The sequence below is a fragment of the Megalops cyprinoides genome, chromosome 9 (genome assembly GCF_013368585.1).
Source record: "Megalops cyprinoides isolate fMegCyp1 chromosome 9, fMegCyp1.pri, whole genome shotgun sequence".
NCBI lineage: Eukaryota > Metazoa > Chordata > Actinopteri > Elopiformes > Megalopidae > Megalops > Megalops cyprinoides.
Genome location: NC_050591.1, coordinates 34,146,443 through 34,283,472, shown reverse-complemented (window position 1 = coordinate 34,283,472; position 137,030 = coordinate 34,146,443). Strand labels below are relative to the sequence as shown.

General features: G+C 42.3%; 3 protein-coding genes across 4 annotated transcripts; 1 reads left to right on the top strand and 2 right to left on the bottom strand.

Annotated features, from left to right (window-relative positions):
- Window positions 1-8,532: 8,532 nt before the first annotated feature.
- On the top strand, window positions 8,533-35,135 carry LOC118783141 (dual specificity tyrosine-phosphorylation-regulated kinase 1A-like). The gene is made up of 13 exons (XM_036536851.1): window positions 8,533-8,767; window positions 18,871-18,983; window positions 20,335-20,404; window positions 26,659-26,855; window positions 28,652-28,771; window positions 28,975-29,163; window positions 29,508-29,655; window positions 30,103-30,389; window positions 30,995-31,141; window positions 31,713-31,853; window positions 32,433-32,736; window positions 33,388-33,512; window positions 34,036-35,135. The coding sequence occupies exons 3-13, from the start codon at window positions 20,395-20,397 to the stop codon at window positions 34,609-34,611; spliced, it is 2,244 nt and encodes a 747-aa protein (XP_036392744.1). The 5' UTR covers window positions 8,533-8,767; window positions 18,871-18,983; window positions 20,335-20,394; the 3' UTR covers window positions 34,612-35,135.
- A 10,203-nt stretch (window positions 35,136-45,338) lies between these two features.
- LOC118783205 (G protein-activated inward rectifier potassium channel 2-like) lies at window positions 45,339-78,101 on the bottom strand. Of its 2 annotated transcripts, XM_036536957.1 has the most exons (4): window positions 77,715-78,101; window positions 65,071-65,220; window positions 52,928-53,852; window positions 45,339-45,661 (listed from the first exon to the last, which is right to left on the bottom strand). In XM_036536957.1, exons 3-4 carry the CDS (start codon window positions 53,826-53,828, stop codon window positions 45,339-45,341), a joined length of 1,224 nt encoding a protein of 407 aa, XP_036392850.1. In that variant the 5' UTR covers window positions 53,829-53,852; window positions 65,071-65,220; window positions 77,715-78,101. The 2 variants fall into 2 exon arrangements, with proteins under 2 accessions (XP_036392850.1, XP_036392851.1); XM_036536958.1 differs by lacking the exon at window positions 65,071-65,220.
- A 12,631-nt stretch (window positions 78,102-90,732) lies between these two features.
- On the bottom strand, window positions 90,733-111,600 carry LOC118782947 (transcriptional regulator Erg-like). The gene is made up of 10 exons (XM_036536581.1): window positions 111,481-111,600; window positions 103,996-104,207; window positions 100,104-100,255; window positions 97,952-98,155; window positions 96,065-96,145; window positions 93,096-93,167; window positions 92,666-92,728; window positions 92,475-92,531; window positions 92,326-92,373; window positions 90,733-92,009 (listed from the first exon to the last, which is right to left on the bottom strand). The coding sequence occupies exons 1-10, from the start codon at window positions 111,496-111,498 to the stop codon at window positions 91,486-91,488; spliced, it is 1,431 nt and encodes a 476-aa protein (XP_036392474.1). The 5' UTR covers window positions 111,499-111,600; the 3' UTR covers window positions 90,733-91,485.
- Window positions 111,601-137,030: the final 25,430 nt, after the last annotated feature.

The following is a 137,030-nucleotide window of genomic DNA, read 5'->3' as shown; positions in this document are numbered from 1 at the left end:
GAACTCGAGGGAGCCATGGTGTTACATAGCTCAAACCAAATTCACCGGAACTTGTCTATACATGACTCTGATCGAGGGTACACCTCTCGCCCTGTGTCCGACGGGACATGAAAGCCACAATATTCTGATGCAATACACAAAAGTCATGGATGGTTTTGAATTATCCTAGACTCTCCCAAAGCCACAAGAATATGTGTAGACATTGGATGTGATCAGGGCAAATGCCATAGTCCTTGGACAAGTAAAAATTATGAATGCCAGCTTTACTGTTGATGAAATACAAACACATTGATCTGCAAACTTTGTCTGTAGACAGGGAGCCCTGTAGTTTTGTAACTACAAAAAAGAAATTCTCCATTTTAAACTGGCAAACATACACATGACCACACTGTCCTGATCACTGAGCATCAATGCGACCTGTTTTATCAAATGCTTTTTTTGTAAATTCTTGACCTTTCAACAGTCTGTGTAGCATCTAGATAAGTAATCCAAATGTGTGCTACTAGCCTCCTACAGTAAGTAGTCTAATAACACAGACACTGCACTCGTTTTTAGCTTGAAAAGGATGTTTTGTTTAATAGTATTTGTATTGAAATACTCTTCAATACATACATACAGTATATATTTTTTTATTTTGAATTAAGTGTTTTTACCAGATGTTTTCCACTCCTTGAAATCTGCAAAATGTTCTATCAGCCTGAAAACACAACGTAGTTTGATTTTAAGAGAGTCATCACTGCTTTATAATGAATATTATCTTCCATTTGCAGTACATGTTGTAATTAACTTGAATCCCCCATGCATTGACTCCATTCCTCCTTGTAGAGGTGTCTGTACTATAGCATACGCTTTTTTAGACCTTGCACTGAGGCTGAGAGGACCGGCTTTAGTGAGAGACATCTTTCTCTGCTGTGGAACCAGCTTATTCTAGGAGTCTGTGTGCATTAACTGATTGCCCACTTGTTAAAGGTGCAGTTTTCTCTTCTTTTTTAATGTTGCAACAGTATGACCCCTATTGTGTATGGCATTTTCACTAACCTAAGGTGTGAAAGCTGGCTTTGAAATATGATGTGAAATTCAGACTCAGATTGCCAGATAGGGAATTTCTGTTTTTTTTATTTCTATTTCTATTTTTCATTTGTCTTTTTTGTTAACTTGTTTTTACTTGAATTTACTGTCAAGTCAAGCAATGTCTGTATTGATATTGCTAACAGATTGGCTGTTGCAGGTTGAAAAGGTGATAATTTGTTACAAACACAAAATATTTTGAAAGTAATATGTCTCAAAAAGAATTCCCTCCTGCAACTCCATTGTCACAGATTTGACTGTTGCAGCAATACAAAATCATCCCTCAAAACTGTACGTTTCTCCTTAAAACATCGTTGACCAATAATAGAAAATCTGACTGGAACCTGTGGATGAATCCTCCTTATATACATCCATATATCAAACTGCTGTCTAAAGCAGCAAGGACACTCTAAACCTCTCCATTTCTGATTGTGAAATTTCTTCAGGAGGTTTGTAATTTGTTGTATCCAGTGACCCTTCCAGCTCTAACAAGAAAGCCAGGTCACCTTAAACACGCCAGTAAAGATGTCTTTTCACTGTATGAAACTCTGCACACCAGATACTGTCCTCAGTCATGTCATATAGACCCTGCTGGAGAGGTGTCGTGTTGATTAAGAAGCCATGCTAAAGGAGTCCTCTCATCTCAGCTTTGGTGCATACTTACCCGCTCTTGCTTTGCAAGCTTGCCTTTGTAATCCTTTTTAAGATCATGCATTCGCAAACACTTTCCTCTTACTGTGCTAACTGCATTTATTAGGTAGTGGTATTTTTTTCATGCAGATGATTAAGACTTTTAAATATGTGTGCTTTAGAAAAAAAAAAGAATTTTTATATCTTTTCTGTTCCTAACCTTGGAGCCTTTTTTCTGGGGCATGGTTTATTGGATTATGACTGTTGTCTAAAAGATCATAGCTCAATACAGAAAGAAATCTAGTGTATACCAGGGGACTCTGAAGTGTCTGAGTCTGTAACAGCGGTCATTCCGAGCTCAGGCTGAGCCCTGCAGCTCAGAACATGGCCTGTTTGAGTCTGGGCTGTGTCAGTAGCCGGCTAGGACCAGGAGTCCACGTTGGCGGGTTGGGGGGGGGGGGGTGGGGAGGGTTATGTCCTCTGGAGCGTGTCGTCACACTGCTCATCAGCGCCCTCCTGTGACTCATAGTGGACACATAAGTTTCTGAGTTGTTTGCAGTGAGAGATGTGCCTATCTTCTCCTGTAGTACGCAGTGGGGCTTGTGGTGTGATGGCACCACGAGCCCCACTGGGTTGGCAGTTGAGGTCCCCCTGCTTCAGGGCACCTTTGTGAGGGTGAAGGGTGCTGTGGTCAGGCCACCTTAATACACAGTTGGTGATTCCAAAGGCTTGGTGACAATGGGGATTAAAAGAAATGGAATGCGTATCTGTGTTTACTTGGTCAGCAGATGGACACTGAGAAAGACTGCAGCGCTTTCTAGAATGGTAATTCTCTTCCAGTGAGAGTAGATTTTCCTGAAATCAAATGTTTCACTGTCTCTGGCCAATGTCTGCTGACAACTGTGGAATCTGTGGGGGTGTGTGCAATGTCCTCTGGGTACTGCCTCTTCTTCCATTCCGCTGGCACTTGGTCTCATTGCAGGTACCAGACTGCACACCTGAGAGAGTGTAAAGATCTCTTTCAGTGTACCTGAATCAGAATGACACTCGCTAACATTAGATATGGTAGGATATTGTCAGCAGAGGTACAGGTGTTGTCACAGGCTGCCACGTACTCTCAGGTAAAACTGTTCTCAGTCTTTTATGAATTTGGCAGGTATCATATAACACATTATTATTCATAATCATTTCAAGATGGTTCAAATTCTGAAACTTAAAAGGTGCAGGACAAAGACAGACTTTTGAAGTCATTATGCCAGTTATGGTGTAAAAAAACCCCATCAGATTGGTAATAACATTTTAAAAGAAAGTGCTAGTAGTACAATACAAATATTACAGTATAGATATACTTCAGGCTGTTTGTTTGTACTGGATATTATTGCCCATGTTTTGTCATCATTAGGGTTGATATGTAAAATTAATTTGAAACCTAAAGACTTCAAAAAAGACTTTGCCTCAAACTGCCAAATTTTTTCTCATGAAGAAAATTAAGCATGACATTGCAAAATTCAGTAGATACTGGTCTGTATGAGAGCCTGTACTGGAACTCTGGGCACCTGATGCATTGTGTTTGCAGACATTAGCCAAAGAGTGGGGATGAGAGAGGGGATGAGCCAAACAGTACCTAGATGCAAACATAGTCAGGAAACGGTTAGATTATCCTTTGCACTGAAATGCATAGTCACCTTGCTCATCAGCTAACACATATGTTGCATCAGCACAGTTTAGTTTATGACAATGCACCACATCATGTTTATATGTCTCAACCTGGTGTGGTGTTGGAAGAAAAATCCCATCACCTTTTAAATTTGTGTTATCAAAGTCTTATTGCACCTTAAAAAATACCAAAACCAAAACAATAATTCATATTTCAATATTTTGATCTCCCCACACTGCTCTTTATCATTATTTAGATTTTCTGAAACCACTGAAAGCCTCTTCTGCCACAGGGAAACTGAAAACATCATCAGCACTTATTTTTTTTCTTTTTTTCATTTGTCTGTAAATATGAATGAAAGTGTTTAATTTGAGCATTTCTGGCATGAATTGTTTATGGAAACGGTCATCCTGTTCTGCACATTCAGAATCCCACTATGAAATATCTTCCACTTCTTTTATATAGAAGATGCCTATATAAAATGATTTATTATATTAATTACACAATTATTGCTATTACCCCTTTGTGCTAGTACTGTCTCTTGAATGTAATGGATTTTGTACCTGTATTTTTCTATTTACTGGTCACTCTAGACTTTATGATGTGTGATGAATTTCTATAGAGGAGATTTAGACTTATACAGCTTATACAGATAAAGAATTTGTTACAAACTACAGTCATTGCAACAAATCAGACGTTGCAACAAGAACTATGAATTTTGCTAATTTACATTACTTACGCATAATAATCTGTTTAACTAATATTAGAGTTTTATTTCTTAGACGATATCAGCCAGACCATAGGAAGCAAGCGATACTTGCTTCCTTGAAAGACAAGCCCAGAGGTATTTGCAATTGAAAGGAACAAATGCCAAACCCTATGTCATTCGCTTATTTATTTCTATTCCTTTTTATTGATTGTTTATCCAGATAGTCTTAAAAATATGTGTACACCCTGAGAGTTTATGATATAGCTAATCTGAGAATGTATGTCAGTGGCTTTTTTGAGCAGTTATTAAGCAATCTAATGTAGGGCTTTTTTTCCAGGTATAATGATGTTTCCTCCTGAAGGTTTGTACAATGTGTGCTTGATATAATTTATGTCAGAAGTACTGTATGATTTTTTTGTATGGACTTGATTGTCACAGCCCCGATGTTGCAGCCTTGCCTTACTGGGCTCCCTGCTAAGAGAGGGACTCTCCTTTCAGCTCCCCATGCTCCTCTCTCACTGAGCTGTCAGACCATTGCTGATGCAGCCTGTTTTCCTCCAGCACCCATTAAAATGACCAATGTTATATCAGCTGCTTGGAAGCGTGTGCTTTTTTTTTGTTGTGGCTCTAGCAATGGGGTGCTCTCACAGAGTGTCTGAAGGTAAGATGAAATTGCAGTCGTGGATCTGAAGCTTCTGTTTTGAGCAGAACATGGCATGATGCACAATGAAAGCACAAGGCAAAGGTAAAGATGCAAAGTGGCATATCCCCCCCAAAAGAAAAGAGAAACATATTTTTTTTTATCAGTTTCATTATGACTGTTGCCTATCTGTGAGTTTAAACACATTAACCACAATGAAGCAGACACGGCCAAACTGATTTTTTTGTTTTTTTTTTTTTTTTTTTTTTTTGAAAAAGAGCTGTGTCTTGTGTGTCTCGATGGAAGTGGCCTGTCTGGTGATCACTCTGGTGTTCAGCACTGAGCACTTACTGGGCCAAAACTCCCACATCTCAGTGCAAGCTGAAAGGTTTGTAACTGTTAGCGTACACACTGTGCCCTCTTTATTTATTCATACCCCTGACCAAGTAGGAACAAAAAACAACGGCTACAGAAGAGAAAATATCCACTGTTCAGAGTGGCTACTATTTTCTGCATTTTTAAATGTTGATGTCTAAATGCAAAGTCATATTATTTGCATATAATAATAATTTTACCCCAGAAAACACAAGGGTTGCATTTTTGTTGCTGTTTTGTCCCTGTAAATATGGAAGGCATTGTAATTGCATAGTGCCATGTTTGTCCGTGTTCACACGCCCCTAGCTTTATCACTCAGATAATGAAAAATAATTTTGCCTTTTTAAGGTGTTGTTTTACGTGGTGAAAGCCCTAAACTGAGGTCCTTGTTTTTGAAAACACATTCCCCAATGCTGGGGCTGGTTAAGTAAGACTAATTAATCCACAGATTCCGACTTATAGTGCATGTGGGGGTCACAGGTGTACAAGCAAGTGTACAGTAGCAGTGCCTTATTGGGGAATCAAACTGGCAACCTTTGGGTTACGAGTCTCGCTCCTTACCGCTATGCTACACTGATACCCCTAGCCATGTATGTGAGTCATATGTAGTTTCCTCTTTTCCTGCTGGAGAATAACTCAGTGCCTCACAGCTAGAGAGATTAATCACATATAAAAGTGGGTGAGCAGCTTGATTGTTATCATCCAGATATGCGCAGTTTGCAATTAAATCAAACCACTTGAGATCCATCAAAAGGCCATAAAAGAGCAGTATAAATGTTGTGAAAGCAAACACAGACCAACAGGAAATGACTGTATAAAGAGCCAGTGGGATCCTCCCCATCGACCACTGGAACAAATGACATGCTCCATTAGGGCCTCATTAGAATTAACAGATGGATAAATGTGTCGTTAACACAGCCGTAAATTAGCCTGATTAAGCGCTTTGGAGAACGGGGCCCTGCTTACCGCGCCGTAGCAATGTGCAGAGCGAGAGCAACATGTTAGCTGTCAGCGCAACAGGACCGTTTAGGCCGTCGAAGTCTGCGAAGAGCAAAATGGCTCCTAATGCAGAAAGACATGCTTGGCAGTGCCCCTTTAAACGCACAGTACCTCCAATCAATGGAGATGGAAGGAAATCTACCTCAGGTAAAAGTAATGTGTTTTCTAGATGTGTAAGTAGTGATGTGTAAGCATGCAATCAAGGGAATTTCATTTATGCAATCAATACAATACAATCAACTTATTGTATTTTAATTAATAAAATAATATGCTTTCGTATCCACACATTTTGTTTTTTATTATTTACCCACCAAGATATGGTGATACGTCTTCTTTTAGACCAAAATTATTGGAGAAAGTAGGCCTACAACAGTTGACCTTATCAATTACTTTCATCATGAGTACCATTGCATTTTATTTTGAGTGCTACTCTTTAAAGCTGTCCTAAATCTTCTGCCTTCAATTTTCTGTGTTAAAAGACTACTTAGTAATAACTACGTGTTGATTAATTACACAAGTTATACGTTATAATAAATGTTGAAAAAGAAGCTCAAAAAGAGTTGCACATACTTAAGAAGGAGGTCACTGCAAAGCTGTCTTCTTGTTTTCAGTATCTGTTACATCCACTAGGGGGAACTGGAGGGTCAGGTAATGGATTCATATTGAAGGGGGAACGGAGCTGGTCTCTCCTAACGGGCGACTGCACCCGCGTTAACGGATTTGGGGTGAGGTTGTGATGCTACCCGCAAGAGTGCCACCAACATCGAATTTTTAATTATCCTCCATATGACGGAGATACACTTTGTACATTGTACGGTTTAATTGGGCTCCAATATGCTAAACATTTGTGCGACTTTTTCACATACCAACTAGCTACTTTTAAAATACTTTCTAAGATGTAGGAGAGGTCTTAATAAACGTCAAACACAACTTTCATAAAAGACTCGTTGACTTTCGTATAACACAGAGAAATCTGAATAGAAATATCAGTAATTGCTCCAGTTTTCCAGCAAATGTGACATAACATTTAGTTAAGAGTAAATGTGAGGAAGGTCTTTTGAACCAGAAATAAAAAGGTACACTTTTAATATAAGCAATTTGACTTGCATTGATTATACTACTGCACTTAACTTTCAGCATCTACTAGATATTACAGATGACTTCCCAAATGGAATCGGTTGTTGATCAACCGAGTACACCCTTGTTCTGCATGTGTTTTCATTAGGTACAGAGTGTTGAAATAGGTAATTGTGTTCATTCATTAAGTATTATGACAATGAGAGGCATGGAATAACTAATGAGAATACGCTTGATGTACCCTATGATAGGATAATGATAGCTGTTCTTTCCCCTGTTTCATTCGTCGTTTTCCTGTTTCATGTCACTGTTTGTTGTATTATCAAGAACAAACTGCTGTGTGTTCCTACAGTACGCTTGCACTTTTTGACAATCGGGGTTAACACTACGTTGCCAACACTTGTACGGCTGCTCTGACTTGACTGTTTTTAATAAAGCTAAACATTTTGGGCATGTACTTTCACTCCTACATTGTAGCGGTACCGCAAGACATTGTGGAGCAAATATGACCTTACAATGGGTTATGTTCTGCGGGCAAATATCTCCGGACACAGACGTTCTTGCTGTTGTATTTGTAGGACGAAACAAATCGTGGACTTTTGATCCCCTCTGTGCAGAATGAGGGATCACTTGCCTGCAGGGAAGGTAGGAGTAAGGGGGGGGGGTTCAGCAATGCAACCATGACACTCCAGTGCAAATGGTGAATATACAGTTAACGCTTCCTCGTCTTATTTGCGCTAACCTTTGCCTTCACTCCACCTACTTGAAGCATTGATTGACAGTTTATATGACAACTACATTGTCTTTTTGTCGTCATTGGTCCATCCGGGAATTTCGTAGTTTGATTGACAGTCGTCATGGTAACATTCTCCGTCAGTCGCCATTTTACCAGTCGCTTTTTTTCCTAATAATTTACCTTCCCGCCGGAATAAATACATTTACTTTTTTAATACGAATGGCAACGATTTTGAAACCGTCGCATCGGCAGGATCGGATTAAACGAATTCAGAGACCTATGGCTTAAGACGGGGTGGACATATTTAGGCGGTGCCAAGCAACGTGGTTGTCCGTCTCTTTGGTCCACCGGGCCGGTTCGCTGCGCAGGTTTGGAACGCGCGCCATTTTGTGAAATTTACAAAAAAAATCTTATCCAAGAAAACAAGGCATATAGCAAAGGACACTGTAATTATTTTATATATTTGGGGGAGATTGTACCTATTATTACCTAGACTGTTGCGGTTACTCTTGCCAATAGGACTCGTCAACAACTATAGCCAATTTTCTGTGGTTAGCTAGTTAGCTAGCTTTCTTGCTAGCTAGCTAGCTAGCTAACTCCCCCCAATGTAGCTAGCTAGCTAGCTAGCTATGTTTTCTCGCTGCTCTACCGAATAGCTAGCTAGCTAGCTAGCTATGTGTGTTCGCGTTTAGCTAGCTAGCCGGCTAACTGAGGAGAGAGTCGCCGTTGATTTGGAATTGAACTGACATCAGCCCGGAGGAGTGAGGATTTGTCGTGTCGGAAATTTTGGAGGGCTCCTTTACGGGAGAGGAAGAAGCCGGATCCTACTTCGCTCCATGGGTTATGGGACTTTAAATGAAGATCGCACCAACGAAAGTGAGTACCTCGGAGAAATTTGTGTGGTAGTGTACCAATATCTTTAAAAACGCGCCAAGTAGGTAGCCAGCTGGCTACGTTAGCTAACGTAATTGGCTAGCTAGTTCGCTAACCAGCAGGTGAGCTTGATGGACGCAGCTAACGTTAGCTAGCTTAACTAAATTATATCATGGTACACAGGATGCAAGCTAGCTAGCTGGTCTAGTGGGTGAGAGAGTCGTCTGGAGACAGTAAGGTGATCGTTAGGAAATCGTTGCCTAGCGAGCAAACTGCTATAGGCCACACTGACCATTTAGCATAACGCAGCCAGCTGGTAATATTAGCGCCCCTTGCTCAATCGTGGCTAGCTAGCAAGCTAGCTGCACGTTTGCAAATGTCAGGCTGCCTTTGGTGTGAAAACATTTTGATTGAGAAGTCGAGTGTGCTAATTATGAAATTGGAACATGACTAATGTTTTTAGAATCTAGTCAAACCAGGTAGTGTGTCGTTAGGTTTGATAACGTAAGTTTACAGCTATACAACTGATAACTTGCAAGCTACAGTTTCCATGAATGACACAAAAGGCAATTGGGATCGCAGTCTTAGCTGGTATAACTTGATTGGCCCAGATTGCTTGCTCGCTGTTAAAATATTTGCGTAAAGATCTGGGCAATTATAACAAAAACATCCTGGAAGGCCACGTTGATCTACCTACCTATGTTTCTAAAACTACCTGATCTACATCTTCCTGCTGTAATGACAGCTTGCCTGCCTCTTGGTGGGCACCTCATCTGAACATCTTGCTAACTAGCTAGCTGCATATTTGGTAACGTTAGGTACACAGTCAAAAAACAAGACATCAAAATGATTTAGCACAGTAGTGTCGCTAGGTAGCTAATCTAAACTGTGAAAACAATGCAGTCTGATTAGCTGGATAGTCCACTAGCTAGCTAGACCATAACTGTTAGCTGGCGTGTAACATATCTAGTCATGTCAGTCACTAGTCACGATCTAGTCTGGTCACCATCTGAAACTGGTAGCAAACGTTAGCTAACTAGCCAGATCGTTAGCTAGCTGGGCATTGACGAGTGACATTCAGGTTTAGCAGATGTTGGCGAAACATGTTAGTCTCTCCACTACAAAGACTAGCTAGTTATCTAGTGTTATCACATTTGCAGCTGCGATCGTCTTTTAGTTTGTGTCATTGTAGCTCGTTAGTATGTGCGCTGTTACTATGAATTAATAACCAAACATTTTAACGTGAGAGAGGGTCGCCATATTTCTGGTGAATATTCTGACTTCGATGAAACGGTTTAGGGTGAAAGCTTGCTAACTAGCTACATAGTTAGCTAGCTACGCTCGGTAGTTGCTGCGGTTAGCCAGCCAACGTAACATTATGCCATTTATGAACACATATTAGGTGGTGTATAGTTTGTGATCAGTGTAGGTGCTTCCTCTTGACAGTTTTAGCCCGCAGACAAATATGTCATGTCACGCAGCCCGCTTTGTACCAGCGAGAGGTGAACGCGAATTTATACAAGTAGCTAACTTGTATCACAACGACGGAAAGTCACGGAATGTCTTTGCGTTTTAAAAGGACACCAAGTATTCACAAAGTTGTGCCAATGGAATCTGAGCTGTCTGTTGGAAAATCTATAAGTATGTCGATTTTCAGTTTTCAGTTTAATTTGTCAGTTGGGGACTTCATGTATTTTTCCAGGGAACGTGATGTAGGTATTTTTTTTTAATGGATTCACTTTTATTTGCATAACTGATGACCATTTTTGCAAATATTTTAGGGAAACCACAGCAGACTAAACCATTTATAACTATTGCATTCCACCATCAGGTTTGGCACTGGAATCTGTTCTAAATTGCAAATTATGTTTGTTATTTTTCAGAATTAGACCTCTGTCTTATATAGGAAATATGAAGATTATAAAACTTAATTTCAGTGTGTCTGCAAATTTGTACAGCCTACCCACTGGAGAACCGGTAATTGCAACAACTGTTACGTGTCATTGCTAAAAAAAAAAAAAAAATCCAAAAAACAAACGTGAAATGAGCATTTAGGACAGATATCCTTCAGGTAATGTTTGCTGTCCTGTGACAGTTGAATCAAGGATCTTGCTTCCTGTCAGCAAAATGCTGGTGAGTGTTATCAAATATAAGTTTTAATGGAAATGACAGTAATCATAGCTGAAGTGTCTTTTTATATAAACTATATTGTAATATGTTGGGTGTCGGCCACTCAGACTACAAAGCTGTGTTAAAGTTAAAATTGACACTGACAAGTAAAATTGGAAAGAAAACACAGTGTGCACAGATTAAATAGGAGTTAAGAAAACCCAATATATCTTGTCCGAAGTATGTCATTCACTTCTTGGAAATTTAATGTCATCCATTTCAAGAGCATACTTGCCCCATCATCCAACACGTTGTAGGTTTGATTTCTTGCTGGGTGACTACTGTTACACCCTGTTGGCACAGATTACATATAATACTGCAATAGTTGTAAATTGTAGAAATAAGGCATACACAATGCAGTTTAGCTAGTTGTCATCATTTAATTGTGAAATGCATGGCCAAGTATGGTTAGCTTTCATTTTATTTTAGAGAGCTAGTAGAGAACAGTATATTAAGGTTAAGTGTATCAGGAAAAGCAAATAATGAAAGTAATCAAATTGTGAATATGATTTGTTGTTATTGTTAAATACCTTTTTGGTAGTCTGCTGATGTCTGAAGTTTAGATAACTCCCTGAGATACATTTGAACATTAGGTATCAACAAGTTTTTTTTAACAATACTGTAACTTAATGCATTAAACGTAATTAGAACTTTCTTAAGTGCAACCAGCCAACATTGTTAACATCTTGACAGGTGTGTTACGATTTTAGTTGGTTTCGGAAGTTGGTGTGCACTTTTGTGATTGGAGGGAAGAGGTTGAGCGCCAAGCTTATTCAGGAATCTATCAATCTAGCTGCAGCATTCTCAATGAGTTAGAACTGTCTGGTGCCACAGGTGGGAAGGTGAACCAGCAGAGCTTTACAGTAGTCCTGGTGAGGTTGCTCAGGCTGTCAGACAGTCTCTGATTAAGCAAGATCCATGGTCCAGGATGATTTGGAGAGGGAAGAAATTGGCATGAACATAGCTGGTCTGTCTTAGAGATGCAGAATTTAGGCTGGTTTGATATCCAGGTTGAGAGCTCAGCAAGCAATGTGGCAAAGAAAACAGAAACCTGTGAGCTGGAGTGGGATGGAAAAAAGTCGACTGTCATCATCTAAACAGATATGTGATTTGGTGCAATGGTAAAATTGAAGGGGCCCAAGTACTGATCCCTGGGGAACTCCTGTTGAGAAGGACATAATAGAGTGTCACCCATTGACTTGGTAAGAATGCTGTGGCTTGGGTAGCATGGTATTTCCAACCCTCTTAGGATTGGATTGGACTGGACATTGTGTTGAATGTAATGTAAAGGTTCAGAAGGATCATGACAGCAGAAAGGGAAAGAACTTGGTTGTAGTTTCAGAACATCAATAGCCATTTAGTTTCCTTATAAATCTCAGATCTCTTTAAAGTCAGAATCATCATAATTACAGGGAGCCCTCATTGGTGTCTTCAGCAAATTCACAGTGTTGTTTGAAATACAAGTGTTTGTACTCTGTTTTGACAACCAAAACCCTGTCCTGCTGGTACACTTTACACAGGAATCGCATCTGTGATTGAAGCAAAGGAAATTTCAGAATTATCTGCCATGAGAATCCGACTCCTCCGTGGTTTTGTAGCCAAGGTTTTTTTAGGTGGTGTCTCACTTGCAGAAATTCCTGTCACAGGGTGTTAATAAGGAAAACTTTCAAATTCATTCACACCCTCTCAATTATATCACTTTCTTGAAAGCAACTCCGTTAGCAGTAGAGCACAGCTGTAGCACATACAGATTTTTTTATTCTCTTCCCTACAGAAGTTTTTTTTTCTGTCATGACATTCATGCTACCTAAGCTAAGACTTTCCACTTTATAAAGTGAAGTACCTGTAGCTAGTAATTTTTCAATAAGTTATTGGTTATTTTCTCTGAATCCCTGTTGTATTTGGTAACATTGGCTCTGAAGTTTTTTCTTTTTTCCTCCTCAGGGTTTGACATTAAGGTTTTTGAATTGAGTTTCTTATTCATCCACAGGTGCATGCAGGTCACTTGTCGGAATGTAGCAACTTGTATTGTAGCTCACCAGTCTGCAGAATGAATGTAAAATACTGTAAGATGTTCCATGATTGAAATTGAATTATACAGCTATACAGGTGAAGTGGTTTTAAACTGAAAGCTTGATCAATTACAGAAAATGTCATTCATACCCTGCAGTGACCATTGGACTGGTAGAAGTTTCTCTTGCCACTGTGTAAACTACATACAGTTACTATTTTGTAACATTTGTTGATCTTGTGCCCTCTTCAATGGACACATTCACTCTATTTTAGGGAGCGCAAGTGATACAGCATCAGGATGATCGTTCTGGTGTGTTGGATTCATGCGCTTTTTTGATCAGACTTATATGTGTGCATAAAGTAGGTCTACCTTTAAAGGGATCATAAGTTTTGCAAAACATTCAGGCTACCTTATCATTCTTCACACACTTATCTTTGTTCTTCAGCCAGGTAGATTCCCTTCTTCAGTATTTCCTCAACTCAAGTTTTGCCTGTATTTTTGTTGCTTCTGATGGTGATTGCTTCAGCATTTTGGAGCTGCCGCACATTCGGGAGATTCAGTTAAATTTGACATAGAAACAGCCTCTGTTCGAATGGTGCCTTTGGTGGAAGTTTGCATTTTCAAATGTTTTTGATTTAAGAAATGAGATGATTGCTGACTTGAAAGATGACCGTCAAACTCACCTCATGTGCCATGCAGGTGTGCAATTAGATATTCAAAATGCATCACCAGATGCTCGACTAGAGGCGTAAAATCACCCCAGTGTTGCGTTTTATGCACACGTTTACCTTTGTCATTGAGGGAGACATGGGAAAGGAACCTTCCATTGAAAAACATGTTCATTTCTACCATTTAAATTATCTGTGTGTTTAAAACAAAACTCTGCCTTAATCTGACCTCTGAAGTACTCCTGCATCTTAAGCCCTTCACACAGCAACCCGTCAGCCCTCAACTAGCCTGGATGTTTTTGCGGACTAATTACCATTCTTTGCAGTACAAGATGTGCCAGGGCACAGAGTACCAACAGTCCTCCCCTAAATCTGTTCTGGGTCTGTGTGGGAAGAGCGAAACGCACTCTGGAAGGCAGAGGAGCGCCTTTTTTTGCTCTTATCTTTGCAATATAGGGCAAATAAACAAGTTTAGGTTAAACTTTATCCATGCTTCACGTTGCAAACAACAGGCGCACGTAATTCCAAAAGCAAGGATTGTAATGTGGTGCAGATAGATCATCTCCGATTTCGCAAGAGACGAGCTCAGTTTATTGCTATGATTTTAAACTTGGAGCCTAACCATGTGCTCATGTCCTTGTGTTGTAGCCTGCGTTTATACCTGCAAATTAGCTCTGATTACTAAAATAACTGAGGACTGCCTCCCTTCCTTTTTGGAGTGTGAGTGCTGAAAGCTGCTACACTGCTCACTTCATTCTGAAGCCCAAATGGTTATATTCTCCTGGCCTGCCATTTATTCAGAGTTTAAAGGTTGTTTGCCAATGGCCAACCAGGTTTCTACCTGTAAAGTTAGAGGAGAAATGCCACAAGGCTGTGTATTGAGGAACCGTTGGCATGGCAGGCTAACAGGATTTTCTGAGTCATCGGTCTGATCTCCCACTGTCATCTCAGTCTGTAGTGCATTTAGATGTAAAATGATTATTGTTACTTTGGCCTTCTTTATATACAGTGTGTTGCGTGGAGATAAAAATTTACCACGGCAAATAAAATGAATTGTCCTTGGTGAAGCAGGCCTGTTTTTTTTTTTTTTTGTCCAGTGGCTGGAACTTTTAGAGACCTTTGCTAAATAAAGTTCAGGGTCCTGTGTAAGGCCAAGATGATAAGGCCTTTTGTGTTATTAATGCCATGTAATGTAATTGACTGTTGATATTTTTAGTTGAAATAAATGGACATGGTGAAGCACGAAGGCATTGTTGTGAGTTGTTCTGTCACGTCAGGGTCTGAAATGAACTTTTTTGTCCACCAGCTAGGGTGGCTGGTAGATGAGAAAATTCTCGTCTTTCATCAGTAAAAATAATTTCTTGAGAATCAAGATAGTCAGCATTTTAACTGGATCCCATGGGGCATAACATGGGACCCCAGTAATATTTAGTACTGCTAAGTACATGAAGAGTTGATGAACTTGGAATCATACTTGTACAGCCACTCAGAATTTGAGAGGGGTCTCCCCCTTTTTCAATGGAATTTATCATTCTTACCATGGTCTTCATTTGTCTTCCCTCTGTTCAGTCATTGTCATTAGTGTCCCCATATTTTTAAATCAAAAGAGCCACTTTTGAAAAGATGTGAAGTGATAGACATGGTAAAGGGTATAGCTGCCTCTCAAACCAAAACTAGCTACTTGGCTGTCACATCAAGCCAAATTTTCCTCCAACAGAATTATTTGCATTGTGCTGTCATGCGGGCAGCTTGTGCACTGTTTTACAAGGGTTTTTTTGACTAACATATTGGACCGTGATCATTATTTTCTAATGTAGAAAGCACCTGTCAGAGTGGCTAGTGCCACTGCAGCTTAAATCTACTATGTTCTGGCTGGCAGACATTAATGTCAGATGTTGAGCACATTCATTGTACCTTAAGTTGCATATACCTTCCCTAGTGTTAATTATATCAAGATATAACCAAATAGGACTTTGTAATTGGAATTGTTTTTGGTGTTCCAAATTCACCTGCATGATTGCATGTAATAAATTTACAGTGTTAATGGTATTTTTTTTCCTCCCAAAGTCAAGTAGTTCCAAATACATTTTTTACATTTTATTTTCTGGGGGAAGAATCTAGGCCTAAGTCCATTACAAACAACGTCACAATATCCAATATGATTGAAAGTCTGGTGCAGGCTTATTCTGTGTTCATGTGAAATAATCCAGTATTAAAATGTCATGAACAAAGAATACTAGTTATCAATGTTCAGTGTCGACTTAAGAGGCATTGCTCTTTGTGCTTATGGACAGAAGTATGTCAGCATTCTTTGGTGTCAGACAAGACCTTAGACCAGATGTTAGATTGTTGACAAACTGCCCTGCCTTAATGAACATCCTCTTGCTTTGGCTTGATGTTGTAAGTGTGCTTAAAACGGTCATGTCAACCGAATAGTCTTTGGAAAAGGCCCTGCATTGCCTTTCCACAGCAGGAGCTGAGAGGTGGCTTTGGAAAAAAACGCAGTTTTCACATCTAAAGTCATCAGCCTGGGAGCTGAACGATTTCTCCATTGCAGTGATTTCAGGCGAAGCAATAATTCAAAAGCTTCCCGTGTTGTTTTTTTTCCACACAATTCCAGCGTCCCATTCAGCCTGACGTTCACTTGCGTGCTTACAGTTATGCTCGCCTGGTCTGTGAGAGAGTCAAGGTTGCAGAACCATGGATCAATGAAAGTTGCAGTTCAATTGTGCGTGTTGTGATGAGTATAAGGAACATGAGCTGCAGCTTAAAAAATGATGCGTGAGTTGTAAAGGTACCATTGGGTACTTTGTCCCTGTGTCCATCCTAGGTTTCAGTTAAGTGGAAGAAGATGCTTTGTTGGTGGTGAGAGTGGTCTCTACTTTGCTACTGTTTCTTGGCCTCTGAAGGAGGTCAACTTTGGGGCAGTTTTGGCTGGTGCCTTTCAGATGGCATCTGAAGTATGATGGGAGGCCAAAAAATGGACTTGTCTATTTTCAAGATGAAGAGTGATGCAAGGTCCAGCTTCAAGGTGGCAGATGCTTTGCATTTGAATACAGGGCTCTGACGTAGAAACAAGGATATCTGGTGTAACTGAAGTTCTTGAAAAGCCCACGTGGAAGAACCTTTATTCCTGGATGGGCTTGTCAGAATAGCTAACCTTTCATGTCAATATCACTGAAGAATGGGTGGGCAACCCTGTCTGCCCTTCCTCCTCAAAGGCTAAAGTAAAGTGTCCCTTGAGCACACGGTCCTGTGTATTGGCATGAGCTACTAAGAGACCCAAGTAATTGGCTAATTAAAGGTTTGGATAGAGCAAACATCTGAAATGTCTCTCGGACCAAGGGCTGCCTACTCCTGCTTTAGACAATGCATAAATAACAAGCTTGTTTTTTTTTTTTTTTATCTTTCCCTGTTTTGAACGGTAGTGTCACAAATGCAAAACTCCTGTGTGCTTCTTGTGATGCCTTTAGATTCCAATTTTATCACAGGCAAACCAGCAAACTGAATGGGAAGGACTGCCCCTCCTTCTGAACCCATACTTTAACATGTATGATATCATTTTAGCACCTTCAGACTGTCAAAGAGCATGTTTTTGAAGATATTTTTAGGTTGAGGTGAGAACTGTAAGTGGCAAAGCAGAATACCCCGGTTGTTGTCAGTTGCTACTCCTGTGTGCAGTGGAGTTTGATAAGCATTTATTATGCACTGAAGGAAAAGTCGTACATTGAAGCAACATTGTGATCTTGGATAAGGGGTATCTCCAAGGATAAATTATCCTATGTTTGCATTTCTTGAATGTCTGTTAGTGTGTACTTATCTAGTGCTATACAATGAGAATTTGTCAGGGAAAGGGGTTTAACGTAGCAAACATTTCTAAAACAAATATGAAAAGGTCATTGTTCTGGTGCATGCTTGGTACCAACACTCTCCTTTGGAAAACCTACCACGCTTGATGTTTTCTGGAAAATTGTCAAAGTGCAGCTGAAAACATTCTATGTTGAAGTTACAGTCAGTTTTACTGTAAATATGGATGCACCAATACAGATGATCTGAGCTGGTACCAGTGTTTCCTCAATCAGAATGACTGATACAGACACACATGTTGGTAGACGTGTGATGCAGGAGCTTCCAAACCGTTGCTTGTGCAAAAGTGGTCATGTTTCGTTTAATTTCTCTGCATGTTTCTTTATGAACGCGTAGTTGTAGCAAACAGATTGCATTCATCTGGTAAAAATAAGTAACCTATAATTTGTTAAAAATCATAATTTTTCTACCGATAATTAACAATGCAAACATTGGGAGTTAATATTGATAACTGAGAGCCAGTGTAGACTAGACAAATCTGGTAACTAATCATTTTAGGAAGACAATTTCATCGGCAAATAACTCACTCCAGGGCCAAGCCTGATAGTGAATGAAATGAAGAATATATCAAACTGCAGTGTGTTTAGACAAATTTTGATATTTAAATAAGCATTAAGACCGTTACATAAATTTTTATTAGGTTAAGGTTTTTTTGGCCATAAATACGTACAAGAGTAAAGACTGGTTTAATATTGACAGGTTGAGAGGTTGTATATGAAGTGTGTAAGGTTTACTTTTTGGGTCACCTTGGTAAACCTGTCCGTTGCCAGTCAACTGTCATGAGTTTTGAAATTGGGAAGCTGTGCTGTGTGTCTGCACCTCAAGATTCGGCAACAATTCTGTATCTGTATGGTGCCACCCACAGACACAGCCCTATGAGTTTATGAAGCACTTACCTCAACTCCAGGACATGTAAAGTCAGTAACTGCTTATTTCTTTCCACCACTCCTCCTTGCTGCTCCTTCTCGCTGCTCCTTACTGCAGTACCACAGAAAAGTTTTTTTGTTTTGTTTTGTTTTTAGCACTTTTTGACATAATTTTCTCATTGGTTGTTGGTTGTCAGTCATTGCTCTGAACAGAAACCTGTAAAAGTTTAGACTTGCTTAAAAATTAAGAGCAACTGTTGTGACTCCTAAGCTCTGACACTGCACAGTTTTAGGTGGTAAGCTGATGTCTCAGGATGCATGGCAACCTGGGAAAGGCAGTTATCTATAACATGCACCAGGCTTAAGTCAAAGATGTTCAAGCCACCCATGTCAGCCTCAGACTGAAAGCTGAAAGTGTCCTCTGTCCTAATAGTCATTATTGTTTGCTGTCAAAATTATGTCAAGTACTGTGCATATTGATAGTATTGGTTTTGAGTCTAATTAAGCCTCTTTCCTTTACAGATCCACACCAATGATTGTCCTGGCTATAGACAAACTAGACGACCCACCAGTGAGAGTCTCTGTTGTAAAGGAAGGGGTATTACCACCCGAAAACCACTTGCAAGTTGGTCTAGGTATGTTAACATTTTTGTTATTACAATTTAGTAGCTATTCACTCGCACCAAACAGGCTTGAGTGTTGCCAGTCCTGCTGGATATTTCAGGAGTGAAATCCATTTCAGATCAAAACTGGAACTCTTGTTCATATCAGTTTACCTTAGCCTTTAAATTAAAGTTGTGGGACAGTTTCAGGTGTTCTAAAACAAGTTTTAAATGAATGTCAGTAGAATTTGGGGGCTTAAGTGTTTTGAGGAAAAAAGAAAATATTTACAGGTTTAGTATCATGTGCTATTTGAACATTAATATCTCTGCCATTACTGATATGATCCCTGATGCTGTTGTAGGTATGCTGTAGAAGTGGCATGGAAATGGTTTATGGAAATGGTTGTTCCTAGCTTATGCTGGCATCTTGCAGTTAGGATAAAGACAAAATTGGCTTTGAATTGTGATGGCGTAATGTACGTAGGATCCAAATGTATGAGTAGTGTTCTAAATACACACAGTGAAGGAATGCCGATTTATTCATGAGAAATTTTAAATGCTGGTGTGTTTGTCCTCTCCCCTGTATGTTGTTTGCTAAATTGCTCATTGCTCTGCTGAAAGTCTTTATGGAAACCCAAGGCATAAACTTGGCTCTTTGAGACAGCAGCCCTTTCTATTTTCAGGTCATTGGGTTAAAAGGCAAGTTCACAGAGGCTCCTCATTGGTTGTCGATTTCTGGTCTTCTGACTAGAATTATACATGGGTTTTAATGCAACTTCACACAAGTGTTGTCTTCACTGTTGTGCAGAAGCCTGATTTTTCAGGTCACAGGGTCAAAAAGCGCAGGGAGTGCACAAGCCACAGAGATGCCTACTTTTTTCAGTTTCCTGTCTCTCACTTAGACAGTTGCACATGGATTTTAGTGAAACTTCACACCGATTTTTTTTTTTCCCCCATCATCCCCCAGAAACCTATTGATCCACAGGTTACAGCGAGATTAATTTTCCAGTAGGTTCCTATTTCTTGCGTTTCCTTCTCCTTCAACTATTGGCTTATATCACAGTGAGTTCAGTATATTCAGCTAGCTATGTGCATGTAGTGTAGCGCTATGGTCGCCTGTTGGATCCAGTGTGATTGTGCGACCCTGTGCTGAATAAACCACTCCAGGAAGTGCTTTTTCACAGCATCAGTGCTCCATACAGCAGTCTGTTTCAGTTATTTAGCGGATGAAATATCAATAATATCTAACTTAAACTGTTGCTGTTGCTTTTTGTGATAATTGTGTTGGTGACCCTTACCACACAGGTGCTGTCTGCGATTGAAAAATGTCTGTGGGTTCCTCCTGAAATGCTTGGCTTCATTGACGTGACTTTATTCTCTGCAGTGGGTTGTGGTTTGCTGCTGGACTCTCCTCCCAGGATGATATGAGATTTAGCCGGCGACGATGCATACAGGTGAGCTCCTGTTTTACTTAACCTTCTGTTTTTTTTTTTTTTTTTGGGGGGGGGGGGGGTGTTGCTGATGTCATTATTCTAGAATAGGGGAAAAATGTATTTTAATGAAGCGTGTATGTTCACATATATATAGGCCTGCTGAAATATGGATTTAATGGCAATGGCCGTTTAATGGCAATGGCCGTTTGAGGTTTTTCTGGTCCAAATATTGTTGAATTAAAAACAGAGTTCATACAGTACTACTTGAGAGTTGTATTTGTAACTGTAACCGTGTCATTTTCGGTAGGCGTGACTGGCAGAATTTCTGATATAATTCCAATGACTTACTCAAGGACATCCTCTTCCTTAAAATATTAGGTGTATTCAATGCTAAATTTATCATTTTAATTTTGCTTTTGAAAGAGCAATTTAAGATACACAAGGCTATTCCAAGAATGGTTTTCCCCACAGGAAAACACAGGACTGAAACCAAATGTATCAGTAGACTAATTAGCTCTGACATTTTCCTCTATTTAGCTTAAGTATGTCACTCATTGTCTTTGACTCTGAATAACAAATTTAAGGAAGTGTCAGGCTACTTTACAACACTTCTGTGGTGTAGTTCAGTTCTCAGTTCACTACCAAATTTCTTTAGTAGTTTATTTAAAGTATACATGTATTCCCCTGACTTTGCCTCTTCTCATCATGTTGAATAATTTCGATACTAACTAAACTGTCCCACTGAGACAGCAATGTCCCGCGATAAGATTCAAAAAGTGTTATTGGTGCTATTGCCGGTGCTTAACTTTGGCCTGAGAAAGTTAGGGGTGTCACAAAGTTGTGCCTATCCCTAGCATCTTTGCAACAAATTATAAGTAGTTTTGTAAGTCCAAATTCCCACTTTGCTCTTCCAAGTTCAGTTTATAGGCTGTTCAGTCAAGTGTCTACACTAGAGGTTGAGGTTGAGGCTCTGCAAAGTGTTGACGTGGAAGGCAAAGTTTGTTAAATACATTTTTTGAAAGCATTTTCTGTTATGTACACTTTCGAAGCAGTAGGCTATAGGGCTGTGCGATATAGCCGTCGCGTTATAACGCATAGCTATTTTTAGCACTATAACAGCTATTCCCGGTATGTGGCGTTAGGTTTCTTCCTGTATGTTTTTTCCCAACGCCACATACCGGATCGCTGTTATCGCGCTAAAATAGCTATGCGATATATCGCAACGGCTATATTGCACAGCGCTAGTAGGCTATGGGTTATTTCACATAAAATCAGAAATACCAGGCCACAGTCCCCTGCATCCTGGAGAGGATTTCTAGATAGGCTGGGAGCTTTCTGATCAGCACATGCATTTCATTAATACTCAAAGGCACACATGTCCAATAAACGGCCTGCTCTAGCATGTATTTTCAGTTTGATGCAGCTGCGATCTGTTTTTGCCAAGGCATAAAAGTTTCAAAAGTTGGGGTGTTCACATTGTACCACACAGTCCTCGCTCATACCAGATGTGGACCCCAAATTTTGTGCTGATTTCATCCATGTGCAGGCATGCTGGCAGCTGTTGCGATTTTGGTGGTGTATGAATTAATCTTAATTCTTGTGTGTTTATAGTAGATATTATGTTGTGGGCTGAGAATTGATATCCATAGTATTGTTACTTTTTCAGTGTTTTGCTCTGTAATGTTGGAATACACATGTAAACCAGAAAGACGAATCCCTGTCTGCTTTAAAAAGTGTAAATATGCTGTCTCAGCCATGTTGGATAACCTAAAAGCATGCTTGTGCTGACTAGCAGAATCAACCAGTGAAGGCCTTAAAGGGATCAGTGAATTTTGTTTTAAGACGTAACATGATTTGCAGAGATTGAAGCGTGGGGACTAAGTGGGTAAGTTAACCAGTATTATAGGCTGTTATTTATCTCCTTATTGTGTGTGTGTGGGTGTATATATATATATATATATATATATATATATATATATATATATATATATATATATATATATATATATATATATATATATATATAAAAACAATTCGATTTGTTCGGTATGCTGGTATTGGGGTGGGGGCATGGGGGTTACAGATGCAGAAGCATGTTTATATTCAGTGAATATTTCCTGTTGATCATGCAAAGTTATTTAGAGTTCCTCTAAATAAGTCTGAGATATGGTATATAAAAGCACCTGAGACATTAATGCATTAGAATGCAGGTGATTATTTTCAGTTGTTGCTGTAGTGTTCCCTTCTAGTTTCTCCTCAGGTCAGCTGAGTTTCACTTCTGTCCCTAGACAAACTGGGTGTAGATTGGGGGTTGGATTGCTGTTACACTGGCTGGGAGTAACGTGTTAAAGGCAGACTGGAAATGTGACGAGCACTTTCTTTTCTTGTTTATTACTTGTTTTCCTATTGGACAATAGATGGCAGCTTTGCCCTGGCAACAAAAGTAGATTATTTGCATACTGTCTTGTGATTGGCCTGGGCTTTGATAGGCTTGCCCAATCAGGCGGTATCTTCCTGGTGGTAGGCTATGCTAATTAGGCGCTGTTGCTGGGTTTCAGAATGGTGCTTTCTCTGTGTGGGTCTGCTGCATTGTGTGGCCTGCTGAGAGATGTTGATAAATGAGTACCTAATGATCCGCACAATTCCCACTCACCGCAGACAGACTGAGATTTCAAAATAGAGCTCGCATTTCATTTGCTGAGCCATAAAGTTGCAGTTTTTGCTCAGTTGCTGCCATGAAGTAACAGTATTAAATATGTGCAGCACTAAATATATTAAGTATTATATTCATTTCCTTCAAAAGCCCAAAATGTGAAGAAAATTTGGAGCTGATATTTACCATTTTCTTACTGTTCTAAGAAGCTTATTATCATTTGGAGCCTCTGGACCTTGTTTCTCTTTTTTCTTGTCTTTCAGAATGCTACCTTTATTAGTGATTATAGTCCTCATTTTAAAACAAAGGTGTAAACATATGTTATAGGTCTGGTTAAATAAAGTTCCACGTGTAGCCTTAGCATATTCAAAATACTTAAGCATATGTGAGCAGTAGTGTCTTTATTGAAAATTGTTTTTTTTTTTTTGTCCTTTCTGTCATTGTCATGTTATTAATGTGTGACCTTTGCCACAGTTTCTGTATCTTGACTTGTCTTTTGCCTTCAAGAGAATGTACAAGCAGTTGAGGCCACTGTAATGTTTGGCATGAATGAGGAGTGTGTCGGCTGAACAGCCCTGCTCCAGGTCTGTACCGATATTAAGTTGACATTATTTGTAGTTTACCAGGAGCGTTTGCCTGACCCACGGCATGTTAATTAATTTGTAAAAGTGTTTATTTAAATATTATTAGTTTCACTAATTCACTAGTGTTGTTGTCAAGCCAATCCAAGGACATTATACTTACTTGCATAAAACAGTGCAAACACACCAGAAAATATTGGTGTGTCCAGCTGAGATAAAAGTTTGGTCTCAAATGAAGTGGCCTAATCTAAAATCACTCACCAGTATTTCAGCAGTGTTGCGGGTGGTTTCAGCAGACTTTGTAATATTATATGTAAAGTTGGACTAATTCAAAAGAAGTAAGACACTCCTGTGTATTTAAAGCTACAGTATGGCCTCAGCCTAAATTCATCTGTATTGTCAGGGTGTGCAGTTTTGACAGATGTTTATAATTGTGGATTTAGCAGTGAAGCCTTCTGTATCTCTTGCCAGTGTGTATGAATGTTGTTTTTGGCACAAACCTAAGGCCAAGGCTCCCTTAGAAGGCGACAGTTTTAAAAAAAGTAAATCACTCAAGACTATTGAGTGAAGGCGTTCCTACCACCAGGATAATTGTATAAATGTTTGGTATGACCATAAGAAATCATATATTTTTTTTTATGTTTCATCATCCCAAAAATCCAGCACGCCCTAGTATGTGTTCAGTTTGCTGAAAAGGTATCTGTAGTATGACGTTGCTATGTGTATTTTGAAATAACTTGCTAGTGTGTCTTGTTTGCTTTGTATTACTTTCTGGATTGTTTGTGAGGTTTATTAGTGTGTTTTCATGGCTTGAGCATGGTGGTAATTTTATTGTTACTTTGTATTGCTCCATGTACTCTACTGGGAAAGCTTTGGTAGGCCCATCTGCTGTCATAGCAAACTTAAACTTTATACCAGACCAGCTCTTCAGGCTGTCACCACGAAAGATGTCATTGTTGTTGCAGATACCAGACTGAATTATTGCTGCATCTACTTGTAAAGACTGTTCTGTGTCCCAGTGACATCACTGCCAGAACTTACCACTTTTAAAGGGTTTCTTACAGTACACATACAGTGCAGTACATGTAAATTACAGGGTTTATTCACTGATGCTTGGGTTACTGGGTTACTGCGTGCTGCTCAAACCTCTGAATTCTCTCAGGGAAGCGGCATATTGACCCAGTTTTTTTGAGTTTCATTAAACCTTGTTGTATTCTGTGTTTTGGATTGCTCAGTTATTTGCTTTTAGGATTTGATCGGGCATCACAGCTTTCAGTCACAATGTGAGAGTGCAGAGAGAGCACTCCGCATTCTCAGTGCTGAACATTTCCTTCACTCCAGCTGGGGTGCCTGCACACGTGAGCAGTCATCACCCAGGCAGGGATTACAGATCTGAATTTAGGACAATTCATTTGCCCTTCCGAGAAGAAAGGCACACAAAATGTGAGGGTGTCCCAGTGACTGCCAGCTCTCCGGCTGACCCGGACGGATGATCAGCGGTGGCGTGCGGGAGCGGCGTCGGCGCTGAACTGTGCTGTGATGCAGCAGTTTTCCCAGCCATGCCGCTGCAGGGAGGCGGAGCGTCCTGTCAGGAGAGGGGGGAGGGGGGGGGGGCTCCACACAGTGGCAGCCCTGACCAAACGCTAAGGAATAAAACGATAACCCATTCATAAAACGTGTAACTCATGTCGGTTTTCCAGAATCATGTTTTTATGTTTGCCTTGTTTTTAGGCATTCCCCAGCCTCTTGTGTGCTGGCTGTGTCTCATCTTACACAGAAACAGTGTTGATGTGCGCTGGTTGCAGGGGCGGCCTTGTTCTCTCGTGCCATCACCCCTCAGCCCGGGGCTGTAATCTGATCTAAGGGTGCAGCACGGGACCTCAGCAAGCTGTCATGTTCTTGGCCACTTCCGATTATGACATCATGGTGCTGAGCTATTTGTGATGTGTTTGTCACCCGCGGGGCATGTCAGAGTGACTTCTGACAGACCAGCAAGGACACGAATTGCCTCATAATTACTCTTAATCATAGCTCTATTAATACAAGGGGACTTTACTGTTTATTTTGAGCATTAGTGTTTATAGTATCCTGAAATAATTCAAGTTTTTCTGGTGTTGCATTTCAAGTCTAAATTAAGCATGTTGAAATTCAGGTTGCATGTAAGAACGGATCACTCTTGTTGTTTTTCCTTAATGAATGGATGTAGACATCAGTATGTACTGCATGTGGAATGATACTGCACAAGATTTTGCTGATAAGCCTTTAAGTAAGCAGACAGAAGTGATTAGATTTATTCATTCTGACACGTATTATGTAACATTTTAAGCATTTTGATACAGTTGAGAGTTTAGTTTCCTAAACTGTTCGCTTAATGAGACTGCTAATGGCACCTGTGGCACAGCCAAGTATTCGGCATGGAATACACTTCAAAATGTACAGCAAAACATGGACCACAGAGAGAGCAGTATGAGTTTGCTGTTGTAGACACGTGTACCATTAGAGGTCATGTCTCTCGCTAGCTGTTTCCACAGCAGTGAGCCTGCTTATCACATTCACTGGCATCAGGCACCCTGCAATTGGCATCTCTTGAATATTCATAGTGTTGTCTTGAATATTCCCCTAGATGGTCCTGACTAAGGGGCGACAGACAGTCTTGTTTCTGATGATAGGACTTTTCAGAATGTTTATCATGTAAGGATAGGACACAACCAGCCCACAGGTTGTGTTGAGTGTGTCTTCATAGTTGCCTGAGGCATTTGTATGTAGCCACGAGCTCATGGTGCTGTTCCGTTCCTGTTGTCCTTTTGGTTTATTTATTCTCTTTTGAGCTCTCAGCATATGCCAGTGTAATTGCATACACGCTGCCCAGTGCAATGAGTAGCTTGAGTGGTGTGAATGGGGGGATGTTCTGTATGTAGTGCACTGCCTCGGCTTCCCTCCCAGGCCTGTGGAAAGCGCGGGAGCGGGCCTCAGTAAGGGCAGGCCTGGTGCGAGCCCTGCTGTAACGCTCAGCGCTGACGGCGCGTGTCCCTGTGTTGCAGGAGGAGAGATTTCAGCATGCAAACCTTCGTCTGTCCGGCTCGCGCCCTCCTTTTCGTTCCACGCTGCTGGGCTACAGGTGGCTCCACAGGGGCCGCCCTCGCACCAGCAGTACAGTGACCGTCACCAGCAGCCCAGCGAGCAGCCTGTCACCGTGCTGTCGTACAGCGAGCAGGCCCAGCAGCCCACTGCCAGCCAGGTACGCGGCCTGCTCACGCCTGCGCTAACACACCGTTTCCCGTCACTATTCTGTTATTGTCATTAATATTAATATTAATAATAATAGTAATAACAGTGGTAGTAGTAGTAGCAGCAGTAACAGTAATATTATCATTATTATTAATATTAGTATTATTTTTGCAGATGCTCTTATCCATAATGTCTGTTGTAGCTTATATGATGACTGGATGTTACCTGTAGCAATGTGGCATAAGTATCCTGTTTATGCACACTATAGCAGTGCCCCCCTGACAACATTTGGGTCCCGAGCACTGCTCCTCAAAGGCTGTACCACACCACCACAGCCTGGGCAGCAGCTGCGTGTGACTCCTGCACTTTTGAAACTGGCTGCATGGCTCTTGTTCCTGCAGAGAGAACTGTTTCTCAGTGGAGAGGTCACAGTGGCCAGTAAAATGCCTAGGGCCTGTAAAATGCCTGTCAGCCCCACCAAGTTCACAGCAGGGAGAGCAGGGTCTTATCTGTTTAAGCAGAGTGACTGTACTGTCTAAATGGAGTGTACAGGAACTACTGCTGATGCTGTGTATAACTGCCCTGGATCACTTTTAAAACCCATCTTTCTCATGACACATTTCTGTCGATGGCCAGGTAAATTTGTTTACATAATATCCATATAAGGCATACCTATATGTAGGGGTGTGAAATAATACCATTTATTAATATACTTTACATCATTATAACATCTTTTTGAAGACATCTTTGAAATACACTGTCATAGATGGTAAGATAGTTAAGAAATTTTACATCTTAACAGTACTGTGGCATCAATTGATCAAATATGATCAAATAGACTAGCCCAAATTACTGTGGCATCAGTTGATCAAATATGATCAAATAGACTAGCCCAAATCTTTGCTTAGACATAAAACAAAGCAGTTGTAAAGTTGTACTTTCAAAAATTGTACTTTCAAGTCCAGGGCATATACAATTACGAAGATAAACAAAAAAAAAATGATAACCTGCCTGTGACTAACACAATGCATGAAGAGCTGAAACTTGAAATCTGGTTTAAATCTGAATTCATTTCAGTCCTCCTTTTACAGCTTCATATCTTGTCCCTGTAAAGAATAACATGCATTTTGGTGGAAAGTCAAACATGTACAGAGTGGGAGAAAGGATGGCATACTACCGAATAATGTGCTGGGTTTTTAAATAAATCAGTTGCTGAGTTTATGAATGTTTCAGCTCTAATCATGAACTGTATTCCTGCCGTTACTGTGGCAGCAGAGTTCAAGCTAATCTGAGCCCACAAGAAAACATTTAAAGGAAACAAACCAAGAGGGATTACTTCTACAAAACTCTAAATCGACTTGCAGAGTTTTGGGAAATCTGTGAAGCATGGCCTTCATGCTGTAAATGTAGTGTTTTTAGTGGCTGAAGTAATCCATCATAATGCTACGCTGGCTCAGACCCTCAGTCGTAAAGGTAGAGGTGGAAAGCCGTGGGCAGGCCTGGATGGTGCTGCCAGTTCATGTGGGTGATCCAGCATTAACAGTCGTGCTTCCTTTGCAATGCCTGTAGCATGACCCAGAGGGAGGGTGAACCCACACTAGTGTGTTTTCGAAGAGCTCTTTGTGTTTGAATGTTTTTTCCACAAGTCCCACGTGAGGAACACAGTATCATTGTGGTCAAGATGAATTTCCAGGGTGTCGCTGGTTAGGATTGTTTATGAGAGTGAAGTGGTCTGTGTCCACTCTGAAAGAGGTTTAATGACTGTGTTTTTGTGTGTGTGTGTGTGTGTGTTCGCGCGTTTTCCAGGGAATCCCCGATGTTGTCATGTTGCAGAGGCTCATGCCTCAGTGCTTTCGTGACCCCACCACAGCTCCTCTGAGGAAGCTCTCTATTGACCTGATCAAAACCTACAAACACATCAATGAGGTGAGGCACAGTACCACAGGGCCTGTGTGCTCTCATACACTGAGACACTTTCTCTATTAGTGTTTTTATTTTTTAGTTAGTTTTTATGTAATTACCATGTAATATTCTCTCGTTAATACCAGTTTTGCTGCGTGTCCTGATGTTCCTCCAGATGCGTCAGTAAAGGTCACTGTGGTTTAATCTCGTTTGTCGTCGTTCTTCAGGTATACTATGCAAAAAAGAAACGGCGACACCAACAAGGCCAGGGTGAAGACTCCAGTCACAAGAAGGAGAGGAAGGTCTACAACGACGGCTACGACGACGACAACTACGACTACGTGGTGAAGAACGGAGAGAAATGGATGGACCGATACGAAATCGACTCCTTGATAGGCAAAGGCTCGTTTGGACAGGTGAGGTGTCCCACAGCAGCCTCCGCAGTGTCGTCACACCTGATAGTGATTCTGTTTGTTTTAGCTGATGCTGATTATGAGCACCTATCTGAATGCTAGTGTGCTGTTGGCAATGCTAGTGTGATGGCTGTATACAAGACTCCTGAACTGGTTTATGAGTGTAAATGACTTGCCAGTTCAGAGTTGTTTTTTTTTTTTTGGTTGCTCAGCCAACAAATATTAGTGTGTGGGACCTTTCAGAGAGGATGCATCAATGTGTGTGTGCATGTGCGCGTGTTTATGTGTGTGTGTCTGTGCGCGTCTGCCTCTTTGTGATTTCTCCCTGCCTTTCTCCCCCGCGTCAGGTTGTAAAAGCATACGACCGCATGGAGCAAGAGTGGGTGGCAATTAAGATCATCAAGAACAAGAAGGCTTTTCTCAATCAAGCACAGATTGAAGTGCGTCTCCTCGAGCTCATGAACAAACATGACACAGAGATGAAGTACTACATAGGTAATGATGAATTGCGCCCGCTCTCCCACGCTTCACACTGCCTGCCTGTTTTAAAAGCTTATGCAGTGATCGTTTCTTATAATGCATGTAATACAGCTCGTTATAACAGTTTCACCTGAAACTTTTTGACTCATTAAAAATACCTTAACTGGTGTTTGGTCCATATTTTCATATTATATTACAATACATTATTGTCATATGCTCTTATCCAGAGTGACTTACATAGGTTGCAATTTTTACATGTTACCCATTTATATAGGAGGTTATATACTGAGGAAATTGTGGGATAAGTACCTTGCTCACATGTGCAGCAGCAGACCTAGCAGGGAATCAAACCAACAACCTTTCAGTTACAAGCCCTGCTCCTCAACACTGTGCTGTTATACTGCTGCTCACTTTCCGGAAAATTTCACAAGCTCTTTCTCTGTGTCTCCTGTGCCGTCGTAGTTCACCTGAAGCGTCACTTCATGTTCCGGAACCACCTCTGCCTGGTGTTCGAGATGCTGTCATACAACCTGTACGACCTGCTGCGGAACACCAACTTCCGGGGCGTGTCGCTCAACCTGACCCGCAAGTTCGCCCAGCAGATGTGCACGGCGCTGCTCTTCCTGGCCACGCCCGAGCTCAGCATCATCCACTGCGACCTGAAGCCCGAGAATATCCTGCTGTGCAACCCCAAGCGCAGCGCCATCAAGATCGTCGACTTCGGCAGCTCCTGCCAGCTGGGTCAGAGGGTGCGTGCTGAGCGCCGTCTCCGTCACGCGTCCCCGTCCGGGCTTTTCCGATCCAGGAAACCTTTCAGCATGGCCAGGGCAGGCGGTTCTGATACACCATCTTCTTCCTTAAAAGCTATATGTGCTGGTGTAATGAAAACCTGTTTGAAGCTGCCATTAGCCATCTTTGGGACGTGGTTTAGTGACTGCACGTTAGTATGTTCGTAGTCCTACTGGTAAAGGTAGTTGACACAAGCCGGAAGGTAGTGGCTGTAATATTTTCACAATTCATTTGCATTTTGTTGACCATGTTGTGTGCTGAGTCGTAGCTTGATCAGGTGGTAATGTAATAGTTTGAATTGCTGTCCGTAACTGTGCAGTGTCAATTCTGCTTGTGGAGCTTTAGTGGCTCAGACAGTTGTTCCTTAATTTAGGGATCAGGTTGTAACCGCCGTGCTTTAATAGCTGTGAACATGTGAAAATGTCATTGTCCAAGATGACTGATGTACAGGTTCCTTTTTTCTTCCCATCTGACCAATCGCATCCCTGCTTACCCCAGGGTGGCCCCAGAGAGAAGGGAAGCGTGGGTGTGTGTAACACAGGGGTTTGTCCTCCTTTTTCCGCAGATATACCAGTACATTCAGAGTCGATTCTACCGCTCCCCTGAAGTTCTGCTGGGAATGCCCTATGACCTGGCCATAGACATGTGGTCTCTGGGCTGCATTCTGGTGGAGATGCATACAGGAGAGCCCCTCTTTAGCGGGGCCAACGAGGTAAACACCGCTTCCACTCCTCTGAGTCATTTAAAGCATCACTGCAACGCCCGTTATTACTGCACAAAATCATACGGTGTAGGCAGCAGTCGACCACCATCATTTAAGGAAGTTCATAGTTTATAGGTCTGTGTTTCAGAAATCTGTTTCTTAAACGCCATACTGCCTTCAATAATATTGTGTCCAGGAAAGTTGTGGAAACTGGTCAGATGTCACGCTTTTTTTTGCCCAAAATTTGAATAAAAAAATAACTTAACTTAATTTTTGATTAACCCTGTAGGGGAAACTATTATGGTTGATACAGTAGAGGGTGCTGTTGGGTCACAATTGAATGCTTCACATAAAACACGTGAAAGTACTAAGTGTATTCAATTCAGAGGAAAACAATCTCTTTCGAGTGCAGAAACTTTGAGTTTGGCCGGCGTTTTACAAGTTAATATTTTAATTTCAACTTTCCAAATTTTCCACCGTATGATGTTTGTGTTTCCAAAATAGTTATAATTGTATTAACAGATTTGTTCATATTTTGTGTGACACTTAAAGCAGCTTGGTTATGTGCATTTGTTCCCAGGTGGATCAGATGAATAAAATAGTTGAAGTTCTCGGTATCCCGCCCAGTCACATAATGGAGCTGGCGCCCAAAGCCAGGAAGTTCTTCGAGAGATTGTCAGATGGCACGTGGGGGGTAAAGAAGACCAAAGATGGCAAGAGGGTCTGTATAAGAGAGCCTGTTTTTACTGAAAAACTGCAAGAATGAAGGGGGAGGTGGGATGGAAGGGTCCTGAAGCAGCGGTGTGTGAGAGGGGTGTTGAGCTGCAGAGTGTGAGTGGGGTGTTGAGCGGTGTAGCAATAAGCATGCAGGTCAGCTGCAGTGTGTGAGAGGGGGTGTTGAGCTGCAGTGTGTGAGAGGGGGTGTTGAGCGGTGTAGCAATAAGCATGCAGGTCAGCTGCAGTGTGTGAGAGGGGGTGTTGAGCTGCAGTGTGTGAGAGGGGGTGTTGAGCGGTGTAGCAATAAGCATGCAGGTCAGCTGCAGTGTGTGAGAGGGGGTGTTGAGCTGCAGTGTGTGAGAGGGGGTGTTGAGCGGTGAAGCATGCGAGTCGGCCGCAGAGTGTGAGAGGGGTGTTGAGCTGCAGTGTGTGAGTGGGGTGTTGAGCGGTGTAGCAGTAAGCAGGTCAGCTGCAGTGTGTGAGAGGGGGTGTTGAGCAGCGTCTCTGGGTCCAGCTGCAGCAGTGTTGAGCTGCAGTGTGTGAGAGGGGGTGTTGAGTGGCGTCTCTGTCCCTCTATTCGCAGTATAAGCCTCCGGCTTCGCGCAAGCTGCACAGCGTGCTGGGCGTGGAGGTGGGGGGCCCCGGGGGCCGCCGGGCGGGGGAATCCGGCCACGCCGTAGCCGACTACTTGAAGTTCAAGGACCTCATCTTAAGAATGCTGGACTACGACCCCAAGACCCGAATCCAGCCCTACTACGCCCTGCAGCACAGCTTCTTCAAGAAGACGGCGGACGAGGGAACCAACACGAGCAGCAGCGTGTCCACGAGCCCGGCGCTCGAGCAGTCGCAGTCATCAGGAACCACGTCCAGCACCTCCTCCAGTTCAGGTACCCTCACTCCCGCTGTCCTCCGGGGGGCTGGGGATCCTAACCCTCACCCTCACCCTAACACCAACCCTCACCCTCACCCTCCAGTTCAGGTACCCTCACTCCAGCTGTCCTCCGGGGGGCTGGGGATCCTAACCCTCACCCTCACCCTCACCCTCACCCTCACCCTCACCCTCACCCTCCAGTTCAGATACCCTCACCCTCACTCTCCTCTCGGGGGCTGTGTAATCAGGGTCAGCTCTGTAGGAGCCAAGAGTTATACACTGGGCAGCAGAGTGGTGTAGTGGGTGAGGATCAGGGCTGGTAACCCAGAGCTTTCTTGTTCAGGTCGTAGGTGGGGTACTGCTGTTGTACCCTTGAGTTGTTTAGCCTGGATTGTTTAAAGTAAATACCCAGCTGTATAATTGGATAATGAGCAAACTATGCATTGCATTCTGCATTAAGAGCCTCTGCTCTGCTGCTACTGTTAAATGAAAAAATGGTAAGGACTGCTATTATTTTATTTTACTTTACTTATTTTGCCTTACTTTTTTCATTTGCTTACTTTATATTTCAGCGTCTGCTCTTAACCGGTGAAAGTCGTGCTTTGTGAGCTCTGATTTTCGGCGCACTCAGTGTGTGTGAGCTGACCCGCGGTGTGTGTTCCCACAGGGGGTTCCTCTGGAATGAGCACGGGGGGCCGAGCCCGGTCGGACCCGACCCATCAGCACCGGCACAGCGGGGGCCACTTCAGCGCCGCCGTGCCGGCCATGGAGTGCGAGAACCTGTGCCCCCAGGTGAGCCCCACCCTGCCCCGCCCCGGCTGTCCTGGCAGGAGAGCTCTGCTGTTGCACCTCCAGAGACACCTCATCACGAGTTCGATAGGCCATCTCGTGCTCAGGGTTGTTCATAGTGTCTTGGGTGCTTTAGATCGAGTGGAAACCCTTTACCAGTCTCCTACCTGTGACATGCTGTGCCTCTGTCAGAAAGCTCTGAGTAAGACCGCTTTTAACATGAGGCTTCTCACTCTGTGTGAGAAGCCTCGTTCGCCGTTTGCTTATGGGGCGGCAGTGTAGCATAGCGGTAAGGAGCAGTGCTTATAACTGGAAGGTTGCTGGTTCAGTTCCCGGTTTGGGCACCGCTGCTGTACCAAGGCAAGGTACTTAACCCATAATTACCTCAGTAAATATCCAGCTGTATAAATGAATAGCATGTTGTATCCTGTGTAAGTTGCTCTGGTTAAGAGGAGATGCTGAATGAAAGTAATGTAATGTGGGAGCGCTGAAGGTCTGTCCCTGCTTCTGTCCTCGGGACCTGCAGGCGCGACAGCCGTACCCGCCGCCCGTGGTGTGGACAGGTGGCGTCGGATCGGAGCCGGTTGCCGTGGAGACCCACCCAGTGCAGGAGACCACCTTCCACGTGCCTCCCCAGCAGCCCAAGGCGCTGCACCCCCACCACCCGCACGGGCAGGGCGTGGCCGTCAGGCCCCGCCCCCGGCTCTACACCTCGCCTACCAGCAGCGCCTCCACCCAGGACTCCATGGAGGTGGTGCACGGGCACCTGTCCATGACCTCGCTGTCTTCCTCGGCCTCCTCGTCCTCCACGTCGTCCTCTTCCACTGGGAACCAAGGCAACCAGGCCTACCAGAGCCGCCCGCTCGCCGCCAACGCCTTGGACTTCGGCCAGAGCGGCAGCATGGCCATGGGGCTGGGCGCCTTCTCCAACCCCCGCCAAGAGACTGGCATGGCGGGACACCCCACGTACCCCATGGCCGCCAGCTCGGGGCCTGCTCACTACATAACGGAGGCCCACCTGGGCCGGAGGCAGGGCATGGACAGGGAGGACTCTCCCATGGCTGGGGTCTGCGTTCAGCAGAGCTCCGTGGCCAGCTCGTGACTCGGCTCGCAATGGGGTTTGTCCTTTTTTTTCCCTGTGTCTATTTTTTAAGGTGGTGTTTTTCAAAGAGAAGTGCATAGAGTGCAACCTGCTTACATCAGAAGGGAGATATCACTGAACCGCTACTGTAGTCCAGAGCCCATTTTGGTTTCTTTTTTTCACTTTATTTATACCGTCTTTTTTTTGTTTTCTTCCTTTTTTATCAATAATAAGCCGATTAGTAGAGCTGCTAAGTAAGTCCATCAGAACAGTGCTGACACGTCCATCCAGCATTTCCCATGTTGCGTTTTCAGCATTTCGTACATGCCAGAATGGGGTCCATCGTGCTGTTAGCGGTGAGCGTTCAGTGTCAATGCTACCTGTGGGTTAGGCAGAATGTTGAAAGCTGTTTTTTCCACTGGTTGTTACTGGTAACCAAACGCTGTTACATCCTTACAGTTGAAGCGGTTAAGTTCACATGACATTTGGGTTGCACCCGGCGGTTTAACTTTAACGCCACGCTGCCACGCGGAGCAGGCCGTGGCCGTGGCCGTGGCGGCGGGGCGGGGGGGGCGGGGTTGAGGAGACGCGGCTGGCGGTCGCGTTTCATTCGGCGGGTTTGGTGTCACTCTCTGTAGCGGTAGGGGCTCAGCGGCGGCGGAGCCGAAAACGCCACGCCCCGTGCCGACTCGGTCGCGGGAGGCAGCCCCCGGCCGGCACTGGGGGGGGGATTGGGGGGCTCGTTGAAGGAGCAGAAACAGCACCGTTTGGGCCCTGAACCTGGGATCCAGGGGCTCGGGGCGGCTGGGAACTGTGTAGGCCCGCGCCAACGAGATGCACTGAAGAGCAGCCACCAGGGCCGGCGAGGCCCACACCAGGCAAGGCAGGCTGCGGCTGTCTATCGAGATAACCCTTTGGCCTTACGAGTTCTGGACTCTGAACGGAAGAGAAGCTGGACATTATCATTTGAATAAAAAAGAAAAAGAATAAAAAAATAGCTTTCCTCTATTTTTATCTTCACACAACCCTCAATTCTTTACAGAGAGAAGGAAACCATGGTGATTAAAAAAACATAATAATAAAGGTATTTGAGAATGGTAATTTCAGAGGCCTTTCTTTAAGATTTATCACTTTTTTTTTGGTTTGTTTTTTGTCGACCCCTATGATCGCAGGGTCTTGCAAGTTCACATGCGTGTTCTAAACATGGCGACCCCCCCGAAGGTCACAGAAGTAGTGTGGCGTGATAGATGAAGTTAATCTACACCTGTGTCACTTTCTGCCTCTGACATGCTTCTGTCTGCTTCTTTCCTCTCAGCATGTAGTTCCTCCAGCAGAGCGCTGCACAGCTGTCTTCTGTTCATTTTGAACATTAAAAAAATGCTGAATTTTTATGTGACTGCTTTTATCCCTCACAATTATGCTGTGAATTTTACAAAAGAAGCAAATTGTTTTCCCTTTGGGTAATTTATTGTACCAAAGCTGTTCTTTTATAGCACATAGATGTCTGTAACCAATAATGTAGCAGTTCTGCACTTTGACACAAGGTTTATCAAGATTTTTTTTTCCTCCAAATGTCAATATAAAATGGCTGTATCTATTGCTTTAGCAAAACTGAAATTGTCGTTGAACTCAGTACATTTACTGTTAGCTGTATCCTGGACATAATTGGTTGTAAAATCCCCCCCCCCTCCAAAAAAAAAAGGTCTTTATTCATTAGTAGAGTTTTCTTTTTCCGCATTGACTTGAGAGACTGATGCGGATTTTGGCAGTTGCTCCGCAGGTTCCGGAGTACCGCGGCGATGGTTTCAGGCAAGATCTTCTGTTCAGACAAGGCAAAGAAGAACAACACTTGCTCATCTTCCAGTGCAGTTAGGCTTTTTTATTAAGATGTGTTACGCCTGCATATTACAGTGGGGACCGCTGCTTAAAGTACTTTATCCAGTCAGTGCGGCACTTACAGGAGCACAAGATGTGCATGAATCACCTTCAGTCTAATGATGCAGGCGTGAGTAAAACCGCATCGTCTGCAGCCCTACCTGCTGCAGGTCCAAGGGTGAATCGCCTCAGTTTTCTAATTCCCTATGCTGCCACAAATTGAATTTGGTAAAAGTTGTCCTTTTACAGGAAAAAGAAATGTCCTTTTTAATTCCTCTTCCTGACTGATTTCCCTCTTAAACTAGTACGGTGACAAAACAGGAATTTTGAAGTTTACGCTAGTAACAAAGCTGAATTGAAAGGGTCACAACTGCGGTGGTTTTCATAGCTGAAGGTGTGCTTTAAGGCCCTGTAAAAAGGTATGCATGGGCTTGGTGATTTCACTTAGAGCATGTGCACCTCACCGATCACCTGCTTTCAGTATCTCAAATTTCATGGCAGTATTCAAAGCCTTTTCATAATGGGGGTGGGTGGGGGTGGAATGCAGGTTGTGGTTTCGAGTAGACTTTGTTATTAGTTCTTGCACCATAGTTGTGACCGGTGCCACCAGCTTGCACAAAGCCACACCCGCTTCTGTCCAAGGACGAGTCGTGTATGTGTGTGTGAAGCGTGCACGCGCATACACCCCTCACTTGGCTGAAACTAACGGAGATATGGAGGACAGCTCACGGCACGCCAGGGTTTACCAGACATCAGGTCATTTTTTTTTCATAGGTGTTAAGCGATAAAAAAACGTACTTTACTGATAGTTGTATGATTCATACTGCAATGTTCCAATTCTAAGTAAAAAAAAAAAAAACACAGAACACAGCAGAGGGATAGACCCCACCGGATGGCATCTTCTGCAGAACGGTGTCCTTGGAATGCAAGTATTAACCTTTCAAATCCCCTTCCCCTCACAAACACACACACAATTTTAATAGTTAAAATAGAATTTATGTACCTATTTATATATATATATTTTTAATAAAGGACGTTAAGAACTCGCCACATTTCTCCCGCTGGTGTTTTGATTGCGTTAAAAGTCAATGTGAGTGCTATGCAGTGAAAGGAAGTCTTTTGTGATTTTAGTTCAGGGGGAAACATTGCTTCTGGCTGGCTGAAAGTGGCAAATTTAAAAGGTTGGGTTTGACTTTAAAGGGGAAATGCGAGACCTCCGGACCTTAAAAGTACTTCAGACAGGGTATTGCGTGTGCATGTTTCTCTCTTAACCTGTAAGCCTTTTATTTTTTTGTTTTTTTTTTTGTTGTTTTTTGTTTTTTTCTTAAATAAAAATTAGTGCAAGCTTCAAATGTGGGTCCATCTTATGTCAGCTCATTGTATGCCTATTGGGTGCACACAACCATCGATTCAGTATAAACTGTGCTTTGTCAGCTTTTTTCGGCCATCCAGTATAAAGAAAATGTCAAACTCCTCACTCTTCTTTCATTTAAAAAAAAAAGAAAAAAAAAAGTATTTTTGGATTTTTTTTTCTTTCCATTTATATATAAAATACTTTGTCCCCTGGTCCAGTTTTGAGTGATTGACAAGGTGTTTGGTTACAGGTCATGTGACATGCACTGTAAAGATTAACAGCATTGGGAGCGGAGAAATACATGTGTCCACAGATCATAAGATCTAGTCAAGACTTTGCTGTGTATATGACAATGCCCTTTGTATTATATTCAAGCGGTCTTATGTATGATATATAAAAAGAAGTTAATTAACTTGTTCCAAGCGTTTTTTCTTCCTGACTTGAAGTTTTATTTTTTGTTTTTTTTACACAGTTGCTTTTGCTGGAACGGGATTTCGCCTGGGAGGTCAAAGTTGCCATGGGCAACGCAAACAACAAATGAGGCAAAAAAGAAACTGGCCTCAATACATTTTTAGCTATTTTTAACATGTTGCTACACGTAATTGCTTTACACACAAGACTGCATTTACAGTGGTGCAGTTTTAGGCTCTAAATATTTTATAGGTTAAAATGGTTCTCCACTTCTCCAGAATGTAATTCTTATCCCACCCATCCACAAAGAGGAGCCACTGACTGTCATTGGGGGGGATCTGTATGGAAATCATCAAGCATTAAGCAAGTCCAGTCAGAGCTAACTTGCCAGTTACAATGAATCACAAAGCCCCATGAAGATCCTCGACAGGATTAAGACAGTTTGAGTGGAAAGTATTTAAAATGACTTCTTTTTAAACCCTGCTTTAGGACCATCGATTCAGCTTCATTTGGTGCCTAAGCAAAGACTAGAGTGTGGGCGTTCAATGTGTTGTTCGACGGGGTATCAAGTCAACCAGTGAGCATCTCCCAATACCTAAGAGCACAAGTGATTGATTTCTTTTATTTGTTGTTAATTGTTCTTTTTTTAATGCCAAAGCTTCAAGAAATTTACTGTCCAATATTTATTGAACCAACTTCTCAGGTAATTTGAGGATTTGGAAGAACTGAAATTGCTAGATACTAGTGCATTTAAACTGTCTCTTTATCGCTCTTGGTAGGGAAGATCTGATGTGGAGGTCACCGCCAACTAAGAGCATACAGCACACTCATTGGATGGACAGACAGAGGTACTTCTAGTGTCAAATATACTGTTGTTGTGTACCTTCCCAATTTGTTCCCAGTAAATTGTTAAATCAAGTTAAGTTTCAAGACGGTTCAACTTTCACAAAGTGTGAAATACCTCACATTTTTATTTGTGGAGTTTAAATGTGATGCATTCTGGTCCACCATTGAATCCATATGCATTTTGTGGTATCATTTGAAGTTGTTCAATTTGAGGTAGCGCAATGATGTTCAGTATATAACCTAGTTTGGCTCAGCAGTTAACCTCAGTTAAGTATAATAATTCAACAAAATATTGTTTATGACAAAATATAGATAACACTGTTTCTTACAGGATGTTTTATGTGTTATATTTTCCTTACATTTCACATTAAGGAGTTGTATCATTTTAAGTGCAATATACCATTATTCCACAAGGGTATGCTGTAAGGCTGTATTTTGCACAGCTTTGTGTTATAACCCTGAGACTCCAGTGTTGAATTTTCAGATTTTTTTTTTTTTTTTTCAGATTTGCAATATTGGCTGGAAATGATTAATTATCTTGGATTAGACAGGCTTAATCAGGTGAATATCAGTAGCTGAAATTGATATCTGAATTCCATCTCCCAAGTGAATTGCTGCCGTGCCCATAAATGGAGAAGAACCTGCATTCACCCATAGACGTCTTCATCTGATCTTGTCAGCTGTAATTACTTGTGTCCCTCAGCAAACATGACTTTCTTTGGTAAAGCAGCCCAAGGGTGCAGTCAGAAGCAGTGGTCTGTGAGCTACAGTCTCTGCTGTAAGGGTTGTAGTTTGAAGAAGTGTGTGCAGCTTGTCCAGCACATCCTCACAGCGACAAATTGTTCAACTGAAAAGTCTTGAGACAAAGCACTAAAGAGATGTATTTCTTTAAACATATGGATTTATTGAAAAAGTTGGCACTGTAATCATTAGTGTTCTCTGTACAGTTATTGTGCTTTCATATAAAGCATGCTTTCATTCTTCTGGGCGTGCACCACAGACACGCTGAAAAGAACTGCTGTGAGTGACAGACAGTCAAGCCTGCAATGGACTCAAATGTGCGAAATCCACATTTCATTCACCAGCAAAACTATTGGAATTAATAGATTACATCGCAATGGCGTATAATTCTATCTTGCTTTACGCCCGAACAGATCTCAAACAGCACGTAATGTCAATCACAAACCTTCCTAAAGACAGAGACACTGAGTACAGCCCAGCTGTGAAGCAAGCATACACTGGTTGTTCAGTTGTTTTGGACTTGCTGATTACTGCACTGCCTCTAGTTGATGTTTTGGAGATAGTTTTAGCAGGGGCAAAAAAAAAAGTCAACACTTTTGTATGGGATCAGGACAGAGCACTGGCATACACCTTAAATTGTCCATTTTCTAAAGAAATGACAAATGCGCTACTCAACAAATACAGAACCGACAGAAACCAAGAAGTAGAAAAACAAATTAGAATTACAGGCAAAAGTTGTATGAGTTGTGAGAAGCATTTAGCAATCTTGTTTGCATGGTTCAACTGAAGGATATGAGTGTTATGCAAATGAAAGACTGATATACACATAATCACATAAATCTCTCCAAAATGACATGTTTATGACACCCAAACTCAATGTGAAATGCCTTGTGCCTTGCTAGTCATTTATTTCAAGCTCCCAGAAAATTCTGAATATTTCCCAGAATTTTCTGTGGTTGTTAATTTTGTATTGTTCTGTGAAAGGACATGTCTAAATGAAGCTTACCTCTGATGTAAAATGAGTAACATTAACAAATATAACAGTAAGGTATCCAAATGCCATCCTGAGAACAAATGAGTTATTAAAATTATTGAACTTATTATTTAATTCAATAATTGAATTATTGAATTGAAGTTTTTAAAAAACTGTTATACAATCACAACATGCAAAACAAAGAAAATCTGAATGTAAATAGAATTTAGCAGTGAAATGAAGCTTATTTCTGAAATAATAGTACTTTGATGAGTTGTATCTAAAAACTATGCAGAGATCTGAGCCATGAACCAAAGTACAGGTGGAATATTCATTTCATTCTAGTAGCAATCTTCCTTACTGTTCAGTCACTGGGGACTGAACATTATATTCTTGGCAAGCCAAATATGGCAATGAAATATATTAGCTGAATATTTTTCCTCTGAATTACAAACATACGCACACTGTCTTACACAACCTTCCCTCAGACTGTTACCATGTAATACATTGTTTTGCATGTCATCTATTGGTCTCTCTTTTTCTTCAAGATGTCTTCAATATTCACTTCAGTATTAACTAGTTCAAACATTTCATATATATGCAGTCATTAAAACAATCTACCAACAATGTCTCTTATAATGGAATGATGTTTCTCACTATAATGTTTGTTTACTCAGAGTGATCCTATGTGACTGCAGGTTTTATTAGTCCTCCGAGATAAACCGTGGATAATTTCATTAGACAGTAGGTTGTTTTCAGTGCACACCCTGTCCTGGCAGTTAGCTCCTGACAGTAGGATGGTGGTTTAAGAGCTAAGGCTTTTAACCAGAACTTTCTGGGTTTAGATACTGAATGGGACAGTGCTGGTTTATCTTTGGGCAGAAGATCTAAGTTAACATGTTCCAGTAAATATCACTTTCTATAAATGAATATATGAAAATGAATCTCCATTCGTCATCCCAGATACAGGTGTCTGCAAAGGTAATAATGACGATTATAATGATAAATGACAAGGCTTGCCCTTTTCATACTATATATTTCAAAAGTCTCACGGTTTTCTTTTTGTTTTTTCTGAATTCATATTATGATATGAAAAAAACCTCAAGAGTATGTTTCTGTAACTGTCAGATGTGCTGAAGCCTGCTGTAGGTTATTGTCAAAATTGATGAGTGTCACAACATTGGGGAAAGATTATGATTATGATCGTGATCTGAGGTTCACAGTGCAAAAAAATCGTGTCTCCACTGTGCAACTGATCAGACTTTTTTGGCCTCCAATCCCATGAAAGCACTCTGAAATCACAGTAATTACAAACTGCCCAGTGAAAGGCCAAGTCCAGCAACAATTCACTTTCCAGGCAAGTTCAAGTAGGGGAGAGCTCATTGAAAAAGCTCATTAAATTAATGACGTCTTCTCCAAATGGCACTGGTGGCTTTTTTTGCCAGAAGGGGGGGGGGGGGGGGCAATACCAGAAACAGAAACCTCCTCACTGGAATGGCAGGAGATTGAAAGAGACTAAATGACCTAAACAAAGCCAACAAAGAACAGAAGCCAGTCTCTGTACTGTCACCAAAGTAACTGTGAGATATCATACTGAAATGACATATATGATTATATGTTACAGCAGGGGTCTAATAAATAAATATTATCACCTAGCTGCAGAGAGAAATACTGCTCAAATGTGTTTAATACAGATGACATGCTGCACCATGAACTCTCAAAATAAACGACACATAATGTGATACCGTTAAATACAATTTTGAGCGGAAACATATTCCTCCCAGTGCGGATATCAGCTGCTGGCAGTAAATGATATATGGATGATGAGAAGAAAAGTGCTCTCTCATGCCCATGTACACTCTAATGCTTTTTCACATCCTGATTTTCATCTTCCTCCCATGGCTATAACTGTAATAATCTTTCAAATCTGAAACCCCTCTGTGTTACGCATAGATATAAACAGGTACTAATGTCAGCTTGTATTGAAGACCTTTGGTCAGGTAAGTCTCTTTATGTAACATGTAGCATCACATACATATATGTGCTATATCAGGCCATTATCATGGTGACATGAAGCATTAGCAGCTTATAACAGTTTTACGTTGTGTTTATGGATTGCATTATATAGCATTCAACATCTCTACAGGTGTAGCTGGACTGTTTGTCAGGCAACAAGTATCCTTTACTTAGTTGTGTCATTTTGTGTAACGCTTGCCAATGCGTTGTGTGTTCTTTATAAGGATGTATTTAATGCAAACTTACCCCACACCAAAAAAGGAAGATTATATTGACACAGAAATACAGTGAGCATTGAAATCATACAGCACTGATACAACCATTTGCTTATACAGATACACTGTATGCCATTTTTAATCATACATGCAGTGTATAGAAGCATGATGGACATATACTTAGTATACAGTAACAAAAATGTTAAGATTAACTGTAAATAGAAGTGGTATTTGCTTTTTATCTGTGAGTCAAAAAACATGGCGTCCTTCATGAAAAGGAAAAAAAATGGCCATGCCCTAAGTCTGGCCCGCTGCCTCTGTTTAGCACTGTGGAATCCCTGTTATCTGCTAACTATAAATCACCCCCTTTCGTGTCACACTACATCACAAAAAAAAAAAAAAATGGCACACAGAAACAAACCGTCATACCAGCATTCACTCTTTACCTTGAGGGATTCAATACATACTGTAAGTATTGCGATGTATAATTACTTCAACAATTAACAATAAAAAACTAAGCTTTAAACATAATTTCAGCTGTCAAATTTAAACAGACGACAGCATACCTGTAAAAAAGTGAGAAAATTTCAGTTTAAAATGATGACTTGATTGTCTCTCAGTGGATGGATAACTGAATTTAAACAATTGTAATCATTTCTTCTCTCAGCTTATTATAACAAACATTAAAATGTTTACTACTCTGTGAAGTCCCTTTTAGTCTGGCAGTATCTCAGTGTGAAACATTTGGACAAATATGGCCATAATTCTCAAATATCCTCAACCCCAAAATCATTTCCCCAAATCATCATGGTGCATTCACAAAAGGATTAGAGATTCTGTTCAGTTACCTAAGTCACAGACCCATGTGATGAACCCTGTCTGGCAGTCAAAGGCTTGTGTAGAGCAGAGAGAGTCCAACTTCAGAGAATGCTACTGTTCTCAGGGGAGAGGCCCATGGGCTTGTCTGATTGGTTAACAGGGTGTCCTTATTGATTCTGCCTCTGTCTGCATGGTTTGTGTCCAACAACATTCTGTTTTTTTATACATCAATATTTAGGGAAAATTAAATAGGTATCCCCTATCAACATGACGCATTTGGAATCCAGCACAATATTCAGATCACCTCTACAATATTCAGAATTTGGCACAGTGTCTAGTTATGTTCAGATACCTCTTCCCTGCAGAAGATGCATTATTATTATAATTATTATTATTATTATTATTATTGAACCAAATGTATGTTATGCAGCAGGTGTGTTTTTTTATAATGCAGACTTTGTCCTGGTTAATCAGGTGAACCCATATGGGCAGAACAGTTCTGAAATCACAACTACTTGAATCTAATGAAAAAAAAAAACAGTTGCCTCTGAAAGAAACCGATCAGTGGGACCCCAACATTCACAAAACATCCGTTTCCGTCTCACCCCTCTTCTTTCACGGCTTAGCGCTGGCCGTACAGTAACTAACAGGGAGTGGAGCAAAGCCTAGACTCTCGGGAGTCAAGGGAACACTGAAAGTGAGGCGCTGTGCTCTAGAACAAAGTCTTTTAACACCTGAGGTGCTACAGGCAGCAGGATCGCAAAGCAGCATATACCCATCTCACACAGCCAGGCTAGGCCAGACTGCCCTGGCCTGGCTCAGGGTCTCAGGGGTGAGCTCTGCTGCCCTGCTTCCAGTACTGTGGAGAATTTACTAGTCTTCTAAACACTGCCTGTAATTTTCTTGCTGTAGATTTTTTTTTTTTTGCACACAGTTACAGTAGATTTTGGTACATGCTTATATTACTGTAAAAACCCTACTGCAAAGCGGCCGCAGTCTTGCACGCTTGTAAGGCAGACACACAGAGCTGACTCACTCGTCTTTTCTCACGTTTACTGACTTGGAATCAAGCAGCCCGTCACTCACTCTCACACCTGCCACAACTGCCACTGGTGAGGAACAAGTATTGAAATATGTACAAAAAAATACAAAGGCAAATACTCTGGAATATATATTATATATATGTATCTATATCATATATAGCTTTTCATCAAAAACAGAAAATTAGATCAATTCTTTAGGAAAAATGTTATCAAAGCATGCGACCCCCCCAGCCCCTGCTGTCCTGTCCAGTGGTCTTCAGTGTTCTTTGAGGCAGTAGCTATACAGAGCGGGACTCTACTCTCCAACCTGGGTCCTGTGCTGCCTTTATTCAAGCATTTCCCCTGTCAGCTTTCCCTACTGGGCACAGTTCAGCTGTTTCCGTGAGCACGTCACAGAAAGACCCCACGCTGTCGCCCCCGCTGCCCCCTCCCTCCCCGAAGCCCCTCTGAGGCGTCTACACTTTGGACTCCACATTGGCGATGTCACCGTTCCTCTCTGCCTGCTCCTCGGTATCGTGGGTGTCGGGCGCGTCCGTCTCCGGGTCGCGCTTCTCAATCTCCGGAAGGGCGGGCTGGCTCAGCTTGCCAGCCAGCGACCAGGCGGCCATCTCTGCCAGCTCCCGGGCGCTGCAGGTGGGAGTGTTGGTTTCGTACACCTCATGGAAGCTGTTGTAGTCCACCTCGTAGAAACCATCCTCCAGCGTCAGCACCGGCGTGAAGCGGTAGCCCCACATGATCTCACTGGCCACATAGGAGCTCCGTGCCTGGCAGGTCATTCCTGCAGGGAGAGAGACACAGAGAGACACTCACGTGCAGTCCAATCACAGCCATCCATTTGTTTTCAGATGGCCAATGACAGCACAGAATGCTACTTTAACACCAGAGGAGAGGGGAAAACAGTCTACTCACAGTTCATAAAATTGTACTGAAAGTATTTTAAAACCTAGGCCAGGTTTATCACATTTACATTTATATTTATTGATTTGGCAGAGGCTTTTATCCAAAGTGACTTACAAGTGAGGCAGAGTACAACACAAGTGAAAGCCATACATGGAACCTCAATATTAGAAGTTCTGCAAGTTTCAATAGTTGGCCAGACAAGGTACAAGCTAGCTGACAGAGACACAAGTGCATTAAAGCATTAATTTTTTTAAGGAAAACACAGTTTAACACATAAGAAATTGCTTTAGGAGGTAGTGTTTCAGGTGATCAGGTGAGTACAGAAAAGCTGTGTCTTCAGATGTTTCTTAAAAATAGTGAGGGATCTGAGATGGCAAACAGAGCCAGCAGGTAGCCATGTGATGCGCGCAAGCTTCATCTGCATTATATGCTCAAGGGGACTCCATGTTTTAACACCATTTTGGGCAAGGAAGGAAAGGCTGAAAAATAAAACAGCAGGGAATACAAGTGGGTGAATGTTAATTTATAATGCCAAGAAATACCAATGCTAAGCCCGGTATGTGAACTGGTGTTTGCTAGGTTCACAACTCAGAACTCTGCGGAGCCAATGCACTGAGTCATCTTGGGCTAGAATGACTCAGCAAAGAGAGAATTCTTAGTAAACACAAACAGTACAAGGATCTAGCAAATCCAGACAACCTTAGCAGTAGCCCACTGTGCACTAATTATAACAGACAAATACAATCCAAATGGACGCCAGAATGAACACCTAAAACATGAAAATGAAAGAACAAGCAAAATATCAAAGGTGTCTGGTGTTCAGATACCATTTTAAAACCTGTTCATTTCCACCTGACATACTTTTGGCAAAAGGTTAAAAGTTAGAGTTAAAAATATTTACATTACGTAACACTGAAATGGAATATTGAACGGAGTACCCAGACAATTCACATTGTTGAGAGTGAAAACAGTCATGCAACAATATATCATTGCTGTGCCAGATTTTTTTATTATTAAACGAAATTTTGAGGCCCAACCGAACAGCTGGTGTTCTAAGGCAGCAATATGGTGCATACCTAGCTAAAGGGTTTGAGCAGTGTGCAAGAGTCTGCAGTGCTATTCCACACATATGCCTTCAAATGTTTGACCTTTGACTTTGGGCTAAAAGCAACACATGGAAAAAAAATCACAAAGCAAATGTCACATCTGCATTATCAGTGCGTTTATTCTGAGAAGATCAACACAGTGCCTGAGCTAGCTGAGATCTGACTGGCGAACCAGCGTTTCACTGGTATGATCTTTATTCAGTCTGGTTGCCTGAGTGTGTTAAATGACATGATGGACATGTGAGATTCCTTGCTAAATGTCACGTTTTCACATGCCATTATGCCTGGGCCAGTTTGATTTCTGAACCGTTTTACAGCCTAAAATTACACACTGGCTCACCATAAATCGCAGTAACCTGAGAGCATATTTCTCAGCCAGCCTGACTAATGTGCATAATATAGCTGTGATGTAGTTACGTGAAACATAAATACTGATGAATATGGTAATATAGTGACTCAGCTCATTACTCTAATGGGGTGTAGACATAGCTTTGAATTAAACCTGTTGACTCACCATTTATAATCCTTTTTTATGACACCTTGTCTTTTAGACATTTGTATATATCGTGTTTACGTTCATGCAGGTTTTAATTTACTTTCATTTGCTTTGCAGATCTGACATTGATTCCCAGTGCAATTAAACTGGTATTGTAGGGAGAGATTGTCTATTTTTATTGTAGTTAATTGAATTAAGAGTTGTTTGTCATTACTTGTCGAAATACTGATGAGTGCCTTTTGTTTTGCATTCTTTAAGTCTTCAATAATGGTGTGCTATATCCATATGACTGGCCTAATTAATTGGTAACTTCTCCCTCACCTGATATTGATTCATGTAGTGAATTTGTTCTGATGTAATGTTTTGTGCCAATGACTACACCAGCACACTCCCTTGGAAAAATCTCACCAGAATGTCAGGCAGTATGCTGGTCTGTCTCCTCAATTTAATCTAAATTAAATTAAAAATATTCACTCAGTCAACACACACAAGTCTGCCCACTCCTTTTTTTTTTTTAAATAACGCAAATGTTAAATAAAAGCATGAAAGATAACATACACATGAAATAACTCAAACCTCCAAATGCCTCAATGAGTCTTACATATTATTCAGTTCTTAATTCTACATTTTAATATTTAATATATAAATTATATTTGTAATTCTATATAGAATCTTTCTATATTCTGGAAAATATGTTTCCCATATAAATTAGAAGGGATGTTCAGAATATCTAGAATGCTAAGAATAGAGAACAGTGAATGATTCTCAAAGGACACACATGGCCATGACAACGGTGTGAACCCACACGGTTAGATAAATGGACTGCATTTATATAGTGCTTTTCTACTCATTTGAGTACTCAAAGCACTTTACAGTTATATGCCTCACATCTACCTACCAGTGGCAGAGGCTGCTATACAGGCTTACCAACTGGCCACTGGGAGCTGTTGGGGGTTCAGTGTCTTGCTCAAGGACACTTCGACACTCTGCCAGGATGAGCCAGATTCAAACCAGAGACCTTCCAATCCCCAGTCGACTGCTCTACCTCCTGAGCCACTGTTGCCCCCCCGATCCATCTGCATAGCAAATTACAAGCAGCTCCTTCAAATTAGACTGTCTGTAGCAGTGGGAGGTTCGAGCGAGAAAACCTCTCAGCTCTCATGAAATATTAAAAAGCGTCTCATTATGCTTGGGAAAATACCATTTGGTGACCCGCTTTCCCGGCGTGTGGATGAGTTTAAGGAGCAGTCATGCACAGTGGGTTTATCTAGCAGTGCCTCTCACACCTTTGCTATCTTCTTTCAAACACACTTACAGTGTCTGCCGAGCCCCTCAACCCTCCATTCATAACTTTCACATCCAGGAGGCTGGTAATCCTTACAGCTGTGTAAGGGCATTGGGAGGCTGATAATCCAGGCTGATGTGTGAGAGAAAGGCAACAGAGGAGATATGTATAGCGCTTTGTCAGGAGCTCCTGCTCCTCTGACCTACCAGCCTCCACCCTCACTCATAGGCCACGCCTACTTGATGGCCCCTCCCAGCTACAGGCTCCTCCTTATTTAGAAGTCCCTCCCATGAGCTGGCCCCTCCCACTCCACAGTCCCCTCTGCAGCTGGTATTTACACCATGAGCAGTAAATGTTCCATCAGCCAGTGGGAGTTTCAGTCTGCTTCCTCTCTGTATGGCTGTGGGGATCTGGGAGCTCATGAATTAATGAGGACATAATGAAAAGCTCTTAAATCGGCCTTTAAAGCTCATATGTCTACTGCTACACACTCAAGCACACACGCACGCACACACACAGACACACACGCACGCACATGCACACGCACACACACGCATGCACACGTGCACACGCACACACGCACACACAATCTGAGAAAAGAAGATCTGACATCACAATACAGCAATACACTTCACAGGAGGTAAGTTTTCAGGAGAGTGCCATTACAATGGAGCATGAGACTTATTCCAAGTACAGTGGCAAGAATTGCTGAGTGCTCCAGGGTACAGAATATGAAGTCACCACAAACAGCAGAGTGGTCATATCTGATGAGCAAAGTCTTCTCAGTTTATTTCTCATTTCTCATTCTATAAATAAATGTTACAACTGCTGTGGTTGAACGCTGCTTTCCTCAGAAGAAACTGTGATTTAAACTTTGTTTCCAAGCTGCAAAAGGAACTTTCTTTTGCAAAAGAGCCTTTAAAGGTTTAAATTTGATACACAATTCCCATTGTTCTCATCTGATTAATCTTACCCAGCTGACAACAGAGGAAGCAAAGTGTGTCCTTATTCATTGAATGGAAGGTTAGCGATGCCCAGATCAGTTGTACATACAGTCAAATAAAGCAAAACCAAAAATGGATAATTATAACAAATCCACCATTTGTTATAATTATCCAGGGATATATGGAGACATGGACAAAAAAAAAATACAATTTATGAGGGAGCCACCATTGTTTCTGGTCAGGATAATGGCAATGTAACCACATGTGTTCTCATTTCTGAAATAATTAAATTACAAGTAATCAGCTGTTAATTAATTCATTGTTTTCCCTTTGATAATTTATTACTGCAGTGCAGGAACTAATGAGTTTTATTTTGGTTGAATCCTAATCTAATATTACTAATTTGTTTAATGAGCTTAAATGATAAAAATAACTACAAGAACCGGCTTTATTTTTGTCTTGTTATTCCTGAAGAACACTCCAGCAAATCATGTCTTTTCACAACAAATGCAAAGCAGATTGCTATCAAGGAAGATTAAATCCAGAGTAGTATTCAATGAATGGCTCAATCAGTCCTAACTGAAGGCACAGTTTCAAAGAAAACAGCACACAGAAAGTCCCCAGGCCCAGGACTGCAAAATGCTGTAGTAGTTAACCCATTAATGCACCAAAATCCTCATTTTTTTCAGGGCAGTGCTAACATTAACTGTGACAGTGTTTATTTGGAAAAGGGGAGGACAGCTACCACTTTCAGATTTGAGTAATTGCTTCTGCTTGTGTTTAAATAATGGCTTCTGGCCCATTCTATTTGTACTTATCTAAACTGGACATTTTTTCCAGTTATTTTTCTGTTTATGCATTCATTTGTCTCAATAAGTAAATAATTTATTGGTTTTTATTATTTATTATAACTGGAACAGCTTCACTTAATGTACATAAAAGACAACTCTGAGGGAACGGTATGATGTTTCATTGTACAGACTGTTGAGTTTGTTGTGCTTTAGAAAGCTACAGAAGCTAATTGTGGAACGCTCAACCCAGCATCAGGAGGGCCTGAGGGATATAATGAATGCTCTCTAACACTCACAGGTTCCAAATGTGGTGAAAATATAAGCCTTGAGGACATGCAATCAGCATGGTGTAAAAATGTAAAAAGAAAAAATAACAAGCATACAACATGGATGATGTAGTAATGTAAAAAATGCCTTTGATTCTACAATCCTGTTATTTCCTTCTCTTAAATGCTTCCTGCTTAAGTTTAAAGCTGCATATATTGAAGCTGCTTTTTTGAATGTATGGAGGAAAAAACAAGAAAGGGCTGATATATGTGAGTAGCATTCACACTGTTACATACAAGTACAAACTTTGGGAGCTAGATCTGTGTTACAGCCATTTGACGAAATTCTGCTGGATTTTTCTGAATTTATGCTGTTTTTATAGTCATGCGCTGTTGGACTGGATGGGATATTCATCCTAGAAGGTCTCTCTATAATATCCCTCTACAACATCCCCTGCACTTGCTAGAAAGTGAGTCACTCTCTGATGGAAACCTCTAGATCCACATTCCCATTTTCTCACTTTGCCTCCATCTGTTACTCGAGTAGAGATCTTACTGGGGGATATATTAAGCTCTGTCCTCTAAGCAAACACTTCCTTGCAATGTCCTTTTATGCTGCACAGTTAGCATTCTGCTCTGCACCCTGACCATAACAATCTGTCTGTACCCTCAGTGGAGAGTGGTTCTGTGCCCCAGCCCAATTAAGGCCCTGAACTCCAAAGAGCAGAGTGCAGTTTCAGCATCTCCTTGACCGCTGTGCCAAAAAAGAAGGCAGTGAATGACACAGATAGCTCAAACACATTCTATTAATAATTAAAATTTTGATATATATATATATATATATATATATATATATATATATATATATGTGTGTGTGTGTGTGTGTGTGTGTGTGTGTTATATTATGAAAGTCATTACCACTCTTAAATGCTGTGCATTCAAATATTTTGCATGTTTTTGCAAATGTTTATATGCTAGCATATTGATTGTGCTCTGGAGCCAATTTCAGCTAAACTCTGTGACAAAATAAATTAATTATCATAAATAAGAACTCAAAGAACATGACTGCTTTCTGGAGCATTGCTCCCATTGAAGACATAGAAATTTAGTATTTTAATGAAGCAAAACAGTTTCCAAAAGTGATGTTTGTAACTACAGCGCTCATGGTTTCTATCAAGGGAGCCATGCATGCCTGTTACATCTAGTATGGAAATCAGATTCTATTTTCGTTTTGTATCAATAACCTTATCTCACAAACACCTGCGTTATCTGTGTGTGTACACCTTTTTACACAGAATCCTATAACTGAATAGCTAGTGCTAATCAATAAACAGCTTATGGGTGGATAACTCCTGCCGTATTTGTATAGTGGAAAATACCTATATCGCTATATCACAGAACCTTCTTAGCTAGCCAACTGAGCGGGCTCCAGCAATACAGTCCAAAATTCAAAGTCCATGATGGTGTTAATGATGATGATGGTAATGAACCTTTTCAATGTTATAACAATAACAATAATCAGAAAACAATGGCAAAAACTAATGACAAAAAGTCAACCCACAGCCATGCTGGTTGGCTTCAGTAGACCCGTGTGTGTTGAAAGTTGTCACATGAAATTTGGATCGTCCCAGCCTGAGACCAAACAGAAAATGCAGTAATAATCATAACTGAAGTAGCTATTGCAGCATGCGTTAAAAAGGGGTGCTTACACATTACCAGAGTGCATTGATAACTTGTGATTTCCTTGGAGAGATGCACAAGAGCTCCCATAGGCTGGGAAGGACACACTTTTTGTTTTTTTTCCCCAAAGTTTAGAAAAAATAGTATGATGCACATGGACCAGCACATGTGCTAGTTGATCTCACATCACAAATTTCTCATTCATTAATTTTGCAAGGAAAGTGGACACAATATGATTCAATGTTTCCACAAAGGATGTGTTTTAGCAGTTTTACCTCTAGGGCTTTATCTCTGCACAACCATTCAGTTGAACGCATAACTTAGGCAGTGAGACTGAGGAGGAAAAACCGCAAGACTTTGCATATCTTTGCTGAAGAAAGCATGTATTACCAAAAATGAGGACATCCCCTCCTTCCTGAGAAATTCTTTGGGTTCTTTGAAAAGCCCTCTGTAAACAATTCAGTTCAATACAATTCAATGTTATCATTATATTTCACAGAAGAAATACACTCTAGAAAAATTTATTCATCTTGCCACTGAATTATGACAGCAATATTCACAGCTGCAGACGCTTACCTGTGGCTTCTACCATGCCCTCCAGAATGACCACGATCTCCAGCTCCTCCTTGGCCAGGTGGGCCTTGGAGATCTCCCAGAAGGGGCTCTGCTGGTTGATCTCATGGCAGATGATGAGTGGGGACACCAGGAAGAGGCGGTCATCGCCGGTGTCGTAGCCCACGTTGATGTCCGTCTGGTTGAGGGGGATGAACTCCCCTTCCTTGGTCTGCTTGGACTTGATGAGCTTGGCCCGGATGGAGGCCTCCACGATGTGCGAGTTCCGCAGGTCCCCGACCCTGAACATGAGGCACAACCGGCCGTCGCGCATGGAGATGACAGCGTTGGTGGAGAACACCAGCGTCTCTGCCCGCTTCTTGGGCTGCGAGATCTTGACGAACATGCAGCCCACCATGAAGGCGTTGACGATGGAGCCCAGCACCGACTGCACCAGCAGCAGCAGGATGCCCTCGGGGCACTTGTCCGTGATCACCCTGTAGCCGTAGCCGATGGTCGTCTCCGTCTCTATGGAGAACAGGAAGGCGGAGACGAAGCTGTTGAGGTTGTTGACGCACGGGGTCCACTGGTTGTCGCCCACGTGGTCCAGGTCGCCCCGGATGTAGGCTATCAGCCACCACATGAAGCCGAAGAAGAGCCACGTCACGGTGTAGACCAGGACGAAGATGAAGAGGTTGAACCTCCACTTGAGGTCCACCAGCGTGGTGAAGATGTCCGTCAGGTAGCGGTAGGTCTCCCGCACGTTCCCGTGGTGAACGTTGCACTTGCCGTCCTTGCGCACGTACCTCTGGACCTTCCTTTTGGCCCTGTTCTTGTCCACCAGCTGCTTGGGCAGGTCCTCTCTGGCCTGTTTGGGAAGCTTGGGCCGCCTGGCGGAGACTGAGCTCTCCACATCCTGCTCCATTGGGGCTTTTAGGAGGACTTGACACTAGGAGGGAAGAGACACAGAGGAAAGCAATGTAGGCACCTCAGTCAAACCCAAAAGCTGCACAGATGCCAGTGTCAGGGTTTCAGAGATTGCTTCCCACAACAACCAGCAGGCGTCCTCATACTGGCCTGTCTCACTCCTTGCTGCTTCCCACGGGCTTCCACCAGAGGGACTGTCTTCCTGTTTGTGCCTGAACTGTTTGTGCCGACTCTAGTTAAATTGTTTTCACCCGTGTGTAATTAGGCTCTATGTGTTTGGTGCTCTATTTAAACCCTACCTGTGGCTTAGTTCCCTGCTCAGTCTTGAGCTACCCTGTGTTGTGTGCTTTGCGGTGCCCGACGTTTGCTTGTTTCTTGTCTAAAGTAAAGGTTCTTTGTCTTTTAAAACGCTTCTGTGTTTTTGTATGATCTCTGCAACTGGGTCCCTCCTGCTCAAGTGTTATAGTTAGTGTGGTACATCACATAGACTGACATGCAGGCGAGTTTAGACAGGAGATCCCAGTAATCAGCTGCTGCTTGTCTCCATGATCTCCCTACAGATTTGACATGACCTGTGGTAATGGTATTACTAAGGGAAAAGCACCACACAAAACACTGTTAATGTTACACATCTGTTAATTCGCCTGGCCAACTATTGAAACTTGGTCATGTTGCACTTCTAATATTGTTGACTCCTTATGTGGCTTTTTGTTTGTGATGTAATCTGTCTCACTTGTAAGTCGCTTTGGATAAAAGCATCTGCCAAATGGATAAATCTAAATGCAAATGTAACAAAATCTCACCGATGGAGTATTACACTAATAAGAGGTATCATACATGTTATATGATATAACATACATGAAGCTCTACAGGCTGATTTTAGTGCAAACAAACATGCTCCTAGTGTGAAGCTGAAATCATCGTATTTTACAAGCTCTAGGAAGTGATTCCATGCTGTGCATACTGAAAGAAAAGAGGTATGCAAGTAATAAATATTAAATATTATTATTAATAATATTAAATATTAAATAATAATTAATACTATTATATATATTATCAATAATAATAATAATTATTTATAATATTAAATAATATTAAAAATATTATAAAAAAGTGTGTGCTTATAGGGACCACCTCGGTGGTATGATCTGAATTATTGGAATTTTTTTTTCCATATTAGAGGAATTCAGCTTCATCACCTAGCAACCATGATGCCTGAGGTATAGCTGGGAGTGAAACGCAAAATGAGACGGGGCAAGGTGAGTCACACATGGGGTCCACCCAGGTCCCCCGCTAACATTCGTCAATTCAAACGTAACCACTTTCCCTCAGCTTATCGGTAAATGCCACTGAATGAGATAAACCGTCACGAGTGATCCCCTGCCCTTCTGGGAGGCTGACAAGAGCTGTACTGCCGCTCACTGCTGGTAATTAAGACAAGGCCTGATGACTCTCTTGGCTTAGTCAAGAGTTCAAGAAGGATGCATTCAAGATTATTTATTTTAAACAAAAAATAATTTTATTTTCTCAGCAATTAGTGGAGATACAAGAGCACATGAAAATAAGTAACAGCACCATCCCGCTTCACTTTGCTTTACATCTGATCAGTGTAAAACAGTAATAATTTCAGCTAGTCTATTTCTCAGCCTTATTTCACTTGAGAAATATTGCAAAAGTAAGGCTGTTCCTCTCACAGCCAGACACTGAAAAACAGATGCCTGTGTTTGTGGAATGGTTTATTGTAATGCTCTTTTTACTGGTCTTCCAAAAAAGTCCACAGACCAGATGCAGCTCAGAATGCTGATATGAGAATATTGACTCAAACAGAAACGACGGCCCACATGCCCTCCTGTCTTGCCCCCCTGCGCTGTTTGCCTGTACCTTTCAGAACTTATTCTAAAATTCTTTTATTCATTTTTAAGGCAATCAATGGTCAAACACCAGGATATTTAATTAAATATCAGCCCATACAAGAGATAGAAAATGCTTCCATGGTCTGTTTTTAAAGTTCAGGCAGGAATGCTAATGGTTTATGTTAGTTATATGTTAGTTATACGTTCACTAGCTGTGTTATTTGTACTTGTACTCAAATGAGATGATGCCTGATGAGTGTAATTTATATGGAATATTTTCATACCCAGCACAGGCAAGCACATCACCACAACTTGAACTAAATGTGTTGTTTTCATCCCATTTGACTTTTTTTCTCTTTTTTTTGAAATCAGGAGTTAAACGATGTGTGACTGTATAGAGTAGACTGCAATGGCAGTATCCAGAATACAATAACAGTAACAGTGAATGCTGCAAGTTTATACACGTTGTGAATTGATCAGGGACACCTGCAGTGTGAAACAACAGCTGCTTCTGTTAATGAATGAAATCTAAATGTCGGGCTGGTCAGTCATCAAATAATCATTGAAAATCCATCCTAGATTTTCCAGTTCCAGTTATATGGTATAGAAAATCTGGGGAGGAATCCATGAGGCTAATTCAAATGTCACTCTCTGACCTTTCGAGAAGAAAAACATTATCGCCCCTGATGATTTGTGCTCCGCTGTTTTTTTTTTTATTACCTGGCAAATCTCCCGTGCGATCCCTTCATGTGTAGCACGGCTCTCCCCTGAGGGAAGGGGGGGACACTGATCGCATTACATATACCTTCAAAAGAAGCATCCAGACATCCTCCGTCGAGCACGTCCACGTCTATATTTAGCCTTTGTCAGATAAGTTCCCCCATTGTAACAGAGGTCCTCCGTGGCTGTGGAGGAGCCACCCCACTGACTGCCCTCGTGAAGCTGCCATCAGTGAAGGCAAGAGGTAAATGATCACACTGCAGCTCATTATGTATGTCACTTATCCTGTGCTTGGGCTTGGGCAAAACATTCACAAATCACTTTTTTACTGCATAAATGCCAGTGGCTCAGGACCGGTTTCAAGCCAGGTATCATCCCAGACACTTATTTTCTACCAAGGTCTTCTTCAAAAGACCTTTCCAATGATGTAATTCACTTGATTTTACAAGCTGGAGCAGCACGGCCTATTTGCGATGTAAGGGGGTCTGGCAGTTCTCTCCTGAGCAGAACAGAGGCAACATTTTGAGAGCTCATTTACTGTAATTTAGAGCATCGCAGGATCTAAGGATACACATGGCACTACATGTTTTGCACCTTACATAGACAAAGATAACCCAGAAACTGAACAACACGAGTGAGAGAGAGTCCTGCTGCCCTCAATAAATTCAACATTTACGCGTGTTGGTTTTTTCAGCTTCAATTTATCTGTCAGTTTTGAGGGTACCATTATCATTTAAAGCTCTTCTGACCCCTGTTGTTAAGCTAAGTGCAGTGTTCTTTCAATGGCTACATCCAAAGACTAGATCAGACAAGACCAGAAAGATCTTATTCAGAAAATAAATTGCTACCCACGTTGATATTTCTTAAAAAAAACCTGTTGCTTATTGTACAGATGACAGTGAAAGTATAAATAGCAAAATATGTACTTAAAAGTGAAATATTTGAAGTAATGTGTGTAAAATGTGCACCATGTATGAGCATTGCTATAGGGCGTTGTGCTGGCTACATCAGTCTAGTTACTCAATAATCTACAGATCTGGCACAAAGCATGCTGGGTATTAACATAGCAGCACTGCTGTTCCAATCAATGTGTACTCCTCATCAATTATATCTCACCCTTCTAAAAATTTAATATAAAATGGTCCATCCAATGGCTGGCCTGCATTGACCCCTGCTGTGTCCAACATGCCTGGATTACATTGCTACCCATGTTGTTCTGTGAAACTGCTCCCTGCTTACTTTCAAAGATTCCCCCAGCGCTCAGAGCTATGCAGATTCCCCTCTTCCAGACCTCTGACACCAACATCTGTTCTCAAATTAACGGCAGTCAATGGTGATAATGCCCACCAGCTGCACCTGAATTCAACATTTCACGCTTGACCCTGCCCAGCCAATCAGACGCGCTCAGATGCACAGGCTAAATTTGGAGGAGCTGCATCTGTTTCACAGTTTTTGATCATACCTGCCTGTAGGACTCAGTACACGAAAACACAGCATCAAGTCATGCAATATCGTACTCTGAGCCACGAGGTGCTGTCGAGAGGATTGCAACTGTATATTTATTTGTTCATTCACTTATTTATTTTCAAGAGGAAACTTTAATCTTGCAAACTGGCACTGCGACCAGATGCAGGATTTCACCACCAGACCATTGTCTGTTAGCTAAAGGCAGATTCCATTACTGTGTGGATTTGTGATTTGGGGCAGAGGATTTATGCACGCGAACACAAAGCGTCTGTGATTTCATTAACCCCCCCCCAAAAAAAAAATACCCTGTTAATTTGTGGGTCTGCGAGTGATAAAAAGCCATCGGATGCGTCCTCCTCTGAGCCTGCGCTTTAATGAAGTCGCACTTCTTTTCCCGGCTATTTCCCACAGTCCTTGGGGACCTCCAAGGCAGTCGCACGCATCCCTCCAGCTCCTCAGTGATGAAGGGGCCTCGGTTGCAGGCAGCTGCTGTGATTGACACCTACAGACAAACTCCCCCGTGAAGGTAGCACTGCCAGAGACAGACCCATCACTCTCCAGGCTTCGCAGGAAAAGACAGACTCACACACTCAGTTGATTCACAAAACTGAATACTGTCACAGATTCTGCCATTCACAGCTGAAGCCAATGTGCACATTACATTACATTATTGGCATTTAGCAGATGCTCTTATCCAGACCAACTTACATAGGTTACAATTTTTTACATGTTATCCATTTATACAGCTGGATATTTACTGAGGCAATTCTGGGTTAAGTACCTTTCCCAAGGGTACAGCAGTAGTGCCCCAGCGGGGAATCAAACCAGCAACCTGTCGGTTACGAGCCTTGATCTTTACCACTATGCCACACTGCTCCCACCTTGCTGTGCATGTAATGTTATGTATGAAACATATTTAAAGCAGTTACTGTAGCCCAAACAAATGAGCCATGCAGCTCGAAGGTTGATGATATAATCACAGCCAAGCGTAGGTGATATTTTATTTTAAAAGCACTGGGATGCCCCAGGATTTTAGAAATGAATGTTTGTGATGAAGCCTAGCATCAATATGCTTGCCACTGGAGTGCGGACTTGCTGTAGGTGACTTGTATTGGAGTCCTCTTGGCAATTGTATTTCAATGCAAATAGAAAACAATTCTAGACTTTCATATACCAGCTGCTCTTAAACCTCTTACGGATAATACATACAGTATCTTGTAATATGATTATGTCACTTCATCCATTGTGGGGCATTTTGAGCTTTTCCTGGGAGTGTGGTATATATATTTATGTATATACTGTTTGAATGAAGAGAAAGCAACACACTCAAAGTAGCACCAAAATGACCCATCTTCAAGAATGCAAAATCTCAGGTATATTTCGTTGAGAAGGACCAGACATTTTAGAGGGCTGATGAACAGTTTTGAGTACATTACCTCTCAGCTTTGTCCTGGTTTATAAGAGTCAGTGTCTTGTGTGACAGACAGGAAGGGTAGAGCCACCTAATGATATAGTAGAAACCACTGTGTGTGTTGACACAGTTAAAAAATTATTGCTGGTGCCACTTGTCTTGAATGGTATTGAATTTGAAATATTCAATACCATAGTCGAGCAGTATTACAACAAGCCTGTCATAACAAGCGCTGATGTTCAGTATTGTTTGTGTGCTCATAAAGCAGTTCTGTACATCCATGCAAATTGATCAATCACAACAAGGTGAAGGGGCTCTCGCTGGAAAAAAGGAAAACAAAGCAATCATGCTAATACACAGATGTGTTTCTAAGGAAGTACGGTTGCATGTAAAATTGAATGTTGACAAGCACGACAATTAAATCCTCACGCAGACTTCAGCAAAAGTGGGAGTGGAGCAGAAGCCGGCTGGTTTGGCGTTCATTAGCCCCGGGAACAGACGCAAAGACCCTGGAGATGTCTGTCACGTGTTTCCTGTTCACTGTTCTATGATACAGTATCAGTCAGGAGGAGCCTCTGTTTTTCCACTACCAACAGCATCTCAAGCCAGGAGCTCTCCCAGCACAGAGATGCAAGACTGTGTCGTCTTATCTCAAAAGCGCTGCAACTCTGCTCGTCTACACAAGCCCGGAAAAATGGTTCTGGAAACTACCCGATGAAAAACGGTGTGGATGTGCCTTGAAGACCTAATGCTCTCTACTCTAGGTTTCCTGTTCTTCCTCACTCAATCTGAATGCTGATTCATGCTTAGCTTTGTGATATATGCATCTTAGCCAGAATAATATTTCAATAATCAGGCACTTTAAAGGGGAGGGGCTAAATCAGCACAAATCATCCCAGGTGCTGGGACACCTGAGGTTCTCCAGATATTTATGCCAGCCAAGCCCTTGATGGAATGAATTAAGCTTTTGGCCTCAGTTCTGAGGAAATGGAGTCTCTGGTAATTTGCAACTCACCAGGACTGGAGCTGTGTAGTTAGTCCTCGGCTAAATGCCGATTTGCCAGCATTTCCACTGAGTGACTGTTTGGAACAAGGAGAAAACATCAAGAGGCTGCTGTTCTGGAACCGATCAGCTCCTACAAAAAAATCTTACATCAGGAATGACACCATAATGTCTTTCAAGATTGCAGAACAATGGAAGGACAATGCTACCTATTTATCAACTCATTCTGTATAAAATGGAGTATAACAAAAAAAGCCACTATACAGTACCACAAGGATGGTTAACACACCATCTAACTGATAACAGTTTCATGTTACCATCTTTCAGCATTGCTGTATATCACTGAACTTGTGTTTGGTGCATTGAAATGCAAGCGCATTGCAATAAGCTCTGTGCTACCCCTTGGCTCACAGTGACCATCTGGGCAATTGTGTTACTCTAGAGACTGATCCTTTTCAGGTTTCAGAGCTATGGGAAATCACAGCCTTCTGCCGCAGTCCGCGCCTCCTGCTGCAGCGTTCCTTATTTAAAGTGCAGAACAATGACATTTATAAACAGCATGTAATTCTATCTGGGTGACTCAACCGCGGAAAGAGCACAAACAAAGTGTTGACTGTGTGGAGGGTTAGGGTGACACCCGCCTCGCTTCAGCGCCGGCTCTCCGCCACCACCGCCGCGCCGTGACACCGAGAAATTAAATTCAGCAGCTGCGATATAAAGCCGGAGACCTTGTCCCGCTTCGTAAACGCGGCCGTTTTTTGATTTTCAAAACACGACCCGTTTCCCGTTTTATAAACACAACTATTGACACTCAGTTTCATTAAGAGAGAGAGAGAGAGAGAGAGAGAGAGAGAGAGAGAGAGAGAGAGAGAGAGAGAGAGAGAGAGAGAGAGAGAGAGAGAGAGAGAGAACTGGACTCTCCTCGTTGCGCTACTTTCTCGGAGGCTTCCAGAATCCCTTACCCGGTGAAATCTCCGCAGCGCGCACACGGAGGAAGCACGGCGCGGAGGGGTTCAAAAGTTCACATGCAAATGTACCTCGCTGCCGATCAGTGAATATGTTAATAACCAACCCAGTTCTAAACCGTGCTGGATAACATTTTATTTTATAGTGACTTGAATTGGCTCACATGTTCATCATCGCTTGTTGCCATACAAAAATACAGTGCTTAGCTTGATGTTATATAAAGAAAAGAAATATATACATATAGAACATAAAATGCAGCTAGTCTGTCATCTTTACAAATGGTTTCCATTGAATGCAAGGTAATCACCTCAGTTAACAACAGACTATTACTCTTACCAGGTGAATACCTGCATTTTAGCAGGTGATTGACAGGAAGCAAACAGGTACTGACAGAGAACCATTCGCTGAAGTCAGGTATATTCTGTGGGTTACTATATAATTTTCACTCACCAATATCTTAGTCATTATTATCTTTCTGTCATTTTAGTGAAACTTGCATGCAATGCCATGATAAGTCTATTGCTACATTAATTTTCTTTTGCTTTGTTTTTCATAAATACACTTCCAGACCTGTTACATAAATACTCATATTTTAGCATGAAGATGATAAATTTCTCATTTAAACTCTGAGGGCATAATTCTCATATCCACAGATTGACCTGAGGTCATTGTTCCCAACGTACCACACGGTCAAAGGTCGATTCACAACTATTGATAAACCTGCAGTGTTACTTTACAGTTTCTATGGTTTATTTGCTCACTGCATTATTTGCTTAACAAACACACTTTTCTCAGGCTAGGCACATATCACCTGTTTATACAGCCGGATAGTTACTGAGGCTCTTCAGGGCAAGCACCTTGATCAAATGCACAATGCCAGTGCCACACCAGGGATTCAAACTGGCAACCTCTGGGATACAAGCCCTGTCTCTATCCACTTTCCCACACTGCCACACCGCCACTATTTATACCACTATGCAAATGCTAAGTGTTTCAGTTAACAGTATAGGGTTTATGACAAAGCTTGGAACCTCATTATCCCCAGTGCTTAGAGGAGCAAGCAATTGCATGGAGTCCGTTCCCCTGGGCTGCACCACAGAACTGACGACACACAGAGGCCTATGCTGGCTGCTACACAAAGGCACGTTATTCTTATATGAAAATTATAATGATCCCTGCCTGAGATGGTGAGGGACAGAGAGAGGAAGGAGTACCTTTCCCCGAGAGTCACCGCGCCTGCTTTGATCATCCTATCAGACCGGCCCAGCTGCAGAATGCCAGGCGGTAGAAACCAATGTCTCTTAATCACAGAGGCGTCACAAGCGCGTCAGCTGACAAGGGCTGGGAAAACTACAGGAGCGGAAACAGGAAAGCACCCCCATCCCGCCAGAGGGAAACATTTGATAAAAACTTAGATGTGATGGCAAGAAGGATCTCAATACCCTCTGTATAAGTTCATTTCTATTAATATGCATTTTATTATTAGCACTTAGCAGGTGCTCTTATCTAGGTTGCAAGTTTCTTATATGTTATTTTTTATCACATGTTACCCATTCATACAGCTGCATATTTATTTTGGCAATTCAGTAAAGTACTTTGCCCAAGGGTACAACAGCAGTGCTCCAGCAGGGAATTGAACCTGCACCTTTTCCATCAAGAGTCCTGCTCCTTACCACTATGCTACACTGCCGACCATTTGATGCAGTAGTGATATTGTTCGAATGTCTGGTGATTGCAGATGGTTTTCTAATAAGGGAGTGCTTTCTCCCTCTTAATAAGGGAGAAAGCACTACTTAGCCTGAACCTTCATTCGTACTTGTCTAAGGATTTTAACCTTTTCCCCTTACAATGATAAGGTCTCATGAGGTACTCCTTAGTTATACAATTCACTCAGTTCCCTGCATTTGCATCCTGATCAAACAGAATCAAACACTGACTGCAGGAACAGCCCTTGTGATGTCATTACTCAGGTATTAGCACTAAGCGCTCAACTCACGAGGGTATCACTTAAAAGCAAAGATCCAAGTCCAAGAAACAAAATGCCAGCTTACAAAAACAGCTGTTCATTTTACCAGCCATTTCAAATAGAAAATGCCCCAGTTACTCTTAGATAACATTGAAACAACAGTAAAAACAATGATACCCGGCTTACTGTAATTAGATTTTTTTTTTTGTTGTTGGTGACAATAGCTTCAGTCAAATCCAGCATTTCCCATCGACCCTGCCTATAAAGGTGAATTTGAATAATCCTCTTCTTACACAGCACTGATGAGATAATTTTGCTCAAACGTCCCTTTTCCAGTGTTTTAGTTACCATAGAAACATGCCGATAACGGTTAATTCTCAGAGGACACAGATCCTTATCCCGCCCATCTCGTTTTACCCTTGCTTTGACCCTTTCTCCCTCTTTCCCTTTTTACGGTGATGCATATTTAAGAGTCTCACGCTGCTTTTCTCATGTGTTGACCTTAACGAAAGAGTCTGACAGCTGGTAGCGCACATGGCTCAGACAGACCTGCGGCTTCTGAGACCGAATCCGTTTAAACGTCTGCAGGGGGAAAAAAAAATCACATTTCAGTTCTGTCAAAACAATAAACAGCGGGCTATTGGCTGCTGTAACACAACTTTACTGACAAAACACAAACCCTTGCGGCTGGTGGTCTACGGCATCGAAAGGGCATTTCAAAATTAGGGCATTCTGTACATTTAAAACAAACAAAGTCTACAGATTGATTCCTGCAGCCATCCATGGCCTCCTACAAATCCTGAGATTTGAAACGTTTTTTTTTTCTGTCATGATTAAGTCTATCTTAGAAGCAAGTGCTGAAAACGAGCTCATTTCCATCAAATACTTATAGCATTTTTCTACATCTGATCCATAATTGATGTATGGCAGTAAAGATTGCAGCAGTCAGCTGTTCCCGTGAGGATTTTTATGATTCTTTACAAGACAGGATACAGCAGCGTATGTAATACATAAAAAATGAAACACTGTAAGTATGCTGATTACACTCGACAAACTTCTCTAATTCAAAATGTCAACATATCTATGCTTATGATGGAATATGCAAATGTTCCCTCTGTCAAAGAACAGCCTGCATCAGTGTGTGGAGTTACATTAGTTTTGGAAAAAATTACCCATATAATAAAAATGACTAGTTTGCTTAGCAGACGCAGTTGGCATGAAGTGTGCTTCACAAAAAGAAAAAAATCAGTGCCTCACCTGGGAGTTCAACCTGCAGCTCTGACACCTGACACAAGAACGGCTCCTAAGCACTACACCACTCTGCTGTCCTGCCATGTAGCGGTATGGGTAAAGCACTGATTGAACTCATACAGGTCTGTCTGTACCAGATCGAGGACCCCTGCTTTGAGACAGAATAGTTATTTTATGCAGCGAGGTGACTGCCCCAGAGGAACCGCTGTTTCGGAAAGAACAGGACATTCTCCACCATCCCCAGCCCGCCATGCCAGCCATAAGCAAAGTGTTGTTTTCTAAACTGCATCCTATTTTCTCAGCTATTTTCATCTCCTTCAATGGCTGCCAATTAGGTCCAATTTGCCACCCACACTTACTTAATTGTGTACATTTATTCCATTGTGCTTGGTTCCATCATTTCATTTGGCTCAATGATCTGAAATTACTCTCGTAAGAATAAGAGTTAAGAAGAACCTCTTTCACAGGAGCTGGAAGGATGGAAGGAATCAATCAGTAGACCACGCCCCTCGATCAAATTTCCCATTGTATTGGACTGGCTGATTGCCCTGAGAGTCAGGAGTGATGTTGTGGTACTGGACAGGTGTAGGATCGAAGGGGTACCTCAGGGCCATGCTATCAGCAGCAGGGGTATAGAGGATGGTCCAGGTGAGGCAGCTGAGGGAACGCTGATACCCGGGACATTGTGGTCACTTTGCAGCAGGTGCCAGGAGCCAGAGCAACAAAGGGTCCTCGACCCTGGCAGTCACACATCTGCAGGACACAAATGACAATCAAGACTAGTCATAGCAGTGGTAGTAACAGTGCTGCTACTAGCAGCAGTTGTAGTTGTTGACATCAGAACAGTACTGATAGGTTTGAATGGGTGAGGAGCATCCTCTCCATGGCAAGCTGAGTTTACTGTCTGGACAATGTTTTCATGTGCCATGGAACGAAAGCAGCAGGGGGCCCTTTATAATCTCTTAAATAACATGTAGTCTGTCTTCTGATATTGCTGTCTTTGTATCTGCCACTGTGTGGCTGACCAGCATACTGCTGTTTCCTCCTTAGACTTAATTCCAAGACTCCTTAGTCTTAATTCCAGCATTAAACCTTAAGTTAGGAATACACCACCCTCTTAGTAGAGGAACTAGAAAAAGGAGAAAAAAGGAATTAGCCACACTCATCGTTATACAGCTAATATCCAGGCATTACACTGAGTACTCTTTTTTCTTTCATTTTTTGTCATAGCTGAACGTGGAGATAGAGCTCAAGACGCATCAGGCTCTGGCTCTCCATATCACTCCATATCATTGTCATATTTAACCCTTTTTAGTTCCTGGCCTAAGGCACCAGGACTCACGGTAAACCCCCAATAAATGAGGACTTTGCTAACATGTGCAGGAAAAAGGAATGAGGGATCTTATTTACAGCGAGGACAAAAAAAGCACAGTTACACAAAAAAAAGCTTCTCTTAGGCAGAGACTGGTGTCTGACAAACACACAAAAACCTTCTGAACTTGCTGAAAACTCAGAAATGCAATATGCCACACAGCTCCCTTTAATCTGCCATCACAGGCTGTGTGAATACTCTGGAATGCTGGGGTCCTTCTCTTTGCAATGTGGCTCCAATTCCAATCAGACGCTCACAACGCAACACCGAGCCCGTGTCAGACTGAGAGCGTGTCACAGCCACATAGAATTAATTACATAATTATGTCTTAATTTTAGACATGTGGCCCGTTGGATGAGAGCTCATTCCTTCGCAAGGCACTTACGTAACCTTGTTCAACACTTTCGCTAATTACAGCTCTGAAAATATCACCCTGCGATCAGCCCGTACTCATTAGAATTCCTCTGCCATGACAAACATATCTCTGTCCATCACGTTCCTGCCTTAAACACCTTGGAAAAAAAAAATAAAACAACTTAATTCAAGGAGCAAAAAGGGAACATTGATCAGTCTTCTGTGGTATTCATGCGCTGTTAACTTTTCAACATACACAGGCCCTTCCAGAATGGGTTGTTTATAAAGAGAGCCAGCAGTACTATAGCAATAAGAGAAGTGTGACTGTGACTCCCTCAGCAGACAGCTGTTGTGTTTAAAGTGTATGTGACACTTTTAGAATGCTCCTGCCATTGTGCACTGTGTGTCAGAATGTGTCCTGAGGGGTTATCAGCGAGATGTGGAAAAGGTCAGAGCTGACAAATGTCATAGAGATGTGTCCATTCCTTTTCGGGTCACGCTGCGGAGACAGGTGTGAAGACACCTCTTGATGTGACCAATTAGCTCTCTGTCACCTGTCTTGCCAGCCCTCTTTGTGCCTTGTGACAATGTCACCTGTGTCTGTCTCCCTCTCTGATGGTGCTGGTGGAAGCTATTTCTGTGCCACTGGTTGTTTGGGATTTTTGGACATTCTTATTTTTTTACATCATTCTTATATTTTTTTTAATGTTGTGAAAAATTACAGTTAGCCTGACTTTTCACAATCATGGTAACTCTCTTGCCTGTACTGTGTGTGTGTGTGTGTGTGTGTGTGTGTGTGTGTGTGTGTGCGTGTGTGTGGTTGCATGTATGAGCGTGTGCATTTTGGAGCACCTCGCCCTTGATGAATCAGAATAACAGAAATTCACCTCTCTCTCCACACACGTCCTGATATTCATGAAGCCTTTGAGAGACGCCAGATGCATCTCCCACAAATGATGGCGATTACCATAGCTCTTGTGCAGCACAGCAGAGAGTCGGCTTTATTGTCTTGGGCTTCAAACATCGTCACCGCAGACACGGGAGGGCTTTAATGCTCCGTCCTCCAAAAGACGGGGAACGACACGCGATCCCTGTTTACCATCACGGCCGTCCAAAACACAGGCCGGCTTTAATGAGGGGAGGCAAGCTCACCCCTCGCCTCTTGCTTCCACAGACTTCTTTTTGCATGGATGTTTCTGTAAGGCCAAATGCTGAGTCATTTTCAGCGAACCGAACAGAGCGAAAGGCTGCTTTGAACGAGCGGCCTATGCAGACGGCTGCAGCAGAGCGCTGAATTTTTTGTTATGTAAAACTCAAGGCCTCCGGTCTGTTTCCCAGGCAGAGGAGCGCTGGAGATCCAGCCCAGTAGCAGCAAGACTGCATGTGAGCAGCCTGGGTCATGCTTGCAGCCAGCAGAGGCCTGTTTGGCTTTCTGTTAAGTTCATCTGACAGTAACGAATCAGTTTCTAAGTCTAGCGTGTCAAATGTCATACAGGTCTGTTACTGTGTCGTCCACAGAGGTACCACCAAACAATACTCTTCACTCATTAGTTTGAGTCAACCATCGTCAGTGTTGCAGGAGAGGGGGAAAAAAGAGAAACACAGTTCAATACTGCTCAATACTCCAATCATAAATAAGCCTACACCACTAAGATGCCTCCTTCTTGGATATGTGCATTTTACTCCTATGTTTCCATACCGGAAAACGGCTGTAAATGAGAGCAATGTGATGCTGTATGCTTCTACGACACAGCTGTCAATCTGACGGAACTTATATTGTGTTTTTGTGGTACTGTGTGCTGTGGTTCACATAGGCATCCAGTCACATAGGCGGCGCCACCATACGACATTGGACATGGTACATGCAAAGACAATATAGTGTGGGGCAAGGAGAAGGCAGTGTGGGAAAACTAGACTTAACATACTGCTGCTGCTTCTGCTCCTCAGTTCTCTGCAGTTTGCTGCCGGTGACAAAGGTCTCACAGAATCACTAGGGGGTTCAGCCCAAATGGGAAACAATTAGGGGTGGCCTCGGGCTACGAAAGTTCCGGAACCCCAGAGCGGCGCCAATAACGTGTAATCACAGCAATCTATTCTCACTCACGGCTCTGCTTCCCCTTCACCAGAGTGTCGCAGAGTATAGGAAACATTCAGTGGAACATTGAAAGAACTGTGCGTAACCCCATGGACTGAATGTTCCAGAAATTATACAGGAGAGACTATACATGTAGTCAGATTGGTATCACCTCTGTCATGTAACACATAATAAAGTACTTTTCAGTAATAATGACACAACACCAATGGCCAGTAATGCTATAATTACGGCAAAATCATAACTCACACATATTTACACTTCATATGTGTGCATAAAAACCTCACGCTCCAAGTATGTATTTTTGGCTCGCTGGCTCAAACAGACACGCAAGCAGCTCAAACTGTGATTGAAATTAACCAATCAGAGTAGAGAAAGGGCAGGCAGTGGGAGGCACAGATGAACCAAGCTCACGTTGGGGGAGATGAGGGGGCACATTATTGCCCATTAGCTCTCATTACGAGGAGCTGTAGAAAAACTGAGAAACAACCTCCAGTGTACAGCGTATGAGAAACCACTGCACGGTGTCGTCCTTTGAGACTGGCCCGGATCAGAACACCGAGTACCGAGACGAACGCACCGAGGCGGGCCACGCTACACTGCCAGCCGTGTGTCAGAAACTGCCAGAGAGGTGGCAGCCTTGCGAACTGCCACGAAATATTAGAAGCCATCTGCTCGACAGCGCATATTTTACACTTAATCACCGCTCTGGTACATTTCTGTAGTCTCTGTACCTGCTTTGCCTGAGAGTAATTCACCATCCGTTCGCTACTCTTTCTCTCCAGCCATCCTCCCCCTGACAGCTGACCTTTAACTTCTCTATGCCTGACTTAAAGCCTCTCTGAACACTGTAGTTATGTCTTTTTGAAAGCTGGTCTGAGTTACAGCAGTGATATATTCACCACCCATCAGTGCTTCTTGCCATAATTTTTCCTTGTTCAGTTTTGCCTGTATAGTTCTCTGCTGAATCTATAATTTGTAACAAAGGTACCAATCAGAAGAATGGATAACCATTAGCTGGCTAGAGCTGGTGATCACACCCTGATAACCCTCTGATATGAAATGAATTTCACTATCACAGAAACACAGCACAGAGTCCCAGGCAAGACACACAGGTCAGGGCTATGAGTACAAGCCTTCAGGCATCAGCAACCAATGCTAGAGCTGCATTTGGGGTCAGCAGAGGGACTCTGTCCCAGCGAATCCCTTTGTTTTAATGTTTAGAGGTGTCTGTGTTTGTGTCTTGTTGTGTAGAGAGCACCGTGAGGCGGACAGGATTAATTAGTCTTGTCTGCCTGCTAGTTACCTCATCAGAGTGTCTCTCGTTTCATGCAGACGTCACTGTCACTGCAGCAAAATGTTTGGGACTTAAGTCTGCAGCCTGGGACATTACTCACCCCAACATACGCACTTACACTCACACACACACACACACACTCAGTCACACACACACATACACACACACATACACACACGCACACACACATACACACACGCACACACACATGCACACACACACACACACACACACACACACACTCAGTCACACACACACATACACACAAACATACACACACGCACACACACATGCACACACACACACACACTGAAAAAGCCTGCTTCTGTTTTACGTGTCAGTCACATTAAGCGTTATGTTGATGCTGGACCTCCCACTTCCAGCAGCTAATTCCAGGATATTTCACTACAGCCAGAAGGCATTCAAGACTGCATTCACACATATGAATTTTTTTAGCTCTCTGTATCTTCATTATATTTCTATCTTGAAGGCATATACATATACAGCCATATACATTGATTATGCCTTGACTATAGGTAAATTGTGTCTGTTATATTATGCATTGTGTCCCGCAAGTAATTTAAAGCTGCAAATTACCAATGAAGAGGCCAGTTCCCTAATCGCAACTCTCCACAAGCCCTGTGCTCAGGAGATTGTATATGATGAATTTTATTTTATATCAAGTGTCTTGTTTCTGTTATTCAGGGTATCGTAATGTAGCACATGTATACGAGCTGAACAAATTCATAACATCTGAAATATTTTTCCCATATGGATCCCCACAGACAGAGGCATTGCTAATGCTCTCACTCTAAGTCAACATTTTCTTGTACTGATTATCTGACATGCATGCTCTTATAGACTGAGGAATCTTACCAGGTCTACTGAAGGCCTGAGTAAGTTTTGCTTTAAAGCAGAAAGCTCATTGTTGAACTTTCAAAAAACATGATTCTTCCCTAAAAGCCTATCCACATCTGAGTTCAGATATTCCTACTTGAGCCTCATTTAACAGGGAGTGGAGATTTTTCTTTGATCCTGACTATTCAGTGTAATGTGATAAAATCCCATCAAAGGGGCTTACATCGAAAGGGTTGACTGGCTTTCACTCTTTGCAGGGGAACTCAGGCCATAGGTCAGGAGGTTCAGCCATTCTAATCAAAACACAGAGTGGAAAGGTCACTGATTTAGGCTGATGTAACCTCCACTTACCAAGCACAACTGTTCTCAGATGCTAAAGAGTATTTAAACTGACATGTTAAGCTAAAGCGTCACTTAAAATTGTGTTTATAAAAAAAAGAGAGGGCAGTCTCTGAACAGAAGCAATGTTGAAGCTTTAATGATAAGAATTTTGATAAACACGTATTTTCTTTCTTTGTTTCTTATTCATTTGATCTTGCAATCAAATGCACTCCATAGAGAGAAACTATTGTGATGTCATAATGAGTGATGATAAGTATAGTTAATATGGGGTTAAATGGGCAAAACAGTTTGCTAAAATGTGACTTCATGCATAACCTTCACAGGAAGTCAAGCTTTCCAGGACTGTAGAAAGAGACCTGAGAGGACACTGGCTTCCAACTGTCTCTGTCAACACCTAAACAAGGCTTTTTGACACATTTGAGGGTGTGAAAAGAGATCCCTGCATAGCAGCCAAATAAGGCTTTTAATAACGGCAGGACCCAGAAACAAGGTCTCTGTGGCAGTTTAGAGGGTATCTCAGGCCCTACCATGCACAAAGTGCAGTTACTATATCAAGGATCACTTTCTGAAGGGTGTCAGAGATTCTACTGAGTCTCTTTTTCTCAGAAAGGACACCGCCATCTTCCCCCTGAGCTGAAATTCAACTATACAGCGAATAGATCCTCCTGTCCTGGAAAAATTCTCCAAATGGTAAATGACTTTACCAGGCCTCTGAGAGCCCAGCCGAATGTGTTTTTTCCTTAAGTGTTTCTGATTATTGTAGGGGCACAGCGAAGATAAAGAAATATGTCATAATCAGATACTGTTGCTGCTAAATTTATCATACAAAGGTCTCAAGGCAATGTGACTCAAAGAATGTGACCTCACAGAACTTCAGTTCTCTTTTGTTGGTGTCCTGTGGGTCATGTTCTGGAAAAATCCCTACAAATAACAGGAATTGGCCGGACAAACTGAATACATACAGCAAAAGAAAGAACTTGTGAAATCACCTTCAAATATATTTACCATAAGCCCCTTAAAAACCTCTTAGAGTGGGGATATTTTTTCCAATCCTCGCCCATTTCTCCTCACTCAAAATAACAGCTTAAAACTTCAAACGCATGGGGTTGCACACGCAGGGTGTCTGATATCATTTGAAATATTGCACTTGTGGGATTAATAATACAGACTCAGGCATAATCAAAGTGAGATCTACTCTAAGGTATTGTAGATTATGCAGGAAAACTGTATTTTTACATATTTTTTCCCAAAGGGCCTACATTTAAAGTGCATTTCAGTCAGTTAATGTGAGTCAGTTAATGAGCCTGATAACAAAATGTAGGTATTTCCAAGGTGAGTCATTAAAATGACAGTAAGAACTGCATAAATTCTGGAATATACTTAAGAAAACAGATTGTAAATGGATTTCACTAAAATTAGATGCAACTGGACTCTACTTTGTAGGGTAGAGTTCTCGAAGGTATCATCTTAATACCTTCTGTATATGAATTGAGTTTGTTTCATAACTGTGACCAGTGAGCACTGGTGAATACTTTTGGCCCTCTTCTTATTTGGGACTCTGCATGCATGCTGCCTCAGCTCTCAGTATATACCAGGGCAATTAAGCTTTCTGCTACTGAACAGCTGTGAAAGCCAGTGAAACATTACCATTTTAATTTGCATTTTGCTTTCCATTAGTACTCCTTTAGAAACTTTAGAATGGGACCTCTTTACCTTAGGTAATTGCTCTCAAAACTTTGTAAAATAAACTTTGGAAAAAAAAACCCTAAGCCATGATTCAATTGCAACTGAAAAGAGTCAAAAATGCAGAAAGATCCACCCCACAAGACAATTAGATTAACGAAAATCACCCACAAGACCATTAAACCAACAAGAAATGAGCATCTACTGACATGAGAAGGAGGCTGAGCAAAATAACGAGCACCCTGTATGTAAATTTATTTGACAGTGGTCACAATTTAAATATGAAGACTCAGAACAGTGTTCATATAATGGGAACCCATAAAATGTAATTAAACCCCTCGACTGTGAGTTCTGTACTTCTAAATGCAAGAGTAGATTGTGACAGCAGATGTCTCAGGCAATTCTCATTACTGTAAATCAACACGGCAAAAGTCCTCAATCACTTTCAAAGCTGTGTCAAGCAAGGCAGACGTTTTAAGGCTCCTGTTCCTATAGGATTTATATTATATATTCCCCAGTGAAAGGATCGCGCCACCCCTGTGCAGACACATCATTAGATATTAAGCATCTATTCTATGAGCGACTGCAGGAGACCGGTAATTAGATATAATCTCCCTTGAACGGCAATGCAATTTAAGCCAGCGAAAAGAGAAGTTGACATATGTCAAACTGGTGGTTAACTAAATTTGGCACCTGGTGTCACAGCATGTAACTGGTTATATTATTACGTGGGGATGTGGCAGGTATGCTCGACCATGACTCACTGGCAAAACCAATTAAATGCAGCCTCCTATGGACGGAGCCTCATAGAGGGAACTCAGCATCAGCACCAGGGCAGAAGGTGAAGGGCCTCATAAGACAATGCTGCAATATGGACTTTTGTGTGACTTGACTGAAGATAATATATAAAACCAGGATGGCAGACTCTGGAAACTTAAACAAAAAATTATCTCCCTGCATTGTTGAACCTAAAGCTCCATTATGCAGACTTCTTGAATAGACTTATTTAGGTAGAAACTGAAACCAGAGATATTCAATATATTTTTACCAGGTATTCAGCTCCCATTCCTTCTGTCCTTTGTCTAGAAAGTTCTGGATGATAACAGCAGGTTCTGGTGCTCCTTGTATTCCTGTGCTAGCTATGCACATTCTGTTTAAGGCCATATCCCTTCATACATAGCCAGCAAATCAGAAAACTTACAGCAGACCCTAGATGGCTGGGAGTTCAATCCCTAGCCGAATGTGATGCTACAATTAGAGTGACACTTTAGAGAAACGCTTGCTTTGTAGTGTCTTGCAAATATCTCAGTGTGACTGCTTCCCTGCTCAGCATTCAACATGATAAAACAAACATGCTTTCACAGAAACTCAAACTGTGGTCTGTCTCTGAATTTCTTTCAGTCCATGCTACTGCAATGCTAACAGCTTCATTTCCTCTGAAGCATCAAAGTGTCACTTTACTACGCGGATTATGAATCACATTTTTTTCGTAACTTGGACAGATTTGATTCTCCAAAACAACTCTTATGGCGTTAAGGCAATTTGCTGGAGGAAAAAATCCTGTGGTTTTCAGCAGAGAAAATGAGCTCAGCCGCTATGATCTCCATGGTAACGCACAGCTAAATCTATCCGGTGCTCATAATGGCAGACACACGGCAGGCGGGATGAATCCGCAGCATTATGCCGGGGTCTTCTGCGCATTGATTTATTGATTTCCCAGCCCTGCCGATCACTGCAGCACACAGATACATGGGAGTGATCAGATTGAGGCCTTGCACTCAATCATGAGCTACTCGGAATTGGGAGCACGTACACATACACACACGCGCAGGAGCACGCACACACACATAGACATATGCACAGTCATACACACTCACACACACACACATGCAGGAGCACGCGCACACACACACACACAAGCAGGAGCACGCACACACACACACACAAGCAGGAGCACGCACACACACACACACACACACACACACACACACACAGGAGCACGCACACACACACAGGAGCATGCACACACACACACACACACAGAAGCACGCACACACTCATAGGCACATGCACAGTCATACACACACACACATGCTCACTTCTTTATTAATTCAACCCAGCAATTCGTGAAAAATGAACAATTCATTTTTAAAAACTTTATTACCTCAGTTGCAGTGCCATCTGAATGATAGTATCAAGCAATTAAATAGTCACCTAAATCCAAATCTGTATCATGAACATGTAATGCTGAAATCTGTCTACTATTTTATTACATATTTGAGTGGGTATACTGCATGTATGTGTGTGGGACATACACAGTTTAGCACAATGTTACAACTGCGGTTAATGCGTGGGGAAAAAACTAGAAATGCATCATGAAGCTATCCATAAGAGTCATTTCAGTATGCCAGTGATCTAACCAGATGCACTCTCTCATTTTGATGCAGAGAAATGTGATTAGATACCATTAGAGAATATTTGCTCAGTAGTATAACAATCTACATTATGTAAACCACTGTGTGATACCACTGAGATTAAACCTGGTATTAATGTCAAATCCCAGTATTAATATCAATACCCATTAATGTACCAAGGAAAAGTAAATGCTGTGTGCATTTCTTCATTGGAGTTAAGCACTGTGCCATTGTTACTTTATATCACAGTCGATCATAACATAATGAAGTGAACAAATGAACAGAGAACAGCAATCAAATCACTCAGACGCCAACGATCCAACACCAGTGTGGGGGAGATTGGCTTACTAGTGAGACACATGCTGTAAAGCTGTAAACACACCTATGCCGGCCATGAACTGAACTACAGGAGGGATATCAAATTCATGAACCTGTAAAAAATGTCTGCACTGTATCTATGGAGACGTCCAGTGGCAATGTTCGTAACCTGTGAGGCCACAGACACCGCGGGTTATGAACGCTGTCTATTTTTGGACACCAAATGTGAAACACATGCTGTCTTGATTAAGTTGCGTGGGAGTTTTTCCCCTTCTGTTTCGTGTGCCTCTAGGGATCCAAGATTTACCTTCTCAGAGCATTAAGCAGTACAGGTGGAACAGGGTACTTTGTACCAAAAACGTGTGAACGTAGGTAGCGGCACGCATTATGAAACGTATGCTTTCTCTAATTACCTGCAACACACCAGTGACCGAGCGAATGCCGTGAGGTTTTAGAATAAAACTAAATACATTTAAGAATACTACACTGTTCACAAAACAAATATATAATCATATGGACATATGATCGACCGAATCTATGATATAAACGCTTTAATGTGAAGGCAAAGGGATCTGAAGGGAGTAAGCTCGGTTTTTTTCGGGTCGCTGTCCAAGGTGCTGAATGTGCGTTTTGTCAAGTGCTGAACATATGTGAAATGCTTACCTCGCGCAGTACAATCGGCATTCGCGGAATCACGGTACTGCACTCTGACTCAGCTGCTTTGACATTAATTCATCTTACCTTTCTACATAAAATAAGAATAAAAACACATTTCCTCCATAGCAACCTAGAGGACCATCGATACGCAAACAAAAACTAAAGAACAGAAATCAGCGCTGCTCTGACAGGACCACTTCGCGTGCGTGTGTCGATTAATAAATATTTAAATCAGTATATTTCGTCTCCTGAAAACGACTGTAGTTACAGCGATCTGCGTGTCATTGTTCAATCTGTTGCTACTGCTGCGTTCCCCAGCGTTTCTCTCAGCCACAGAGGTGAGCAAGTTGGTCGAGTGTGAGACTGCATTTCTGTGGGGAAAAAAGGAAATCCGTTTCGTTTAAGGCTCCCGTCCCCCTTTTTGCTGTTTTATATTGTCTTACGTAACCACATGAAACGCGTGATCTAAACAGCTGTCTGTAAAGTATGTATGTGCTTCTTTAACACAGATTTCCGAAGTAAAATAGCTGTCTGATGCAAAATACCTCATACCATAGGAAAGATGGATCAACGTAGGTTGTATCAGGATTAGTATTCCCGGGTTTATAGCGAAATCATACTTCAGTAACGCGCATTATTAAACCGCGTTAACATCAGAGCTGCACAATCAGACGCGTACTTTTTGTAATACTACGTGGAGCATCGTCAGAAATATAAGTACTAAATATGCACTTATTTAGCAGCCGACAGTGGACTGTCGATTACTTAAACTGTCTCCAAAAGCCCATTTTCACGGCCCTAGTATGAGCTCAACAGGCTTGCCCGGTGATGACCTCGGTTCACTGACCGCGCCTTTCTCGCTGTAGACAGGGCTATGAAATCTCATGGAGTTCATGGAACTGTGGCAGTTTTCTGGGCTTTTCCCTCCATACCTTCCGCTTTGTCATCAGACACCAGATACCCCGAGCTGCACTCACTCACTCATACACACACACACACGGTGATTTTGAACTAGAGCTTTCCAGGTCGCCATGGAGATGGAGCTCTTTTGTATCTATAGCCAATATGCATCACTTAATTACCAAAAACCTCTCCGCGACGACAATAACATCAGTCTTAAATGTAATGAAGATTGCTGAGTGCCTGGAATTATCCTAAATATAACAACTGTATGAATAATGACCCGTCCAGAAGATGTTCCCTTGATTGGCCTACGACACATTATGTTGGATATTATGCCTATTGTTACAGTAATGTATTATATAATTGCCTACTCTGAGTAAATCAAACTAAACAGCTCCGTTTCGCACCTTGCATAAGACCCAAGAGCAATATCGTGACAGCTCTTTCAACTTATTCTAAAAAAGGGCACATTCAACCCCCAAAACAATTTTGTCATGCCGAAGTAGTCTACTGTTGAATATGTAGAGAAACACCTGGTAGCTGTGTATGTTCAGTACATATACAGACATTTACATGTAGCCATAACACTAGGGACGAAGTCTACACGTTAATGGACCCACTAATCGTCCAAAGCAAATGACCGTTATAGTTTAATAACAAACTGTTAACGCTTCTGATGCCTCCGTGGACCTTCATGTTCTCATTTCACGTTTATTAAATCCAAAAAGTAATTTGATCGGCTTGTGACCATCTCAACCATTTAAGGGAACTGAGAATATACCCCATGTTTAATAAAATTAGACTATGCAAGACTGTTATGCAACTGACTCCTCCACTATATACTAATTTGATATACTCTTTATTAATTATTGATATTCCTGAGAAGGAATACACAGGATCAAGAACGATGTCCGAAGAGGGAGCAAAGAAAGACATCAAATGAGATGTTTTACCTACCTATTTCATGGCACACTGTTTTCATTCATACATGGTCCTGTGTCTTAGATTTGCACCGGGGCTTGCGACTGTGGATGCTTCGAATAAAGGAATTAATGCAAATTGCGATTAATTCAAACTCTATTCACATCTCATGGAAAAAAAAATCTTCTGACATTCTGCATTCCTGTTGAACTAGAGAAGCTCCTAAATTTTCTTAGTAATTATTAGAAAAGAGAGAACACGAAGAAAGACGCGCTTTGAAATACTCCTTCAGATCGCAACGACCGTGTTTTAGAGTGACCGCAAAACAGAAACGGAAAATGGAAAGAAAAATCGCTTCCGCGAAAGAGAAGTCAAGGATCACATTAGGAAACATCGTGAAATCCATGATTTTAAAGACTAATCGTCAGCAGAATCCAAAAGAAAGCTCTCTGCCTAGCGCTGATGGATGAATACAACGACAAATGGGACTGCATGGTGGAAAGGAAAAACGTCTCTGTCTTGCCAGGATTTAGTGAATTCTCTCTCTCTCTCTCTCTCTCTCTCTCTCTCTCTCTCTCGTGGTGTGGGCATAGGGGCCTGGGGGGTTGGGGTTGTGTGTGTATGAGTTAGTGCGCGCGCGCGTCACACACATTCAAAGTAATTTGGCGTAATGTAAACATTATATCTGCAAAAAGAAAACATGTATAGGAAGATTCATGGGTAATACGTATGATAACGTGAACAGCGATGAATATTATGTATTTTATGGGCCATACAACAACATGATAATACTCCTCAGCCAATTTAAACAGTTGTGAACTGGCTGTCATTTTCTCTCATCCACTCTTTCTGGAACGTGCTCTTCAAGCGTAGTACTTTGAATCCACAGTGCTGCCTGCTGTCTACTGCAGTTGTATAACTGATTTATACACTCAACCCAGGGTTAAAACAATAACACACTAGCATTTTTAGAAAGGCTGTTACTCTTGAAGGCGTAGATTGTGATGCTGATTTGGAAAAATTACAGCACCTACACAGAGGTGAGAAGCGTTTGTGTAAACGGAGATAATGATATAATGATTCCATTGCGGAAATAAACTTGTTCTCAGCAGGTGTACAGACCACGAATGTTGAAAGCAGGCTCATTCTGGCAAATCGCATATCCCATTATATTTTTAATTAGAAATGCAGGCACTGGCTGGCAACAACCCGATCACTCCGTTTCGACAGCATGAGGGCAGCCCAAGGACTCAATTTTTTGGCTTTGCCCATGAAGGAAAAGGGCTACGAATTCTATTTGAAGAATTGTATGTCTTCCAGTAAAAATAGATTTACGTTCTTTCAACACAGCTTCACGGTTGTGCAGGCGAGCCTGAAACCGACACTTCTTCTTGACTGCCTGTGACGCTCTCGTGTCGCCGCGCATCGCTAATAATTGTGCGGACTGCATGCGTGGTCACAGCGTGACGCAGGTGACCCCGTGTCCTTTCATTTGGGAAACATGTTGGAAACAGCACTGACTAAGCGACTCCTCTCCGAAGGGCATTACGGAGCGCCTTGAAAGACCCAAGGGCCGCGCTAGGCGCTGTCGACAGAAAGCTGAACAGTGGTGCGTTCCCCTTGTCATGTTTCATGTAACAGAACTTGGCGATGATGCGTGCGGGATCTTTAGATTTTTTTCTCTCTACTCTATCTGAGATGTGATCAATTTAGTGAAAATTACACAAGAGCAGTTGGTGGGAGGCTGATATATATATGCTTCCTATATATAACATATATATAAGAGGCAACTGGCTTTATGCTGGAAACTACAATACTTTATGTAAACATATAACATATATGAATCAACCATTATTGACCTACAGGTTTTTTTAAACATAATTTTATACATTTGATTTGATTTCACAGACCTTGAGTTCGGTAGCAAATTTACAATGCAATGTGAAGTGTTTCCTTGAAAATACTTTCCAAGGGTGGCTTGGGAACTTACATCATGGAGCTAGCATACTAACTGTCATGCTGCCTTACACATATAGTGTCATGGAGTAATCCAACATTACCAAGTCAGTGTCATACACTGGTGGATCGCCTGTCTTATTTTTGTCTAAGCAGAACTGGATGTAAGAATGTTAAAGCACAGTTAAAATTCTATAAGAGGTGATGTCATAGGTTCTGGAATGTGGCCTGGCTGCAGTGTGTGGTCTTGGTGTTGATGGTTGAGTTTGAGAGTAGCAGTATAGATCTGATTTGCGGGAAAAGATTACAATCTATTGAATTAAAAGGAAAGCAGCACCAATTTTACTGTTTTTTTTACTCTTTCTCTGAAAGTGATTGAGAGACCTTGCAGTGCTTAACGATTTATCTTTCCCTTCATTGCAAGAGCAGCTTGAGGGAGGCAAGACAGAAAATTTCAACAAGTATTCAGCTCAGCTCAATTCAATTCAGGTGAGCGCTCCACATTAAGCATCCAGTTATACTGTAAAAGGAGTTTTCCACCCACATAAAATACTGTCCTTGTAATTCCATTATGATCAGATATAATTCTCCTTTGTACGACTGGGGAAGCCGTTATAGCTGTATGTGGAGGTTATGAATCTATTCAACAGTCACAGGTGAGTCACACAGAGAGGCTGTAATGTCATCAGGAGTGGATGTCTGGGGAGGAATTTAATATCTGGGCAATTGCCTGGCTTGGAAGTCCAGAAACACAATGTCATCTCCTCACTGTTACACTGATGAAGTAAGTAAGATGGATGCTGAAAGTATTTCTCGGATTGTGACTGATTGTAGGTACCCATATACTTTAATTTACCATGGTCATTGAAAATGGAAGATAAATTTATGTTTGGTGCTATTTTTTGTGAAATATGCTCTTGTAATGTTAGTGCAACTGCTCCCGTTTGTGCTGGACAAAAGAAAAACAATCATGTTGCTGGCCATGAGACATCACTGTATGGAGGAATCAACTGTGGTGCCTGTTTGGTACAAGTGTTACTAATGTAGTAGATATCCCTTTTGATATTGCTACATGTTAAACCAAGTTAAGCTTTTTATAAAACCAAACCAAAATGTCATGCAACATCTTGTGCAACACTAGATAATACAGTACAAAGATCGCGATACAAAACACCCATAGATCACGCTGATGAAGCTTAACTGTGAGCTTCTCGTGGTTTTATTGATCATTTTTCAGTCTCTGAGGCCTGTTTACAGCCCCCATGATAGAATGCATTACTGCCACGTTAAAATGCAGCCGGGATTTCAGACCTTGGCAGATCAGTGGAGTTTTCCTCTCTGTAGGAGCTCGGTCTGAGGCCCTGTTTGATGGGTGTGTCCGGGGTGAGGAGCAGAACAGGGCAGCGGTGTGGCACAGCGCTAACAAGCAGAACTGGCAACCCAAACACTGTCGGTTTGAAATCCAGAAGGGCCACTGCTGCCACTGCTGAACCCTCGGGCGAGGTACTTAACCCAGATTGCCTCCATAAATATCCAGCTCCATAAATGGACAATGTGTAAGCAATGTAAGTCTAGCTAAGAGTGTGTGCTAAGCGAGCATAATGTGATGTGATGTAATGTAATGTAATGTAATGTAACATGATGTAATGTAATGAACAGCACAGGGGAACTAACATGCAGATCATCACGGGAATCCACAGGCTAAATTCTGAAATAACCACCATCTACTCTTTGAGGGGCGTGGAACATGACTGATCCATTTTGACTGAACCGCAAAGCTGCAGTTTAATTAAACATGAGAGTTTTGGATTAAACTGAAAGTAACTTATTTATATATTTCGCTTTTCTTTAACCGGGAAGGTCAGTTGAGAGAAGCTCTCATTTGCAATTATGTGCTGGACAAAAGGCAAAAAAGCACAGCTGTACAGTCACACAGGAAGTACAGAAAACAGATACAAACAAATACAGACAAGCTGATGCACAGAACACTTTACCTTGTACACCCTACACACTACACTCCACACATGAGCCACGCTAAAGCAGGTCAAGAAGAACAGGAGTCTGACAGGAATTTCATGTCTGCTCTTCTGTGGTTTGTTCCCGTGTCTAACTGCAGCAGACTGGAATGAATTGCACCAAAATACCATGTGGACTTTGCAAACTCTTAATTGAAAATAGCTGGCTGATTTCAAGGTGTAATTACAAGCGGAAGATTCTCCAGGCAGGGGGGGAATAAGAACTTAGAAGTGATTTTTAGGTAAACAAGAGCCAATGCGTCTGGTGTTTTGCAAGTGAAGCCAGCTAGTGAATGGGAGAGTAGAGTGTGCAGCGGTGAATACTGCAAGCAGCGCCAGTTACAATCTGACCACAGAAGGCCATAAAGCATCACACATCTCCAGAGCACCCTTAGAGCCAGATCTGTAAATGATTTCACCATAGCTGAGAGCAGGGAGAATACATACATCACAACAATGGGGAGAACTCATACATCACACACATGGACGCACACTCACACACACACACACACACACACACACATTTTATACACGTACCTGTAATCCCTACAACCTCCACCACCTTTACATAGTTTTGGCTTACAAGGCGATGCACTGAAGTGGAGTTTAAGAAACTTGTCTTAATGGATCTGTGATTATCTGCGGTCCATCTATGTAAAAATTTAAATCTCTCTGCTAGTGACGAGAAAGGTAAAACCATTATTTGTGGGAAAGGCAACCGTCCCCGATTTGTTGTGCTTGATGAAATCAGTATGGATCCTGTTTGTGGCCTGTTTCTCTCAATTAGAAATCCATTTTTAGGAGCTGAGCAGGGCTGTTATGGAAATTGATGGCAGTGGAGGCAAGCCATCAATTCAGAAATCACAGGAAGAAGCTTTTTTTTTTTCATTGCAATAATTTCCACAGAAATGACTGCCCATGTTTACATAATCATCTCTCCTTACATATATCACCCAAAGATGCTCCGCAAAACAGACAGAAATATTACTGCACAGGGGAATTATGCTTGCTCTCAAGATTATCAAACAGAAATAATTTTGGAGATATATATGTTAAATTATCATTTTTTAACTTCTATGACATCTGACTACAGCCTTGCTCTTGGGAGATGACCCCCAAAGCAGAGTGATTTTTCAATGACAAAAAGGAATCATTTTCAAAACTATCTTGTGTGACGTAATTATTGTCAATGGGAATGACTTCTTGGGAAGCAATTGCGCTTCTCACAAGAACGACTTGATTTGAAATGATTTTGCACAAATGTGAATGTGAGTCGCCTTTACTACAGAAGCAGAGTGTAATGAGTTTTGCCTTGAGGGGATAAGGGAATCTCTGCGTGCAAAGTAGATCAAATCCAAGAAGCACACATGTACATGCACACATGTTCGCGCACACACACGCACACACACACACACACACACACATGCATGCGTGTGCACTCACACTTACACACACACGCACATATACACACACGCGCAGACACACACAGACACTCAAACGTTAATTTTTACACATCTCTGCGCTCACACTTCCAGCAGCCCGTTGGCATACACTGGAAAATGTGTGGTCCCCGCTAAGCTCGTGCTAAGCTGGCCTCTCTTGTTTGCCGAGGGAACAAGCTGTACAAAGTCATCCCTCAAGCTCATTCAAGCACATTAAGATTGTACTAACGAAGCCGGGGGTAGGGGAGAGCAGAGAGCCGTGATTCACGCCGAGAAATATGACAGGAGCCGAGGAGGGGCCCCTCACCCATACGCATGGCTCTTCAGAGCCAGGGAAACCACCAATCGGCAACCGCGGAGTTAATAATTCACTCAAACCCAGGAGTGAGCACATTCCATCTTTTTCTTTTTCTTTTTTTCTTGAATGGACATTGAGGCTCTGAGGAGACTGACAGACAGGAACAGGAAGTCAGTCAGTGGAGGCCAGGTCAGCTACCTTTACCTTTAGTTTCTCTAAACCAGAGTGACGGAGAAAACAAGCTTGCAAAAGTACAGCTAATAAAAATAATTAATAATAATAAAAACAAGGCTAGTGGTACAAACAGAACAAGATATACCACATCTACGCATGGGCCAACCCACCACACACCGCTGGGATAAGTTTGTGCCATTGTAAACACCAAAGTGCTGGCATAAATTTCAAAAAGAACAATAACACCTTACAGTGGCAAACAAGAAAGTAAAAGTTTAAGTTATGATAAACTGAGGGAGCCAAGATGCAGTCTGATGAGATATGTTAGTGGGTGGGGGGGTGGTAGGTCCTCACCAGGTCCTGAACCAGACTGCATGCTGGGGGGGGCACTAGTCAAAGTGTGTGATCAGAGGGTGGAACGGATCAGAGCCAGCTCCAGTGCCACCTGCTGAGGCCTACCTGCTGGCTGGCCTCTGTTTCCTGGACCAGAATCAGACAGGCTCTTTCTCTGCCTCACGCAAGGCTGTAACCGCAGGCAGGCAACCGTAAAACAACCAGAGTGTGTTTGTGCTACCAGGTTAACAATGTGTTCACTTTCTCTCTCTTATAGCCGGAGACAGAGGCTACAGTGAGAGCCTGTATGTTCTTTGATAGAGTGTTTAGGAAGACAGCACGGCTGTAGCAACACCATAGCAAAAACAGTGGCATGACTACGGCAGGCAGTGTAGCATAGTGGTTAAGGATCAGGACTTGTAACCGAAAGGTTGCTGGTTCAATTGACTGCTGGGCCACTGCTGCTGTACCCTTAGGCATGGTACTTAAGGTAATTACCTCAGTAAATATCCAGCTGTATAAATGAATAACATTTGGAAAACTGTAACTGATGTAAGTTGCTCTGGATAAGCATGTTTGCTAAATGCCACTAATGTAATGTAGTGACCACTGTACAGAAAACTCAGGTCCCTTGCAAGATGTGTTCCTCTAGATCTTATTTTTTCCTGGGGGTGGGGGATGTGGGGAATGTCACCAGCAGTGGTGGTCGCATATACAAAATGAGCACACATACACGGGTATAGTGATTAAATTGGCATTTATTGGCATTGTATATACTGTTAACAAACAGTAGCAAACTGTTTAGCAAAGATTGTGAATATGCAATCTTTGCTATGGACAGTTTTTAATCCTTCCTGTTTTTATTCATAAATGTGTATGAATGTGTTGATTAAGGGCCCTATGCATCTTCATTTTCAAAACTCATGATAAGAACTGTTTGTCAACCTGTTCACCTCCAAACAGTCAAAAGCATGAGAATGCCTGTGTCTAGTGGGTAAGGCATTGGATAATTGGGAAATTGGTTAGTTGAAAAGCCACTCCCACCAAGTGTTAAAAGGTGGGTTAGGAGGAGGGGTCAGGAAAGGAAGCAAAGACAGAACTGGGGAGGGTTTATGGTTTTTACTTTGCTTTTTAAAAAAATGCATTAGTCCTTGTTTTTGCCATATTGCCCTTTTGTTTTCTTATCTTACTGGTTTTGCCCTTTATTTATTGTTCATTTTGTGTTTTTTTGTACATATCCATTCCTGATTTTTATTTTTTTAATGCAATACCTTCTTATGGGAGAGGTTTTGGCCAGCTTCACACAAACAATTCCTTCAAAATCAGCGAGTGCCATGTCTGGGGTTAGAGGCTGGATCTGTGAGAGAGGACTGGGTCAATACCTGGGACTATAAAACAGTGAGGTGTCTTTGCACTCCAGCGAGATCAGAGAAGTAAAAAGGTGAACAGTCTGGGTAAACGTGTTTATTAAGTACAACACATTCTCTGGAGCCACATGTTCACATGGGCTTTGAGTGAAATGGCACTGGGGGCAAGGTACATCCAAGCTCTGCTTTTCTCCACATCTCCCTCTCACAGAGCTGCAAAAAGGGGCCTTATTGCTCTGAGAGAGGCAGTCATCTGCCAGGCCCATGCCATCACCGTGTGCTGTTTAATCACCAGCCTTAACCTCAGTGATTATTTCAGGCCTTCCACCCACATGCTCGGCGCAGGCAGACAGAGAGGCAGGGTTCCACCCACCTGGGCCAGCGTACCTCTTGTCTCAGGGTAGATGAAGAGCTGCGGCCCCCTCTCAGAGGACCCATTAATCGCGGTGCGTCGGGCTTGGCGGCTTCAGGATCGACTACAGAAAACGTTTCACCAAAGTCGATGGATAAACAATTGCTCTCTTTTTCATCATGGTGCAGCTGTTTCCCAAAGCCATCTGGGTACCCTGGAGCTGACAGGAACCTAGTGGAGGGATAATGATTTGAAATTTAATTATCTGCAACTGCATTATTTTTTTTGTTTTGTTTGGACACTGATAGTTGTAGGAAAGGGCTAAAATAATCACGAGCACTGGAACAGCAAGGAAAGTAACGTATAGGGAAATATCTAAGAAAGACCCTTGTCTAGTGACTGTCCTGGTGGAAACTCTGGCAAATATTAGAGCATGCTGAAAATCAAAATGTAAGATTAATGTAGAGAAGGAAAGATGGTATGCAAAAAAGATACTAGGACAAAGAAAAATTCCCATACCTGTCTACCTTACCCACCTTTAACACAAAATGCATACCAAGCCTAGTGTTCCATACAATAAATGTCCTGCTATAAAGTATAAATATATTTAATATATCCGACAAAACAATTACAGAATGCCTAAGATTATCTGAAGTATTCACATTAGATTAGTTAGTTGCTGTTATTGGAGTTGCCAGTTATAGTCCACAAATATAATTGTCTAATTCCTTGACATACCCTATCAAATGCTTTATGTGCATGTAAACATATATAATTCCTCAAGCTAAGAGGATCAGCCCTGATTCAGCCACACCTAGCTGGATCGGGGGGTCTGTGTTGCGTTTCCACCCCCTCCAGGTCCAACCTCAGCTCATGCCATCAGCAGCCTCTCTCCGCCCATGCTTTGATATGGGTGAAAGTGGGTTTGTTATGGCCGACAGTGGATTTGATATGGCCAATTGTGGGTTTGCTATGGCTGATAGTGGGTTTGACGTGGGCGACAGTGGGTTCAGTGGAAACAGGCTTGTGTTGTCAAGTAGTGAAGTGACATTTACATTTATTCATACATTTATTCATTTGGCAGATGCTTTTGTCCAAAGTGACGTATAAGTGAGGTAGAGTACAACACAAGGAAAAAACCATAAGGAGTCAGCAATATTAGAAGCGCTACACGTCCAGGTTTCAATGGTTGGCCAAGCAATGAATGAGGAACCAGGATGTGTTCATTTCCACACTCCTCCTGTGAATTTACATGGCGAGCTGTCATTGCCCCCAAGCAACCAGCGGACCTGCAGTGGGTGATGACATATCCGGTCAAGCAGACTCTGGAAGCAGGAGTTATGGCTCAATAAACCGAATTACTGCCGCACAAGCTGTGTCCTATTATCTCGGCATAACGACACACTTTGCAGCAAATGTCAGCATAGAATAGCGCTTTTGGTTTTCTCTTATTAATATAACAAATGTAACAATATGAGGGGATAGGTTAAGAAAACGCACTCAATGGCTGCTATTTTTATTATTTCAGAGACATATTATAATTGATGACCTTTCCGCAACTGCACCAGAATGCAGTGTTCTTATTAACTGGCTGCATTTGCATATTTGGAGCTGCCAATTTTAACAGCTCTTCATTCAGCTGTGCTGCTGCAGGGTCTGGTGATGGATGTGGTTAAATGCGCATGGCCTGCCTACATTATCACTCACTGAAGCAGTGATGTAGTTAATTATCTGTCTACCTACCTGTGGTTTAAACACTTGATCCCCCCCCCCCCCCCCCCCAAAAAAAAAAAGACCACTGAATACTAATTACATATGGTTTCATTGCTCATTGAAACTTAACTGACTTCACTGTAATTTGAATGTGGTGGGTGTAATCACTGATGACAAGACGGCATTCAAAAGTGTTTGCAAAGTGACGCCTGTTTCATCTCCTGCGGTTTCCATTTTTTCTCTCTGTGCCGATGCTTTTCCCCCTTTACACACCAAATGCAAGCAGTGCAATGCAATGCATAAAGCAACCAAATGCAAGCAGATATTTGAGACTGGTTGCTGCACTCTCGTTCACTCTCAATCAGAAATGTTTTTATAAATGTCAGTAATGACATACATGCTCTTAAAAATAAAGTTAAACGTGGCCACACTCCTAAGTACATGTGGTATCAGCAAGACATGAGGGGATGTTAGTGTTGTTAATGTAAAACATTCTCACTTGTTCTCCCTAACCAGACCTCTAAAATAAAACTAAATCCAAGGCTTAATTATTTCTTTTTGCCCAACAGACATTGTACAAGTTATATGTTGGGCAAATTGAATTAAATATGCTTCAAATCATTCTGAATTATTATTCCATTAGTGATTTGCAAGGCCCTGAGCCCTGTTAATAATCCCAAAGTTTGATTCTAAAATACTCAGACTGTTTTTGGGAGCTTGCCCACAGTTCATTTTCCCATCTTATTAACTTCTGGTCAAACATCAGTATAATTTCATTATGGTACTTCAGTTAAATTTAGAAAGTGGTGTCTTCAACAGAATACGAGTGACCCAGGCTTCAGAATGTAGCACAGTAATAATTCTATTGAAGGATATGATTTATTGCTGTGAGTGCATGCAACATTTGGAAACAGTTTTTTTTTCAAACAAACTCCAAATCAGTTCACTTTCATTAGTATGCCAAACAAACCACCATTTTAATGTCCTGAAATTCTGATTCTAAAAATATATGTAATTTCCCTTAGCATTTAGATATATCTTCGGAGAACCTGACACCATTTTTCCAATGTGAAATTGCTGGTGTTGTGTATCGATCCCCATCACTGTTTGGGCTGAGGAATCTAATCTTTCTCTCAGTTCCTCTACCCAGGACAAATAGTCATTTCCAGCTTAATACACATCTAATGAAAATGCCGCTGGCCTCAGGCTGGGAGCAGCGGATTGCCAGTGCACTGGGGATAATGGTAAAAATCCCCCCCCCCCACCCCAAGCTGAGAGAAATAAAGCAATTCGGTGCAGCTGCAGGTGTCCGATGTACAGTGTGAGGTCATGCAGTGCTGCTATGTGCTACAGCATGTGTCTCTCCACCAGGCTAGAATACCACCATGTCTGAGGCCTGCAGGAGGAAGATGCTGCGGACATTATTGGGTACATTGAAGTACTGAGGGACAGCGGTCCTCTGTATGCTAAGAAATTACTGGGTATTGCTGTTGAACATTCTAAAAAAACTTTTTTTTATGGAGCTCATGAAACTGTGGCCGTTTCTTGGGCTTTTCCTTCCATACCTTCCGCTTTGTCATGAGACACCGGACACTCTCCCTCGAGCTGCACACACACACCACAGAGACAACCAATTAATTATAAATTATAATCATGTCATGTATAAAAATTCTGGGCAGCCCCAGTTTTCCAATATTTTAGCTACCATGGCTATATGAAGAACTCTAAGTGACTTTGAGAGGGGGTGCTTGCTAATGGGAGTGGTCTCTTCTAGGATAATAATGCTCAAGTCCACAAGGCTGAATGGTTTGATGAGCTTGAAAACCATGTAAATCATATGCTATGGTCTCAACTCAGTTGAACTCTTAAGGGTTTATTAAACTTTATAGGGTTTTTTAGGGTTTCCTATATTTCAGCAGGTACCTGAATAAATACATATGGAGACTCTGAGTTTGAGAAAATATATTTTTCCAAATGCACTCACAGTAGCACATGGTAAAACTTAAAATACAGTTCATATACAGTTTACTGAAATGAACTCGCTGAACTGTGACTATATTACCCAGATATCACTCAGCACTTGGCTTAAAGGGACAGCATCCTCTTTAACTGCTCTGAAAGTTCATGGCAGTGCTACTGGAAAAGTACTGTGCTGAATGGAATTGAACAGTCGTGCATTTTGATAAAGAATCTGCCCTCTTGTGGCAGTAACAGCTAAATCACATTTTACGCTGCTGGTGTGATAGAATCTGCTAAGTGTAACAATGCAGACGCACGCACACGCACGCACGCACGCACGCACTCACTCACTCACTCACTCACTCACTCACTCACTCACACTCACTCAGAGAAATGTTTCAGATATTAATATGAGAAAAGCACATTCTGGTTCAAAAATATTTTATTGTAATTGCACAGTATAAAACATATAATGCATCATAGTACATTTTCATTGTACCCTTCCCTTTGTCTCAATGTTCCAGTCCTATGTTAGAGTCCCTGATTTTTTTTTTTTTTTTTTTTGGTTACTCTTATCTTTTCTCAGATTTCCGATTCAAACCTTGAGAATAATTTGAAGTGCTCTGGCAAAGTCTGAGAGTAACTGAAACCTCGGGAAAGGGTTTGGTTGGATCTCCTTACTGCATAAAGAAAATGGGCTTTACAAGGTTTATTGAAAACTGCTTGCAGTGTCCAACTAAACTCTTTCCACGGGCTTACTAGCCTGACTGCCCCTGTGGGCATTGTGGTTTGTTTCCTAAACCTTAAGGCATATTATAGGTCTGAAATGCCAGGTAAGGCACATTTTGATATCTTATGCAATCAGCTTTCTGCTACCAACTGGCAACTTCAGACAAAATACTGTAATGCAGAACTAACAAAAAATTCAAGGGAAGTGGTATCCCTTATCCTTCTCTTTAATACTTTAATTATATATCCCTAATTACTGCAATTTTTATTTCTGTGGCCTGACTGGCTGAGATCAACTCGTAGTGTATAAATGCATAAGTTACAGTATATATATTTATAATATAAAAAAGATATAACACCGATATTGTGCTTCGTTCTAACAAACGCACAGCGTTTGCGAATCAGGAAGAAAAAATCATTATCATTAAAACTTGCTTTTATGAAATCTCTTTGGCAATATGAGGAGTTTCCATGGTAAGGCACTTATAAAACTCTCTATCCACAAACACACTGTGGTCCTATAGTGCATAGAATACCCACAATTCCAGTTCTCTAGATTGCTTAAGATAGAATCTTATTTAAAGTATTCCATTTAAGAAAAACAGTCAAGTAGAAGACTTTCCTTCACCTGCAATAATGCCATAAAAACTACTGTGTAGCATAAAATTGATAAATATGGCAGTTTATATCCAAAGGATTAATACTGCATGGTCCCATTAGTATTTCAGTGTCATCCAGAGTCTCTCTCCTCTACAATGTGAATCTTTCTTGTCCTTTCAGCTGGCCCCTATGCCACCTCTCGCTGCTTGTCTCTCTCAGCTTGCCTGTCTAGCGCTGTTCACGATAAGACCAGCGCCGCCGGAGTTTGTTTCACAGTTTTCAGCTGCTGTTCTGCCCTCCACCCTCCTCACGCATTCACACATTACTGTTCCACTCCACGGCTTCGCTGCTAACTGCGCCTTCTCCCAATCTTTCCCCTTCCATTACAGTTTATCATATGCTTAACACTTTAATGTTTACATGTAATAGGAACTCTCTGCGCAGCTCTAATTAACTTCCTGTAGCAAGTCCGCTGCTCTCTTAAGGAGAAAGTTTACATTTACATAAGATGGCATGGCCGTACATTTCTCACTGACTCTCTCTGGCTGACTGTCAGCTCAGCCCACTGGCACCCCCCACATAATCAGCTCTGACCGACATGACCTTCTTTGACCTGCACATTTCTCCATCAGTCATCAGCAGGTTAACCTGCTCACATTCTATCATCCTTTTATCCCTTCCCAAATCCATACCCTAAAACCGCCCCTAACACCTGCTCGGTCCCTTATTCCTCCATAACCATCCCTTCCTGTCTCCCTTCATTTGTACCCCTGTTTTTGCCCAGACCTATGCCCCCCTTTTTGGCTGTTGGTTGTTTGTTTCCCTTTTGTTCCATTTCAGCAAGAGACAGCACCCCCCAAAACCCCGGTCTAATAGTATGTGCCCAAATGAGGGGGCACGTGGGTGGTGGGGTGTCGGGAGCTGGGGTACACACCCCCCGGGGGGGAGCCCCAGTAGGGGTTGGGTGCGGGGAAGAAGCCGGAGGAGTTTACGGGCAGAGGTGGAGGGGGGTGCGGGGCCACAAAGTTAATCTTCTGCTGGTGCGGGTGGTAGGAGCTGACGTAGGACAGGTCCGAGGGGTACTTATACACGGAGGAGTCCGGGGGGTGGGGCTGCAGCGCCTGGGCGATGCCGTGGAAGTCGAACTTGTAGGCGTAGCGCTTGCCGTGCACCTTGGTCATGATGTTCTTGTCGTAGTAGTAGCGCAGGGCGCGGCTCAGCTTGTCGTAGTTCATGTTGGGCTTGCTCTTGCGCTCGCCCCAGCGCCGCGCCACCTCGTCCGGGTCCGTCATCTTGAACTCGCCGTTGGTGCCCTCCCAGGTGATGCAGCCGGCGTTGCCGCTGTCCGACAGCAGCTCCAGCAGGAACTGCCACAGCTGGATCTGACCCGAGCCTGGGGGAGAGGGAAAGGGGAGTCCTGCAGTCACCTTTTACCTGTAATTACTGTCACCTTTTACCTGTCAATCATGAACCACCAGGAAACATGTACTGTCCATAATTCAATTAAGATACTGAAAGATCACGAACATGATAAACATCATCTCCCAGAGCAGTGTGGTGTAGTGGTAAAATGTAAGACTTGTAACCAAAATGTTGTGGATTCAACTCCCCACGGAGCCACTACTGTTGTACCCTTAGGAAAGGTATTGCACCAGCTGTATTAGCTGATGAGATGTAACCATTGTAATAGAGACCACTCTTAGTCTTACCTGGATTTGCAAGTCTGCTGCTGGTCGGTCCCAGGATTTGGTAGGGATCTGGAATGGAGAGCAGCAGACATGGGGTCTTAATGCTATAAACGGCTGTCTCATCACCTGCCTGATTATCAGCACTTACTGTGATAGGAGCCGTCACTCACCAAGCTGTGGCCTCTGCTCCTCAGTTTTGGTCACTGCAGCAGAAGAAGGCTGGGAACCTAAGAAGGGAGGAAAATACGGGCAACTGTACGTGAATACAGACCTGGCGAACTGTCAGTGAGGCACTGTGGTAGATTCACAAAGGCACAGCTTAGACACACCTCCCTATCAGACGCTCTGACACAGCACTCACCTTTGGAGGAAGACACTGCTTGCGGTGCCCATCCAGACCTTCTTGCGGCCTCATAGGCTATGTCTGTGTGACGGCAAAACAGGCAAAAGTCAGCAGTGCTTCAGCTGCAATGACTGCCTCCCACCAGCAGAAGGAGCAAGCACACAGACTTTACCGTGTGCCCTCTGTGGTTCACCTCATGGGTCACCGTAAGAACAGCTAGAGTGACCATCAAAGTTTCTTAATTCTTTCAGAGGCAGTCAAAATGAAGGATAAGGACAAGCTCTTTTCTCACTGTTCATGAATTATACAGTAGGGGAGAACAATGTCTGAGCAGGCCATTGTTAAATTACTTTCATGACAATTTTGCTTCGATTGAAATAAATATGGGCCTCCTGTATATCAGTACCGTACCCCAGACTGACTGTCTAACACACAGAGCAGCACCCACCTGATCTAGCGTTGACTCTGGGAGACGCATCGGAGTACAGAGGGGCGTTGGGAAAAATGAACCCCGCGCCACCTAGGGGCAGACAGACATGAGGGAGTTTTCAGAATCACAATTCGGAGCGCAGTACAGCACCACAGCACCACAGCACTTTCTATTCTGAAGACAGTTTGGCTGGCAGTAAAGCACAGAGCAAGGGCCAATCAGGAAGCACAATACCAGGCTGATTGGTCATTGGTTACCTGGTTTGATTTGATTATTTGATTCTTTAGAAATCGCCTGATAAGCCACAGAAAAAGACTAATGCCATCAGGTGAACATTTCAGAGACCAGCAAAAAAAAGAAAATGTAAGAAAGCATTTGCATCTGCTATAAAGCACTAATTGTTGTAAAGGAAAACTGCTGTTAACTGCTTTAACAAATATGCAGCAAACGGGTGAGTCTGGAAATGTATAGAGTGGATAAATCACTAAAAGCTGACTTCCTCGGTTTGTTACACATACATACACTACAGTACATAATATATACTTTACATCGGGGTGTCAAACTCAGCTGTATTTGCAGGTGTGTTCATGTGTGAACTAGACATTTTTGTTTCCTCATTTGTCCAATTAGTTAATCAACTGGATATACAGGTGTGTGTTTTCAAAAAGAAATGATCGTTTGAATAAATGTGAAAGAATGTCAGCCGAAGTAAATGGTTGGCTGGTAAAGGGCAAGATTCATGCTCATCTTACACATGCACCAACATTGCTTTAGTGTTTTTTTTTTTGTTTTTACTCAAGAAGTTTACCTTCTTTGAGGAGTAGGGAAAATATGTGTCAGGGCTCCGCCCCCTTAAGCCGCAGTGTTTTTGTTTTCCCTGTCTTTGTGCTTTTGTTTTCCTTGTGTTCTCTCTCCGCCCTGCTCCCCGCCTGGTCCCCGCCCACCTGATTCCCTCATTGCCTGCACCTGCCTGCCTGCTCACCTGCTTCCCATCTCCTCGTTACCCCAGCCCTATATCTTCCCTGCGTGTCTCTGTCTTGTTGCTCGTTCGTTTCAGTGTGTTTCACCTGTCTCGTCCCCGCGCTTTATTTTCCGAGAGTTGTTGCAACATCCTGCCTGTTTCCTGACCTCGATTCCTGCCTGCCGTTTTGGATCTGATCGCTGCCTCTCACCTGCCCGATTCCTGACCCTGTTCTCCCTGACTCCCGATTTTGGATTTGCCCCCGGATTGCTTCTCTGTGTTTCAAACCCTGCCTGTCCCTGGATTTACGAACTGCCTGTCCCTTTCTATTATCGCCTGGAACCGGAACATCCTGCGGTCCGCGTTTGTGTCCCGATCTCCGGCACTAACAATATGTGCCTAACCATTACACTAGTCATGATCATATAGAATGGCAATACATACAGTTTTTCCATGATGAAACAGATACTGCACACATAACATAGATCTGGTCTCGAACAGCAATTTCCATATTTTACAGCAAATATATTTTGCTCAGAGACCCCCCTGCATCCACTGCACAAGAGAGCTGCAGTCATTGTTCCACATAGCTGTATTAACAAAGACCACAAGTCCCTTCACAAACAATGCCCTCTTTCAGAACAAACGAGTCCAATGCCGCATTATCCTGGTCACTTAAAGACACTTAAAACACTGGCGGTGAATGAGAAACCAACAGTTTTGTCACCCTGGTCTGGATAAAATGTGGCTGACATGTGTCTGATACACACAGTGCCTTCTGATAAACAAAGTTGCCATTTATCGTCTGTGTGAGCTGCTGTTGGTTCGCTCTGACAGCCGTGTCAGCTGGCAGCACGCCCCCTCTCTGGTCCTGAGGGCCAGAGCCGCACGCCTCCTTTTGGACGCAGCCCCCTGTTTCGGGGGGTGTCAGGGGATGGGGACGTGGAGGTGCACAGTGCAGTCCGACACAAATTTTTAACAACAGCAGTGAGACACACTACAGATGAAAGATGACAGGTGGATCAGTGGTTTTTGAACTTTCTGGAATTCCATCATTAAATTCACAGAGCAACATTGGGGACTGAACTCATCCATATGAACTAAAAGAGGCAGGACAGCTTCAGCATGCAGACTGTATGATCGTGGTTATCCTCTTAGAGCTGAGAATGTCTCATGGACACTTAAAGGACTTGGAAAAACTGATTTTGCATGAAGGCACCAAATGCTTGGATCACCCAGCCAGCCCAGATGAAAACCATCACAAATTATATTTAAAATTATATTTAAAAAAAAATAAATTTGGAAAAAAAAATTGGTGGTTGTGTTCTTTTAGAGTACCCTTGGGCTTAAATGTCATGCAGTGTAATTGATGAGCATGTTTCGTTTTATTTGTGGTGGTTCATTGCTGGTTTGTGTTTCTGTATTACCCTGCTTTCTGCCACAGGGCTCTCCAAAATGAGCTGCTACATCTCAATGGGGTTTATTCCTGGGCACCAAAAAAACATTTTCCCTCACGCATGTTGTCACAGGTGATAAAGGATTCCATCCCATTTTCAAATCAGAAAGAAGTATGTAGGATCTAGAAGTATTTTGGTGACTACCTCTGAATGAAAGCATCCATGTCTCTTGCTATTAGGATGGAGAAAATGCCATTAAAATGGAAAATGGAGTCACAGCTAATCACCTGACAATGTCACGGGACGAACAGAGATAAATATTGTTCAACATGTGAAAATGTGGATCTCAGGTGTGAATAAGCTTGAAGTGATCAACGGGTAACTGTGCAGACAAAAACCCATAAACAACGCTGAACTCCCGCCAGGAGTGCATCTAGCCCAGAGTGAAGAAGAGGAAAGGGTAAAACAGAAACCAGCACACTCTACACATCTCTGCAGAAACTGAGCTTGACACCCAAATTTAAGATATACACATAAATCTGAGAGTGTATGTACACGTGCAGTCACTGCGCTCGTCATAAAGGGCCAGAGCAAACCAAAAAGGAGGAGGAGGTGCTGTTTCTGCTTACCTGTGTTGCGGGCATGCATTAACCGCGGGGAGTTTTCTAAGGCTTTGTCAACATCATCTGAAGTCAAATGAGGAAGGGGAGCTGAGAAACAAAACATTCTTTTGAAAGAGGAAATCAACAGCAATGGCTCAAAATAACCTAGAATGTGAGTGGTGTGCAGACGCCAGCCAAACGTGTTACAGTCATGACCCTTGGTGAAGCACCAAGCGGTCCTGCTCTTAGGTTGGCGGGTCAGGAGAGAGAGGGCTGGGGGGCGAGAATGTGGCATACACAGCTGGAGAGAGAGGGAAGACAGAGTGCTGGGAGATAAAGGAGATCAGCCAATTGCTGCAGCCTGCACTTATCTGCAAAATGTGCATGCTTTTATGAAATTTAAATGCAAAATGCTAACACGCATGGCCTGACCAACTTGCAAAGAAAATTAAATCATAAAATAAGCCCCTTGTATGCATTGTCCTGCGTTATGGTGCACGTATAAAAGAGGACAATACAATCCAATGTCAGTTATTTTGTAATTGCCGTTTGAGCCTACGTTGGAAAAACACATCGGTCTGCTTTTGCAATGATGCAGAACACCATCATGCCGCACTGAAACTTCGACCAACACTGAGAACACCCTAACCACCAAGCAGCAACATGAAGCAGCTGTGGAGGGTATGTTATGGAGTGATGCAGTGTTGCGTGTCCTGTCCCCTGCTAGGAGCCTGCTGCTGAATTTCTGCAGGTTGGGGAGACCTCACTGAAAGGCACAGGGAAACGCTGGGCTGTGTGAGGCTGAGGCGTGTGGGACGGCTTTCCGCAGGGCAGTGGGTGGAAATGGAGAAGGGCCAGGCCCAGAGTGAGCGCAGCCAGGCAGAGGCAGTGGAAGCTGTTCCCTGCAAAGTGCCGTCTCCACACACCAGCACTGCTACGCCACAGCGTGAGCTCAGACAATGCAGATCTGATCTAATTCAGCACCATTTACAGACTGTGCAGTGTTATAGGTGAAAATAGTATGGATTAAATTTGAAAATTTCAAGACAAAGGAAATTGTTTCCTCTGAATGCTTCAGCTGACAGTTAAAAACAGAGGTTTAACAGCACAAGATTCGCCTTAAGAACAAAAAGATAGCGTTTGTATGACAAATCTCCAAAGTGGTGGAATGCTTGCCAATCCTAAGCAACTACATTTTAGCTTTTGGAGTCTATAGGAAATACACTGGCACAATCCCAATGTTCTAAATAATGACTGGGTCCTGACGGAAAAAAAACAGCAAACAGATGGTGTGACAGATGTTCTATATTACTTTTCAAATAATGTCCTTCACCAATTAAGTTTTGAACTGAACAGCGGTATATGCAAATGAACCCCAACTGAAACGTCCTTTCAGATAGTAAATGCACGCCAAAAAAAAGCTCTCTCCCAAGAGATCTATCTGGCGTACAAATGACAAATAATTGTATGAATGCACCACAACAAATCCATTTGGATTGACTGATTCATAGACTGTTCATTTGACTGATAGATTGGTTGATGTACATTATAGTTAATGTGGCTTGCCAGACAGTCTGAGATAATTATAACCCAGAGGGCTGGAGATTCACTAGTATTTGTAGATTGACTGATCGGTTTGTCTATCAATATTTGTAATGATAACTCACTCAAGCTATTTTACTGTTGTAATTGGATTTGGTACAGGATTGCCTTGTATGCTGTCTGCATAATGGAGACACAGAGTACAGATAATTTCTAAATCTTAAATCTACACCATGCAAAGCAATCAGCAAACCATCTAGCATGGGTAAGCTAATAGACAGATATGCCTACTCCTCCTGTATGTGTTTATGTAAATGCTAACACGTGCAGGTAATGGTTTGGAGGTTTCCTAGGCCCCGGGACGGCGCTCACCCTCTCGGAGGTAGTGCAGGTGGGACAGGAGGATGTCAGCGGTGTAGGAGGGCGTCAGCCTCAGGAAGTCCTCCTTGCTCATCTTGCAGAGCTCCTTGCCGTCGACGTTGTGGAAGGCGGAGACGTCCACGTCCAGCAGGCTGTACTCCTTGACGGCCCACTCCAGCCACTGCCGCACGTGACTCGTCGTCCAGAGGGCGGGGTCTGCGGAGCGGGGGGGGGGGGGGGGGGGGGGGGGGGTGCACCGATCACGCGTCACCCTGACACGCCCACTGTACACATGGCTCTTTAACATGTGCTGTTCATGCACACAGCTATGGACAATCGTTTACAGTTCAGAGATGGCGGGTAGAGGGGGTGGCTTGCAGATCCACACTGGGAGCGTGGTTATTAACTGAAAGGTTGCTGGTTCGATTCCCCACTAGGACACTACTGCTGTGCCCTTGGGCAAGATATTTAACCCACAATTGCCTCACTAAATACCCAGCTGTATAAATGGATGAAACTGTAACCAATGTAAGTTTCTCTGGATAAGAGCTTCTGCTAAAGGACAATAATCTTATGTGAATGTAATATTATTGGAAATCATATTTCTCATTGTTCACCTGCTGTGACAGTTTTATGCAAATCTATCTATTTTATAAAGGCAATCTGTTTTCCTGAAACAACGTCCACCGTAACAAGTGCTCCCCTATCCACTCTTTTAAAAATGGAGAAAGGAGAAAAAAGACAAGGCACTCTTTTCATGCAACTCTGACAGAGCAGGAAACACTCTGGGAAGAACCCAAAAGGAACTTTTCCATCCGAGGGGCGCCCTGATTTGGACAGAGGGATGAATATAGCACAGCAGGTTGGCACATACTGAAAAGTCCACTGCATAAACTTGCGGTAGCATTCCTTTCACAATTTAAACCAGTGCAGGGAGCAGGAAGGGTCACCAAGTTCACAGGACAGCTGGACACTGCCACCTGTGTGTCTCCTGTGGCACTGCAGTGCCCAGGAATATCCTGCTGTTTTAAACTGTAGCTAAAAACTACCGCAGTAAATTTAAATTTGAGCAGATCTTAGAAGTGTGCTTTTACAGTGACACATTCAAGAATACAGTCAGATCTACCAGAAGCTTCTGTGCAGCTGAGATGTGCTCTTATTGTATTTCTCTTATGCACAGCAAAAACAGGATGTTCACAGCCTGCTTCGTCATTGTCCGTGCCAGTGGCTGTTGAAAAGGAAGTTGCACTACAAGACCGAAACTATTACTCAACTCCCCCACTGGTGAGGGACAGAGAGGGTCTAAATTGCTGATGCCCAATGGGGACTATGCAAGGGCAAAAGGGGAGATGTGTATCCTATGACACATCCTCCGTTTTCAACTGTTACGGCGAGAATGTTAAGATCAAAGTCACAATAAAAACACACTCCAGACTGAGCCGTGTCTTAGACTGATCTTAAGGGAGCTTTTTAAAGCACCTTAAATCTGAGCTCTTCGATATGTGGAAAGAGTCTTGGTCCCCCTCCTGCTTTATGCTGACAGCTAACGTGTCAGACGTCGGAAAGGCACGGTTTGAAAGCGGCACTCAGGAAGGATCCTTCTGTAAGTGTTTGTCTCTGGGAAAGCGCTGATAAGAATGCTTTTGTGCAGAGTCTCGGAGGGTATCGCAGTTTGGCTGACGCTCCCAGCTCCCCACCTCCTCTCCCCTTTTTGGAATTTTTGGACGAGCACCATAGGAAACGGTCTAGACAACAGCGCGCTGGTGGTGAACACTGAAGCTTCTGTGAAGCAGCTCGGGGGGAAACACTCCATCTGGGTTTATCTCTGAGGCCAAGGCTGGACCTCGATCAAAACTCTAACCTTGGCGTCTGATCAGAATTTGAATCTTTATTCGCATTTATTTTTACTTAGCCGTGTTATCTGACCTTTATTTTACAAGGAAATCCCGAATGAGACAGAGAATCTGTTTTATGAGGGAGACCAGCCCATTAACTGCAGGTACCCGGTGGTGTAGTATAAGTATTGCTTCCTTGTGCTATGACTGGAGGTTAGCTGATGGCTGTGGGTACAGGTACAGACGTCCCTGTGGGGACGATGATGCTATGACTGCAGGTTAGCAGATAGGCTTCAGCTCTGAAGTTCCTCTGCACCTGGTTCACTCACCTGCGGGGACGATGACTCTGCGCTCACTGGTGGTCGTGTTGGGGGGAGGGGCCTGCTTCTCCTCCATGTAGCTGCCGTAGTTCATGGCAACACCGTCAGCTCCACCGGAAAGCCTCCCGGCCTTCGTCACGTTGGAGTTATCTGGAGAGTTCCTGCAGTAGCAAGCAGGGATGTGGGATTCACAATCTACTCAATCAATCAATCAATCAATTAATCTGCTTTTATTCAATACAGCACTCATTTCAGCCAGAGGACCATAGAGTTCTTTACAGTAAGACAGAATACAAAAAACTATGTCTTTGTTCCTGCACATGCACTATAAGGTCAATGGAAACACAGTACAATAGCAAAACACTTGTTTGGCAAATGATAGCTATTACATGGCTAAATACAAGAACATTCATTTAACTGAATGATAAGCCACTTTGTGTATGTTTCTGCATTCTGGCCGCATTCTCCATATATTGACACATAGAGATAGGCAACACTGTGAGGCCCTAACCCTAACCCTGCTTATAGGCATGAGGTTATTAATCTCTCCCCTCCATACTGCAGAGAGGTAAATGCTTTCATTGCCGACTTAGTTAAGAGGATGATTCAAAGGAGTAATGCCTCTGGATATGCTGTGCAAGTGAGGACAGAAAGTCCTTAAATCCACTGTTGAAAACTAAGGCCAAGCCATTTTTCCATTTCATCAAACAATCCCATAACTTTAAACTGACAGTATAAAAGTTATTTTATCTAGTTTTATTCATGGCCACAAAACAGAGGAAGCAGCTGGAATCAGTGGTGTCCCTTACTCACGCACACTTGCTCACTAGTTCACTCACTTACTCACTGAGTCACTCACTCACTGAGTCACTCACTCAATCATTCTCTCACTCACTCATTCTCTTACTCATTTACTCACTCGTTCTCTCACTCACTCATTCATTTACTCACTCGTTCTCTCACTCACTCATTCATTTACTCACTCATTCATTCACTTGGCTGGCTGACTGGGTGAGAGGCTTGCGCTCCAATGATTTTTAAATGTGTGAGAGAGAGCAGAAAGGCTAGAAAAGTAGTCACAGGCATTACCCAGGCAGAATGCTTTCAGGTGTAATAGTCACACACCATCCAGCATTCTCATTAATGAAAGCTAAAGACAGAATTCCAAACCGAAATAGCGGAATCCGTTTTTAAAAATGATGCAAGAGACACAGCATCTGACGAACGACCCAGCATGCATTTGTCATGCAGCCGTTATCGCGTCTGGAGAATCTCCCGTCGGCACGGCGACCAGATGTGGATCACAGTTGGAATGCCTCATTAATGCGCACCACCTTAACATGGCGGCCCAAATAGGAAACACTTGGAATCAAAGGGCAGGAGCCAACCAGCCGTCGGCCCATCCCTGTGTGTGGAGGGAGCTTTGGCTATCACAGATGGTACAGCGTGGCTGATACAGACACATGGAGTGCAAACTCACAGAGCAGCTTTGCAATAACACTGCTGAGACTTTTTATCACAGATTGCATGGACCCCGAAAGAGTTAGTGCAGCCTCCCAGGAAATGCACTATGTGGAGTAATCCTGTCTTAGGATATCCAAATAAGTAATAATATCCAAATAACTAAACAATGACAGTAATCATTAAAATGAACTTCTGAGAGGGACTGTGACATAACCTATACTGACTGCGTCAAGGACAGCCCTCGACACTGGATACTGAGTGCCCTGTGCAAATAGAGATGCTGTTGTCTGTATCCAAAAAAAATTGGAGTTACTGCTCATTTAAGTCGCCAAACTGGTCTCTCTCCTTGAACCAGACTCTATTTCTTGGTGCTCGCTGTTTAATATGACTCAGAGAATCCATGGAGAAATCACCCCCCCCCCCTCCACCCCACCCCACCCCTCCAAAAATCTCTGCTGCCAAATTTTGCTGCAGACCGTTCCAAAAAAACGGAGCGCTTCAGTTTCAGGAAAAGGGAAGTTAATATCAGACATCCCTCACATTTATACTCTGAGAAAAAAATCAGCTTTCGTGCTGAAGCATTTTAAAACATAATAAATCCATTGTTTTCTTACTTGGAAACACACTGTGGTCTCTGAGGAGGATTTTGCTGCAGGCTGTGTTAAATTTTGCTCACTGTATTTTAGCGGCTGGAAACACAAGCAAGCAGAAGTTACACAGTAATGCTATTCTCTAACACTTGCTATTGATGAACCTGTTTGTGGCTTGTGTAACCACCACAGTGTGTATATACATTACTATACATATACACATATTACTATATACATTACCACATATACATAGTAATTACTATTCACATGCACAGTAGTATCAATGTAGGTATAGTGTAAATACAGAAGCACACAGCTTTTGTGCACAACCATTGCTATCATTCCCATTAATAGGCCAATGTATATTTTCACAAAAATATCCCTTAGCTGTGTAGGTATGAATCTCAATCTTGGGCAACACAGGAGGGTACCCTGCCAATATGCCATCATTGGCAATGGCATGTGGCCACTTTCTGTCAATCATCATGGCAACAGTAATAATTTGGACTCTCCTACTCATTAAAATCATGAGTCAATTTTACATTTTATAATTTGGAGAAATGGATCTGAATACAAAGTTTAGACTGAATTCCAACCCTTATGGACTTATGGAACGCAATCTATTGGATGTGTCAATTACTTGTTTTGAAAGGGCATCGTCTCAGACAGCACATTTCTGCACATTCGCCTATGAGCCCAGTGCTGACTTCCCAAAAAGTGGACCACCACACTACCTGTTCTCCAGGTGAGTGGGAGACGGCCTAGAGGACAGGCAGGCTGGAGGAGAACAGGGCCTGCGATGTTGCAGTTGTCCACCTCTCTCGTGACCTCATGGCGGGACGCAGGAGTGAGTGTTCACCCTCCTGCACGTTTTGCCGCAAACGGCCGCCAAAGCAAGCTCTCCGTCTGTCTGCCAAGGTGTGGTCAGAGTCTGAGTCTGCGCTTTCCAGCAGGAGGGCTAGACAAGTCAGAGCCCCAGGCCTTCTGCCCTCCATTTACCCCTGCTTTTATAAATAGGAAAGTACTCTAAACGCTGTACGGTTGTGAGCTTTTTTTTTTTTTTTTTTTTTTGGCCCATTTCTTGGCATTTGCACGCATACAGCAACTCCCACCGCTGGACTTGATCTGAGAGCCTCTGGGATTTTGGAATAAAAAAAAAAAACAAGATGAGAAACCTACACAAGGCAGATATTCTCCCTGCCCTGTCTCAGAGAACCACAGCTCTTTATGTCTCTAGGTGATTAATCTTCCATAAAACAAGGAAACTGTATCCCAGGTTTATTCCAGAAAGACTGTACCTGAATTCACCAAGCCCTCGGCTGACCCCTGGAACAGCACTGGAGGCCTTGAACCACTTCTTTTCAAGTATCAGCTAATGTGCTTGGCTCCTGCATCCCTCTCCCCAGACGGTGGGGAAGTCCATCAAAAAAGAACAAAAAGCCACCTGTTTCTCACTGCTATTCCACCACATACAACAGTGTGGCGGTGTAGCATAGCAGTAAGGAGTAGGGCTCGTAACCGAAAGATTGCTGGTTTGATTCACTGCTGGGCCACCTCCACTATTCCCTTTGGGCAAGGTACTTAACTCACAATTGCCTCAGGAAATATCCATCTGTATAAATGGATAACATGTAAATATTGTAACCAATTGAAATTGCTCTGGATCAGAGCGCCTGCTAAATGACAGTGATATAAATGTAAATATACTTATTAACCAAAACTGTAAAAGGCAGTTCTGTAATGTGAAAAACCTGGTTATGACTGCGTTATGTAATGAGCTAAAGAGAAGCTAGCGTAGCTGCATCAGAGTTGCCACCTGACCGCTGTCTGCGTGTACAAGCACTTACCTGGAGCCGTTCACCTGGCCAGCAGTGCACTCCATCTTGATGCGGGCGGCCGGCTGGGACAGCCAATCGGGCTGCTGGACCCGGGGGCTCAGCTTCACCGTCTGCCCGTACTCGCTGGCTGAGGACGCCGTCATCTCGGGCTTGGGCAGGTGCGGCACTCCGTAGCCGCAGTCGAACAGTGACTGGTCCTCACTCACCACCGACAACGCTTCCTGAAGGAGTTCAGCCAGACACACACCGCTATCACTCCGGACAACCCGAGGGCCATTCCCATAAAAAATTGAATAACATGTAAGATACAGTATTTAATTAGATGCTTTATGTATCATCTGTCTTCTACATAAAAAAAAAAATCTAAAAAAGCCATACAATCTTTTTTGGGTTTAATGCTACAGTACATCCACACATGAAACCATCAAAGTGACTTTGACCTGCTGTTGATTCACCTGACATCTATGGAGTGAGGTATTTTAATGTGACAGAAAAGATAAATTCAAATTTTCTGAAACACTTACTGTAATCCAAACATCCAGACATTCTAGACACTGGCCTGGTCAAACAGTAAATGTATTCAGTGAATTGCTCCATACATGGCTAATACAACCCACCACCGTCACATCTACCTCTCCCAACCCATCAACCAGGGAGAATAAAGCACAGCAAATTATACTTATTTGGGCAATTAAACCAATTCCCTTCCTGCAGCTGTATATGTAACACAGCTATCTGCTGTGTTCTGCACACAGGTGAAAATGTCCACATAATGGACTGTATCTCCATCTGTCTCTACGGCGGTTCTGTTTCACTTTATCACCTTGCTGAACGTGCAAACCAGATCCCCTCACGATTATTGCATTACTCTCTATGATTGCTGAAAAAAATTTAATCCAGATTTTGTGCTCCTCTTTCACACATTCAGACAGCATGAAGCCTCAAGTAATCCACATAATTTATGCTGCTACATTGAAAAATAAAGGGATAAACATTTGGCTCTGATACACAACATATCGTTTTCCAAGGCTATTAGATAATGCCCAAGTAAGAATTCTATGTCCTCATTAAAATCCACCTTGGTGTTTCATGCACAGCTTGTAGATGTGTTCTAACAGCTTTTGGAAATCACAAATATAACTATTGCAATCTACCTGGGACAGAGTGTTCTTTGAATACCTCAATGCGATTGGCTCAGGTTGGCTCAGAGGAATCATGAGAGGCACTTGGGCCAATCAGAGTTGAACGTGTAGTCTTTGGTGAACAAAAAATATGGCCCTCACTTTCCCATCGTTGGAGATACTGAAGGACAGAAGCAATTAGAAGCTCCTTGTTTCTGTCCTTCCCTATGTTTTTAGCTGGAGAAATAAGTACTGTCAGCATATTAAAGATAGTTTGCTGAAACTTCTACAGCAGTCAACACTCACAATAGCTTTTAATCAGAAGCAGCCAGGTTGCGCAGTTGCAAGAACTTTCTGATTTGCTGCAGAAGAGAATCAGACAAGCTCCTGAGATACGATCAGAGCTGCCAGGAGACCACAATGACAACCACAGTCATGCAGATACCGTGGTATCTGTTCTCTGAACATCCTCATTCAAACCACACACTAACAGCTGCTTTAACCCGATTGGGTTTCTCTAGGCAGAAAGTGAGAACAATGGAGGAACAAAAGAAGCACATAACTCCCTCTACATCCCCCTCACCTCCTCATGCTCTGTATACAAGGTGATTTGTTTCCTCAGACATAATTGATTTGCTGTGCACATTGAACAGAATTGTCAGATACACAGGAAAATACAAATTTCAGACTCCACATGTGGCACGAACTGTTTGACCCTTCTTCAAAACCACTATGTTTATTGGGACTCATTAAATTCCTGTCATTGTGGACACAGCTTCTCAAACCACAGCACGCTAACACCAAAACTCCATTAGCAGAGAAGCAAGCCCCAAACAACCCTTATCAATCAACCCCTGAAGAAACCAAAGCAGTTCTGATGGCCCCCATTGTTCGCTAAATGAAAAATGAAACCACAGCATTGAGGATGTTCCGAAGAGCATTCCTAAAACTACACCCCACCCCGCTTAAAGGTTACTTTGGCTGGGTCTGTAGGCCTATGCACTGGCCTCCCAGGCCCTTCCTGGTGGGTCAAGAGGCTGGAAGGGGATCAGTTAGAGGAAAAGGAAGCCGTGTCGGAAACCAGATTGATCTCGCGGCCACTGTTCCTCCCCTGATAAGTCATCTGCAAACCCCATCATCGACCTGACTGGGCGATTAAGCACCAGCTGACAGAGCTGGAAGGGTCAGAGCGTATGGCTCTGACAGGGGGGGAGGGGGGGGGGGGGGGGATTTGGGGCGGGGGGGGGCAAAGGTGCTTCTGTTCCTGTGCAGAAGAGAAAACAAAGCAGAATGATGTCCACTTTTCCCACCCTTCCACCAAGCATTTGACCTCAGCATCATCAATCACACAGTGGGCACACGGCACTACAGCTCCTTTCTCTGGTAGGGGGGCCTGGAGCACTAATAGAAAATACAGTTGCTCTTTTGGGGGCAATTTCAACATCACCAAAGTAACGGGATTCTGCTCTCTGTCACAACTGAAATCAAAGCCGTGTGAATTCCACATTTCAAAGATGATTTTTCCACACGCGGCTATTTAGAGTTGTAAAATGGTGTCCTGTTTTCAACAGCAGAAAGACAGGGTACTGTTTACATCAAATAAATGTGGACCATTTTTTTTACACAACCTCAAAGTTTCAGTTGAAGAAAAACACATATTTAAGAGGGGAGGGGAAGGGCTTTGCACAGCTCTCGTTTTTAACACTGTGACATCATCCACAGTAAGATGAATACCAAAAATGGCTGCTGTCTCTGTGTGGTAGGCCAGGGCAGTCTGGACAGTCTGCACATTCAGATATTTATGTTTTATGTTGGGGCTGATCTGAGGTCAGTCTGGACAGCAGATTCAAGGAATGTGCTTTCTGCTGGGACTAAGCTGAGGTCAGTCAGGACAGCACATTCAAGGACCAGGACTCAACACACACATAATTCACATAACACACTGTTTCCACTTATGTTAAAGGCCTAATCTTTATTTTCTGTTTTATTTTATATAATTTGGAAAGGGCTTTGGCTGGGCACCCTGTATGAAAACCACTGTAAAAAATAAAGTTATTATTGTTATTAACCTAAATTGTTTCGGTAAAGATCCAAAAGTATAAAAAGGTAATAAAACGATAAACTGTAAGCTATAGAAGCTATAAAAGTTGCCGTGGATAAGGACATAAATAATTAAAGCTAGAACATGAATATGCTTGCTTGCTTCAGTCATGCAATTAAGCTTTCCTTATTTGTCATTAATTCTGCATTTTCATAACCATATGTTATGCACCCACCCCCCCCTATTGCAATGCTGTTTTGAAATTGGATGTTGTACAGCAGGCTCATCTCACTGTGACAACATCCACACTAATGCAGGAGCACTGAAGCGAGACCAATGCAGTCTTCTGATAAACTCACGTGTAGCCAATGGCTATCTTTCACACCGCGAGCGGCACAGAGTGGGCGATCATTGGAGGATAGGCGCTACACCACTGGCGTCTCCCAAGCAACTCGTGAGCGCCTGACAAATCGCAAGGTGCCTGGGAGCAGTGAGGTGAGGGAACCTGGGCCTACAACAACCCCCCCCACCCCCCCACCCCCGCCCAATCCCTGGAGGAACGAAGCCAGTTTGTTCCACCACGATGGAAGCTTGTGCCTGGTTGAATCGCATCACAGCAGAGATCACATGATAACTCTTGCATTTTTTCAAATTTAAAGACGCCTAGATTACATTTATCAGTTCTATACTAACATATACATAAACATACTGATCAAGATGCCTTGTAGAAGAAGCAAAAAATGCAGATTGTAAACCTAAAGTAGCCTGCCATCCAGACCACGTATGTGCAAATTTATAGTGTTTCGCTCTTTTCATTTCCCCCTATTTATCTATTTTCATATTGGGATATAAAGGTAAATAATGTTGGGAAATGCCTAAACATAAATGAGGGTAAAGCTCGGGGACAGCCTCCACTTTGCTCACAAACTCCCACTTCCACGTTTTCCTCTGAAAGACATGCACCCCACTCATTGCATGAGAACTAAACGCAACACAGCTCAATGGGAAAATGGCGGCCATTCATTCATACAGATCCCACTGACGACTTCTCCTGAGCACAAAAGCGGCAGACAGGAAACCCCTTCTAAACGCACTTCCTGTGTCGGGGTGAGGGGGGGGGGGGGGGGGGGGGGGTGGGGTGTGCTGACAGGCCTTGAGCACCGGTGTGAGGGCTGTAAAAAAGGGAAGTGCCCCTCTATCTGTGTTTTGATTTTGGCCACCACCGCAGGCCCCTGAGCGTTTTCGGCTGCCCCCTCAGAGGCTGCAGGAGCACACCCTGCCATTTACACGCAGGGAGGAGGAACAATTCGAGCCACTTCAATAATATTAGCTTGCCCTGGCTTTTCCCCGCCATCAGCACGCCCTGAGCTCTGTTTTTACAGCCCACTCCCTGATCTCTCTCTCTTTTGTCTTTCCATAGCGTCACACCGGGCGCGCTAACCCCACCTGCCCGTTACCGCCATTACAAGCACCATTATCACTATTACTTTTCTTAATTTCCGGAAATGCACTCACTCAGGGGGGACATGCAGGGCGTTTGATTGTGCATAGTATATGCATGGGCCACAGTCCCACCTGAGTACCTGAGTTCTCTGTGAGAGAAGTGATAGTTAACTGGAGTCATGACGGGAGTTGGGTAAGACCCCCCCCCCCCTTTCTTGCATATTTGACAGTTTCAAAAAATAGCACAAATACCACGAAAATACAAAAAAAATTCCACAGCACTAACAATGCCATTAAAATCTAAAATGTACTACTGACGCCATGACACTACTCTGAGATGTTCCTCTATGTGGAGTATGTTTTTGGCTCTTGATGTATGATGACATACTCCAGAAACCAGTCCTGTGGTAGACCAGCCTTCTGTCAGGGTTGCACTGACTGTGAATTAAAGATGAAGGAAGATCTGGAACAGAGAGAAATGTGCTCCGACCCAGAGCCACTTACAAAGTAGGGGTACACGACCAATCACGCGCAAACATGAGTCAGACCCTCACACAATTCTGTGACGTATTGTACTGTACTGTACGTGCATACATGCTACAATGTTCATAATAGCAATAATTCATTACATTTACGTTACATGAGTGTCATTTTTCAGACACTCCTATCCAGAGCAACATACGTAGGTTACAATTTTTGCATTTTATCCATTTATACAGCTGGATATTTACTGAGGCAATTCTGGATTAACAACCTCGTGGTTACAAGCCCTGCTCTTTACCACAATGCTACACTGCCACCCCAAATTCAAAAGTAGAACACACAAGTGCATGGGGGAAACAAACAATAAATAGTCAGGAGAAACATAATTTAGTTTAAAGAAGTGAGGCTCTCTGTCTCAGTCCTGTTATCCAGCAGCCAATCAGCACAGCCATAGGGTGGGTCCTTGACCTCTGACCTCACACATCACCCCAGCCTGCCACAGTGTCTTGGCGTCTTTTTAACATAATGCCCTCAAAATCGTATTTTTGTCCACGAGCAGACTTGTCCAGTGTGAGACGTTTTATGGAGCTCTATTTCGGTTTCCTTTATTATCCTGGAATTAAAAACAGTTGGGACCTCTTTACACAAGCACCAAGTTTATTTGACTCTCTCCCTCTCTCCCTCCAGACTGTCGTATATAGCACAAAAAAGCCTAAAGTAGGTCTGGGGTTTATTTTAGAGCATCATAACCTCTAACTAGATGGAGGGGCTATGGAACAGAAGCTTCTCCTGTCTTTATAGCTACAGTAGAGCTGTAATGACATAAACACCACTAAAACTGTGTCTAATCTACCCAAACACTAACAGACCATGCAGCACCTAATTTTGTCATTGCAAGGAAAAATAAACATCAAAAGATTTTTTTTATAACTGCAGTTACACATATTTGTAAAATGTGTTATAATAACATTAATTATGGTAGTGATATTAATAATTGTACAATGATAAATGTTTAATTGTTACATAGTAATGGCATTGTGCTACGAAAACAAAATATTTCACAGCCATTGAACAGGATTTTGGACACCTAAATTATAATTCATGTCCATTTTCCACTATCTGAGTATAAATCATATGTGGTGCATGGAAGCCGTGGACCTTTCCAAAAGAGTGGAAATTAGGACGGCACTACAAAACGGCATTCTGGGAAAATTCCAGGATCCCACCCAAAGGCAAAATAAAAGAAAAGCTCGTCAGAAAACAAGCCCTGTTCCATACATGCTCTGAGTTATTTCTCCCTGGAACCACAAACGGACCATGGTCTTAGCCTACATAATTTCATAAAACAAAATCTAAAAAGAAATCTCAAAAGAGTTAACAATGACAAGGCAGGTTATTATGAAATCAGAAGTCTTCCATGCAAGACTTCTGTCTGCTGGTTTATCAGGAATTTGCCATTAGTTAGCATATTTGTGCCTTCATTCTAATGTATTTCCACTGTCAGGTAAAGTTTCCTTCACATGTAAGTTTCAAAGATGGCTTAGGCTGTTCTGATATCAATAACTAAAAATAAAGCCTCATGTTAATTTTAAGGCATCTGGGAAACATAGGCTGCATAAACACATTAAAACGAAACCCAGCGAATGATTTTGGTTGAACATACATAACAACTAGAAGGCACTTTTCCAGATTTTATTAAAATTAAACAGAGATCATGGGGTGTCCTTGACAAGAACACTGTTTCTCAAGAACAGTTATTTAGCTGGAACTGAACACAAATGCATGCACATTACAATCTACATGTGAAATGTAAATGATTTACTTCAATGAGTCAAAATAGAGCCAAGAAAGAAAAATGCACACATTAAAATAATATCTCTGCCAGAATTTAAGATAATAAATTCTGAATAGCAAATTTACACCATGAAAAAAAGTCCTTTAAATAAAATCCAATAAAATTGTTGCTCCATACAAAAAATACATAATTTTGTGTGAAACAATTTATCACAAGACTGTGATCTGCAAAGCTGAAATTATTCATATTTATTTTTTAATGCATTCACGATTTGCCATTGAGAGACACGGCAAGTGCCCATTTGCGGTGAAAAAGTTCTTCCAAAAAGCGATTTTTATACACCCGCTCTGACCCCCCGTGCTCCGGCGTCCGCTACGCACGGTCGAGCCAGACAAACATTGTCCCGATTCCTCTGAATATTTTTGAAACGTTGCGGACATTGACAAGGCAACAAAATAGGAAATCCTGTCACACCGCTGTACCAGAAGGGTGTTCCCGTTTTATCTGCTGTCCTTCTACCATTAAGAAAATTACAGATACTGCGAAAACCGCCAACGCAAGGACATTAAAAAAAAAAAAACATCGGGATGGCCCCCTTGATTTCAACTTACCTTAATAGTGCTGGCCATTCTCGATCAGGAATATTGATCGAGGTCCTTTATCAATACCGCAGTTGTATTATTATTTTTTTTTCTGAGGAGAGAACAAGCGTTGCGGTTTTGCTAGCGTTGTTTAGAACGGATGAGATTGTGCTAACGCTGGGAAGTGAAGTCAGCCAATAGCAGGAAGGGGTTTCTATTGGTTCTGGCCGCCACAGCTCGAAGAAACAGGATATTTGGGAGCGAGGAGATAAGAATGGTTGAAAACAATGTTGTTTTTCTTGATGATGTGTTTGAGTTTTTTTTCCCTCTATGTGGGATGGGGGGGGGGGGGGGTAGTGGGGGGGAGGCGGGCTAGCTACAGGAGGTGGGCTTGTTGCCCTGACGATGGGGGTCTGTGGCGTGGCAGGTGCAAAGCTCTTTGCGTGCGTGAGACACACAGACCGGGGGCAGGATGCAGATGTCTGATCATGCGGTCCAAATTTAACGCCGTTCCACACCACACACCCTACCTCCCTCCCAGCCCCCTGTGCACTGCTCTGAAACTCTGAAACTCAGCACCATGCACATCACCCTCTTCAAGAGCGCTTGGGTGTTTTTCTTTGATTTTTTTTTTTTCCCCGATGGGGCTGGACTTATCGTGTACTGATCAATTGGATTTGCAAGTATCAGCTCATGTGCTTGGTTTGGTCAACCAAAAGCTTTCCCTTAGGTTAACCGAGAGGGTTTTAAGCGGTAAGCGAAAGAAGCTGAATCAAGGCACTACACAGACAGTGGTGTCAAAGAGAAAGTGCAAATAGATAAGGTGAGAAACTGAGACGACTGACCAGCATCCTGTCATTTTCCTCTGCAGACTCATCACTGAACACGCTGAACGCGGGAGCAAAATGAGTTAACTTATCAAAGGGAGCATTTACCTTTAATTCCTCATCACCTGCACGATCTGTTTGTGTGCATGACCTGCAACGATTTCACCAGACAAAATAACTACCGCTTATTTAAAAAGCAAAAAGATCATTCTAAACATGCATTTCTAAATGCAAACGCATTTACTGAGCAATTAAATGAAAAAATCATTCTGGTGTATAATGTCATTGACACGGTCTCTGCAGTACAGACACCCAAAAACCCAAAACAGACAGCATCGTATGTGAAATCTGGCCTGGCAGATCAGCAGTTAGACAGAAAGGAAGTTGCTGTAACATGTACACTATCCTGGCTTTGGTGGCACACCAACAGTACTGCGGCTGTTGACTGACATGTGGAGAGAGCGGTGTGGGCTCTTCCTGTGGTAAAGATCGCTGATGGAAAGACCAATGGCCAAATTACCCTCAAACAGCAGAGTCCTGGGAAATACAACAGCAGTTTGTTATTTGAGCCCCTCGGTTCCTTATTGCAGAACGCGGTTGCATGACTCTGCAATTCTCTGAATTTGTAGTTTCACATCAAAAATGAACCAGTCAAATAAAAAGAGGAACCAGATAAAGCATATGTATTCATGCGGGTATAATCTCCATCATCATCAATCTTTGAGACAATGACTTCCTCGTCTTCTGTCTGTCATCATTTTCATCACTTTATTTTACAGTTTTACCAGACTAATGTTCACTGAAAGATTTTTCCTTCCAGCATATCTGCAGAACCTCCTTCAGTGTTTGTTTGCCATGAGAACAGAAATATGACTCCCATTAAAATAATTACTTATATTATCGATATGTATGTGCCAGTTTGTGTTTGTGTGTGTGTGTGTGTATGTGTATTCACTTATTCATATTTAAGTCTTTTGGAATGAATATAAGGGACGAACAGAGACGAACACTGACCGCCGCTCTCCCTGTTTTTACATTTTTTTAAACTGCTTCCAGCAGGAAGTTTGTAGGAAATTGCCCCTGTTCTCTCTTCGCACACTTAGCTGCATCCACTGTGGGGCGGTGACGTAGCGGCTCCGGGCCTGTGGAGACACGCTCTCTGCCGGGGGTCTGGGAATCAAGGCTGATGCCACACACTGAAATGCCCTGTCCAGAATCACATCTCCTTCAGCTACTGCCATCGTCAGCTGCTGCCATCATACGCAGGCGGGTAAGAAAGCCCTGCTCACAAGGTCTCCCTTTTCTCATCGCCTGCTCAACCCATACCCTGGTCCCAGCCCTCCTGCCTGGGCTACTTCAATGCCCTACTCACCAGTCTACTACTTCCAGACATTCATTAATGTCACCTCACTCCTCCAGTCCCTTTGTTCCCTCCTGACCACTACACTCTTGCCACTGAACAGCGTCTGGTGATCCTGTCACACTGCAACATGAAATCACTATGCAGATTTTTCTCCTCGTTGTCCCCCGATGGTGGAATGAACTCCTGTCACACTGCAACATGAAATCACCATGCAGATTTTTCTCCTCGTTGTCTGCCGATGGTGGAATGAACTTCCACACTTCATCCGTTCCCCTCAGTCCCACACTATCTTCAGGAAACATCTGAAGACACAGATCTTCCGCGCTCACCTGAACACCTGAAACACTACCACCTAAAGCTATTTCTTATGTCTTAAACTTTGTTTTCCTTTAAAAAAAATCAGGTTTCATGCACCCATACCTCTGCCTCTACCAGGTAGCTTGTACCTTGTCTGGCCAACTATTGAAACTTGGTCATGCAGCACTCCTTACCACTGCACCACATTGGGCAAGGCTTGCAACTCAAAAGCTGATGATCTGATTACCTACTGCTGCTGTACCCTTAAGGAAGGCACTTAACCCAGAAATACTTATTAATTATCTAGCTGCATGAAACAGAGAGTATATTCAATGTAAGCTATGCAAGTGGCTCTACATGAGGGTGTTTGCTCTGCAAAATAATGTAAATATAAAATAAGGTCTGCAAGTCTTTCCACAAGGAACACAGGTCATTCAGAGGGCAGGCTGCACCCTGAGGGACCGACAGGAGCTCTGGGCTTTAGATAATCTCAGTGACACATTTTTGCTCTTCCATATCTAATTTTCCTTAGATTTGAATTGCATAACACTAATATCACACTGATTATTATGTTTAATAATTTTGTAATGTGTAATAATTTTGCTACTTTCGTATGAGAAATATTCATATATCTAAATTATTGTTTATTATTGTTTTGGCAGCAAATAAAAAAATGCACTACACATAGTCAAGTGATAAAAATGTATTACTGATATTCTTAATCTCTTTGTACACATTAAATTTGTTCAGGAAACCATACACAAATGGGAAAGAAGCCACCAACACAGGGAGAATAATAAAACTGCTAAAAAGCCATTTGTCCTTTACTTTCAGTAAGAAATATAAGCAGCAGTTACATCTTTCAGAGTGTTACACAATAGTGTCTCATTAATTTAACTGCCAAAGTTTTGATGATGTGCAAGAACAGAAAGAAAACGCAGAACTTGCTAAAGAGATAAGACCAAAGCACTGTAGTGAGCTTTCCTGCAAAGAGTGCTTACGCACTGGGTGCTGGATTCACTGCGTCTTGGGTCAGGGCCTCAGTCATTGGTTTAACACCATCCATCCTACAGGACCTCTGTGGCAAGAACAGGGAGACTCGGCTGACTGTCTTCCTTTCCTGTCATTTTCCCTGCCTTTCTGTCTGCTGCAGAGGGCCCACAAGACGGACAGGAAGTTAATCGATGTTTCCTTGGAATGTCCTCCCTCCTTCCCTCTCAGCTTCCTGCATACCCGCTATCTGCCCAGCTTTCTGTCTTCCTTATTATGAAGAGAATGCGTTCCTTTACACCATCCACAAACTGATGAGACTGAGGACACTGCAATAATGCCAGTTTTTTTTTTCCGGGGGTCACTCAAACCCCATCAGTAGTAACTGAACAAATGTCCGTGGACTCTCACAGGCTTGCAACAAGCTACAAACTGGAAATGGAGGCACGCCGGTACTCATAAACCAGGGGCAATATGGGTTTTAATAAGGACCCTTCAGCCTACAATACAGCAGAACAGATTATGCTGAAACTCTGTATTTTCAATCCTTAGCAATTTAAACATTTGCTTTCATGGCTTCTATAGCTCTCTGGCAGTGGATGACTGCAAGAATTTAGGTAACATCCCAGGAAAAATTAGCGGGGAATTGGGAAAGGCTTTAAAAGGAGAAATTCCTGGCCAGAGATTTTTATAGCCCGTGGTTGTCTTTGGTGTATAAAAATCTAAATATTATAGTATTTGAAGGCTATACTGTATAATGAGGAATTGGCCTGACCACTGGCACACAGCTAGGGTAACAGATGCAAACAGAGCACAACTTGAAAACTGTATTATTTAATGAGATATTGGCTCAGACGAGAGTAACTGCAATAAACAGAATAACATTTGACCATATTGGATAATGAGATATTGGCATGGCAACTGGCACGCAACACGGGTAAATATGGTAGTGTTTCCGACAGCGCCATGCTACATGCAATACCATAGAAAAGCATCAAAAGGCGCATAATATCACATTACTGTTCATTCACTTTAGCCTCAGAGAGATTCTCACACAGCTATTACAAATGCAAGTGGTTTTATTTCAAGTTAATTAAGCTATTTGTTTCCAAGGTACAACATTTTATACATTATTCAAAATTTAAGAACGTACATTCCACAATGACGCTGGAATATAGTAAACATTTTCCCTTAATAAAACAATAACTCCCAAATCAATCCTCATCATAACAGATACTAAAATGAAATAAAATCTATTAAAACAGATCAATTTAAATTTTTCAAGGCACCTCTACCACTTCACAGCCTACTGCCTTATCGGCTGCAGAGGTTGACGGATTATACAGCATCCCTTGCAGGACAGAATGGACCAAGATGCCCCCTGGTGGCTAATGTAGGTGACTGCAGTGAAGAGGTGGACCAGGGACGCGTGAATATCCTTCCAGAATGCTTAGGTGTTACCATTCCAAACATCTCCAGACCAAGGAGAATTCCCCTCTTCACTCCCACCAGCAGGGAGAATACAGTGGGTGTGAGTGGCAGCGAGTTTTCCGATGGGGAAAGGTAAGGACAGGTGTACTGAGGCCACTACCTGAGCGATGGTTGATATGACACCCGTGAGGTGGATTTATGCTACCCCACTCCACACTCTCAAGGATACCTCTCACACAAGCACAACCTGACAGTTTAATCAGGCTGTTGAGCAAAGGCTGTGACTGTCTTTGTGCACTTAGTTACAATACAGAGTTCATTTTAAGACATTCTCTGCTTTAGTTACTTTTAACCCCTAATACATCTAGTAGCTCATTCAGCTGCCTACTACACCTATCTCAGTGGGCTGTAGTGTCTAGTGCGGTTACCTACAGGACCCAGTAAGTCACTCTATCTGTCCTGTAGCGGTGAAAGTGCAGACCTTGCCTCAGATCCGTAAGATACCATCTCATGATGCGTGCAAGTATGAAATACAGCCAGCAAGCTAGCGAGCTACACAGCAAAGGGCACAGAGCAGACAGCGTATCGTGAAGGCACGTCATGCACCAAGGCATCACATATTGATTTCAGTGAACCACAATGAATTATAACACATGGCGTTATTTCGTCTTTTGAAAGTTTAACGAATGAGCGTAAATGCAGTTATGCTGTCTTATGTGGCACTTAAGAAGGAATTACGCATGCCCACGAAAACCCCTCTGAAGCAAAGCATTATGATAAACCGAAAAAAAGAATAAAAAAAAAATAGAATAAAATTGAGATTTATTTTTACGGCCCTTTGAAAAGGAGGGGAATTTTCACGGCGGAGGTGGATCTGTGGCTCTCTGGTCTTGGCAAGCGGTGCATTGTGCTCTTGAACGCAACCTCCTCCCAGCTCAAGATGTGCCTCGTCTTTGTTCCCGCTCCACGCCAAGCTCTGAGCACTTAATCTCACTCACTGCACAAGTGCGCCGTGTTCCTGAACAGCTCTGAGGATATACAGTATCCCTCTCCGGGACCGTGGCAATAAACTGTGATCCTTAATCGTTTGGCCTTTTTTTTTCTTAAATGTCAGATGCTTATTATGTCCTAAAGGATTTACAAGTGGTCTGCTGCACCCTCAGAATGGAAAGGCTGCGCTGTAAATTATCTCAAATATAACTGGCTAATTCATCTGCAGAGCTATGAAATCACTACAACTGTAATTCAAAATATTCCATTCCATTCTGGCAGACTGGCTATTTCTACATATTGAGTACTTCAGATAACCATTATACGTGTATATATATATATATATATATATATATATATATATATATGCATGTGCGTATGTGTATAGAATTCTTAAGAAATTGTGAATAAGTTTGATCTTTTCTGTGTGTGGATAGAATTCAGAAGAAGTTATGAAAAAGTTTTACTGTCATGTTGCTGGAATGAATGCCTTATTTGTGAGCAATATGACTTTGTGATGTGTGCAATGCTATTAGGATTACAGTAGAGCATATTTACAAGAGAATTATCTGATATCATTTTTTGTGTTATACTATGTTTTTGTATGTAGTAATTTAAAGAATTACTGGCAATACACACCAACAGGTTGTTGAAAAAGCATCTTACTTCAGTAGTGGAAACGATCATTTTGGAGCAAGGTGTCTCCCTTTGACTTACCCTTCATGCCAATGCCAATGCCACATCCATAAATGCCCTACATTATCAGAGAACAGCACACCAATATATAATGAGAAAGACATAAACAAAACTAAAACTAAAATAAACTACACACTACATTTTTTGTTGAGCGTGATATTCACCACAGGACTCAAACATCAGACATCCCGAAGAGCAAAAACTGTGTGGAAGGTGGGCCTGGGCATCTAAGTGTCCAGGGTGAGAGGCTAAAACAGCAGGGTGAGGGTGTAGAAAGAGGGTCACCTCAACATGCCCACATTTCAGCACCTCCTACAAAAGCCTTCCCAATAATCCCCCCAAATTACACTCTCCCCCAGCACGCCCCCCCCCCCCCCGCCGGGGCCCTGCACATGTGGACAAGTGTCGGCGGCTTTGTCACTTACTGGCGGTGACACCGGGGACGGCGCCAGACAGTAAATGGCTGAAAAATATCTGCTCAGATTTTCTCCACATGGCCAGTCTGGTCAAAACTAACATAAATGTAACCAGACCACAAGTTCATCCACTAAACCTCACGAAGAACTAAAAAAGCAAAAAAAAAAAAAAAAAAAAAAAAAAAGAACAGAAAAAGAAATACGGTCCAAGCCTAGCGCAAATAAAATTCCTGAACGCCAGATTTCTTGGAACGCGGAGACGAGCGTCTGGCTCACTGCGCGGCAGAAACTCTGAGTGCGAGGGCAGGGGTGGCGCTTAAGCACCGCGTCCCGCGAGGCGAGATTCTGCTTTCTCTCACTCGGGACGTCGGGTTCCCCCTCGGAGGGGACGGCTCCTGGTCGGCTGACTGGATGTTATTTAATCCCAGTGCAGGAAGCCGTGTGGTCAGAAAAACCAGTGGGCGCTGTCACAATGAGGCACAGTCTCCCTCACAAATGGAATGCTGCTACAGGTACAAGACCATAAGCCATACAGGACCAAAAGCCACAGACAAGCCGGGAGGGGGCCATGCATCAGCCCAGAAGCTATGTGCTGTCCCAGAGGACATTTATCAGAAGAAACAAACTGCCCAAGAGGCTACAAACTGACCAAGATACTGATCATACACAAGATACACAGGCTGGCCCAGAGGCCGGATACTGGCCTAGAAACTGCAAAATGTCCCAGAGGCCACACTGGTCAGAAGTCAGTTGGTAGCTCAGAAGGCACAGAGAGTCATTCACAAGCCAAGAGAGTCATTCACAAGCCCAAAAGACACACACTGCCCCAAACACAACATACTGACCCAGAGCTACTCAACGGACCAGAAGCTATACACTCGCCCAGAAGCCACACTACTACAGAAACCATTTGCTGGCTCTGAAAGCACATGCTGACCATGAAGTCTTGCAATGGCCCAGACGACACACAATGGCTAAAACGGCACACACAGGACCAGAAGACACCCTGACACAGCGGCCACACACTGGCCCAGAGGCTGTTACAGGATAAACAACATGAGGCATATATATAATCCTAAAGCTATTCTCAATGGGGAGAGGAATACTGGCAGCAGTGCCAAGCCAGAGCATAAACGGACTGCTCCACGTTCTAAACCACAGGTCCTCACCATCCACACTGCAGAACAAGAGGAACAACTAGCTTTGGAGTCAAACAGATAAAAGGTTTACAGACCTCATGTTCCATTTTGCAGCTTTCCAAAGGACATCCTATTAACTTTTCAGAAAACCAACATCTAACCCCTGAAAAATACTAGTAAAATAAGAGAGGAACCAAAAAAGAGGACTGGTCCAATAAACATACAACAGCTACACATTTAGAATTTAAAAACCTTCAGCTAAGAAACTGTTGAAGGGAAGCAAACAGCACATCAATATTAAACCTTAATCTTTGTTGTTTGTTCTAAGGAGAAGAATGTCTGGCGGTCACAAACTATTCATACGGGTTCCAAGGAACAGCTCCTGGAAACATCCGTCATGGTGACAACATCCACAAATATTATTGCCGTCTTCCTCTTTTTGGCCAGGGTAACCGATAAAGAAGGCATGTGCTTTGATCCCACTCTCATTCTTCACAAATCACTGTATCTCCACTCGCGGCATATACCCTCACAGGAATCGCCTGGAACTCTCTTAAAGCTTAAACAAAAGATTCTTCTCAAAATGCAATTCAGTAAGACGAGCCTCTCAACACTAAGGCGTCCTAAGTAAAAATATTACTAGTTAACAACTACCGTTTAACATTTCGATCTCACTTAGTCGTGGATCTACTTCACTTGTGACACCTGATTTAGTACCAGCTCTGCTCTGCCCTTCTTTGCGTGCACTTCTGTAAGTCACTCTGGGTAGGAGCACCTGCTAAATGGCTAAACACAACATAAAGGTAATTTTAAGGTTTCTTGACAAAGACAGTCTTTGAAAATTAGCCCTTATGGACCCAAATGTAGCCAGCCATCCAAACGCTCACTGTGCGTATTTATTTTTCACAGAAAACAGAGGCATGACACTTCAATTACAGACATCGATTACTGACAATTATAAGTCAATACTGACAACAATTACTGAAAAAAAGCATAAACGGAAGCATTGCAATTAAAAGACAATGAAGGCTCACATCTGCGCTCCACAGTGCCCACGAGTATGAGGGAAGGTTAAGCAGCACAGTTAAAACCAACCAGCATCCATATGTATTCCTACCTGACCACTCCACCGGATGGAATTCAGACTGATAAAGTGGTCGAGCTGTCAGCGACCACATGTAGTAAAATTAACACCAAAACCTGAGCTACCATAAAGTCTGCAGATGTGCTCATACCAATTGAATACTAAGCTGATTTCAAGGCACTGGAAGAGAGGCAGAATGGTAAAAACAGCCTCCCCCACTCCCCCAAAAGAGCTCTCTGCGAAGTGCCCCTGTCACCGTAAATCTGTAGATAATTCCCTCTGCAGTGAATTTCTGATGCCGTTCACTTGAGTGTCATTTCCTCTTCGTTTTGAAAGGGTGGAAAAAGGCCCATTCTCATATGGCTGTGTTCTTGACAGTTAGCGTCTGGACAATAAGAGCGGCTTTAAAACATGTGGTGTTGCTTTGGGTTGAGAAAGTCAAGGCCCACATGATTCGGGACACCAGGCAGCCTTGGCCCTGTTCTGTCCTTTTAATCGTTAAATGCCTTTTGATTTAAGCTGACCAGCCTTACAGGTGGCGTCCTTTCCCATCACAGATTAGGAAATGATACAAGGAAAGAGTCGAGACCCAACACAGGCTCTGTTCTGTGGCCGTTTTAAAATCACTGTGTTATTTATGGACCATCTGTTGCCACGTATTGCACACACACAGTAAAAAATCTAACCATGAACATTAGCTGTTGAGTATGAACAATTCATTGTTCTAAAACGTCAAAGAACATTCCATATGAAACCTACTGTTTTAGATCATGTCTCAAATTCAAATTCTCAAATTCAATATGTCTATTACATATTGAATCTCCATTCAAAATATGTTAATCCTATTCCTCTGGTCCAGTGAAAAAGACGAAGGTGAAAGACACAAAATGTGATTGGTTTTTCTTGAGCACTGCACTGGTCTAAGAGTTATGAATAAAAATGGATGCTCTGGAGGTGGTCATGCCAAGGCATAAGAGGATCCAGTCAACTGAAGAACAGAGAGAGACCATCATAGCCACACACATGTGCATTTATATACTTTATACATCATAAACATAAAGGCAGTTACCTCCACGTCACTTCTGCTGACATAAAAATATTCAGCAAATATTTCTACACCATCCATTAATTTTTCACTTTTGGAATCATGTCTGTGACTACAGCACAATGGTTCTCCCTCAGTGACCATTAAGAATGTTGACTATGTTCTATTAGCACCATTCTACAACCCCTCCGACCTTTTTCTACAGTTCAGGTTGTGATGGGAAAGTGATGCTTTTCCTCTTGGTCTGCTCTCACCTTGGTGGTGCCTGCCGGGTCTGCTCCAGTCTGAATCATGGCCCTCTGCAGACATGGAGAAGCGCTGGAGCTGGGACGTCCCTCACACACCAGCCTTAGGGGAGATCACAAGGAAAACAACCTGAATCCACTTCCTTTCAATGTGTGTGCATGTGTGTGTGTGTGTGTCCATGTGTGTTTGTATGTGCACGTGTGTGTGTCCATGTGTGTTTGTATGTGCACGCGTGTGTGATTGTGTCCATGTGTGTTTGTATGTGCACGTGTGTGTGTCCATGTGTGTTTGTATGTGCACGTGTGTGTGTGTGTACGTATGTGCATGTATATGTAAATGCACGCATGCGTGTATATGTATGTGTGTCTGTGTACATTACATTCCATTACATTACATTACATGCATTTAGCAGACACTCTCATCCACAGCGACTTCCATCACAGTAGAACATGAGCGTATCCATTCAGTTTAAACGGGCGACAGTATCAGACCACGCTTACAACAGTTCCAGACCAGTGTACGTGCACACACACACACACACACACACACACACACATGTCTGACATGGCTGGTGTTCGTTCCCAATGATGCAACAGTTTATAACTCTACTGACTTGCTTTGGACAGCACGTCTGTATTTCCTTGCTATTTCACTGGAAGTCGGTGGTTTCTGAAGTGACTGAATCTGGTAGGAAGCACAGAGACATGCTTCTCTGTTCCCCAGAAGTGTTTACCTTCGGAAACAGAGCTTGACAGTGGACTTCACTGCCTGGGAGGAGATTATGTCTTCTTCCACAAATAAATACCTGAGTGGGATCACACATGACTGTTGCAAGTGTTACCCGGATCAGTCAATCAAGTAACGGCAACTAGCCCTTAAGTTTAACCAATCAAGCCTTAGAACAGTAACAGTCTGACTTCCCATGTTCCCAAAACTGGCATCTGGGAACCATCGCAACAAAGACAGCTGTCCCCATGGCACAGAGAAGCTGAACGTAATTACTATCATAAGCATGTTAATCACAGCCTTCCAGAAAGACATGTTTGATACGTTCTTCGTTATTTGTACTTCATTAAGCAAAAGGGAGGCTCTGATTATGTCAAGGGATAGCTAGAGTAGAGGACAGTCAGAGCAGAATAGAATACACTGTACAGGACAGTAGTTTATGAAAAGTATACATTTATTGCAATGTTGCAGACGACAGATGAAATAATCAGCGCAAATAATTAAACAGTTAAAGAGCATTTTATATTATTTGTATAGTAATAATATGTTATAACAATTTTATAGTAAACAATGACATATAACAGAACTGTATTTAGCTCAGAAGAGGCTGTTATTTCTGTTTTGCATTTTTCACTCCCACACACACACACACACACACACACACACACAAAACACAAAAACAAACACACCCAGAGACCCTTAGTAAGCCAAACCATATCTTGCCTACCCTTGGCTGGCTTATTATTGGCTCACAGATGACTTGGCATGTTTTTTGCCATTCAACACCCCATAACACCCAACACAATACCAAACAACTAACTGGCTTAAATTTATTTTAAATGTTACTATGCTATAAAACTGCTCTTTGAAGTCCTGCCAGATAAAAGAAACTCATTCTGGAAACATCAACATTGTAGTTATTGCATATAATCATAAGGAGACATAAAAAGCAACCAACACTCCTCTGCACCTGAACACATGCTGAGTCCACAATGTTGCAAGTCAGACTTCAATTTGATTCCGCTTGTTTTCCTTGATTTTTTTCCACTAATCGATGTCGTTATGCGTCATTTTCCTTCCCCACCCCCCCATCGCGGTGGCCTCCTTCGCCTCCCATTGTGTCGCAGCCAAGCTGTGCAGTAAAACTGGCGTGTAATTTCAGATGACGGGGGGTTATCATTATCCTATTTTCCTAACAAAAATAAAACCTTTCCAGAGAAAAGGCATGGGGTGACATCACCAGGGAATACAGTAGACAGAAGTGGTGGTTTAAAAAAAAAAAAAACCACCACAATCCCAGTTTAAAAAAGGCAGAGTTTAAAAAGAGATACCAAATCTACCAGTTTCTTCATATATTCCTGCCTGCTTTACCCCCCGTTTTAATGACAAAATACATACATTGAAGTCTAGACTGTTTCATGGACCAACCCCTCTCTAACATAACTGATTCTGACATAGTTTCCAACATATTACTGTCCAAATGCCAGAAACTAAATCCGAAACTTTTAGCAATTTTCTCAGTTATTCTGGTGATAAGATTTTTTGGGCATGGTAACAGTCCCACAGTCCATATATTTTTTATGTAATTTAGCTAAATCCATTGTTGAAATAAACCTTACCTAACATCATGGGTGGAATCTACCCACTCAAACACTATATATTTATTTTTCACCTTTTGTTTCACATAGGATTGATCAGAGAATAACCTAGCAAGATCTTAAAATTTAATCTGACAAGACAAAGGGACTGATTGAAATTTAGCATTACTATTATTTGGGAACATCTGCCTGTATGTAGCTTCATTACAGAAAGCCAGAGTAGAAAACCTAGGCATTGAGTACTGAAAAATCAAGCTTAAAAAAATACCTCCAAATTTACTACATTCATGAACATGAACCTAAAGCTAAATGATTTTTTTAAACATCAGCTAAATATTTAATTCTAAAAAACACTTAAGCAGCTCCAGCAACTACACCATCAATAATAAAAAAAGTAAAACAATTAAACAATTTCTGTCCCCCAGATGTCAGCTGACAGAATGTCATCAGGCCTCATTCTCATACATTAAAGCAGTAATGCATAATATCCCAGGCCAGCACTGGCATGTGGCCATGACGGCTTCTGCGGGCTCTTCCATGTATAGGACAGAAACCATCTGGAATCCAGTCCCGCCACCACCCCAGACCGGCCTGCTGTAATCTGCTTTCACTCTCCCTCTCCATCATAGGAAGGCAAGAGCAGCCCTGACCCAGGCCTCTGGCTGGAGTCCTCGCAGCGAATACGGGAGGCGTGAGGTCAGACAATTTGCCATGTGGGGAGACAGATCCAGCAGGCAGCCAGAATAAGGAAAGCCCCGAAAATCTGGCACGTGATCTACATCCAACGACGTGAAAACAATGACAGCTCTGTCTGAGAAAAAAAAAATCCTCCACAGTCAGAGTAAAACGATGTTGGGTGTGTGGAAGATGAAAGGTAATCACACTCCAGCGATAGAGAAAATCACATTCAATAAAATATGAATGTAATTAAACCTTCTGAAAATAAAAAAAATGAAACAAAAAACGTTAAAGATACATCAAAGTTTTCTGACAAAATATTAACACAGAGAAACCTTACTCCATTGAACTCTGAGAATAAATCAGGCACATTCAATAGATCATGAATAAAGAGTTTGTTACAAAACTCCGGGTTCTCCAGCTCTGGCTGTGAATCAGTATTTATGCACTAAGGAAAATAACGGACCATTTAGACTACTTGGAAAGCCCTGCCAGCCAGCCTCCACCTACACATAAGTGGGATATTTTTGGATCAGTATGCTAAATTATACACCCTGTCCATGAGTTTAGAATTAACCAGGAATCTCTTTAATCTATAATCAACCGAGGGTGTTTTATTCAGGAGAAGAATCCAAAAAGAAATTGCCTTCATAGCACCTAGGAGTGGATTCATTTGTGGAATGAAATAGAAATAAATAGAAATATTTTACAATAAAATACCTTGATTAAAATTAATTGGACTCTGTTTGATCTAACCACAGTGTTCTTTGCGCTCAGTTTTCACAATATTTACACAGCCACAGTGGAGTGGCAGCTGAAATGACTCGATTTGGCAAAATGCGCTGTTTAAACATGTTTCTAAAAATCCAGGACTGCAGCTACATTGAAATCTGGGCCGTAATGACATGCAAAGTTACATCCACCTACAGCACACTTTGATTGAATAATACAAGTAAATTTGACAAATAAGTTCTTTATGAAGGATAAATATGATAAATTTCCGTAGCAGTGCAATAATAGCTATGTAACAGCCTTTGGAAGCTGCTATCAGACATTCAGTATCTTCCAAATGTCTAATAACATACTGCTAATAAAGACTGCACATCTTTCAGCAGGGGCAAAAGGATACATACTGCTTGAGTTATTGGAATTCACTGATTTAAATCAACTCCAGATCAGATGCCTCCTTCCCACGCATTTTTTCCAAAAATGAAACACAATCAATTTGGTTTTCTTCGGTTTGAGGAGAGAAGGAGTTTGGCATGGCCTGCCGTGTTGAATTCTGAGCTCTTCCCGGTGAAGAGGGGGCCAGAGAGAACATGATCATCTTTCTGCAGCTCAGCTCAAACCTGTCAAGGGAACAGGGGCTAAAATATATACTGGAAAGCGAAAAGTTCCATAAAGTTATTCCATATGAGAGCTCCACAGCATAAGGGGAATGGTGATTACTTTCAGGTGGTGTCTCTGTCCATCTAATTCCAAAATCACTCCATCAAACAAATTACAATTTATGTTTTGAATGTTTCATAACTTTGCAGTTTTTAACTCTGCATGTTTACACAAATCTTGGATGATGTTCAACACTCTTTTTGCTTTTTTTCCCATATGAACTTTCAGTAATTTCCAAATAATTCAGCTTTGAAGTCCTGATGTTAAACGCTTTGATGCCTTTAAGCTGATGTTGAAATTGGATTTAATTTCTGGCGCGATTCAGGAGCTTGCACAGCACCGCAGGACCTGTCAGTCAATCTGTGCGAACATTTGGAACATATTAAATACCAAATCGAATTATAGGCTTTGCCAAGACTTCTCTTGTAATTGTAATACAAACTTCTTTCTTGGTACAATATGCACATTAAAGCCAATCATTGCACATAATTGCATTTAAAACCGCCAGTATTATGTAAGTAATCTTCCAAAACAGTGCAAAGCTCACACTTAGGATGTGTGATCAATTGTGTCTTTACTGTCCCCAAAAGACACATTTACTCAAGTGTAGATAAACACCAGCATTTTCAGTGATATTAACAGAAAGGTGAATCTGTTGGTTTAAAACTCAACCTCTGATAAACGGTCAAACGCAAACAGAAACTCCAATCCTTCTCCAGTGATGACCTGCTGCATGGACTTCTTGTTCCACAGAAGGTGGATCTGATCAGAACTGGTAGGCAGCTTTGCTGGAGACCACCACAGGTGAAAAGCAAAGTTTGCAGAACACCTAATGCTGGTGATGTCATAAAAGCATGCAATGGTTAACCCCAGCACAACTGAACGATAACCCGCCAGCGGTCCCAGGTCTGAGAGTTAAAAGAGCACCAGGAGTGATCGTTGGGTGGATCATGTGACCATCGCCACAGAGGACCACATGCGTGAGCTGCCAGCCAATGAGCCGGGCTCAGGGCGGTCACACACAGCAAGACATGGCAACGTGCCGAAGGCCCCACATGTAAATCGCTCGACAGGCAGGGCGACAGGCCATCAATTCGTCCATCAGAGGGTGGTTTTACACACAATAACACGGCACTAACGGGAGAGGGACGGCCTGTAAATCGATGCTTTAGCACGGCTCCTTTCACATCACACTCATGGTTAAGCCTTGCCCTGTCTAACGGTCCCCTCAGCCCCACTCTGGAAAGGGAGAGAGGGCTGCAATGGTCCTGCTCTGAGCAGGAAATCCAAAATTATTCTGTGCCTCCTATGACGGCAGATTTACGGGACAGTTTCATTGGTAGTCTCCAGGCTACCGAGGTGCGGCGTGGGGAACGGTAATTAGCCTCCAGCCCGCTCCGGTGGAGGCCCGCCTCTAAGCAGCCCATCAGAACTGAAGCTCGGGATCCCAGGGGAATACAGGGCTTGAATTGGACGTTCCATCCAGCACCCCCCCACCCCCCCACCCCAAACTCCCAGCAGGCAACAGACAGGGTTTACCACTTCATTCCTTCCCTCTCACTCTGCCAGCCACCCTCTTCACGGGTGTCTGCACCGCTGACTCCTCTCTTTCCCATGTGTCGCAACGCGTTGGCTTTCCCGCGACAACACTCCTTACCCCGGCCCTTTATTTTTAGAAATAATCCCTTCCCAGAATAATATCACGTTATTCACGAAGGGGGATTATTTCTAAAAGTAGCTGTGGGGTAAGAGGCGTTGCAAATTTGGAACAAATGCGCTGCGTCGCATCACAAAAAAAAATTAAAAAAGAATATTTGCAAGTCAGTGATTGATAACTCAGTAAAACTTGATGACATACATTCTGAGAAATCTTGCAATAATATGGCAAAATCATGGCAACATTAGGTCATGAAGAGAGATGAAATGAAACTATTGGATGCACAACCCTCCGCAACAACCAAACCCCTCAGTAAATACCATTAAATCACTGGCAGAGGACTGAGTGAAATGCGTGAGGTCAGAGCCCAAACCTGCAGCTCCAGTTTTGCAGACAGATGTGTTCTATATACAGCACAGGATGCTGGGGCAACCTCAGAGACTGCGCCAAATGCACCATATCTCCTGTCCCGGAGAAGTCCCCCAAAAGCCTTCTTTCCTATTCCCCTCTCTACAATCATCGCCTATAAATTCATTCATAAACGGACACGCACACATTTTATTTGCCTCCGTTAAGTAGGAAAGGCTGCAGGGGTTTTTTCGCTGGGTTTGTTTTTCCAAACCCCCTCACGACCGCTCGTTCCTCACACAGACCTCCAGGTTGTGCTCCTCTCACCCACCTCTTTACCCACAAACCCCACTCCTCGCCCGACCTGAGGACAACCAGCCCCGGAGCTGGCACAGCTGCTGAGAGAGGGGCTGCGCTGGAACCACTGGGTGATTTAAGCCGCCTCTGGGACACTGTGTAAACAAGGCAGGCAGGGGGTCACGACCAACGCGTTTGAGACCACAGCCGAGCAGTCAGAGGTGAAGAGCGAGGCTGCGATCACAAACCTGGGTCAGAGACTGAATCAGTGCACAGGAATAATGCTGTGGCCCTGATGCTGATATGTTTAATTTTTTTTTTTTTTTTTTTTACTGCAGCTTCATAATGTATATTTGACATGATAAAGAACTAACAGGCCAATCTTATTAAAGTACTCATTATGTGTTATTATTTATTACATCATTATATCATTCACAGTGAATATCATTAATAATTAATTTTAACTTGAAATAAACACTACACACTCATCTTGAGTGTAAGCTGAGCTCCATGACTTGGGTTTGATCTCAGCCATGTCATCAGCTGACAGTGACCAGGAGCCCACAAAACTGGTTTGTTTTGTTTGAATGACAAGTTTCTGGTTGGCATTTGGGTAGCAGTTACGAATTTAACTTCAGTAGGACTAGGGATTGAGGATTTTGGAAGGTACAAGAGTTATTTAGATAACCTGTCAGTCTACATAACACACAAATATGAATAACATATTAATAACCTTGTAACACATTTGAGATACACTGTGGTTCTACATTGACTACATTGTAGTAACTGAAGAGGAATACTTCCTACTTAGTACAAAATATTAACCACTTTTACGGAGTGAAAATGAATTCATGAATTTTCTGGTTTTCACATAGATTGAGCAGAACAAAAAGCTCTATTCTTTTTTTCTCTAAAATAAAATGCTGGCTCCTTTCTGATACAACTAAGATGTACATGTAATAGACGTGTGAGACCTGGTCAAAAGCAGGGTTGATAAACAGAAATTTTAAAAATGTTGAAATAACTTTTATATTCACCCTCAAATGTAGCAACTAATGTTCTACTATGCTGAGTTTCCATCGGCATGAACTCCGTTCCAGGCCTCACTGTAATATGCCAACTTCTGCACAACAGTTGTATGCCAAACCACATGACGTATGTACCATCCTCAGAATATCCACTGCACTGGTAATACACTGTACATGTAGATAAGGCTGAAGAGCAGAGGTTTTGTCTTAATTTAGTAAATGCTGTTAATAATTTGGTCTATTCCACAGTAGCCACCTGACAATGAAATGATCACCCATTTACCTGTATTTTTTGTTGGAAGTCCATATTTACATATATTTGTGTTTTCATATATATTGTATTATCAACAGGAAAACGGACTGACACATTTCATGAAAAAAAAAAACAAATACACATGGTAGCTGGATAAATTTCCTCTCACCTTCTATAAGTATATAGGACAAGCCCACCGAAAACCAATTCCACAAAAGTTAAACAGAATAGACACTGGTTTTGGATAGATATGACTATATGGTATCTGTTTGAATATTGTTTATTACTAGATACACCTAAAATAACTTGGGTACAATTTTACACAGCTGGAAGAATTCAGGTTCTCACAGCTGTGATCATAATAGGTCAATACCTGACCAGATTCTTAAATCGTTTACCACCCTCCCTTGGTTCCACATCTCTTTCACTTTTAATCTAGACTTTAAAACCCCAACCCCAGTCAAATCCTTGCTTTTCCCCTTTTTTTTCAGACAAAATGTTATACCGAGGTCCTGAACCTTTCTAGCATATCCCATAGCACCTATCGAAATGATGAAAGATGTTAATACCCCACTGTCCTGGTAAAATTCCCAAAGTGATTTTCTGAGTCTGGCCACCTAATCATCCCCTCTGAAGCTGAATGGACATGCCGTCCCCTGCATTCCTCACCTCGATTTCCCTGGTTGCAACTGCATATGAGAAATGAGCCCTCAGGTGACCTTCCTGTTTAAATAAAGAAATATACAGTACGACTCACCCTAAGTGTTGCCCTGGGGGTCACGCTCTTCCTGTTGATATTTTTCGCATCTGCTCAGCTACTTCTGCCGTATTTTCACAGTGGCGCATATCTCAGTTTACTAGCAACACATACTGGAGACAGTTGTTCTGACACCAGGAGGGGGGGCTTTCGAATTGGTTCAGTTAACATTGCAAGTCTGAAATACCAAAACCAGACACATACGCATGAAATGTACTTGACACACGTAGCCTGTATGTGCCTTTTCCATGCACACCATGTGCACTGCCTAATGGAAGAAACCACACACTGTTAGTTCCAGTAAGTTTTTATGACTTTCCTGCTTGGATTGGTTAGCCAAGGATTTGTCATCAGGACTAGTTTAGTCAACCTATGACTGGCCCCCAGTTATCAAACCCAAGTGTGGCAGCTCACAGAAAGCGACTTCACTTAAAAATTTCCACCTAATTTCACAGACAGTTGTTACGTATTTGTAAAATCCCTTTTTCCATTATGCTTTGAGGTTTCTGTTAGAATGCTGGCTTTGTAGTCCAGCACATAAGATCAGCTATATGCAAATATAACTAATAGCAGGAAATGATCCAGGAGATACAGAGGAATTCATGATTCCTAATCATCTACACGTGTTAATGCATTATATTATGTTATCGGCGTCCCCATTAAATATGTTTTCAGAAAAAAAAAAAAGTATTCAGTTTCTATATTTGTGAATTGTGTGTCGTTATATCATGGAATAGCCATTACTTAAAATGAAATAATGAAATTAATTGTACATTATAGGTATTTCCCGTAACTCGTGTAATCGAACCGGTCCGAAAATGTGTGCAACTGCCACTAGAAACCAGGACAATTGCAGGCCTATTGATGTTTATGATAATGAAAATAACGAAGCTAATATGAGCAAAGTTAATGCTGAATAAATACAGGGTTGAATGTCAACGTGAAAATGTATGATACAAATACAATTCTTTCACCCAACTGATGTATTTATACTTTATACACTTTAGTTTTGCTTATTTAACTTTCAGAGGAACCAACGTTTGCCTAACATAAACACGCAACAAGTTGTAGCTGCTACATTTTTTTACGTACAACACATTTAAAATGTCATTTTGCTGAATAAAAGCAAATATATTCAAGGTAATCTGAACTTCATCCCACTCTTAAGTAAAAATATTAGTACCTTTATATATTAACAACTAGTCCTGCACCACATGTAAATACAAATCTTACATGAACCAACTATATTGATATGAAAAATACTGTTTTAAAATATGTAAGTCGTGCCACATAATATATTAAGGCGCAATCGAATGAAACTCTGAAAAAGTGATTGTTGCTGTACTTACCTTCCTTCCAAGAACGCAGCAGCCACAAACTTTGTTCGGATGTGCAGGACTGTACAGTGATGTGAGCCGAGAGGACTTAGGTATTTCTTTTGTTTCTTTAACTATTGATCAGACAAACCGTTACTCTTCATGTGCTACATCACTTTACTAGCTACGTCAGGCGAGTCATACAAAATACTACTGTTCGCCTAGAGTGAGTGAGTGAGTGAGAGAGAGAGAGAGAGAGAGAGAGAGAGAGAGAAGGGGGGCGTGAGGGTGTACACGTATGTCTGAAAAAAAAATGTGTGCTCATACTTAAGACATGGACTGAAAATAGAACATAAAATATAATCAAGTGAAGCATTACGTGCTTAAAATGGTAACGTCATAAATCATGCAAAAGAAGAAGCTCTTTACGGGAACGTATTTATCTAGACCTGTTTTCAAGCCTTCACTTCGTTTTATCCATACAGGCAGCATAACCAGACAAAGATAAGCCTATACAAAGTCAGGTCTAGTCTAAGCAATTAGTAAAATACCGCCGTTAATTCGTATATGTCCATAATAACATTAATAACATTTGCATGTTGTGCAAACTTTGTAGGGAAACTAATTTCTTTTTTTTTCATTGCATTAAGTCAATCTAGGAAATAACTTATGCATCAATGACCGTTAGGTTTCAGAAGTCGTTAGTTTCCTGTGTGTGTTGGGTTTCTACCCACCATGGTAGTTTACTCATTATTATTTTGTCACCCATTCCGATTGGTTTCAAATTGATTTTACAAATTTATATACCTAACCAGTTGTCCTTTGAGTTGTTTGTAAAACAATGATTTAGCCCCAAAGGTGACTCAGTTAGGCTACATACTGTAATATGAATGGTATTGTATATTCTATCCCTATTTTCCATTAAAAGCGCACTCTACACTAGCTTAGCACTTAACTCAGTATCTTACTGACCGCCTCTAGTAGCCTAGTTCTCGATAACTACTTAGCATAGTGATGCACTTATTTGGAAGTCGCTCTGGGTAAGATGACGTAATGCAAAGTAAATTCTAATGTGTCCTAGTGCAATCCTATGACAAATGGCGAAGAGACTGACCACAGCATACGGGTTGCAGAATAAAGACCATACGACAGAAGCATATAGGTAAGCCTACGTTTGTATGATGTGAATATTGGCCTTGTGATCACGTAATTTAATGAATTCACCTATCCACACCTGTGTATAACATGGTAATGGAGAAAAAAACAGCTGTAACTTTCTTCGTTGATTATTGTTTTGTTGCACAAACGTTTTTTTTTTCCGTTGACGCATGTCTGTACAAAATGTAACTAGTCAACTTACATTATGCCGATGTGAAACCTAACTATCTTATCCCTAATTTATCCAGAAGTAGGTGTTTTTAAAAGTTCAGCCAATTTTTAATGTAAGACCTGCAGGTTGATAACTGACTGTAAATATAAGGTCACAAACGATATGGCTTTATCGTCACCGCGTGCAGGCATGCTTTTATCTCGAAATCTCCTAATTGTAATGGTTTCCTATGACCATGACATACTACTGTTTACTCAGAATGGAGACAGAAATAGGCATGGTAAAGTATTAATACCCTTCATGTGTTTGTGTTACAATACCAATCCATGGAAAAGCATTTTTGGTGACATGCTGGGTTTTTTTTTTTTTTTTTTTTTTTGGACAGGGTGTAGCATACAGAACTCTCCTTGTGACAGAGGGGTGTTTTCAATGAAAGCAGTTATTTTAGCTCCAGACATGTTTACATTTCTGTGGTCAAGTCTCTAACTTTCTCTTTTTCCCTCTCTCTCTCTCTCTCCTGCCTTTTTTTCCCTCCTTCATTTCAAAATGCTACACCACGATCATAGGCCCAATCCCCTTCACTTCCAGACATTCTTCAAGTCGGCCAGAAAACAGAGACAAAGAGGGGTGGAGAGAGAAATAGCCAAACACACACACACACACACACACACACACAAACCTCAGAGTTTGGGTCAGGAGACACAGGAATGGGTCTCCCCACAAGAGCCTGTCTTCAAGGACCTGCGTCTTGTTTTGGACTAAGACAAAAAGAAAGGGAAAATGTCATTCTGGCTCAGGTACCATCAATGAAGTGTTTCGGGCGTGGTAGAGTTATTGCTGAACTGATTCATCCCCTCCACTCTTCACTCCAAAATCAAGAGAGACATCTCCAAAAGTCACCCAGTAAAAATCCATTACTCTAAACCCTGTCATGGAATGGCACTATGACACACAGCTGAAGTATGATTCTATTTACCGCTTTACTACGTACTGCATATGAACACATGCATATTAAGGAAGGAACATTTTAACCAAGATGGCTCTGTTTTTACAGACTGCAACTGCAACAACAGCAGCTGGTGCTACTGAATATTTTTTTCTGTCTTTCAGTTTAAAATGTACACAATTATGTAATATGCTTTCCAGACTAAATTTAAAAAGCACAACAACCACACAGACATTTCAAAACATCTGGGACACAAGTTCATTTTGTAAAGAAGAAAACATAATTTACTTTTGTGTGGAAAAAAAAATAAAAAAGGGCTGTTCCATTAAAGTTGTGAAAATATTAGTTCAGACATCTGCCTAAAAGAATGCAGGGTAAAAGACAACAAAACGAAACTCTTAGAATACGAACACTGAAGTACTGTTTAACCATGGCGACCTCCAGTGGTAAAAAGGCGCTAACACAGCAGAAGCTCACCCCATAAGTCAGAGTTCAAGGGTGATCAGGAGCCACATCAACTTCTAGGGCTGTTTCCTGTAGTTTCGGTCTGCAATTCACTTGTCACTGAAAACAATGCAGAACTGTAGGCATGAATAACAATGTTAAAAGAGGAAATTAGTCATATTTATAGAGTGACTATGTGGTTCTTGTATGTTAAGTGCTTGTGCAACCAAATAAAATAATCTAGGCACAATGATCACCATCAGGACAATCCAGTATCATGAAGTTGTATATCCTATAGCTGTGTATGTGATCAGACATCATTAACCCATCCAAGAGAGACCACCGGTTATTGAGAAGCAGCAAGCAGTACACCCTGTGTACCAAATCCCCCCGCCCCCACCCCACGGTACAGCGTGCCGTGAACCCTGGAAAGTTCGGCCCAAGAAATGTTCCCCCTCATCCCTCTTCACCACTGCACTGTGTGACCCACGAGCGTCCTTCCCATCCCTCAAAAGAGAAACTGACAGAAAGCTACCAGCTCCTGGCATTTTGCGTAATGACTCTGTTTCTCTCGGGGCTGGAAAAAATAGCAATGCAGAGTCTAGACAGAGGAGTGTGGATCTGGAAGCTATTCGCTCAACTCGGAGCTCAAGGCAGAATCTCTGTAGTGCTGGGTGACTTTAAATTGCCTAACTATTCATGAAAGTGATCATATACGTTTCAGACAGTTTTATTGTGGGACAAACCCAGGGTGGGGGAGGTTTTTGAACGCTTAAAATCTTTTTGATTTAAGGTATGTGCGACATATCGCAAAACTTACAACACTTAACAGTGATGACAGACAGCTACAGGATTCAGCTTATTAGAAACTGTCAGTTCAGTTGTTCATTCTCCTAGAGGTTTACATAGCTGCAGAGAAAACATCACATTGGTATCATGTATCAACACTGATAATAATGATTCGTTACCTCTGATTTTAACCTTGATAAAAACAAAGCAATATACACAAGTATTGCTCCTTATGGCATCACTACAGAGACCTTCATGCAATCATGCAGGAAAATCAATAAACATATGGTTAATAATTAATGCATCCATAAGTCCTGTCTCAGTACAAAATGAAGCAAAGTAAATTAACTGGAATGTTGTTTTCTGTTTAAATGTTCTTGGTTTTGCTCTGTAAAGTCAAGTCAAAGTGCAAGTGCTGTACAACACCAACAGGGGGAGAGAGCGCTAAGTGTATGAAGTGGAGCCATCTGAAATAATGGGGGGTTAGGAAGTAAATACAGCCATATGTACACATTCTTTTGAGTGTTGGGTTTAGACAATGTTCTACTGTGACCATTTGAAAAAAAAGACTAATTTAGCTAAATGAGTAAATGACTAGGATAATTAAGTAATTATGAGAAAATATTGGAGCTGAGCCCAGCATGCATAAGCACTCCCAGGACTTCAGGGTGAAAAGCTTTGTTTGAAAGCATCAGTCATGTGGAGTGACAGTGAGAAAGTGGTTTCATTCTGAGGGAAGGAACAGATCTTAGAATGTGCTCTCTGTTAGTGCTAAAAGAGGTGTTTTCTAAGTCATTACATTACATTATTGGCATTTAGCAGATGCTCTCATCCAGAGCAACTTATATCGGTTACATTTTTTTAGCAATGTTATCCATTTATACAGCTGGACATTTACAGGGGCAATTCTGGGTTAAGTATGATGCCCAAGGGTACAGCAGCAGTGCCACAGCAGGGAATCGACCTGGCAACCTTTCAGTTACGATGAGTCCTTAACCACTATGCTACACTGCCACCCCATTACATTACATTTGCATAGGAGAAGAGAAACATACATATTAGGATATCATGTATTTACTGTATACATCTGGACAGTTCCCCATGGAGCTGGGGTTGAGTACCCCCGCTGAAACATACAACATTTACATTTATTCATTTGGCAGACGCTTTTATCCAAAGCATAGGTTACAGTTCTTACAATGTTATCCATTTATACAGCCGGATATTTACTGAGGCAATCATGGGTTAAGTACCTTGCCCAAGGGTACAGCAGCAGTGTCCCAACGGGGATCGAACCGGCAACCTTTCGGTTACAAGTCCTGCTCCTTAACCACTATGCTACACTGCCGCCCCATACAACAGCAGTAACCAATCTGGGAAGCAAACCTGCAACCTTCAGGAGACAAAGCCATGCTCCTTACCACCAGCCCACACTTCTCCAGTGGACCATGAACAAGTTGGGAGGCATGTCTACTTATGTCTGCTTTCTAATAAGCTCTT

Coding starts and splice junctions, on each gene's coding strand:
- LOC118782947 (XM_036536581.1), bottom strand. Junction 93,168..96,064: donor AATGCATGCCCGCAACACAG/GTAAGCAGAAAC, acceptor GTCTGCCCCTAG/GTGGCGCGGGGTTCATTTTT. Junction 92,374..92,474: donor GGAGCAGAGGCCACAGCTTG/GTGAGTGACGGC, acceptor TCTCCATTCCAG/ATCCCTACCAAATCCTGGGA.
- LOC118783141 (XM_036536851.1), top strand. Junction 26,856..28,651: donor AGCAGCCCACTGCCAGCCAG/GTACGCGGCCTG, acceptor CGCGTTTTCCAG/GGAATCCCCGATGTTGTCAT. Junction 31,142..31,712: donor TCTTTAGCGGGGCCAACGAG/GTAAACACCGCT, acceptor ATTTGTTCCCAG/GTGGATCAGATGAATAAAAT.
- LOC118783205 (XM_036536957.1), bottom strand. CDS start 53,828: ATGGAGCAGGATGTGGAGAGCTCAGTCTCCGCCAGGCGGCCCAAGCTT. Junction 45,662..52,927: donor GGGCATGGTAGAAGCCACAG/GTAAGCGTCTGC, acceptor CTCTCCCTGCAG/GAATGACCTGCCAGGCACGG.